This window comes from Odocoileus virginianus, chromosome 12 (assembly GCF_023699985.2).
Source record: "Odocoileus virginianus isolate 20LAN1187 ecotype Illinois chromosome 12, Ovbor_1.2, whole genome shotgun sequence".
In the NCBI taxonomy this organism is placed as follows: Eukaryota; Metazoa; Chordata; class Mammalia; order Artiodactyla; family Cervidae; genus Odocoileus; species Odocoileus virginianus.
This window is the reverse complement of record NC_069685.1, coordinates 40,944,524-41,088,702: the sequence shown is the minus strand read 5'-3', so window position 1 is coordinate 41,088,702 and position 144,179 is coordinate 40,944,524. Positions and strand designations below refer to the sequence as shown.

At 41.2% G+C, this 144,179-nt stretch overlaps 4 protein-coding genes and 2 pseudogenes across 6 annotated transcripts; 2 read left to right on the top strand and 4 right to left on the bottom strand.

The window, feature by feature from the left end:
- Window positions 1-3,877: 3,877 nt before the first annotated feature.
- On the top strand, window positions 3,878-5,379 carry LOC110145408 (zinc finger protein 384-like; annotated as a pseudogene).
- A 6,877-nt stretch (window positions 5,380-12,256) lies between these two features.
- Window positions 12,257-14,677, bottom strand: MBD3L1 (methyl-CpG binding domain protein 3 like 1). 2 transcript variants are annotated; one of them, XM_020905739.2, is made up of 2 exons: window positions 14,598-14,677; window positions 12,257-13,225 (listed from the first exon to the last, which is right to left on the bottom strand). In XM_020905739.2, the coding sequence occupies exons 1-2, from the start codon at window positions 14,644-14,646 to the stop codon at window positions 12,621-12,623; spliced, it is 654 nt and encodes a 217-aa protein (XP_020761398.2). In that variant the 5' UTR covers window positions 14,647-14,677; the 3' UTR covers window positions 12,257-12,620. The 2 variants fall into 2 exon arrangements, with proteins under 2 accessions (XP_020761398.2, XP_020761401.2); XM_020905742.2 differs by lacking the exon at window positions 14,598-14,677 and adding an exon at window positions 13,780-13,895.
- Window positions 14,678-28,704: 14,027 nt separating this feature from the next.
- On the bottom strand, window positions 28,705-37,398 carry LOC139037753 (CB1 cannabinoid receptor-interacting protein 1 pseudogene; annotated as a pseudogene).
- Window positions 37,399-39,801: 2,403 nt separating this feature from the next.
- On the bottom strand, window positions 39,802-73,521 carry ZNF268 (zinc finger protein 268). 2 transcript variants are annotated; one of them, XM_020905707.2, is made up of 6 exons: window positions 73,320-73,521; window positions 72,929-72,984; window positions 56,656-56,856; window positions 48,221-48,347; window positions 47,851-47,937; window positions 39,802-44,186 (listed from the first exon to the last, which is right to left on the bottom strand). In XM_020905707.2, exons 2-6 carry the CDS (start codon window positions 72,959-72,961, stop codon window positions 41,710-41,712), a joined length of 2,925 nt encoding a protein of 974 aa, XP_020761366.2. In that variant the 5' UTR covers window positions 72,962-72,984; window positions 73,320-73,521; the 3' UTR covers window positions 39,802-41,709. The 2 variants fall into 2 exon arrangements, with proteins under 2 accessions (XP_020761366.2, XP_020761367.2); XM_020905708.2 differs by having other exon boundaries at window positions 72,929-73,521.
- A 14,110-nt stretch (window positions 73,522-87,631) lies between these two features.
- Window positions 87,632-138,850, bottom strand: ZNF10 (zinc finger protein 10). Its single transcript, XM_070474659.1, has 9 exons — window positions 138,607-138,850; window positions 136,535-136,661; window positions 136,181-136,279; window positions 124,593-125,755; window positions 100,702-101,118; window positions 98,006-98,185; window positions 96,245-96,371; window positions 95,882-95,977; window positions 87,632-91,572 (listed from the first exon to the last, which is right to left on the bottom strand). Exons 2-9 carry the CDS (start codon window positions 136,566-136,568, stop codon window positions 90,113-90,115), a joined length of 3,576 nt encoding a protein of 1,191 aa, XP_070330760.1. The 5' UTR covers window positions 136,569-136,661; window positions 138,607-138,850; the 3' UTR covers window positions 87,632-90,112.
- Window positions 100,704-124,662, top strand: ZNF891 (zinc finger protein 891). Its single transcript, XM_020905726.2, has 2 exons — window positions 100,704-101,128; window positions 109,667-124,662. Exon 2 carries the CDS (start codon window positions 109,782-109,784, stop codon window positions 111,417-111,419), a length of 1,638 nt encoding a protein of 545 aa, XP_020761385.2. The 5' UTR covers window positions 100,704-101,128; window positions 109,667-109,781; the 3' UTR covers window positions 111,420-124,662.
- Window positions 138,851-144,179: the final 5,329 nt, after the last annotated feature.

Genomic DNA, 144,179 nt, shown 5'->3' with positions numbered 1-144,179 from the left:
TTCGCCTTGGCTGATCCAACCAACTTACATCGTGTATCAGTATCAGTATCAGTTCAGTCGCTCAGTCGTGTCTGACTCTTTGCGACCCCATGAACCACAGCACGCCAGGCCTCCCTGTCCATCACCAACTTCCGGAGTCCACCCAAACCTATGTCCACTGAGTTGGTGATGTCATCCAACCATCTCATCCTCTGTCATCCCCTTCTCCTCCTGCCTTCAACATTTCCCAGCATTGTGTAGTTCTGCACTATTTCCTATTGGAAAAAATCTGCATGTGAGTAGATCTGAGCAGTTCAAACCTATGTTTTCAAGGGTCAACCGTATTTTACAAAAGCATCCCTTTTTAAGGTGTTCTTCCTCAGGGCACAGAATGGTGCTTCTTACAGAAGCCATCACAGCCGTCCTCCTACAGAACTGTGCATGCACACGGGGACAGGCCAGTCCCACAGCCACCTGAGGGGCCAGTGCCCCTGTGTTCTTGCTCGAGAGAGTATTCTCGTGTTGATGCTGTTGAAAAAAAGTTGACACATTGAAAAGTGTGTGTTAAAACTCACGATATTATTTAAGTTTAATAATATGCTTTGAGTTTATGTTATGTTGACTTATTTAAATAGGTATTGGATTTTTCTGGAAGACTAATAAATTGCTCTTGATCTGGAAAAAAAATGCAGTTTTTACACCAAAGTGAGAATATATTAATTTTTTTTTCTGGTTTTAATGAAAGTAAACTCATTAACAACTTTTCCTTTTTGTTGTGAAAGTCACAGTTTAATAGGCAGTATAATTATAATACTACATAAAGTGAGTCTGTTTTGTAAACATGGACATCCCACTCTAAATGAAATATATAAGCATATCAAGCTTTGCTATTACACTCAGAATTTGTTAAAGGTCACTTAACACTCAGTTATTATCTGTGAACCCAAGTGGTCTGGGGTCTTTTCCAGTGGAAGTTTTCTAAGCACCATTCCATGCTTTTTTGTACTAATTGATCTATTTATGCATGTGTGCTCCTTCGCTTCACTCGTGTGGTCTGCTTACACTGTCCTTATTTTTAGGTCTACTTTGTTAATGTGTGTTTTTACCAGAAAACTATTGTTTTTATGAGTAAATCATCATTATGGTCTAGGTTTCCAATTTGAAGCAGTGGATTTCTCTTATTTAACTTTAATTTTTCTTCTCTTTCTGGTTTTCTACAGAATTTTCACAACTGATGAGCATATAGTCATACATTATTTTGAACGGCAATCCATATTTTATTCAAATTCCCTTCCTTCTACCTTTTTCTGTTCCAGGATCCCATCCAGGGCACCATATGACATGTGGTCATCATGTCTGTTCAGGCTTTTCTGGGCTTGTACAGTTTTCGAGACTCCCTTTGTTTCGATGGCCATGACCCTGTGGAGGAGGACTGGGCAGGTCCTTTGAGACTGTACCATACTGGGATTTACTTGGAGTTTCTTTCACGACTAGATGGGTCATGGGTTTTGTGGAAACAGATCACAGAGGTCAAGGGCTTCCTCACCACTTTATGTCAAGGGAGCAGGCTCTCAAGACTCTTATCACTGTCGATGTTAACTTTGGGCACCGGGGTGAGGTCATTTGTCAGTTTTCCTGCTGTGTGTTGAAGCCTTTCCTGACTGCTCCCGTCAATCCTGACCACTCCCTTTTCTGAGTTTCTGTAGCTCTAATATTCAAATCACAATGTAGTCATCTGCCTCCTTCCTGTAGTATCTGTTCTCTGGGGATCACGTGTCTGAGAGTCTCCAGAAAGTTGATAGTTTTGGGGAGGAGGCAATATTCTGCTGTCCCCTCCTGTCCCTGGTTCAGCCCTGCACTCGTGGTAGGAAGGCAATGTGATTAAATCAAGCTTCTGAAACTGGGCATCCCAACTGAGTTCCCCTGTTGAGTTTATGACCCCCCCTTTCTATCCTTTCTTTTTCTTTTTCTTGTCCCATCTGTGCTTCCCTCAGGACTGAGAAGGATCAAAGAAAAGGGGAGGGGAGGTTGAAACCAAATAGGACTCTGCAGGGCCCTCCCAGGTACAAAAGACCCTCCATGTCCCCCATTTCTTGTTTGTAAAGAAAGGTTTATTCTCCTTGGCCTTTCCTGAGTTCCAAAGAGCAGACACATGTAGTTTCCAGTTAGGAAAGAGAGAGAATGCAGACAGAAAGGAAAAGCAGACCCAGACGGTCTTAGAGGAAACAGCCCTCATAGTTGATTTTTAATCTTTGTGTGTTTCACCAATTTCCATGTCATCTGAGGCAAAACAGCTAGCAGACAGGAGATGAAGAGGTTGGAGTTAACTGTTATCTTGTGATATTTCTTAATCATAGTTTTGAAGGTCAGAATGTCTCTGGGTTTGCAATCCTCTGGCCAAGTGGCCCATGGCTTGGGCGTAGGTGAGCTCACCCTGCTCTGGAGAAACAACCCAACTTTGTATTCTAATGATGAGACCTACAACAGCAATGCTAGTCATCCGACCCTGGGGTGAGTATTCAGTGGGCACAGGGTTGAGGTCAGAGGTGACAAGAAAGGGAGTGAAGTTTTAGAGAGAGAGATTAGTCATGAACTTGGCAAGGAAGCTCAGTTTTAGGGGACATGGTTTCATGGAGGGTTGCTTCTGAGAACAAAGATTAAAGGGGAGTTCAGGAGAGGCAAGGGAGACACAGGGATTCTGGTGGTGGGAGAAAAACTTGTAGATCAGAGAGCTAAGGAAGAGTTTGGAAGTTTGGCTGATGTGGAGGAAGGACTTTCCCTCTGCCCTTCTAAGTTCTTCTGGCTGGCCTTAGATTTAAGTTGATATGAAAACAGATTAACAGGAGATGGTCACACAAAGGTTTAATAACAGATATACTTGGGAGAGACCCAAGAAAACTGTAACTCTCCAAAATGCTCTAAAACCTCACCTTTTCTTTTTTTTTTTCAGAGATAATGCATTTGTAAATACAGAAATGGTTACAACAAAGATGGCCAGATGAGTGGATATATATACATATATGAATTTTTATATATAAATCTGTGTCTGGCAACTGACTGTGGGGCTTAGGAAGGTAAGTCCAGTCATCGCATTTGCCCTAAACTCCCCCTTTTCTTCAGCCCCTCTGTTGTGCGGTTTCACAAAGAACCCACAGCTCCTTGGATTGGGAATGGGGAGATAGAGTACAGAGCCTCAGCTGTCAGAGAAGGGGAGAGGCTCCAAGGAAAACCATAACCCGCACTTCTAAGCCCACTCGACCACGTTGGGGCTCTCCTGCCCCTTGGCAATCACGTCTAAGCCCTTGCCCCTTTACAGATAAAGGGCATCTGACTCCCCATCTCCTTCCAGCATTAGGTAGGAAGTGAAGTGAGATCATGAGGGGAGGACAATGGCCCCCATGGATGGGGGTACAGGAGGAACCTCTATTCTTTTGCCAGCAAGAATAGAACAGGAGGCTGCTTGCATTTAGGGCTGCCTCTTCTCTGAAATCTGGGAGGACCAGCCTCTAGTCCTTTCTCAGCCCGAGTTTGGAGCTTTATGAGAGTAAGGAGAGAGTTAGTGCCCATGCTGGAAATGTCTCTGTGAGGTCATTAGCAAACCTCTTCCCTGAGCACCAGCCCCCAATTTTAAAACCTTAGCTTAGGTGGGGAGGCTCCTGGATTACACCACCAGCTCAGAACTCTGCCCATCAGGAGGGCTGACGTTCCTTCCAAAGAGGAGCTGGGAAGAAGGATGGTATCCTGTGAATCAAGGCTGTGCCTGCGGCCCAGGGAGATGGAGCCGTGGTCTGTCAAGAAAGGGACTTTTCCCACCAAGAGGAGTTGGAGAAAGAAGGGGCCAGGACATCCTCCCCTTCTTCCCAGTGGACAGCAGCACAGGTCTCTATAAGCTCGCCAGATGCGCCACCTGGGTGGGGCTGCAGGTGACAGTGAGGCAGACGTCCTTATGATGCTCCACCATCTTATGGGGTTTAGGTCAAAGGAACACTGGGATGGAGGTTTGGGGTCGCTGTACCCACATCCCCACCTTGCAAGACTGCCCCAGGGGACTGTTAGTTTGGTGACTGTGGCTATTGTTGCTGTGGCAGCTGTGAAGCCTGGGGGGCCTGGCATGGGCCTCAGGACAGACTGAAAACATGCTCTTCATTAACAAGATGAAGGATCAGCTGTTGCCAGAGAAGGCTTGTGGGATGTCTCTACCCCCTCACCCCACCTTGCTGACAGTGCCTGCCTTGGTGTCCCTGCTCTTGGGCATCAGCATGGATACAGAGTCCAAGTCAGACCAGCTGATGACACAGGATCGAAGACAGACCAGCCAAGTGTCCATTACACAGAACATTACAGTGGTCCCTGTGCCATCAACAGATCTGATGATCGCTGGAGTCTCCTGTTCTCAGAGATGGAGAAGAGAAGTGAGTCAATCAAGCATCCTGGTTTGGTTATCACATCCCTCTCAGGCGCCCTTGTGACCATAGCCTCGTCGGCTCAGACCTTCCCCATTTTGGCTCTCATGACTGTCTTAACTCTTCCCCCAGCTCACAAGCCCTGCAGGTAGTCCCTGACCTCTTTAAGAAGGTAGCGTTGACCCCAGCAGAGGAAGGAGGTGGTGGTGGAGCTGGCACCGTGGCTGCCTCTGGGGCTGAAAGAAGAATCAGGCTCTGGAGTCAGGGCTGCTTATGATGAATGACCTGTATGTCCTTTCCCCTAAGGATGAGGATGGTCTTCAGAAAGAGAGCAAGACCTCCAGGTGCTGGATGTGCTCCCTGACTTTCTACTCAGGTCAGAGATGCAGAGCCACTCCCAGTCACACACTGGGACCAAGCCCCACAAGTGCCCACCCTGTTCCAAACCTTTGCCAATGGCTCCCAACCAGCCCAGCACATCTGTATCCACTCTGCAGCCAAGCCCTACGGTTGTAATTTCTGTGGGAAATCCTCCTGCCAGCTCTCTCACCTCCAGCAGCACACCCAAATCCACACCAGGGACAAGCCGTACCAATGTGCACAACCAGGCTGTGAGAAAGCCTCACACAACTCCAACCTGCAGGCCTGCAGGCTGGAGCACAACAAAGATAAACCCCTCAGGTGCCACAAGTCACCAGGTGTACACAGTCGCAACCTCACTGGAGGGGCACCTGTCCACACACGCAGTGAAGTAGGCCAAGGTGCGCTATCTGCACCCTCTGTGTTGGAAAGGTGCTTGATGAAACACATGCACAAACACAACTTTCCTCATCTCCAGCAGCAGGTGCAGCAGCGGCAGAGACAGTGTGCCTCAGACCTTCCCGTTAAGCATCACCTTCAGCTAAAGACAAACAAGGAGGTGTGGGGGATGGTGGTTTGGGACCTCAAAGCGGAGGAAGGCAATTCACACGCAGATGGAAAAGCAAATGTTTGGTAAACAAATTGTTGGGCTGCACCTGCAGGTCTGCATGCCCTGTGCTTGCCCAGCCTCAAGACAAGAGAAAAAGCCTGGAGTCAGAGATGGCCACAGAGACATCATTGGTTTAATGGATGGAGGATCTTACATGTGTGAAGTGAAGCCCTGGAGCAACACCCCACAATGTTTGTAGAAGGCAGGCAGGACAGGGCAGCAGTCTTCTCTATCCGGGAGGAGTGAAACCGTGTACAAGCCCCATTTTCTTGTTTTTTGAAGTAAAAGGCTGATTCAAGAGTTAACAAGTGGGAAAGCTGAAGATGTGGAATCAAGGAATAGCTGTTGAGCTGTGGAACTGGTAACAATTTAGACTATAATTCCTCCACATAGAATTACCCAGCTCCAAGTTCCCTAAAAGATACAGATAAAGGCCTGACACACATGCCCAAGTTGTTTTTACAGGAAGCAGACTCTCTCCTGACCGCAACACTGTAAACCTAGACAGGTTGGAACCGGAAGGTTGATGCTTCAAACTTTACCTTGATGCCAACCAATCCGAGAATTGAACATGGATTGCTTATGCCCTGCTCTGTGAACACTATAAAACTCCTCACTAGCCCCTCCCGGTCGATCACACAGTCTTGAGGTCATTAGCCTGCTGTGGCTTCCTTTGCCTGGCTCAAAGCAATAGAAGCTACTTTTTTCGACTTCACCCAAAACCCTTTCTTGTTTCTATTCGGCTCCAGTGAACAGAGGCTGAGTTTTGTCAACAAGTCTTCATAAGAACAGATTAAAAACCAGTAATATTTTAGGCAAAATAAAAAAAAAATTCAACTATATTTATCAGCTTACTTAGTCCTATGTAGTTTTTTTTTTTTTTGGACAGTTTTATGAAATCAGTTTCCATTAGACTTTTAAAATATCTTGCCTAGTTTAGCAGTATGATTTAAAAGTTATCAGAAACATCCTTTCAATGACTCTTTTTTTTAAAAAATTTATTTGCTTATTTATTTAATTTTGGCTGCACGGGGTTTTAATTGCTATGCTTTCTCTGGTTCTGGTGGCTTCTCGTTGCAGAGCACAGGTTCTAGGTGTGTGGGCTGAGTAGTTGGGGCACATGGGCTTAGTTGGTCTACCTCATGTGGAATCTTCTTGAACCAGGAATCAAACCTATGACCCTGCATTAGTAAGCGGATTCTTATTTGCTGGACAGGCAGTGAAGTCCTCTGTGACTCTTTTTGAAGATATGGCAGTTTTGCAAAGCATCAGCTTAGCTGCTTGTGGATGATAAAAGTCTTAAAAAGGCAAAGGTTAAGATCTGATTACAATTCTTCTTGGCAAAGAAGATTATCCAAGTTGTGACATGCGACATTTTAAGATAACAGCTAAAATTATAACATTATACCAGGACATATACAAATTTCAGGAACTTTAAACAATTTCTAGTGTATATATTAATAACATTTATTCATATTGTATAGTTTGAGGAGGCTTATCATTCATTTGACAATGCTTTCTGTGCAACTTAACATACCAAGAAATTATAGTCAATTTTATATACATATATATATATATATATACATATATATATATATCCCCATCCCCCCACCCCACCCCTTCTTGTATTCAGGTCAAAAAGCAACAGCTAGAACTGGATATGGAACAACAGACTGGTTCCAAATAGGAGAAGGAGTATGTCAAGGCTGTATATTGTCACCCTGCTTACTTAACTTATATGCTTTATTTAACTTATATGCAGAAATGCTGGGCTGGATGAAGCACAAGCTGGAATCAAGATTTCCAGGAGAAATATCAATGACCTCAGATATGCAGATGACACCACAATTATGGCAGAAAGTGAGAAGAACTAAGGAGCCTCTTGATAAAAGTGAAAGAGGAGAGTGAAAAAGTTGACTTAAAAACTCAGCTTTCAAAAAACTAAGATCATGGCATCTGGTCCCATCACTTCATGGGAAATAGATGGGAAAACAATGGAAACAGTGGCAGACTTAATTTTTTGGGGCTCCAAAATCAGTGCAGATGGGGACTGCAGCCATGAAATTAAAGGACACTTGCTCCTTGGAAGAAAAGTGATGACCAACCTAGACAGCATATTAAAAAGCAGAGACATAAAAAAAAAAAAAAAAAAAAGCAGAGACATTACTTTGCCAAAAAAGGTCCATCTAGTCAAAGCTATGGTTTTCCCAGTAGTCATACATGGATGGGAGAGTTGGACTATAAAGAAAGCTGAGTGCCAAAGAATTGATGCTTTTGAACTGTGGTGTTGCAGAAGACTTTTGAGAGTCCCTTGGACAGCAAGGAGATCCAACCAGTACATCCTCAAGGAAATCAGTCGTGAATATTCATTGGAAGGACTGATGCTGAAGCTAAAAACGCCAATACTTTGGCCACCTGATTCGAAGAACTGACTCACTTGAAAAGATCCTGATGCTGGGAAAGACTGAAGGCAGGAAGAGAAGGGGACGACAGATGAGATGGTTGGATGGCATCACTGACTTGATGGACATGAGTTTGAGTAAGCTCTGAGAGTTGGTGATGGACAGGGAAGCCTGGCGTGCTGCAGTCCATGGGGTTGCAAAGAGTCGGACATGACTAAGCAACTGAACTGAGCTGAACATCTCAGTAGGGAGTGAGCATCTGGGCTGGCAGCAACTGCACCCAGGGCCTCGGTAACGCTTCAGGCTGAGTGTCGGCCTGGGGAGTTCAACAGCCAACACTGTGGTCCCAACTCCACTGCTGATCAGTCCTGGGGAGACTTGCTCAGCTCTCTGGGACTTGGTTTTCTCCTTTGAAACAAGTGATGGTGGCTGGATGCTGGATGGCAGGAGCAACTGGGGTGGGACTGGCCGAGCATTCAGCAAGGGCTTGGAGCACAGAATGCAGAGTGGGCAGGGAAGCTGTGGTTCTGGGGAGGCCCCCACCAGTTATATGTCTCCTCTACTCAGCAGTAGTCCCCAGCACACAGCCCAGTTCCACTGGCAAATCACACTCCCAAAACCAGTTCAAATGGAGCAGCATTGTCAGTGGTGGTGACAGAGCTGGTTACTCAGGGTGCACCAGGCCAGACCTCTCGCACGGATGAGGCTCCTTGAAGACCAAGAGGGAGGAGACCTTCCCACCCCACCTTCCTGACATTTCTACCCCTGCACCTACTTACTGATTGGGGAAGGGTAATATTATTTGTTGTAAATAGTATGTACTAGGTTTGAATATTATATTAACATCCTGTTTCTTTCACAGCCTGGAGTTGTGATTTGGTTCTTTCACCATTCTGCGCCCATTGAAATGATGTGCAGACTTTGACATTCTTCTTTTAATTAAGAACTCTTGCAGGTTCATCAGCTTGTTGTGGGTGAAGGGAGAAGGGCCAGCTCTCTGGCTGATGAAGGAAGCCCCAAGTCTCCCTCCTCAGAGGGTGGGTTCATTTCATGTTATTCAGCTGGGCCAAGAGCAGAGGCTGCCCCTCAAACTTTCACAGATTGCACAAGAACCCCTGAAATGTTTGTGTGTTTAAATAACACCTCCTGGGTCCGGGTTCTGCACCTGGACAGTGGCCGCCACCTGACAGCTCTGTGGGAAGAGGAGACACTTCCTGCTTCTCTTGTGGAGGTTTCTTTTGATCAAATATGAGGAATTTATAGTTTTCTGGTTTAATATCTTGAATTGCATTAGCTCTAAGTGAGGTAAACATGCAAAGAAATCAAGATGTTCAAGTAGATAGGATGAGGCCAGAGGAAGGTCATTTGTAGAAAAACTAAGGGCAGTAGAACTCTCCATCCTCTGGCCCTTCTAGGCCTAGATTTGAGTCCTCCTGAGATCCTGTCCATGACCTCAGAATTCCTTTTCCCGATGATTTTCTCTTCAGGGGTAAAGATTTGTGATGCAGCTTTTGAGGCTACAGCTGGACCTCGTTACATAAACATCACAGTTCCCCGTGACCTGGGATTTCCAGCATCCTCATACTTCTGTTCTACAATCCCCTTTAGGGCAGAAATTCCCTGAAGGTTTGCCAGCCGATCAGCTATGTCATGTCATGGTCACTTCTCCCTGGCTGGTCCTGGTGGCTCCTGTTGAGCTCTACTTCATACGGATAACTGACTGAAATCCTGGCCAGTGTACGACCCCATACTTTCCTTGCTGTCCAGTGGGCCTTCTGGGACCCTGTGGTTCTGAGGCCTATGATCTGGGACAATCGCTACTTTACATACTTAGTCATGTTGTTGCTAACTGGTCCTAATGGGGAAGCTGGGCCCAAGTCCATGAGCTTATAGCATCCCCCCTGCACCCCCATCCCTGGGGTGACTGTGTGCTTTTCCACAGTCTTGTGCTGTGGTTATGTCAGGGTGGTGTGGACCTTTCTTATTGGATCTTTGTTTTTGTTTTTTTTTTTTTCCTTTTTTTTTTTTTTCCCCCATTTATTTTTATTAGTTGGAGGCTAATTACTTTACAGCATTGCAGTGGTTTTTGTCATACATTGAATTAGCCATGGATTTACATGTATTCCCCATCCCGGTCCCCCCTCCCACCTCCCTCTCCACCCCATCCCTCTGGGTCCTCCCAGTGCACCAGGCCTGAGCACTTGTCTCATGCATCCAACCTGTTATTGGATCTTTGAAAGAGGAGGCATGAGAGGGAAGCATGTGAAGTTCCAACAGGGGAAACACCACCAAACTGAGGATATGCATAGACACAGCACTGATGATTAAAAATACAGAATGCTTCCAATATGGGTGGTAAACAACACTACTCCAAGCTTACCTGAATACCCACCCCATGAGATGATACCCACCCCATCTAGCATTTTGAGCACCACTTCCTGGAAACATCCTGTACGAGCAAGGGCCAGATGTAGGAGGCTCAGCCACAACGCCTGGGTCTGTTACCTAGAAGAGATCTCCCCGAGGCCCCTTTACTCCCATCCAGGGTTCAAAGGGCTTGGCTGGAACAGAAAAAAGCAGAGGAGTTGGACACAGTTTCTTGGTCCTTCTTGACCTGGCTCCTGTCTAGTTCACAGGGATCCATATAAACATTATACCCTCCATTAAATCCTCAAGGAAACTGTGACCTGGGTCTTGTGGATTCATGCCATGTCATCTCTCAGGGATATCAGGATTGGTGAAACAGGCACAGACACGGCCTCAAATGAAATTGAAATGTGACCTCAAGGCAGGATCATCTCCCCTCCCAGGAATCCTTGGAGCACACGTGTCCCTGGACGCTATGCCAGCTGTGACCTGCATCACTGTTTCTCCATACTTCCACCCCAAAGCCCCAACAGTCTCAAGCTGCCTAAGAGAGATTCCAGATCCATCTGCCTTGATGCCTCCTCTCCCCTCCTGAGCCCTTCAAGATGGGAAACAGGACAAGACAGGAGGAACGAGTCATGAATATGGAGGCAGTCACACTACTTATTGGGACTTGAAACCGGAATGACTAGGTCTCTGGGAAGCATGAGTCCTGGGGTAACACCAAGGCTATAAAAACAGCGTCTGTTTTGGATGTAAAGATGAATAAATTCAGGGAGGAAAACTGAGGGAAAAACAAAGCAGTCTTTCTTCATTTCTTCCACACAGAATCCATTTTAGACAGTTAAAGCAGAGGCTCCTCTACAAGTAGTACAAGCATGCCAGACAAAAGGCAAGCTGTACTGTTTTGCCTTGAGTTTACTGGAAGAGACAGTACTATCTCTACACCTTGTGTAGACAACCAAAGCTGAAGATGCCCAAGGACTAACAATTAAAATTACACTAATGTCACCCATTCTGCCTTTTTAGGCATGAGCTTCTGCTGCTCATTCTTAAGCAGTCATTCTCTGAAGATGGCAACAATGATGATAACAGCTCTCATTGCTGACGCTTGGTACCTGCTGAGTAGCATGATGGGCAAACTCCGCCTGCATCATTTCAGTTATGCTCATCACCCCATGAGGTTTTATTTCCATTTTATAGCTAGAGATATGGAAGGAGATATTAATTTGATGAGGAAGGAAAAAAATTACTTAGAACATGAATTAAACACTCAGCCAAATGGTCAGAGAAAGAAATAAGGCATTTTCCAACATACTGGCAGACCCAAAGTTGATCTCCTTAGGGCCACCTGTGAAAGAACCAGTAAAGAATGTACATCATGATGATGAAATGTGAACCCCCAAAACATAAAAGAGTCATGAGGAAGAGAAAAAAAAAATTAGTGTATCTAAATCATTACTGGTTTTAAGATCACCAGCCCAGGTTGGGTGCATAAGACAAGTGCTCGGGCCTGGTGCACTGGGAAGACCCAGAGGGATCGGGTGGAGAAGGAGGTGGGAGGGGGGACCGGGATGGGGAATACATGTAAATCCATGGCTAATTCATTTCAATGTATGACAAAAACTACTGTAATGATGTAAAGTAATTAGCCTCCAACTAATAAAAATAAATGAAAAAAAAATAAATCATTACTGGTTTTAAAATAGGGCATTCTAACCAAAATTCCAGATGATTGCCACATGACAGAGAAGATTCAATTTAAAAATGTCTAATTTTTAGGGAAGATATAAATACAGATACTCTTTTTTAAAAAAAAATCTCTCTCTCAGAAATTGATAAATCCACCAGGAAAAAGTAAGTAATGATGAAAAGAATTTGAATAGTACAGCACATGTGGTTAGGCAAATAGACATATATATATAAACAAGTCCAGGCTTATTAGATTAATGATGTTGAAAACAGTCCTTCTTGATAGCATCATTCTCCCAAATAACATGTCAATTTTCACGAATAAAATTTCAAACACAAGTAGATCTAGAAAACAAGGGAAAGTCTGGTATTTCATTACGTGCACTTCTGAATTCATATGCAACAAAACTCAGAAAAATAGAAAGATATCTTATTTGAGAATATAGATGTAAAATTCTTTTAATGAGGTGTTGTTTGGGAATCTATTGGGAAATATTACAAACACACACAAAAAATGTAATTCACACGAGGGAGTTTGTAACTGTGAGAGCAAAACCTTGAGTAGTCTCAGGACTTTGATAACTGTTAATTTTAAAATACAAATAACATACATAGTAATTAAAAATGAGAGAACTCAATTTCCCATCTCAAAAGGAAATCCCTGTCTATATTTTCTGTCACACAGAATTTACAATGAAGGAAAGTATTAGTATATATTAAGTTTCAAGAACTCAAAGCAAGAACACTGCAAAGAGATGTTAATAAAGTGTTGTGTGAAATTTCATGTGCATCATCTTCTCTTCTTCTTCACAGCATTGGCCCAGGGCATCCTTCTTGGTCCCACACTTTCTCTGCCTCACCAGCCAGTCTGTCGGCAACCAGTGCTATTGCCAGTCTCTCTCTTGCTGTCTTCACTCTCCTTTCCTGATTCCTGATATCCTCCTCAGTTACCAGACACTGTTTGCAGAGGAGCTGTGGGGTGCTGGAACCAGCTCCTGGAATGGTCTGCGACAAATCTGAAGACCAGGCAGGGGCGGCCATGGGGTTGGAGTTTGGACCACCTGCATGTACCCGTGGAAGGGACTCACCTGGGCAACTTGGTGCAATTTTCCGCAAGACTCTGGCTAGATCCAGAGGACTTAACAGTCCTCCTGCACTGCTGCAAGCCTGGAGTCCTTGCAGTCTCTTCTGCCAGTACAGCTGCTGGGGGTTGTCCAATGTTTCCTCCCAGGGATAACATCTGACCTCATTGCTGGGATGGGCTGTGATTCTAGTCACTGGTCTCTTGAATATGTAACTGGACATCCTCAAAGGGATTGAGATGTTTAAACCAGGCTTTGGTTTGGATAGTTTTCCACAGTCACAATGCTTCCTCTGTGAAGTCTTCACCATCATACTTCTTGTCCTGTACCCTATGAAAATAAACCATGAAATTGGATCCAAATGATAAATGAAATCTGCCTTCTTGGACCATTATTTTGGCTCTTTTGTACTCTCAGCCTCTCTTTGTCCCTCCAGGGTTAGATTGAACATCATCAAGCAGATGTGAGTCAAGAAGAGAAAGCTTAAGGTCAAAACTCAGGGTTACCCCAGCTCATTCTTCCTTCACCAGTTTGTAACACCCCTTCCTTTATGAGTATGGCTATATTCTTTTTTGTCCTCATCACTCTCAACTGCACAAGTTCGGGTAACTTATGTCACATGGTCTTCTGTCTTTTTCTAAATCCCAAATGCTTCAGTGTCATGTGACTTCATGTGGTTAACCCACATGACACTTGTTCATAGCTGCTTTAGAGCTTACGAATATAGTGACATTAACAACTGTCCCACCCTTAGCAACTCACCCATATCCCTGATGTTTACATCCAGCAAATTGGTCATGTTCTAAATAAATACATCAGAAGACTTACTAACTCACTACTAATTTCTGGTCTATGATTTTTTCCAAGACTCCTACAACAGATACCTGCTCCTCAAGATCCTGTTATACCAGATCACCATATCTTCATCTTAATTTCTTGCCTTCTAGTCATATCAATCCTGGGTTCTATGGACTATGATCTCAGTAATTCTCTTGGAATAATCCAAAATTCTTTACTGCTCATCACATCTGTCTTGAAAAAAAAAAAAAAAAAACAACTTCAAACCTGGTACTTGACTGCCTTACATACCATAACTACTGCTGGTCTTATGGTAACTGCTAAGAAAAGTACACAACATGGCATTTTATTACCACTGCAAGTCCAAAATCATCTGCATACACTGGAAAGCATTCATAATGCCTAGAAATTTCATTTTCTTTTTATGTGTTGGCATATTTACTTTTGGATTTTCCCCAAAGTCTGTTTCAGGTTTTCTCCACTTTCCTTTCTCCTTCACACACATCCCATGTCCCTTAACTTGCCTGATATTTCACAAAGAAGCTGCTAACTACTACAGTGAAATTTTACCGTGGTAGTTCCCAAATCTGCAAATATCTCTAAGATTCCATTGTTTTCAAAGTTCCTTTAATTATATTTAAAGAAGCATCTTTTATCTTCCAATGCTGATCCTCATTTCTTCTTCCTTCTCAGTAAGTTCACGATCCCAATATATCCCTCTTTACTTTCAGCCTCTCCTTTTCCACCGAATCCTTCCTTCAGCATTTAAGTACCTACAAATCTCTCTAAACTACACAGAAAGCCTTCACTTAGTCTCCCCAGGAACTTCCGGAACCAGTCTTTCTACTACTGCCCCTTAGTCATGAACCATTGAGAAGGGTGATCTACATCACGTGTCTCTCACCTCCAACCAACTCCTCAGACCTCCTCACACTACCGTCTGACTTCACCATTCTATGGGGGCTTCCCTTGGTCAGGTCACAATGACCACTTTGTTACCAGGACAAGCATGGAGCTTTTCATTATTCATCCAACGTGGTCTTTAAGTGCAAAATGTTTAAGTATCTTTGGAACAATTTAAACACGTGAATCTCATTTTATAGCTGTGAACCTTACAGTATCTAAATACGGAATAGGTATGTTGGATAAATGATGTCTCACAAATTGGAATTGTGCTGCAAGTGACAAGCACAAAATAAATTTCAGGAACTCAATACTGAAAAAGTAAAATATGTCATTACTAATTTTTACATTGATTGTATTCACAAATGAAAATATCTTTAGCTGTAATGGGTTAAAATATACAGTTGAAATAATTTCACTTGTTTGTTTTTACTTGTTAAGATGTGGCTACTAAAAATAAAAAGTGCTTAAAGCTATTGTTGGACAGTGCTGGTTCAAGCCATGAGAGAAAATAAAGTCCACAGAAAGAGCTCAGCAAAGCTCTTTCCATGGGACAGAGTCTATCTACCTCAACCTCACCCCAACCCAAGATGTAGCAGACTCTCTTATACACACACACACACACACTTTCTAAACCAAACATTATTCCCATCACTATGTCTCAAATACCTTGAGGCTGCACCCCTACAGTCTTAACCAGAATAATCTCAAGAAAGAAGTCAGAAGTCAAGATAGTTTACCAATTATGATGAGTCAAAACCAGAGACTAAGGATAATTTTAGGGGGAATTTCCTGCTCATTGACTTCTGCTATTAATTCAATACACTTGAGAAACTTTTGAAGGAGGGTCATTTTAAAAAATCACTTCATCTTTACTATGTAAAACATACAAGATATGTAAAGAATAATAACTGTAGCCAATAAATGAAATCGGGATGATAGGATACAAACATCATTATTAGTGAATCAGTCAGAGGACAGATAGTGTTAATTTGGGGCTTCATTAGGTTGATTCTGATTGGATGACCAGCACATTGACTGTATTATGCTGGCCTTCCTCCTAGTTAACCACCAAGCCCACCAACCAGACTAGTCCTTTCTGACAAATCCCCTGGCTCCACCCCTCTGATAGCACCTGGAGAATTTTCCCAACGTCATTCTCTGTCACTTCTCTCCTCTCCTTCTTGCCACAGGCCAGGGAAACATTTTCTCCATGGCTCATCCTCTGTGTCTGCCCAGTTGTCACTCAGGTAAAAGAGAGGACCAGGGTGCAGACTCTGTGAGCTGCAGGAAATAGGACAAAGACTGGGGTATGCTCACAGAAGAGGCGAAAATCTTTAGTGTGCTGGGTACTAGGGTCCAGGAAGCCCCAGTGAGTCTTGAACAGAATTGAAGAAGATGGTGCAGGACAGAGCAGAAGTGTTTGGGTGGGAGGGATTTTTTTTTTTTTAATATTTAAAAAATTTATTTATTTTTTTGTTTAGGTCGTGCTGGATTTCATTGCTGTGCACGTTTTCTCTAGTTGTGGGAGGCGGAGGCCACTCTCTAGTTGCAGTGTGCAGGCTTCTTATTATGTGGCTTCTCTTGTTGAGGAGTATGATCCCTAGACACCAGAGATTCAGTAGTTGCAGCATGTGGCCCTAGAGCATGAGCTCAGAAGTTGCAGTACACAGGCTTAGTTGCCCCGAGGCCTGAGGAATCTTCCTGCACCAGGGATCAAACCCTGCATTGGCAGGTGGATTCTTATCCACTGCACCACCAAGAAAGTCCTGCTTTAATCATTTTTAAGTGTACTGTTCAGTGGTATTCGGCATACTCATATTGTTTTGCAACCTTGATGACCACCGTCTCCAGAACTCTTTTCATCTTGCAGAACTGAAATGTTGTCCTCATTAAACACTCAATCTCGATTCCCCCTCCCCCAGCCCCTGGCACCCACCATTCTACCATTTCTCTAGGAGTTTCACTCCTCTAGGGAACCTCATGTAAGTGGAATCATATAGTATTTATACTTTCATGTCTGACTTATTTCACTGAGCATAATGTCTTCAAGTTCATCCATATTTTAATGTATGTCAAAAATTCCTTCCTCTTTAAGGCTGAAAAATATTCTGGCAGCAGGTAGTTGGTGTAGGGAGAGGAAAGTGGCTGGCAGCTCCCTGCCTCCCTCTCTTCACCTCCCCCAGTCTGAGCCTCTCTCCCCTAGGGGCGGCTGATTCCCAGCATTCAAGGACCATGGTGGTCTTGGAACCAGGAACAGCCCTCTAGCTGCACCCGGGAGATGAAGTCCTTCTCATGGTCCCGTTGGGGCCTACAGCTCTCACTCTATAAGAAGAAACCTTCTTTTAAGACAACTTTTAAGAAAGTTTCTTTTAAGAAACTCTTTTAAGACATATGTACACAGATAATTCAGAAAAAGATGAAAGTTGAATTTTCAAAGTCAAAAGGAATCATTCAAAGTTCTGAGTCTATAGCCTTCCAAGCAGTTGGCGAAATGGACCCTGTGGAGTCCTATACCAAGGTCACAGGTGTGGAGGCCTGTACCAAGCTCACAGGACAAAATTATCCAGAACTGACCAAGTCCCATAGCCACTGTTGCCATGAGCTCCCCTAACCTAAACTGACCTTCTTCGACTCCATATTAGGTGAAATATCCACCCTGTAGCATCCTGAGCAATCACCTAATACTACACTTCTGGCAGGAATTTTCTTTGTCTTGAAGCTATAAAAATTGGCTACTAGCCCACAAGAGGGTTCGGCTCTCCTTGAGCCAGCCTGTTGTTCTAACAGCATTTTTTGCTCTAACAGATTCTATTTTCCTCTCATTCTTCCTCATATATGCTGTGCCTCTCATTATCTCTGCCCTTTGTTCTTAATAAACTCACTCCCTTCTGAAATACTCCATGTCTGGAAATTCTTTTCTAATCCATACATAGACATGAACAGGCCCTAAGATTCTCCTCCTAGACCCTGCTGTTCTGTCCGAGTAGGTGGTGTTTCCTTCCTCCTTTTGTCTTCCAGGCCTTGGGCTGTGGCAAGGGTCTATCCTTGGCTCATTGATTCTGTCCATCCCCTAGAAGAGGCTCAGAAAACCACCTCCAGTCCCACCCAAGGAGTCCCCTCCCTACCTGAGAAAATCCCAGGAAGACTGACTTATGGCTACAAACCATGAAAAGCCCCTTCTCCCCCCAGATCTGGGGTCTGACGTGGCTTATCACATGTGTGTTGAGAGGCCAATGAGACATAAGATACTCCATGCCTTCACCGTATCAGTCATTCAAGTACCCATCATGTTACCTGGTGCCTGCTACATTCAGCCAGGCACTAGTCTCCACCCTCCAGAGCATGCAGTGTTAGATAATGGTAAACACATATTTGTAACATATAGATACAGAGTTTGAGATGTACCAGGTGTTCCAAGCATTTTTCAGACATTCACTCTTTAACACTCTCCCTAACATTGCAGGAGGTAGAGTTAGTATTGCCAAGTATCCAAGAGAAAAACTGAGGCATAAACAATATTGCTCCCAAACCTTGTATCTTCAGGCAACACATGCTCAACACCTCATTGTTTCTGTGACTCAGGAATCTGGATGCAGCTTAGCTGGGTGCTTCTGACTGACCTGCACTGCCTCTAGGCTGGAACAGCCATGTCATCCGAGTCTCTTCTGGGGGGATTTGCTCCCCAGTTCACTCACATGGGTGTTGTCAGGATTCTGTTTGAACTGAGAGCCTAGTTCCTATCTGTCTGTTGGACGCAACTCTCCCTCGACTTTCCCCGATGGGGCCTCCATACATACATATACAGGGCAGCTCAAAACATCTGTGGTTGCTCTCCCATTTCCAGAAAAAGACCGAGTGAGAGAGAGAGAGAGAGACAGAGACAGAGAAGGAGAGAGGAACAGAGGAACAGAGGGAGAAAGGGAGAACTCGAGAGCAAGTAAGCGGGGAGTGGCAGAGTTTTTATTGTCATAGGTGTGACATTCTATCACCTGGGCTGCATTCTTTTGCTCACACGAGGATGTCAGTGTCACATAGGGATGTACACACCTGGAGGCAGCTGTCACTGAGAGTCCTTGTGGAGACTGCCCAGCACATGGACCAAGTGGCACAGGACCTGAATCTAAGCAGGGAGGGTTGGAAAGTTTATGCCAGGGGATGACAATATCTGAATCTCCTCTGATTTCTACTCTTTAAAGGTGCAGACCTGAAAATGAGACCAGTGGGCAATGACTTTTCCAAGATCGCTTGGCTGGAACCCAGACCTGCTTCGAGAAGTATTCCCTGCGGTGTCCAACCCTTCTTGTAATAATGATCTGTGCCTCAGATACGTGACACCAGCACACAGATGCTGAAGGCATTGTTTCACATCCACCAACAGTTTCCCCAGGAAGTAGACTCTGGCCTGGTCCCCACTGTGCAGGTCTGGAGACTGGGGAGGACCCGGGAGGCTTTTCCAGGATAGAAAACTGCCTTCTCAAAGCAGGATCCTGGTTCCTTTACCAAGAATCAGTGGGGAGGGCTGTGCAGTCGAGATGGGGCTTTGAGTGGGTTTGCATGAAGGAAGAAGTGATCTCACTTCCTCGGTGACACAGCAAAACAGAAATTGAAATGTGGTAACCCAGCAGCCACGTTCTAGAGCCGGATAGCTATCCCCACTCACATGACCAGAGGTGCTCAATGCAGCGACCTGTTCTCATGTTGTGGCCTGACATTCTGAGGCCCCAGCTTCTGGAAGGCTGAGAGTGGGGGCCTTTTCAGACATGGGGTCAGCCCTCACCTCCAACGCCTCTGGCCATTTGACAAGAGGCCCCCGAAGGTAACACAGGGCAGCCCTGGCCAGGCCTACCAGGCCACAGCTGTAACTCCACATGGGCAGCCCAACATATCTGGTCAGTTCCTGCGCATGTTTGAGAGAGAGAGGTGGGGGAAGGTAGGAGATGAGGGGGCAGGAGCAGGTTGTTAGGTGTGGGAAGTCTCTTCATCCGTCATTAGCATCCCTGGCCAAGGCTGGCAGGCTGGGAAGGTCAGCACTGGGAACCAGGTTCCTTGCCTCTGGTGTTATCCACACACCCTTGAGGTGTCATCTTGTTCCCTCTCTGGCTCGATTCTGTGCAGATGGTCCTCTGCCTGACCTGGGGGGCAAAACTATGGTGGAGGTACCCTGTAGCGATAGCCAGGCTTACTCCTGACGCCTCCCAGCCTGACTACCTAGCCCAGGAGATCCTGGAGGAGCCGGTAGACACTTCAGCTACACCACTGCCCTGGCTATGGGGCAGGTGTCCCAGGCCACCAACCGCTGGGGCCAGTCTGATCTGAGAGTGGTTGTGGAGGGCCTGAGATGACCAGGGCAGGCCTGGAACCCCATCTTGAATCTGAAGCCCTCCAGGGCCCTGCCAGGGTTTTCCAACTAGAGTGCCCCTCAGTCCCACTCCCAAGGGAATCGACATCTACTCCTCCCTCACTAGCAATGTCAGAGGGTAGAAAGTCACTCCACAAATTTGTTGGATAGTAGAGAAAAAAAATTTGTTTTCACTTAGCACTGGGCCATGTGTGTCTTTGCTTTTTTGTCCTTTTGCTGAACCTGGGATCTATATAAGGGAAGTCTCAAAATTCCCTACAATATGAAGGAAAACCCAAGTCTGTATTTGAAATCAGCAGGATCCCCATTGAGCACGTCTGTCCTGTTCACTGTCTCCTAACTGGAAAGGGACGAGCTTCACCCAGCCCTCTCCCTCCATGTCAGGGGCAGATCAAGCCTCAGGAAGCTCAGAGGGAAAGGTGAGCAGTCCACACTCCGGAGGGTCCTCAGCTCTGACCTCATGGCCGTGAGCAGCCAGCTGACATCCCCAAGCCTCTGTTTTCTCAGCTCAGCGGGGCTGTTTGTTGAGAATGCACTGGGATAACGGTCTTAGTGCTATTAACGCAGGGAGGCCTGTTGTTACTCAGATAACAAGGTGCCTAGACTGCAGCCACTGTATCACCCTTCTCCGTCCCCACCAAACCCAAATAGTCCTCCTAAAGCCGCGACCTTTTCCAGTACGTGTGTGCCTGTCACTCCTCTTGGCCTCGCCCCCGAGGGCGGGGCCTCCTGGCTGAGCTCCAGGTCTCCACCCTCCTGCCGGTTCAGGTGGCGTCTCTCCTCCTCTCACCCAGAGTGAAGGGATGATGTGGTATCTGGTCATTAACTTGTTCTCAGATTTTTCAAGGACAAAAAGATCTTTGTTTACCATTTTCAACTTTGTGTAAATTTTCTATCGTTTCAAAACAAAGAAATGCTTTAAAACTGAAAGGTCTGGGTTTTAGGGACCCTAGAAGGTGGGTGGCCACATGAGTGGCACGTCTGTCGCTCCTGAGGCTCGGCCCTGCGGTTCTGGGGATGAAGATGGGATGGGATGGGGCTGCCGGGAGGTGGGGTGGGGGGGAGGGGGGGACCATTGAGCCTGGGGACCCTTGGGCTGTGGAGGTAGAGTAAGATGCTCTCAGCTGAGATGCCCCCCTCTGGGGAAAGTTGCCAGGGTCTCTTCAGGTGTCTTAGGTTCTCAGCGGCTCCCCACTTCACCCCACCTTCCAGCAGTTACGTGGAAGTGCCCCGTTATTCCTCTGCCTCTCCCACTATCCTGTGAGCCCCGAGGGCACACACCTGGCTTAGTTTCCCACTATATGACCTCTGTCGACCAACACGATGGGGAGGCTAGGGTCAAGGGCCCATTCCCGCAGGTGACAGTCCTGGGTGTTAAAGTCCTCACCAAAGGGGTTAGGGGTCCTGGGAGCTGCAGCCCACTCAGCCCCAGGGCATGTGTGCTTGACACCGCTGCTTCCATCTCCAGGGAAATTCCTCGATTCTGGGGCAAAACGACCAGGTGAGGGGGCAGAGGGCAGAGATGCCCACAGGACGCTGCTGATAAAACAGAGTCGTTAGAAAGGATTTGAGTGTGGATCAGCAGGGCCCTGATGCGTGGATTAGTACCCTCGGGCAGCGAAATGTGGTCCCGGTTTGAGAAGGGCAGGTGTCCAGGATAGTTAAGTAAACGGAGGGGCGGCGTGGCTCAGAACATTATACTTTAACAGAACATTTGTTGGACAAGCGCCATCAATTGCAACCCAGGGGAAGGCACTCCGCAGCCAGGAGGCTCTTCTGCAGCTCACGTGCCTTTCTGCAGACCCCAGTCTCAGAAAGGCCAGAGGCGCCCACACCTCACTCACCACAGCTATTGGGAGAAGCCTGGCCTTGTCACAGGACAGGGACGGAGGCTGGGGCAGTGCAACACCCTCTTCTCGGAGGAAGGCCTTCGCCGTCAGGAACCTGTCCCGGAACTTCTATGCTCCCCGCACCCCTCCATGCTCTGCGCGCGCTCCCGCTGCACCTCCGGAGAGGAGTTGGGCAGGCGCAGTCACTACAAAGTATCGAGGCCTCAATCAGCGTGTCAGCTCGGCCAGACAGCGCTGGCCTGTGCCCCCTAAATCCGGGGGCTTTGGGGGCCCGCTTGGGTTCAGGGGGTTCTGGTGGTTCTTGGTGAGCCGAGAGGTTCTCCAGGGAACGTGCGTGGAATTCAGGAGGGCTGCCTGAGAACCGAGAGGTTGGTGGTGAGGCGGCGGCGCCATCCAGCCTGGCTCTGCGTATCCTTGGGCCTCAGAAGTAAGGGAGCCTGAGAATCATGGGCTGGGGTGGAGGAGAGGGTCCCATGATCCCCACCGCTGCAGCAGGAGGAAGCTGTAATCCTGGACTGACCCCACAACACTGCCCTGGGGCTCTGCAGAGCCAAAGCCCTGCTGGGGTCGCAGCCCGTGGGGCAGACACTCTGACCTCTCTTGTGTCTGGGTAAGTGCGCACCCCCTGGACTGTGCGGGAGGCAGCGCCTTCAAGAAGCCCAGGCCGCAGCAGAGGCCCCCATGGATCTCACGCCCGCGGATCCTGGGTGCTCAGCTCCGCGGGGTGGAGAGGCCTTTGTGATGGTGGGGGCCTGAGTTCTCCAAGCCCCTGGTTCACATGCAGGGGAAACCGCTGAACTGCCCTCGCCCGCTAGGACAATTATGGGGTCTCCCCTGTGCAGGTTACAGTCCTGTGAGTTTTGCACAGCAAGTGGAAGGCGCCCTAGAGATGAGACCAGGAGGAGTGTTAGTCGCTCAGGGACTCTTTGTGATCCCATGGACTGTAGCCTGCCAGGCTCTCTGTCCGTGGGATTCTCCAGGCAAGAATACTGGAGTGGGTCGCCATTCCCTTCTGCAGGGGGTCTTCCCCAATCAGGAATCAAACCCAAGTCTTCGGCATTGCAGGCGGATTATTTACCATCTGAGCCACTAGGGAAAGCCCTATATATAAATGCATTTTTGGTTCTGTGTGTGTGTGTGTGTGTCTTTCTTGAGACTGGGGCTTTTCTTTAGTAGGAGAGGAGGGGAAGGCGGGGACAGGGTGGGGAGGGGGATGTGTGTGTGGCGCTCCTCTCTAGTTGCAGTTCCCTCCTTCTCATTCCAGTGATTTCTCTTGCTTCGGAGCACAGGCTGTAGGTGCAGGGGCTTCAGTAGGGCTCTGGGCTAACTCCAGAGCGTGGGCTCAGGGCTCAGCTGAGGCACGAGGGCTTAGCTGCTTCATGGCATGTGGGATCTTCCCTGATCAGGGACTGAACCCACCTTTCCTGCACTGGTAGGAGGATTCTTAACCATTGAGCCACCAGGGAAGCCCCTTCAAATTGGTTTATAAATGATGGTCTAGGTAAAAATTCTCTGAGGTCAAAGCTCTAGCCTAAGCTTATGCAAGACTTTGGGTGAAAGAGAAACATTTCAGCATCTGTTTACAGGACAATCTGAAAACAATCCAAAGATTTGGTGGGAGATTTGCTAAATAGATCACACTGCAGGAAGAGGATGAGCTCCTGGAGGATAATTAGTAGTTGTGCCCAGAAAGATGCTTCCTGACCCAACTTGTAACACATTGTAACGTAAAAACAGCCTGTTACAAAAACAGGGTGAGTGGTACAGAGCCCACTTGAAAAGATAGACATAAAATGATATATACCACATTGTTATTTTGTTTTTATTATTTTTATTTGCCTTTTAAATTCTTTCTTTTTTTTTGCTTATCCACCTTTCCTAATTTTTATAAAAAGATAATTGACTTTTCTTGTTTTAAGGTTCAAGAAGAGAAAAAAAACCAACCATAGACCACTGGATTGGAGGAAGTACTGCCCCCCCCCCCCCCCCAGGGGATGTGGGTGAACAGAGAGGAAATGAGAGGTTTGCTGCGGGAAACCCTGCTGCTGTCGGAATGCGATCTCAGGCCCTTTCTCCAGGGCCGGCTGGGAGCTCAGTGACAACTTTTCTGGTTGCTTTCCACCCATTAAGCACCAGTGAAGTTAAAACCTCAATGGAACCCTAAATGTCCAAGTACCCATATTATAAAATTGAATTTAATTTAATAAATGCTATGATTCTAATTTGTCGCTATAAAATCAATGACTATTTTTGGCTTCCAGGTAAAGATTTACTGTTTACAAATGTCTTATGTGAGCCTCCCAAGCCTCCTCTGAGTGAGTGTTAGGTTCCCTTGTTACTAATAAAGGAATACATCTAGTGGATTTTAAAACACTTTCTACTAGTAAGTGGCTTCTTTAACTGTCAGATTCAAAAGCTTACATTCTTAACTTAAGCACATAATAATTTTAGGTATTCTAAATCAGGGCAAACTCTTCATAAACTTCATTTTTGATAGAGGTCTAACCTTCCAACAAAAGGTAGGCCAAAATTTAGTTATCCAAACCCACTGTAAATAGATGCTGCCTTCCTTCTTCTATGCTCTCTAGTCTGAAAGGCAGTCATCACCGCATGATGCATTCTAAAGCATACTGACCTGCTGTTTCCAGATTTTCTGTTCTCTTCTGGACCCAGGCTACCTGGTGTGGACTCCCAGTTCAATTGTCTAATAGCTCCGTGACTTTGACCCTCCCTGTACCTTCTCTTCTCTTTGGTGAAGTTTATTATTTGTAAAAACAGGCCTTTCCTCATTGTGATTTCAGGTGCATCCAGCAGTGAGCAGCTGCTAGTAGCAAGCAGTGGCTGGAAGCAAGATCTTAGTTTTCCAGACCAGGAGTCCTAACCACTGGGCCATAGCAGTTAGGGCCAGAGTCCTTAGTGCTTGCCTGACTTAGTCAAGAATGAATTCAGGCAAGGAGGCAGAAGTTAAATTGCAAAGTAAAAAGTTTACTGAAAAGAAAAATACATGTGGAAAGGTACATGGGTGAGCTCAGAGAGAGAATCTTGACTTTAGGAAGTTTAAATCCCTTATAAGGGGGCAGTTTTCCAGGTTTTTGTCTTCCTTCAGGTCAATCATCTTGCTTTGTCCCCCCTCACTCCAGTTAATTTGTCTCAGGACCCTCCCCTCAGGTGCACATACACCTGTCAGCCAAGATGGATCTCGAAGTAAAGTTTTCTGGGAGGAGCAAGACTCAATACGGCCTGGAGTTACCCCTGACTTTTGACCCCAAGGAGCTTTTCTGCCTGTGTGTAGTATCTTCCTTGTCCCAAAAAAGAGTGGGGGAGGGGCAGGTGCAGATCCGTTAATCCTTTATTCAAACAGGGTTTTGCACTTTTGTCTTTGCCATGGTTATTACCTTGACTGTTGCCATGACTATTACCTTAAGGTGTTTACAAGAGACAAAGACTGGCTATCTACCCTGTTTCTCTTGTTACTTCCATTTTGGAGGGCAAGAGGAGGCTGACTGTAAATTCCTCAACTGGAGCCCACCCATCTCTTGTCTCAGAAAATGCTAACAGTTATAAGTATCCAACCTGAAGCCCACTTCTTCCTGCCCCATGAAAGGCAAACAGGAGGCCAGTTGTAAATGTCTAACCTGGAGCCCGTCTATCTCCTACCTCAACTGGATTGAGATCATTAAATGAGTCAATAACTCTTCACGTGCTATCTTCTTTTTCATCATTTTGTTTCTTACCTATGCTCTTCATTTTTAACACATTCAAAATTTGGTAAGGTAACTTCTCCTTTATGACTTCTGTTCAGAAATTTTCTGGCCATTCATGTACTTTCCCCCATAATGATTACCTGAACACATTTAAAAAAATCCCTGACCCACAAAAGACTTTAAGCCCGTCTGGATACAACCTCCTAATAACCCCCTTTTCACCCTAAACCCCTCTCTTCCATCCAGGGAATTACCTTCATCCCCAGGGTCCCCCTGAGGGAGTTCACTGCCCAGCATGCCTTCTCGAAGGTCCTAGGATAAGTACCTCGGGGGTGGGGTGGGGTGGAGGTATCAGATTTGTTGAATGTCTGTCTGCATATTGGGTACTTGTAGCTGTTGGAGACCAGTTGTTTGGCCCTTCCTTAGGTTCACAGAATTCCAGGGAGCAGGCTGTCTGGGGAACAACCTGGGAAAGCAATGCTGGACAGAAAGACAGGCATCCCGGGTAGAATGCTGTGAAGGACAGAGGAAGTGTAAGCAAGAGCTTCAAAGAGTGACTCAGTTGTCCTTCCTTTCTTGGAAGAAGGCAAGTGGCACATGGGGGCAGGGAACAGGAAGACCCTCCCCACACATGACCCAGAGGTGGTTGAGGCTGCCAGCCCTGCTAGAGGATTAGACCCTGCTCTCCTTCAAGCTTGGATGAGTTGCACTCCAGCTACAGGTCTTTCAAGGGAACAAAGGTGTATAGGCCCCTTCTCTGGGTCCTGTGCAGGGCCTCTGTGGCGCACCTCCTTCATCACCCTGGGTGCCAGCATCACCACTCAGGGCCAGGACCAGCGCGTGGGTGCCCGACACTCCCTGGAGTCTGGATCTGTAAGGCCCAGGCTGGAGAACTTTACTGTCCAAATAAGGCCTGCACCAGGGGAGGCAAGTGAGGAACCAAACAACTTAGTCATCAAGATAAATAGTATTTTAATACAATATTTTTAAAAAACACTTTTTTTGGGGGGGGGGGGGCTAGAGAATTCACAATGAACACACAAAAAATTTAAAGACAAGATGAGTACTACTGATTTTTGCTTTTGCTTCAGGGCCAGAGGTGGCTGGGCAGTGGTGCTGTGCCCAAATAAGACCCACTTCACCTGCTGCAACCCTTCTCTCCCACTGGTGGTCCGTCAGGGATGAGGTGGGGACAGGGTCTCGGAGCCCAGGGACTGTTTACTGAGCATATGTGACTCTGTGAGGTGGGTATTTTGCCCTCATTTCCAAATGACAAGATACCCATCAGAAGGTTAAATCACTGGTCCACAGTCACAGAACTGGCAGAGGGTGGGATTGAGGTGTGTGGTTGTCCCGTCCCTGGCAGCACCCTCAACTGGAGGGTGGAAGAGGAGGCGGGGAGTCCGGATGTAACCTGCATCCTCCTCACTCAGCCCACCTTCCTGATGCTGGTCATGCTCTAGGTCCACTCTGGACACTGATGTCACAGACGAATAAGTGTCCCTGCGTTTGAGGAACCCATCTTCTCAGGAGTTGCTGATTCCCTACTCTGTAGAGCATGAAAAAAATCAATCTGCTTATCTATTTTTGTTGTTTAAAAAAAGCCTAGATATCTAACCAAAAGCATTTTAGATTAACATAATATTACATGCAAAAAGTTGAACAGACATACAAGTCCAAGAAAATGAAAGCACATGGTGATTGTTCTTGATGTTTTGATTCTCTGTCTTTACAACTTGTATAAAGTGCATTTATCTTTTGGGCTTACCTCTGATTTTTTCATGTGCAGATACTGTGCCCTCACCACTTACAGCACGCTTGAAGGCTCTCTCATGCCCATGTCCAGTCACTATTCCTCCACGGTAACCACCCTTTGATTTAAGTCACCAAACATTAGCTTTGCCTGGTTTTGCACTTGACCTGCCTTCTCAAAAGCTACAAGTTTCCCCACCCTGTAAGCTTCTAGAAGGTCTAATTTCCCCCTTCACATTTAGGTATACAATTCACCTGGAAATAATTTTAACTTATGGTGTGGGGTATGGGGGGTGGTTGTCAATTCCCACCAGAGGATATCCAATTGCCCTACCTGATTTATTGCAGTGTTTCCACCACTGCACTGCAGTGTCACTTTTTGTCTGAAATCAGATGATGGCACATGTCGGGGTCTGCTAATGGGTTCTCTGTGGTCTGTGTTCCATTGCTCTGTCTAGATTTACACAAAACTATACTATTACAATCATCACTAAGTCAATATTCAGTGTGTATCCTTCAGTTTTCCTCCTCTTTGTCTTTGCTATGCTTCACCCTTTGCATTTTCACATGGATTTCAGAATCAGCTTGTTAATTTTGACAAAAATGCATCCACTAGGACTGTGACATAGCATTGAATTTATAGATCATTTGGGCAATGCTTGAAAGCAATTTGAGTCTTCCAATCCACAAATACAAAGTAGATCTTACTTGTTTAATTTCAAACTTTTCTTTAGACTTATTTCTAATCATTTAATATTTTTGATGCTGTTGTCCATACTTTTAGTTCCAGTATCTAATTGTTTTGTAATATATAGAAATACAGTTGACTTTTGTGTATTAACATTCTACCTAGCAACTCTGCTAAATTCACTTAAATCTGTAAATTTTATTTGTAGACTTTTTTGGATTTTCTAAGTACATAAACATATTGTGTAGGAATGACTTATTTTTCTTTCTTTCCAAACTTCTTTAAAAAAAAAAACCATTGTATGGGTTAGGACAAAAATATTCACAATGTTAAGTTAAAGAGGTAATAGTTATAATTTTATTTATTGTATGCAGGGAGAGAGCATAAATATTTCACTTGAAATCATGATGTGTTTGCAACATGATGTGTCTATGATACATTTCTTTTGTACATAGATATGCTTTATCAGATTAAGGAAGTACCTCTGTACTACTAGTTTTAAGAGCTTTTGCTATAAATGCCTGTTTTATTTGTCAGCTGTCTTCTGCACCTCTCGAGTTGGTTTATCTTTCTTCTGTAACTGTTGGATCACAGTGGGTTTTGTTTGTTTTTTAACATTAAACCATCCTTGCACAGACAAACCACTTATCATGATGTAGTTTTCACATATCATTAGATTCCATCTAATTCACTTTTTAGGATTTTTGATCTCTGTTCATGAGAAATGTCTATATTTTCATTTTTTTCCCTAATGTGTCTGTTGGATTTTGGCACCAAAGTTATGCAGGTCCCGTTAAAAGTATCAGGAAGCATTCTCTCACTTTTTGTATTACCTGGAAATTTTTATAGAGCTGGAATTATTTCTTCTTTAAATCAGAAGAATTCACTAGTGAAGTCAGCTAGGCTTCAGTCTCTTTGTGGAAAGGTTTTTAATTTTGGATTCAATTTTCTCAATAGATTTAGTACTAATTTCTTATTTCTTTTGACCATTTTATTAATAAGTTGGGATTTCTAAGGAATTTGTCCTTATCATCTAAACTGTCAAATATGTTTACCTATCACATAACCTTCTTATACATTTATTTTCTTTCATGTAAAATGTTGTTGTGATATCCCTTTTCATACTGGTTACTGGCAAGGTATTTTTTTCCTCTTTCTTGATCAGAAGTGAATTAATCAAATAATCAGCTTTCTGTGGTACTTCCTCTCTTGTACATATGGTTCCTGTTTAATCAATTTCTGATCTTATTGCCTTTCTGCTACTTTCTCTGAGTTTGCTTTTCCTTTGTGGCTTCCTGAAATAGAAGGCTAGATAATTAGTTTTCAACCTTTCTCTTAATAAAGTTATGCATTTTCCTTCAAACATGTTTTAGTATTGTATTTACCATCATGTACATAAAAATATTTCTTATTTTCTGAAATTTCTCAATCTAAAAATACTACTTTTGTAATTAAGAAATACATGAGAGGAAAGTACTTTGAGACAAGTATTTGTTCCTCATAACATTTTTGTTTACAAGTTTTAGCATGCATTAATTTCTGCCTGAAACAATCCTTACAACAGTGGCTGCCTAATGACAATCTTCCAACTTCATCATTTCTTCTGTTTATCATGGGAATTCTACCATCACAATTGGTTTCTCTCCTGTCCTCTCGTTATTTCAGTGCAACCTATTTATCTTTACTATTTTTTTTTCTGTGTTGCATTTTTTTCTTTCAAATAATTTCTTTTGTAATTTAGGCTTCATATTTTTGTTCCAGATGTTACTTTTATATCATCTTCTAGTGCTCTGAATCTCACTTTTCTCCACCTTTTATTATCAGCAGCCAAAGCATTAAAGTGTTATACTTTGATTTCCTAATAATTAATGGAATTATCTTATTTCCCCCAACCCTCTTTCCTCTTCGTATGCTTACTCATGTTCTTACTTTACCAGAAAATATTTTTGTATAGTATTCTTTCATCTGTTCAACCCTCATTTTAGTCTTGGAAGTGAAATATATTAAATGCTCACCATCAATCCTTTAGCTGGATGAAGTTCAACTTCTAGTATACTCCTCAGAAAATTGGTTTTTGTATATGGTATAAGTATAGACCAAGATACATATACATTTTTCTCATAGATGTACAGTGATTCAGCACCATTTTCTTTTTAAAAGACTATCCTTTTCCCAATGAATTGTTTTTGTAATTTTGACAAAAATCAGTTCACTATGTGGTGGGTAGTTTTATTCAGGACTCTTTTCTGTTTTTTTTTTCAATGAGTTTATTTATTTGTGGTTGTGCAGGGTCTTCATGCTGTGTGGGCTTTTCTCTAGCTGCGGCGAGCAGGGACTGCTCTCCAGTTGGGGGGGGGCGGCGTAGGCTTCTCACTGCGGTGGCTCCTCTTGTTGCAGAGCACGGGCTCTGGCGCCCACAGACCTCAGTACTGTGGCTCCCACGCTCCAGAGCACCGACCCAGAGGCTGCGATGCATGGACTCAGCTGGTCTGCCATCTGGGGTCTTCCCAGACCAGGGGTGGAACTCGCGTCCCCTGCTTTGGCAGGGGGGCGATTCTTTACCACTGAGCTGCCAGGAGAGCCCTCAGGCTATTTTAGATTCTAGTTTTCCACGCTCCCATCTGGTGAGAGAGGCCTGGGAGCTGGCAGTCCTCAGCCACAGTCCTGGCTCTGCCATCAAAAGCGCCGGGGCCTCTGGCAAGCGCCTGCTCCTCCCTCAGTCGTGTCTGACCCTTTGCGACCCCACGGACTGTAGCCCGCCAGGCTCCTGTCCATGGGATTTCCCAGGCAAGACTACTGGAGTGGGGTGCCATTTCCTTCTCCATCTTTTCTGTTTTATTAATCTATATGTCTATCCTTTCAGAAGACCATACTGTTATAGCTGTAACTTTATGATAGGCCTGGAAATAAAATAGTATATGTTTTGAACTATTTTTTCCTGTTCAAAATTGTGAGTATTCTAGTTCCTTTGCTATTTCACATATGTTTCAGGATGTTTGTCAGTTTTCAGACAATCTTCCTGGGAATTTGATAGGAAAGGGATTGAATCTAAAAATCCATGTGGAGAACACTGACACTTTAACAACACTGAATCTTCCAATCCATTAACAGGGCACATCCTTTCAGTATCTAGGTCATTGTTACTCCCCTCTTCATTGCTGTTCTCAGCATTTCACATGACTTACATTTAAGTATTCCATGTTTTCTCATCCTGTCATAAATAGTGGTGCATTTAACCTAAATTCCCCATTATATATTGCAAGTATGTAAAAACAGAACTGAGTTTTGAATTTTGTTTTTATATTTTGCTATCTTGCTAAATTGACTTGTTATGGTGGCTTTTTTTTTTTTTTTTTTGGTAAAGTTTTAAAAGGAGTTTCAGTGAAGACGGTCATGCTTGTCTCTCAGTATGGTTGTTGCTCTTCCTTCCCAATCTCTATCATTTTCTCTTTCTTGCCTAATGCAGTCAGCTAAGTCTTCTAGTACAATGTTGAAACAGAGTGGTGACAGTGGATATAGTTGACTTGCTCTCAATTTCAGGGGAAGCTATTTTATTCATTTTCACCCTTACATTAACTACAGACATTTTTCAGATGTGCTTCTTTAGTTTGAGGAAACAACTTCCCATTCCTGATTTGCTGTTTTTTAACATTACACATGAGGTTTCTATTAACTGTTTTGGCTGCATTGAGTCTTTGTTGCTTTGTGCAGCCTCTCTCCAGTTGCAATGGGCGCGGGTACTCTTCACTGTGGTGTGAGGGCTTCTCATTGCAGTGATGTCTCTTGTTGTGGAGCACAAGCTCTAGGCACAGGGCTTCAGTAGCTGCAGCATGGAGGCTCAGCAGTTGCAGCTCATGGGCTCTGTTGAGCATGGGCTCAGTAATTGTGCTGCACAGGCTCAGCTGCTCTGCAGCAAGTGGAATCTTCCTGGACCAGGGATCAAACCCGTGTCTCCTGCACTAAGAGGCAGATTCTCACCCACTGCACCAGGGAAGTCCTGCTGAGGTGTTTTTCATTCCTTTTGTTTTTTTAATGGGTGCTGTGGAACTTGGAACATACTCTTTTACTACACTTATTGATGTGATCATACAATTTTTTAAGTTATTCAGGTATGAATTAGTGATTGAATTCTGAAATTGAATCAGCTTCCTACTCCCAAGATAAACTCCAATTTATTATCATGTTTTACCCTTTACATATTTCAGGAGTAAATTAACTAAACTGAAGATTTTTACATCTGTGTTCATAAAGAACATTTATAGTATCTTTTATTAAAAAATCAGAGTAATACTAACTTCATAAAATGAGTTAAGATGTATTTGTCATCTATTTTCTGGAAGAGTTTGTATAGTATTGGTATTACTTCTTTCTGAAATGTTTGATAGCAATGACCACTGAAATGATCTAAGCCTGGATTTTTCTTTGCTGGGAGATTTTAAACTGAATTTAATTTCTTTAATTAATGTAGCACTATTTGGATTAGCTTTATTGGTAGTTTCTATCTTTCAAGAATTTAATCCATTTCATCAAAGTTGTCAACTTTGTGTTTTGTGTTGTATATTCCCTTTTTGTTTGTTCTATTGGCCTCTGGTCTTATCCTTACTATTTCATTCCTATTTACACTGGGATCTACTTGCTTTTTTCTTGTTTCTTATGCAGAGACTTTATTAATGTGAGACCCTTATTCTTTTTTAATGCAAGCATTTAGTGATACTCTCAGTTCAGTTCAGCTCAGTTCAGTCACTCAGTCGTGTCCGACTCTGCAACCCATGAATTGCAGCACACCAGGCCTCCCTGTCCATCAACAACTCCCAGAGTTTATCCAAACCCGTGTCCATCGAGTCGGTGTTGCTCTCCAGCCATCTCACCTGTCGTCCTCTTCTCCTCCTGCCCCCAATCCCTCCCAGTATCAGGGTCTTTTCCAATGAGTCAACTCTTAGCATCAGCCTGCCAAAATATTGGAATTTCAGCTTCAGCGTCAGTCCTTCCAATGGAAACCCAGGACTTATCTCCTTTAGGATGGACTGGTTGGATATCCTTGCAGTCCAAGGGACTCTCAAGAGTCTTCTCCAACACCATAGTTCAAAAGCATCAATTCTTTGGCGCTCAGCTTTCTTCACAGTCCAATTCTCACATCCATACATGACCACTGGAAAAACCATAGCCTTTACTAGACAGACCTTTGTTGGCAAAGTAATGTCTCTGCTTTTTAATATGCTATCTAGGTTGGTCATAACTTTCCTTCCAAGGAGTAAGAGTCTTTTAATGTCATGGCTGCAGTCACCATCTGCAGTGATTTTGGAGCCCCCAAAAATAAATTCTGACAGTTTCCACTGTCTCCCCATCTATTTCCCATGAAGTGATGGGACCAGATGCCATGATATTAGTTTTCTGAATGTTGAGCTTTAAGCCAACTTTTTCACTCTCCTCTTTCACTTTCATCAAGAGGCTTTTTAGTTCCTCTTCACTTTCTGCCATAAGGGTGGTGTCATCTGCATATCTGAGGTTATTGATATTTCTCCCGGCAATCTTGATTCCAGCTTGTGCTTTTTACAGCCCAGCGTTTCTCATGATGTACTCTGCATAGAAGTTAAATAAGCAGGGTGACAATATACAGCCTTGACATACTCCTTTTCCTATTTGGAACCAGTCTGTTGTTCCATGTCCAGTTCTAACTGTTGCTTCCTGACCTTCATACAGGTTTCTCAAGAGGCAGGTCAGGTGGTCTGGTATTCCCATCTCTTTCAGAATTTTCCACAGTTTATTGTGATCCACACAGTTGAAGGCTTTGGCATAGTCAATAAAGCAGAAATAGATGTTTTTCTGGAACTCTCTTGCTTTTCTGATGTTCCAGCGGATGTTGGCAATTTGATCTCTGGTTCCTCTGCCTTTTCTAAAACCAACTTGAACATCTGGAACTTCATGGTTCACGTATTGCTGAAGCCTTGCTTGGAGAATTTTGAGCATTGCTTTACTAGCGTGTGAGATGAGTGCAATTGTGTGGTAGTTTGAGCATTCTTTGGGATTGCCTTTCTTAGGGATTGGAATGAAAACTGACCTTTTCCAGTCCTGTGGCCACTGCTGAGTTTTCCAAATTTGCTGGCATATTGAGTGCAGCACTTTCGTGCATCATCTTTCAGGATTTGAAATAGCTCCACTGGAATTTCATCACCTCCACTAGCTTTGTTCGTAGTGATGCTTTCCAAGGTCCACTTTACTTCACATTCCAGGATGTCTGGCTCTAGGTGAGTGACCACACCATCGTGTTTATCTGGGTTGTGAAGACCTTTTCCGTACAGTTTTTTTTTTTTATTTTCAATGTCTTTATTAAGAAATATCAAAAGTTGATTACATTTCCATACACAGTTTTACAAAGTTCGAGTGAAGGGGAAAGTAGGGAGGCCATCAGTATGCCTGTTTGGACAACACAATCACTTTCCAGAAAGGTAACCTTGTCACTTTTGGTCACCTCAACAGTGGTCCACACAAGGCTCTTTCCTACTTCCACTAGGCCACAGCACAATACATCACTTGAGTTCTAATAAGTTACAAATACTCAAACATTTGTCCTTTTCTTCTGTCATTATCCTTCTCTGAAAAAGCCAAGCTGTTTATAGAAAGCACAACACTTGAGTCCCATTGACTGCGGTTTGCATCACATTTTCACAAAGCCTGCGTTGAGAGTTGGAAAACATTGCAAGTTACATGTTACCATAGCATACTTGGGATGGAACCCACGCACATTGTTATTTTTTATTTAACATTTAACAAAAAAGAGGGAAGCACTCAACTTGGAAACAGAACAGCACAGTCATCAGTGGAGAAGTTAACTGCAGGACAGGGCCTGCAGATTCCACGAAGCTCCTCCAAGAAGTCACCAGGGTGACCAAGAACAATTGGAGGCAGGGATATCAATACAGAATACAGAAAGAGAGCATCTTGGGCAGGGAACATCACAATCTTTTGTGTCAGGGATATTGCATCAGAGGGGAATTACACTTTCAAAAATAATTGGGGCTAGTGGGTCCTTGGCACCAGACAGGACACTGGCAATGGTTTGGTGTGCCTCAGTGAAGCCTTGTGCTGGGTTATCTAAAAGTGGATCTCTGAAGAGACTTTCCAGCAGCATCAGAAAGTGCTATCTTCAGAGGAAGGACTCCTTATTCACCCACATGAGACTGCGGGTCTCGTTGGGTTTGCATTCGTACTCAATGACGGAGAAGGGACTTCCCCACTGGCAGTGATCTCGCTTGTGGTAATTGTAGAACTTGACCTGCCACATTGTCTCGAAGGTCCCAATGTCAGTGAACGGCATGGTGATCTGGATGGACTGCCGTTCTCCACTCTTGGTTGGGGCCACACCTTCTGTGTCATACGTTCCTGTATATACGATTCTGTCCCCATCAGGCTCTTTAGACTTCAGTTCCAGTGGGACAACCACACCACCGATGGAAATGTTCTCGACCTGCAGCGTGGTGGGCTTAATCTTCACCTCCACCTTGTAGGAGGAGCCCGTGAGCAGCTTGATGGCGCGGTTCTGGCCGAAGCGCTGCCCGTCCACCTTGTAGAAAACCGGGCCGTCGCTCGGCTGGATGCGCAGGGCGATAGAGAGGCGCACGAGGCCCGGCAGGTCTCGCATGGCTGGGAGCGGGCGGGCGCGGCCACCCCCGGGGGGGGGGGGGTGGGGGGGGGGGGGGGGGGCGGAGGACTGAGCCTGCAGCGACCGGGTGGCTGGAGCGTGGTGGGCGGAGAGGAAGCGCGGGGAGGGAGAGGGAGGTGGCAGAGCGGTGGCTGCCGCTAGGAGACCGCCGCTAGGAGCCCGAGCCATCACGGCCAGCAGCCCCGGCTTCCCAGGAGCAGCTCCCCAGGCTGTGGTCCCCAGCCCCCCTCGGCGAGGAAGCGGGCCCCAGGGACAGCTCCGAGGTCCCGTGCTCCCACATCCCCCACTCCCCAAGCTGCGCGCTCCGCGCACCCATGGGGCTCACTCCGGCCCGCAGGCCGCGCGCGGGCCGATCCGCGCAGCTGGAGGAGAGCTACAGTTCTTCTGTGTATTCTTGCCACCTCTTCTTAATATCTTCTACTTTTGTTAGGTCCATACCATTTCTGTCCTTTATCCAACCCATCTTTGCACAAAATGTTCCCTTGGTATCTCTAATTTTCTTGAAGAGATCTCTAGTCTTTCCCATTCTGTTGTTTTCCTCTATTTCTTTGCATTGATCGCTGAGGAAGGCTTTCTTACCTCTCCTTGCTATTCTTTGGAACTCTGCATTCAAATGGGAATATCTTTCCTTTTCTCCTTTGCTTTTGACTTCTCTTCTTTTCACAGCTATTTGTAAGGTCTCCTCAGGCAACCATTTTTCCTTTTTTCATTTCTTTTCCATGGAGATGGTGTTGATCCCTGTCTCCTGTACAGTGTCACTAACCTCCATCCATAGTTCATCAGGCACTCTGTCTATCAGATATAGTCCCTTAAATCTATTTCTCATTTCCACTGTATAGTCATAAGGGATTTGATTTAGGTCATAACTGAATGGTCTAGTGGTTATCCCTACTCTCTTCAATTTAAGTCTGAATTTGGCAATCAGGAGTTCATGATCTGAGCCACAGTCAGCTCCCGGTCTTGTTTGTGCTGACTGTATAGAGCTTCTCCATCTTTGGCTGCAAAGAATATAATCAGTCTGATTTCGGTGTTGACCATCTGGTGACGTCCATGTGTAGAGCCTTCTCTTGTGGTGTTGGAAGAGGGTGTTTGCTATGACCAGTGCATTCTCTTGGCAAAACTCTGTTAGCCTTTGCCCTGCTTCCTTTCATACTCCAAGGCCAACTTCCTGCTTTTGCATTCCAGCCCCCTATAATGAAAAGGACATCTTTTTTGCATGTTAGTTCTAAAAAGTCTTGTAGGTCTTCATAGAACTGTTCAACTTCAGCTTCTTCAGCGTTACTGGTTGGGGCATAGGCTTGGATTACCGTGATATTGAATGGTTTGCCTTGGAAATGAACAGAGATCCTTCTGTTGTTTTTGAGACTGCATCCAAGTACTGCATTTTGGACTCTTTCATTGACCATGATGGCTACTCCATTTCTTCTAAGGGATTCCTGCCCACGGTAGTAGATATAATGGTCATCTGAGTTAAATTCACCCATTCCAGTCCATTTTAGTTTGCAGATTCCTAGACTGTTGACATTCACTCTTCCCATCTCCTGTTTGACCACTTCCAATTTGCCTTGATTCATGGACCTAACATTACAGGTTCCTATGCAATACTGCTCTTTACAGCATCAGACCATGCTTCTATCACCAGTCCCATCCACAACTGGGTATTGGTTTTGCTTTGGCTCCATCCCTTCATTCTTTCTGGAGTTATTTCTCCACTGATCTCCAGTAGCATACTGGGCACCTACCCACCTGGGGAGTTCCTCTTTCAGTATCCTATCATTTTGCCTTTTCATACTGTTCATGGGGTTCTCAAGGCAAGAATACTGAAGTGGTTTGCCATTCCCTTCTCCAGTGTACCACATTCTGTCATTCTCTCTAGGCACTGCTTTATCTGCATCTCAAAAAAAAAAAAAAAAAAAAAAAAATCAATGTTGTATTTTAACTTGTGTATGTTTATTTTCCATATTTTTCTTGAAATATCTAGGACTGTAATTGTGTTCATTTCTAAGTGTTTGGGGATTTTCCTGTTCTTTTTGTAATTGGTTTCTTGTAAAGTTGCATTACAGTCTTAAGACATTTTGTATGATTTCAATTATTTGAAAAATTTTGTAATTAATGTCTCAGTATATAGTCTGTATTGATGAATGCTTCATGTGCAATTGGAAAGAATGTATGTTCTGCTGTCAGATGTTTTAGATGTGTTACCAAGTCTAGTTTGTTGATGGCATTACCCAGTGCTTCCACAGTCTTGTTTACTTTTGGTCTCCAAGTTATGCTACTGAGAAATAAATGTTGAAGTGTCCAACTAAACTGGTAAGAGTATATAAAGCTTTGTTTTTGCATGATTTTGATGCTTTAAGTGCCTGCACATGTAGAATCATCTTATTGGTAAAATGATACTTTTCATTATATAAGGTATCTATATATTCCTGATGATCTCCTTTGCTCTGAATATATATTTACTCTGCTCTGAATATATATTTACTTCCAGAAAAGGGTGTCAGCTTTTAGACTGGGAAATAGGGTAAGGATGACTCAATCTGATCTGTACTTCAACTAAGGTTTGTTGAAGCTTTCAGTTGATTTACTGCAAAACTGCCTTCAGATATTTTGAGGGCAGATCAATCTGAGCACAAAGATGTAGAGGTCTGCTTGTGCTCACAGTCAAGCTGCCAGCTTTCAGAGCTGTACAAAACATCTTGCCTTAAAGCCTGTAGTTTAAGTACTTACCTATAGGTTATTTTGGTTTTTCTAAATAAGACAATCACATCTGCACACAATTGGATTTTTGTTTCTGCCCCAAACCCCAATTCCTTACAACTTTTTGTTGTCACGTATTGACTAGAACTGCCATTAGATTGCTCAATAAAATTGATAAGCATGCTTTAAATGTTCTTAATATAAAACATTTCATTTAAAGCTATACTGTTTAAATTACTGTTTTATCATAAAGTATGACAGTTATCAGTTTTTGGGACATACTGCTTGCAAAGAAGTTAACTTCTATCTCTAATTTAATAATAAATTAAAATCATCTATAGGAATTCTAGCCCATCAACAGATTTATCTACACACTGAGATACTACTCATGGCTCCCCCTGCCCCAAGTAGTGATTAATTTTACAAAAAGATTTTTTAATATTAAATGTTCCAAGCATCCTAATATGTTTTAATTAGGATCTGATTCAGGTGCACATAACAGAACCAAGTCTCCTCCCGACAACAAAAAAAGACTTGGACAAGACAGTTCACCTTTCTTTTGTGTAAAAACATGCCCAGATTTGGTAGTCTAGGGTTGGTATAGCAGCTACATCATTACCAGAGAGCCACATCACTCTTCTCTCTCTACTACACTCAAGCAGATGGCTTCCATCCTCAAGAGGAATTCAGGTTCTAGGATGGCTGCTGAGTCTCCCAACACCTTGCATACTGCATATTAAAAAGAAAAGATTAAAGGACACTAGGGGGCTTCTCTCACATGTTTTTCTTTAGAAAAACCTTCACTTTATTCCTCAGTAACTCCTATTTCCATTTCATTATTCAGAATTAGCAGCATGATTACACTTAACTACAAAGAGAATGGAAAAATGTAGCCAGGCATATTAACATTATGAAAAATACAGTGATACTGTTGGTAATAAAATATTGGGTTCCCTACTAACAGTCTGCTACACTAAATAATGTCATGACCTAACAAAATAAAAACTATATATTATTGGATCCATTTTTGCTATAATTCCATTTAGGATTTTAAAATCTACTACATGTTCACAAATGACTTTGTCATTTTCCCCCAAAATGTCTATTTCCTGTGAAACACTGTAAAACATCAGAATTATCATTCCCTTAATGTTCCTGAAAAATATCAACTATTACTGAAAGTCTCAGGAACATCTTTCTTTTCTGGGGCTAGGGTAGAGTCAGAGGAACTAGGTAGATTTTCAAGCCAGAGATTCAATTTTTAACTCTTCGTTTTTGCTTACAAAAATCTATTCATTTTTGCTTAGTTTCATTCACTTGGAAAACTTTCCATTTAAGATCAAACCCAATCCACCAATATCCTTTCACACAGTACTTGATTTACATCTCCAACATTACACTGACATCTCTGGCTTCTACTGGAGGAGGCTGCATGTGAAGTGAATCACACAACACAGGGCCTTTAAAATCTAATAGACCTTGGAGAGTGGGACACAGAATATGCTTATTCTTTATTATGTGTATGTATCTTCCTTGGAACATCAATGACAAAATACATATTCATGACATTTTCCAAGTTTAGGGGATAGACGATAGCAAATATCTGAAATTCTTTCCTTATGCAAGCCTTCTCTTCCCTTCTGTGAGTCATCACTCTTCACTCCAAGTTTCTTAACTTTGTATCCTACATAAGGATTAGGCATTCAGAAATCAAGTAACTATATACTTCACAGAAGAAACAGTTTCTTTGGGTAAGCAATGGGATTCCCCACTGAAGGGCACAAAGTAGTGGTTGTTTCAGAAGTATCTGCAGTTTTAAATCCTCATATTCCTCCAAGATAGCCCTAAACTTATTTTCAGGGTTCTAGCTCTTTCCAGATTAATGCTAATACATAAAAGGTAATTGGTGAGGTTATGAAAAAAAATGATTTTGTAAGGAAGCCACTGGCAGAACGACTTTTCATGCCCTGAATCTACAGCTATACACGCACACTTCAGCAGCATCACTTAAAGGTATTTAAATGTACTGAGAAGGATACCAGATAGCTCAAATTAAGAGAGAAGTGAACTAGGATTAAGAAGTGACAACAACTAAAGCTATTCTGGGTAATCTATATAGAAGGAACTAATTAATATTTTGCAGCAAGATGTTACCCGAGAACAAAAGCTAAGTTTGATTTTCTGTACTAAGGAGTCCATTAAAAATTTAAACTCTAGACTATCTCAGCCAACTCCTGACAGGGTACCTTGAATGATGATCTGATCATGCATACATTGCATACACTGTCAATTCTCTTAAAGGAAATCAAGGTATTCTAATCAAAGAGGGCAGGACAGATTCCAGATATGCAACCACATGAAATGTGAGCTATACTGATTATATAACTGAAGAGAGAGCTTTCAGGTCCATTTACAGAAGGTACAAAACAATAGTAAAGATTTAAAAGTACTGAAATGCATTTATATGCCATATTATTCTAGTAACAAGTTGTATTTTAAAGAAGGATGTTGCCATGCAGAGTATAAATCCCTGGGAAACAGTATCGTTATCTAGTTAATTTATTTATCAAATGTGGCATCCATAAGAATATGCCAAAGTCCACAAAACATATTTTATAGTACAGAAAGGAAGAAAACACCTAAACGTCACTGCAGGTCTTCTGATGTAATCCTTATTGTTATCATGATTATTACATTTACTCAGGTTAGAAAATCTTTATATTCTATAAAGTATTGATCACTGAGAGTTGGATAGTTTTTTTACAGGCTTTTCCTGAGTTTAGAAGCATAATTTGGAGCATAATTTCCCCTAAATTTATAAAGGAAATTTTTTCCCAGATGAATCAAAATAATAAACCTTCCTGTAGAGGCTTAAAAAATACTCAGATCTTTACTCATTCAAATTTTTACTTTTTTATTAGAAGCCTGTCATTTCTAGATGAAGAATTTCCTTAACTTTATACCGTGGTTTCTCCAGCATATAAGCTTCTGCAACACATTCAATTTACATGTTTTGCATTAAAATTTGCATTACAAAATTTGTCATTAAAATCCTAATTCCAATAAATTATGAATTTCAAAGGACTGTATTCTATATTCATTTGCATTATGGAATTAACTCTTTGCAGATGTTAGCATGTTAAGAAATAAAGGGATCTTTCCTACAACCCCCCAACAAAAGAAATGAGTTTCTGATATTCACTTAATTCATATTGTTCCTCAACTGCACAAATTTAAAGACATGGTACAATTTCCTGCTAAGAACTTTCAGAGGGTTCACTGAATTCATACAGTTCCTGTGTACATTTACTGATTTTTTGTGTGTGTGTATAAAAAACAGCTTTCTGTGGGTTCCTTTCCACATGCCATATATACATGGTGTACAATGAGATGATTCCATTTATAAAGTTTCTCTCCTGTATGAATTTTCTAGGAATTCCTGTGAATTCACTTTTGAGAGAAAGTTTCTTATATTTAACTCACCAGTATGTTTCTCATCTGCATGAGTTCTCTGATGCATAATGAGTTGTGACTTCCAACAAAAGGCTTTCCCACATTCAGTGCATTTACAGGGTTTCTCTCCAGTATGAGTCCTCTGATGTGCACTGAGAATTGATTTCTGAGAGAAAGTTTTTCTGCACTCACTGCATTCATAGGGTTTCTCCCCTGAATGAGTCCTCTGATGTACAATGAGCTGAGACTTCCTAATGAAGGCTTTTTCACACTCATTGCATTCATAGGGCTTCTCTCTCATGTGCATTCTCTGATGTACAAGGAGCCGTAATTTCCCACTGAAGGATTTCTCACACTGACTGCATTTATAAGGGTTTTCCCCTGCATGAGTTCGCTCATGTACAATGAGTAGTGACTTCCAAATGAAGGCTTTCCTACATTTGTGACATTCATATGGTTTCTCTCCTGAATGAGTTCTCATGTGTATAATGAGATATGACTTGCTACTAAACGCTTTCCCACACTCACTGCACCCATAAGGTTTTTCCCCTGCATGAGTTCGCTGATGTGAGATGAGCTGGTCTTTCCTATTAAAGGCTTTCCCACAATCACTGCATTCATAGGGACTCTCTCCTGTATGAATTCTCTGATGTACAATAAGTTGTGAGTTAAAACTGAAGGATTTACCACATTCACTGCATTCATGTGGCTTCTCCCCTGTGTGAGTCCTTGTATGTATGATGAGGTAGGACTTGCTCCTAAAAGCTTTCCCACATTCAATGCACCCATACGGTTTCAATCCTGTGTGACTTCTCTGATGTACAATGAGCTGTGACTTCAAACTGAAGGCTTTTCCACACTGATTACATCCATAGGGTTTTACCCCAGTGTGTGCTCCCTGATGTACAATGAGCTGTGATTTAAAAGTAAAGGATTTCCCACATTCACTACAACCATATGGTTTTTCTCCTGTGTGGGTTCTCTGATGTACAATAAGGTTTGACTTTGTATTAAAGGCTTTCTGACATTCACTACATTCATAGGGCTTCTCTCCTGTATGAGTTCGTTGATGTATCACGAGCTGTGATTTCAAACCAAAAGTTTTCCCACAATCACTGCATTCATAGGGCTTCTCCCCTGCATGAGTTCTCTGGTGTGAAATGAGCTGATATTTCCGACTGAAGGCTTTCCCACACTCACTGCATCCATAGGGATTCTCCCCTGTGTGAATTCTCTGATGTATAACAAGTTGTGAATTAAAACTGAAGGCTCTCCCACATTCACAGCATTCATGGAGTTTCTCTCCTGTGTGAGTTCTCTGATGTATAATGAGGTACGACTTGCTCCTAAAAGCTTTCCCACATTCATTGCATCCATAGGGTTTCACTTCTGTGTGACTTCTCTGATGTACAATGAGTTGTGACTTCAAACTGAAAGCTTTTCCACATTGATTACATCCATAGGGTTTGACGCCACTGTGTGCTCCCTGATGTACAATGAGCTGTGACTTGAAAGTAAAAGCTTTCCCACATTCACTACAACTATAAGGTTTCTCTCCTGTGTGAGTTCTCTGATGTACCATGAGGTTAGACTTTGTATTAAAGGCTTTCTGACAATCACTGCATTCATAGGGTTTCTCTCCAGTATGAATTCTTTGATGTATAATGAGCTGTGATTTCAAACCAAAAGCTTTCCCACATTCATGACATCCATAGGGTTTCAGTCCTGAATGAGTTCTCTGGTGGGAAACAAGCTGGTCTCTCCTAGTGAAGACTTTCCCGCATTCACAGCATTCATAGGGATTCTCCTGTGTATGAATTCTCTGATGTATAACAAGTTGTGAACTGAAACTAAAAGTTTTCTGACAATCACTGCATTCATGTAGTTTCTCTCCTGTGTGAGTTCTCTGATGTGCAATGAGGTAGGACTTGCTGCTGAAGGCTTTCCCACATCTATCACACTTACAGGGTTTTGCTTCTTCATGAGTTTCCTGATGCACCACAAGGTTCGACTGGCTGCTGAAGTCCTTCCCACAGGAACTGCATTCAAATGATTTTCTTCCCATATGCATTTGTTGGCAAATAAGCTGTGGCTTTCTGTTGGCAGTTTTTCCAGATTCATCACTTTCACAGTATTTTATGCCAATAACAGCCTGTTCATGTTTAGAAAGGAAGGGTGGTTCCCTCAATGCATGAAAGTCCTTAGGATTCTTTCCAGTGTAATTATTACTGAAACCTATATTACATTTCAAACTCTTTCCATTTGTGACACATTTATGAAATCTTTGTCTTGAAGAAGCATTACTTACAGTAATAAGACACAGTTTTCCAAATGCAGTACAGGGATAGCCTTCTGCCATACTTCCCAGCTTGCCTTGATTTTCCTGATGCCATTCCACACAACCATCAATTTCCCAGACTTCGTCTAGAAATGAAAATACTGATATGTTATAAATAGTGACATGATCATAGTACAGCATAAAATTGCCTTAAAAATTCCATGTCATGAGGTTTTTCTTAGTTTCCGATATCAGTTCTGAATATAAATAAAATCTCAAATATAAATGTACACAAACTCCTGGGCACCTGCAGAAACAAAACAAATCAAAACATGAAAACAGGCATAGAGATCTGACAATAAATATAGCATTGAGTTTCAAAATTTTGTATAATAGCTTCTTTGGAAAGCACATGGAGGGACTTCCCTGGTGGCCCAGTGGTTACAATCAATCTTCCAATGCAGGGGATGCTGATTTGATTCCTGGTTGCGGAACTAAGAACCCACATACTGCAGGGCAACTAAGACTGTGTGATCCAACTGAATGCCACAATGAAAATTCTTTGTGCAGTGTAGCCAAAATTTAAAAAAAAAAAAAGAAAAAGAAAGAAAGTACAAGGAAAAAAATGAGCAAAATTAAAATTTTCATTTTTCATGGGGGTAGATACTGCCCTAAATGGGAATTGATGTTTGGGAACATTTATAATTTGGAGGTTTGTGTACAAATGAATAAGGGTTCAGATTTAGGATGTAGAGAAACCTGGTATGAGGGATTAAGACCCTGTGATGTTGCTTCTTCAAAGCTGCCCTTCTGTTGTGTTCTCTCAATGCCCTGCTCTGTCCTTCACCTTGGTCAGCATGTTACTCTGGTATATCTATTAACAGGTCAACTCTACCCACTCTCTCTTCTATTCAACCTCCAAATATTTCTCATTGTGCATAAGAACTCAGACCTGTGTCTTGATCTTTATCTATTTTGTATTTTTGGAATTTGGTGGGGGGAGGGGGTAGTTAATGTTTAAATAGCATCTGCTCACCTTGCCTCTCTGTTTTTCATTCTCCTCAGAGGAAAAAAGTTTTGTCTCTTAGTTCTTTCTTATGGTATTTTCCTCCATGTTTTCTAAATAACAGCCTATTCTGTTGTACTTGGTTTTCTCCTAATTACTCAGTGTGTAGGGTAGAGACTGAATTCCTTTCATCCTCCTCCCTTAATATTACCCATGATGTACACACTCTCTTCCCATACCTGCACCATCCTAATCAAGCTATTTCATATTTTTGCTTAAATCAGTTTTCAGGTTTTATATCTTCACAACCATGCAATTTCTATCCACAGGTAAATCATGCAAGTGTACCATGGTTAGTTTTTGTTCATAAATCATTTTTTCTCTTGAGTTGTTTTACTTAGCTGCCAAGTTTTCTCTGTAATCATGCATGAATTTAGAATTTACCGCCCCCCCCAGACTCTTCTTCACATGTCTAAGTAAATATTCTTTTGGTGCAGTTCAGTTCAGTCATGTCCGACTCTTTGTGACCCCATGAACTGCAGCACTGCAGGCTTCCCTGTCCATCACCAACTCCCAGAGCTTGCTCAAACTCATGTCTATCAAGTCGGCGTTGCCAACCAACCATCTCATCCTGTCATCCCCTTCTCCTCCTGCCTTCAATCTTTCCCAGCATCAGGGTCTTTTCCAATGAGTCAGTTCTTTGCATTAGGTGGCCAAAATATTGGGAGTTTCAGCTTCCGCATCAGTCCTTCCAATGAATATTCATGACTGATTTCCTTTAGGATTGACTGGTTGGATCTCCTTGCAGTCCAAGGAACTCTCAAGAGTCTTCTCCAACGACACGGTCCAAAAGCATCAATTCTTCTGCACTCAGCTTTCTTTATAATCCAACTCTCACATCCATATATGACTACTGGAAAAACCATAGCTTTGACTAAATGGACCTTTGTGGGCAAAGTAAGTATCTCTGGTTTTTAATATGCTATCTAAGTTTGTCACAGCTTTTCTCCAAAGAAGCAAGCATCTTTTAATTTTATGGCTGCACTCACCATCTGCAGTGATTTTGAAGCCCAAAAATATAAAGTCTGTCACTGTTTCTACTGTTTCCCCATCTATTTGCCATGAAGTGATGGGATCAGACCATGATCTTAGTTTTTTGAATGTTGAGCTTTAAGCCAACTTTTTCACTCTCCTCTTTCACTTTCATCAAGAGGCTCTTTAGTTCTTCACTTTATGCCATAAGGGTGGTATCATCTGTGAATCTGAGGTTATTGATATTTCTCCTGGCAATCTTGATTCCAGCTTGTGCTTCATCCAGCCTGACATTTTGCATGATGCACTCTGCATATAAGTTAAATAAGCAGCATGAAAATATACAGCCTTGATGCACTCCTTTCCCAATTTGGAACCAGTCTGTTGTTCCATATCCAGTTCTAACTGTTGCTTCTTGACTTGCATATAGATTTCTCAGGAGGTAGGTCAGGTGGTCTGGTATTCCCATCTCTTTAAGAATTTTCCATAGTTTGTTGTGATCCACACAGTCAAAGGCTTTGGCATAGTCAATAAGGCAGAAGTAGATGTTTTTCTGGAACTCTCTTGCTTTTTTAATGATCCAACGGATGTTGGCAATTTGATCTCTAGCTCCTTTGCCTTTTCTAAATCCAGCTTGAACATCTGGAAGTTCACAGTTTATATACTGTTGAAGCCTAGCTTGGAGAATTTGGAGCATTACTTTGCTAGCGTTTGAGATAAGTGTGGATAATTTTATTTTTTTTTTTTTTATAATTTTAATTAGAGATCACCAGACCATGAAGAACCACTACTAGCTCTGATTAGAAACAAGGATCTAGACTTGCACTAATATAGTGTAAGAATGAAAAGAGGGGTGGATAGAGTATTTCTGAAGATGGATCGGTGGAAAGATGGGTGTGACTGGATGCTTCCTCACCAAAAAGGAAGATGAAGGTGGACACTGCTGCCTAACTGACAGTTCTGCTGCCCTTCTCTTGGCTGGCAGAAACCTGATTTTATGTTCTACCTCCATCCATAAGGCCATGTGCTTCAGGTAGGAAACTGGCAACCCATCTCCATACCCCCTGCCGAAGGGGAAGCATGATTTATCTGAGTCAACAGTGATGGCTTGCCATTTCCCTTGCCAATCATTTTTACAAAGGGTATATGATAAAAATCTAGCCTACTGAACAAGGTTAAGTCTGCTGGGGCTTCCTGAATAGATTTTAATGTCTGATAAAAAGGGCCATGTGGGAAGGAACAGTCTTTATTTATTACACTGGTCACTGGTACATTTGCAGGTATTGCCTGGAACTGTCATAGCCATCTGATGACTATGAGGGAGGAAATTTGAGGAAAATACATAGTTAGAATGGCAAGGAAGGGGTAGACCTGTGGCAGTTTAGTGAGTCAATCACTTAGTCATCCGTAGAGCTGACCCACCTTAGGACATTTTGTAATGTGTGATAATGAACCACTTCATCTTATAGGTTGATTTAAGGTTAATTAAAAATTGCAGCTGAAACAATTCTAATATTAGAAAGATTAACTTTATTTAGAAAGGGTGTGAAAGTCACATGAAATGAGATAAACAGATAAAGGTGCTTAAATGAATAATGAGATGAGTCTACTACCTCAGAAAAGTAAGAAGGAAGCTGAGAATACCAGAGAAGAGATAATGAGCAAAAGATGGTTACAAATAACATAAAAGTACAAACACAAAAGGACATAATATCAGACCTCACACTGATTCTGAGTAAGGAGGAAAAGATGTAAATGTTCTGGTCACTCACCTGAATGGTCCTGACTTGGGCTGTGCATCATCCACAGCTCTTCTTGTTCCAACTGGAAAATGATACTGGGCTTGGTGTATTGATATCCTATGAATGGAAAATTATAGACAATCTGGATCAAGACTGCCTAGGGATTCAGAAAAACTGAGAAAATTTAGTTTAGATGTGACAATGATGAAGCTGCCCTTTTGCACTCTAGCAAAGTAAACACCATTCAACCAGCATATTCTGATGCCAAAGGAAGAATAAGAAAACCTGGCCTCTAAGTATAAGCCCCAAATCACCCAGTATTTTACAAAAATGCTCCAGTTTTCAGCCACCAAGAAGAGGAAGCCTGGAGATTTACTCCTTTCAAGGGGGAAGTACGTACCCAGGGACACAAGGTTTCTATAGTTCTCCAACATCACACTCCTGTACAGGTGCTTCTGAGCTGAGTCCAGCAGCTGCCACTCTTCCCAGGTAAAGTCCACAAACACATCCATGAATGACAAATGTCCCTGAAATAGCAAATCCCTATTCAATCTCAAATCATTTTACTGAGTTTGTCATAAAAGCCAGCCAAGGCTGTCCATTATTTATATTCTTTAATATTTTGGGAGAAAAGCAAAATTTACTGAAAATATCCCATCAATATGCATTAAATCAGTTAACCTTTCATTCAACACAAGAGAACACCAAGTGTCAGGTATTCAACCTAGTGCAGGTAATATAAAATGGAGGAAAGGCAGTCCTGCCTGCAGGAAGTGTTCAGCATTGTAGAGAAAAACAAAGGTTAAATATGTAAAAATGTAATAGGGAATCAAAGATGCTAAGACAAAAGAACATGTGGAGAACACAGGCATAAGGGAGGATACATTAGGCTGAGTCCATGAAAGGGGACTAAAGGAGTCACCACTGAAGAAAGATATGTCAAAATTTGGTGGAATAAAGGCAAGAGCTGTAAGTAGCAGCTACTTTGTGGGGCAACAGATCTGAGCATGATGATACATAGATACAGCACATGAAAAGGTGCTCAACATTATATATCATTAGGGAACTACAAATTAAAACAGTGAGAGACCATTACATACCTAGAATGGCTAAATTTTTCAAAAATGGGCAACAATGAATTTGAAAATGAAATTTTAAATTTGATGAAAGATATGGATATAAACATCCAAGAAGTTCAACAAACTCCAAAAATGATGAAACCTTAAAGAAACATATACACTCAAATTTTCAATAGATAAACACAAAGACAGAAAGAACCTTGAAAGTATCAAGAAAGAAATGATTTGTTTCATACAAGAGCTCCTCAGTAACATTATAAGCAGATTTCTCATCAGAACCTTTGGAGACCGGAAGACTATGAGCCCATATATTCAAAGAGCTAAAAGAAAAAAAAAACTATCAGTCAAGAATTCTGTACATGACAAAATTGTGCTTTACAGTGAGGCAGAAATGAATACATCCCCAGAAAAACAAAAGGCAGTTTGCTACCACTAGACCTATTTGGAAAGAAATGTTCAAAGGAGTCCTGCAGGTGAAATGAAACCACACTACACAATAACTTGAAGCTGTTTTGAAGAAATAAAGATCTGAATAAAGGTAAATACCTGTGTAATCATTAATGGTAGTATTATTTTAACTTTGATTTGTAACTCTACATTTCGTCCTCTATATACTTATAAGAGACTAATGCATTTGAAATAATTGTTAGTTTATGGTTTGGGGCACACAATGTATAAACATGTGACATCAACAACCAAAAGGAGTTGGGAAAGAACGGTAAAGGAGCAGTGTTTGTATGTCACTGAAGTTAAGCTGGCATAAATTCAAATCAGAATGCTATAACTTTAGGAAGCTTATTAAAAAGATTATACACGATGACAAATGGGATTTATTTTTGGAATGCAAGAATGGTTCAACATTGGAAAACTGCTCAGTGTAATACATCACATTAACAGAATGAAGCTGAAAAAATGATTATCTCAAAGAAGATTATCTCAATAGAAGCACTGACAAAATTGCACACTCTTTCATGATAAAAATACTCAATGAAGTAGGAACAGAAGGAAAGTATTTCAACATAATAAAAGTCATATCTTAAAATCCCACAGTGAACATCATACTCAACGGTGAAAGAAAAAGCTTTTCCTCTAAGGTCAGGAATAAGGAACCAATGCCTGCTTTCACCACTTGTATTTAACACAGCACTGGAAGTTCTAGTCAGAGCCACTGGGCAAGAAAAAGAAATGATAGGGATCCAAATTAGAAACGGAATAAAATTATTTCTCTGTTCATGGACAGTATCATCCTATACATAGAAAACCTTAAAGATTCCACACACATACATACACAGACAGAAAACCTCGTTAGAATAAATGAATTCAGCAAATAACAGGACACAAAGTCACCCACCAAAATGAGCTGCGTTTGTATGCACTAACAACGATCTATCAGAAAAGCAAACTATAAAAATGATTCCATTTATAACAGCATCATAAAGAAGTAATAATTTGGACTTCCCTGGTGTTACAGTGGATAGGAATCTGCCTTTCAGTGCAGGGGACACTGGTTCAATTTCTGGTCTGAAAAGATTCCACATGCTGTGGGCAACTAAAGCCCACACGCTACAACTAATGAGTCTGCGCTCTAGGGCCCGAGACATAACTAATGAGCTCCTGTGCCACAACTACTGAAGCCAGGGCAACCTAGAGCCTGTGCTCTGTCACAAGAGAAGCCACCGCGAAGAGGAGCCCGTGCACTGCAGCCAAGTGCAGTCTGTGCACTCTCCGCAACTAGAGAAAGCCCATGCGCAGCAACAAAGACCCAGTGCAACGAAAAATAAATAAATACAGTTTTAAAAGGAAGAAATAACCTAACCTAGGAAGTAAATGGCTTGCAAAATGAAAACTAAAAATCTTGTTAAAAGAAACGAGACATAAATAAATAGAAACATACTTTATGTTCCTTAATAATATGTTAGTAGTATCCAAAGTGATCTACATATTCAATGCAATCCCTAATAAAATTTCAATGCTATTTTCCCAGAAATAGAAAACACCATCCTAAAATGTATAAAAAAACTCAAAGGACACTGAATAGCCAAAACAATCTTGAAAAAGAACAAAACTGGAGGACTCATATTTCCTAATTTCAAAACTTAGTAGAAAACTAGTAACCAAAATAATGTGATACTGGCATAAAGACTGAAAGACTGACATACAACATGGTAACAATGGAATAGAAGAGAGTCCAGAAACAAACTCTTGCATATATGGTTAAATGATTGTTGACAATGGTTCCAAGACGATTTATGGGGAGAGAAAAGTCTTTCCACTAAATGCCACTAAATGATGCTGGGAAAACTGGATATCCACATGAAAAAAATGAAGTTGGACCCTTATCTAATACCATATATAAAAACAAACTCAAAATAGATCAAAGACCTAAATGTAAAACCTAAAACTATGTAAAACTCTTCAGAGGAAAACACAGCAACAAAAGCTTCCTGATGTTAGATTTGACAATGCTTTCTTGAATATGACAAAAGGCATAAGCAACAAAAGAAAACACCAATCAATTGGACTTCATAAAAATTTAAAAATTTTTTGCATCAAAACACAATATCAACATTGTAAAAAGGCAACTCCAAAAATGGGAGAAAGTATCTGCAAGTCATGTATTTTATAAGGGGTTAATATCCAGAATACATAAAGAACTTAAACTCAACAACAACAAAAAATTCTTCAAAAGTGATCAAAGGATATAAATAGACATTTTCCCAAGGTAGATACAAATGGCCAATAAACACATGAAGACGGTGAACATCACTAATCATAAGGAAAATGCAAATCAAAACTATAACAAGATTCGTCTTACACCCATTAGGATGGCTCTCAAATACCATGAAAATAACAAGGGCTGGCAAGGATACGGATTAACTGGAACACTTGCACATGGCTGGTAGGGATGTAAAGTGGTGTAATTGCTGTGGAAGACAGTTTGATGGCCCCTCAAAAAATTAAACATTAGAATTACCATATGGTCCTGGAACTTCAATTCTGGGTATATCTCCAAAGGAAGTGAAAGCAGAGTCTTAAGGAGATATCTGTATATCCATGCTTATACCAGCATTTTCATTCACAGAGGCTCAAACGTGAAAGTAATACAAGTGTCCATTGATGGATGAATGGATAAACAAAATGTGATATATACATACAACAAATTATTATTCTGTCTTAAAAAGGAAGAAAGTTCTGCAACATAACCAGGGAGAACCTTGAGAACATTATGTCAAGTGAGGTAAGTCAGTCACAAAAAGACCATTACTGTACGTCTGTATACCTACAAGTACTCTATGTACTACTAGTAGTCAAAATCACAGAAACAGAAAGTAGAATGGTGCTTGCCAGGGCTTATGGAGAGGGGGGAGTTGGGAGTTATGGTTTTGATGGTATAGACCTGCAGTTTTTCAAGAGGAAGAGTTGTGGAGACAGATGATAGTTATGACTGCCAATTTTATGAATGTATTTAAGGATTTCCCTAGTAGGGCAGTGGACAGGAGCATGCCTGCCAGTGCAGAAGACATGGGTTCGATCCCTGGTCCAGGAAGATTCCCTACATTGCAGAGCAACTAAGCCTATGCACAACTACTGAGACCACCACACTCTAGAACCTGAGAGCTGCAACTACTGAGCTAGTGCGCTGCAACTACTGAAGCCCATGCCTAGGGCCAGTGCTCCACAACAGAGGAGGCCACCACATTGAGAGGCCTGAGCATCACAACAAAGAGTGGCCCCCAACTAGAGAAAGCCCTCGCAAAAGCAACGAAGACCAAGTACATCCAAAAATAAATAAATAAAAATAAATTTAATACCACTGAACTGTCACTTAAAATGGTTAAGATGATAAAATATGTATGTAGAAATATGTATGCTCTAAAATACAAACAGTGCTTTAAGAAATCAAAGATTAAAAAAATGAAAAGATGCAGGGTGTTCATAGCTTGGAAAACTCGGTATTGTTAAGATGTAAACTCTCCCTAATTTGATTCGTAGATTTACTAACAAGTTTATTGAAGCTATCCATAAGCTCTTCCATAATTAATATGAAAAGACAAAAAACTAGAACAGCCAGAATGATTCTGAGGGAACAAAGGTTAAGCATTTGCCACTAGCCTGATTTAAGACTTCCTATAAAATCTAGATAGCATGATACTAGTGAAAAATTAGGCACAAAAATCAATGAACAGAAATGAAAGACTAGAAATAGACCCACATAAACACTGTCTCTTGAAGATTTTGTTGTTGTTGTTGTTGTTTTTTAACATTGCACAAAAGCATTTCAACAGAGAAAGGATCATCTTTACAACAAAAGGTGCTGGACCGTTGTACATCCATAGACATAAGAAATGAACCTCAAAACATACCCCATATGAACATTAACTAATAGATCATAGACTTAATGTGAAAACTAAAACCATAAAATTTCAGAGAAAAAAATTTTACTTTGTGCATTTTTCTTCGGGCAATGAAATTTTAGATATGATACCAAAAGCAAAACCCATTTAAAAAAATTAAAATTTAGAAAACAGACTTTATCAAAATTAAAATATTTTGCTGTGAAAGTTGTTGTCATGGAAATGAAAAGACAAACCAGAGACAGGGAGAAAATATTTGGAAATCACTTTTCTTATGAAGGATTTAAATCTAGAATAAGAAAGAACTCTTAAAAATCAATGACAAGAGATAGCCAAAAAGCATGTGAAAAGATGCTCAACATCACTAATTGTTAGAGAAATGCAAATCAATACTACAGTGAGGTATCATCTCACACCAGTCAGAATGGCCAACATCCAAAAAATCCACAAACACTAGATTCTGGAGAGGGTGTGGGGAAAAGGGAACTCTGTGTTGTTATTGGGAATGTAAATTGGTATAGCCACTATGTAGAAGTATGGAGGTTCCTTAGAAAACTAAAAAGAGAATTACCATATGACACAGAAATCCAACTCCTGGGCATACATCTGGAGAAAACTGTAAGTTGAAAAGATACATGTAGCCCAATATTCACTGCAGCATTATTTACAGTAGCCGGGACATGGAAGCAATCTAAATGTCCATCTACAGAGGAATGGATAAGAAGATGTGGTATGTACATATTTAGAGAGGGTAACTGCAACCATGAAATTAAAGGACACTTGCTCCTTGGAAGAAAAGCTATGACAAACTTAGAAAGTGTATTTAAAAGCAGAGATATCACTTTGCTGACAAAGGTCCATATAGTCAAAGCTATGGTTTTTCCAGGAGTCATGTACAGATGTGAGAGTTGTACCATAAAGAAGGCAGAGTGCCAAAGAATTAATGCTTTCAAACTGTGGTGCTTGAGAAGAATCTTGAGAGTTCCTTGGACAACAAGGAGATCAAACCAGTCAATCCTAAAAGAAATCTACCCCAAATATTTCATTGGAAGGATTGATGTTAAAGTTGAAGCTCCAATACTTTGGCCAACTGATGTGAAGAGCTGACTCACTGGAAAAGATCCTGATGCTGAGAAAGACTGACTGCAGGAGAAGAGGGCGACAGAGGATGAGATGGTTAGATGGCATCATGGATTCAATGCACATGAGTCTGAGCAAACTCCAGGAGATAGTGAAGGACAGGGAAGCCTGGTGTGCTGCAGTTCATGGGGTAGCAAGGAGTCAGACACGACTGAGTGACTGAACACACACACACAATGGAGTATCACTCAGCCATAAAAAAGAACAAAATAATGCTATTTACAGCCACATGGATGGACCTAGAGATTGACATGCTGAGTGAAGTAAGTCAGAGAAGGAGAGATATATATCAATTATATATGGAATCTTAAAGAAAGGGTACAAATGAGCTTATTTACAAAACAGAAATATTGTAAATCAACTATACCTCAGTAGAAAAAAAAAAAAAAGAATTAAATTTAAAAGAACCAATGACAAGAAAACAACCCATTTTTATTAAAATGAGGGAAAGCTCTGAACAGATATTTCACCAAAGATATAAAAAGAATAAAACACATAAAAAAGATAATAATACTAGCTAGCCATTAGGAAAATGCAACTTAAAACCCCAGTGAAATACCACCTTACTTCTATTAGAATGGCAAAATGTTTAACAACTTGACAATACCAAGTACTGGTCAGGATGAGGAACAAGGACTCTCATTCACTGCAGGTGGGAATGCAAAACTGCAAGCCACTCTGAAGACAGTCTCTTACAAAGCTAAACAGAATCGCCATACAATCCAGCAATCAAGCTCCTAGAGATTTACCCAACTGATCTGAAAACTCCTGTTCACACAAAAACCCACACATGCATGTTGACAGCATTCATAACCACCTAAAACCAGAAGCATCTGGATAGCAAGACATTATAAATATCATGTGAAACTGGCTTAAGGATAGAAAAGTAGGCCAATGGAACAAATAATGAGTTGTGAAACCAAACCATTTTTATGGACTCCTGATATACAACAAGGAGGCACTGCAGAGACATAGGCAGGATCAATCACTTCAGTGAGACCGGGGCAATTAGACAATATGATGAAAAAAATACATCTTGACTCCTACTCACACCAAACATAAATAATTCTACATGTATTATGAGTCTACCTGTGAAAATATAAATGTGAACAAAGAATGATGTCTTCATGAGCTCTGGATAAAAAAAAGTTTTTAGGTTGGACACAAAAAGCACTAGTAATAAAAAATATATATAAATTAAGTTAAAATTACAACAGCTGTTCATCAAAAGACAGCATTAACAGAATGAAAAGGCAAAACAATTTAAAAAAAACCCAGCTTGTAAACAAATACTGAACAACAGTTAATGCTATGCAAACTGAAGTACTTGGAGGCATGCTGATGCCTGAAACATATTAAGAAATACATCAAAAATAAGATGGGATGAGAGATGCAGAGGGATGGAAAGACGGACAATGTGATACAACAAATACAATAAAAATGTTAAAGGTAAATTCAAGGTGATGAGTATATAAATGTTCACTGTAAAATGCTTTCAATTTTGCCCTGTGTTTGAAAACTGTCATAACAAAATACTGGAGGTGAAAGAAGCACTGCAAGTAAAACATGAATATGGATTTGGTATCAAGTTTGCTTTAAACATCAATGTGCATGAATCACTGAATCTTGTTAAAACAAAAGTGTGATACAACAGGACTGAGGTGGGGCCTGAAACAGCATTTTTAAGAAGCTTCCAGAATATAAAGAATGCCTTTTAGTGGATAAGAAAAGGCATAAAACATGCACATGAGGTAACAAAATATCCAAAAAACATGCTAACAGGAAATGCAAAGCAAACCCATACAGAGATACCACCCTACCAGAATGGCTCAAATTAAAAAGAGTAACAGCACTTAAAAGTTGACAGAGAATGTGAGGCAAGGGAAGACCCAGACACTGCTGGTGGTCATCTAACAGGATGGTGCTTAATGAAACAAAGTGCCTAATGAAAAATATAAGCAATAGAGCAGGAGATACACATGTACATGCCATGAACATATATTAAAAACACATTCACATCAATAATGATATGCATTTTGTAAACACATAAAAAGAACAACATGCATTTTAAAAAATTGCGGGGTGGAGGAGCTGAAAATTGAGTCTGTGGAAACCAGGAAACAGGGACTTCAGGGACCTTCCACGACCTAAGGAGAAAGTTAATTTAACCCTCCCACCTAAGGACCTCCATCCCTCTCCCTACCAAAAAAAATGAAAAAGGAATAAAGAAAAGAAGTGGAAATAAACAAACAAGGACTCACCCAGGATTTCTTGGCTTTCGGCTGCTCCTGGGAAATAAGCAGCCATTCCTGGACCTGCGCTGTCCCAGGTCTCCTGGGCCTCTGCCGGGGTCCTCCAGGAAGAGGCTTCTGGTCAGGGCTCCCTTGACCCAGGATGGATTTCTCACTTTGGAGCTTTCTGCTCACATTGCATGAACTGTCTCGCTCCTGGAGAGGTGGCACCTGTAGACCCAAGAACAAGCACACATTTGAGAGCACATTTCTAACCTTGGTTTCTTTTGCTGGTGAATGCACTGTGGCCAGTGCTGCTGAGAGGAAGAAGTGAGAGGAAATGGAACTAGGGAACCCAGCACACTGACTATAGCCTCCCACCCAGACTCTGCACAGGCCCCCAGGAACCCCGAAAGAGCAGCAACAACCCTGAGATTTAAACAACTTCAGGAAGACACTTAAAAAGAATATGATGCCAGGTGCTAAGGAGTAAATGACCCTGCTTTCTGGGCTTCCCTCATAGCTCAGCTGGTAAAGAATCCACCTGCAATGCAGGAGATCCCAGTTTGATTCCTGGATCGGGAAGATACACTGGAGAAGGGATAGGCTGCCCACTGCAGTATTCTTGGGCTCAGTATTCTTGGGCTTCCCTTGTGGCTCAGCTGGTAAAGAAGCCACTTGCAATGCGGGAGACCTGGGTTCGATTCCTGGGTTGGGAAGATTCCCCTGGAGAAGGGGAAAGGCTACCCACTCCAGTACTCTGGCCTGGAGAATTCCATGGACAGTATGTATAGTCCATGGTGTCGCAAAGAGTCGGACACAACTGAGCGACTTTCACTTTCACTCACTTTAGCTGGGTGGACACTGGAAATAGATCTTGGATGAAACAGTCTGTGTTTCAGTAGAGTTTCTTCTCAATATCTGGATGTCCATGAACGACTCAATTAATCTCTCTCACTGAGTCTTACTTTTTGTGAAACATGGAGAGTAGGGTGAGATCAGGGTGACAGTGTAGTCTTTTAATCTCCCAACAGAAACAAGAGGCCTATCAGAATAGTAAAAGAAGCCAGAGACATCCACAGACAAATGGACCCAGGTGACAGGGCTCCTTACAAACCTCAGAATCTAGCATATGCAACCTAACTGCATTGCTAGGGGGAGCAGGGGCCACAGGCGCCAATCTCCAAAGTCACCAGTAAATGAGCACCCCCAAAGAGAGAGCACCTCCCAAATGGAATCTGAACCCCTGAGGCACAGGGCTGCAGGTGACTAAAAAAGATGCTCCCAAAGTCACTAAGTGACCTAACAGTGCTGGGGTCACTGAGAAATGATGGGCAAACAGTCCCTCCTAGGAGGTTGGGTCTTCACTGAGAAATGGAGACCAAATTAATCAGCAGAAGTAAGAAAAAAACATTCAGGCAAAGAGAGGGATGAAGACAAAAGAGATTCAGAGGATGAGAGGAAAAGGGGAGAAAAGGGAAGGCAGAAAGGCATTAAGTAGTCAGAGGGAAAGGCCCAGAGGATGCTCATTCCAGAAGCTGAGATTCCAGAAGAAAATACAAGGTGTTAAAATGAGTGAAACACGTTAGAATACAGGGCATGTTGAGCTCTAGGAAATCCAGGGCAAGAGGCAGAAAAAAGTCTTCCTGACAAGGCTAAGTATTGAGTCAGGTCAGATGTGTATGTGTTTACTTCCAAAAGAATCACTAAGATGAACTAGAAACTTGGGTTACCTTTGGGGGAGGGAAGGGATAGAGCAGGAGAGATGGAAGCTTGTCTGGATGCAGGCATGCGTCCATCTTTTTACTTTAGACACTTTTTTTTTTTAATTGGAGGATAATTGCTTTATAATACTGTATTGACCTCTGCCATACATCAACATGAATCAGACACAGGTATACATATGTCCCTTTCCTCCTGAACCTCTTTCCCATCTCACACCCCATCCCACCCCTCTAGGTTGTCACAGAGCACTAAATTGAGCTCTCTGTGTCTACAAAGCAAATTTCCACTTCCTTTCTGTATTACATATGGCAATGTATATGTTTCCATGCTATTCTCTCAATTCGTCCTACCCTCTCCTTTCCCCACTATGTCCACAAGTCTGTTCTCTATGTCTGCATCTCCATTGCTGCCCTGCAAATAACAGGTTCATCAGTACTATCTTTCTAGATTCCATACACATACATTAATATACAAAATAAACAAGCAGCTTATGCAGCTCAATACCAGAAAAACAAACAACTCAATCAAAACAATGGACAAAAGACATAAACAAACATTCCTCCAAAGAAGAGGAATTTCATACATATACATTAATATACAATATCTGTCTCTCTCTGACTTACTTCACTCTGTAAACAGGCTCTAAGTTCATCTACCTCATTAGGACTGACTCGAATGCATTCTTTTTATAGCTGAATAATATTCCATTATATGTATGTACAGTAATTTCTGTATCCATCCACCTGTAAATGGACATCGAGGCTGCTTCCATATCCTAGCTATTGTAAAAAAAAGTGCTGCAATTAACACCAGGGTGCATGTGTCTCTTGGTTTCCTCAGGGTATATGCCCAGTGGTGGGACTGCTGGGTCATATAGTAGTTCTCTTCCTAGTTTATCAAGGAATCTCCATAGTGTATCAATTTACATACCACCAACAGTGCAAGAGGGTTCCTTTTTCTCTATATCCTCTCCAGCATTTATTGTTTGTAGATATTTTATTGATGGTCATTCTGACCAGTGTGAGGTGATACTTAATCGTAGTTTTGATTTGCATTTCTCATTAGAGTGATGTGAGCATCTTTTCATGTGTTTGTTGGCCATCTGTATGTCTTCTTTGGAGGAATGTTTATGTCTTTCATCCATTTGATTGGGTTGTTTGCTTTTCTGGTATTGAGCTGCATAAACTGCTTGTTTATTTTGGAAATTAATTCTTTGTCAGTTGTTTCATTTGCAGCTATTTTCTCCCATTCTGAGGTTTGTCTTTTAATCTGTTTATTGTTTCCTTTGCTGTGCAAAAGCTTTTAAGTTTAATTAAGTCCCATTTGTTTACCTTTGTTTTTATTTCCATTACTAGTTTTGAATCATGTAAATATTTTACATGATCAAAAGGAGGAGGGAAGGCAATCAGTAAAGTGGAAAATAAATGTCAACAAATATATTTGTTTACACAACTGGAAACAAAACTATAAGAGACAATCATATTTCTTCCTGACCTTAACATGTGGTATTTAACTATGTATTCCTTGGATAAAATGAGGTATAAAGACTTACTAAACTTCATTTAGTACCCTTGTCAGTAGTAACAAACTGTTATTATTTTAAAACCATCTTATGTTTGCTATAGGACATGACAGTTATATCACTGTTATTACGACCCAAGATACCTAGCACATGACAAAAAGATATAAGAGTAAAGTTTTTCACCTTCCTGCACAGCTGGTGGCGATGTAAAATGGAGCAACCACTTTGGACCCAGCTTGGAAGTTTCTCAAGGTGTTAAACCCAGAATCACTGTATTACCTGGAGATCCCATTCCTAAGTATCCAAGCAAGAAAATTAAAAGCCTATGTCCACAGAAATGCTTGCACACAAATGTTTTTAATGGCATGACTCTAACAGTCAAATACCTATTAATGGATGAATGGATAAACCAAATGTGATCTACACATTATTTAGCCATAAAAAGGAATGAAGCACTGAAGAATGCTACTATATGATGAACTTCTGTACTACACCATATAGGTATCTGACAATTAGCTTTTTTTGACCATAATGCAACTGCCGGCCTTGACAGTCCCCTCGTAGAAAGCCCTGGCTGACCTGGATGACTGCTCATTTGAGTGACTCCGCTCTTCCCTTCCTGTGCCTATAATTCTTAATTATATTTTAAATTCACCAATAAATAATGAACCAGCAAGCCCCAGTGACCCAAATATCGGCAGAACTCCAGGTCCACATTCTCCCTCTTTCTCTGCTGTGTGGCCCTGGTGTGCCACCTACTCCCAGGGTGCTCAGTAATAAACCTTATGTCTTTAAAGATTCCTGATGGTTGTCGCTGAGATGCATCTTGTAATCACGGTAAGAAGCGCAAGGGCAGGTCCAACCATGGCACTGGCTCATCGGGGAAATGTCTTCGGGGGCTGTGACTAGTGGGGCCCAGGTGAGCCCCTGCCCCAGGCATTCCTAGTCACAGCATCATTATTGATGACAGGCTGAGACCAACGCAAAGCCACCTTAAAAACACAGCGTTAAATGAAAGAAGCCAGATACACAAGGCCACACACATGATATGATTCTATTTATATCAATGTCTAGAAAAGGGAAATTCATGAAAACACAAAGTAGACTAAACAGCTGACAAGGGGACAGGGGAAGGAGGGGATGGACAGTGGGTTTTGAATGGGGACAGGGTTTCTTTTGGAAGTAATGATAATGTTCTGGAATTGGACATGGTAATAGTTAAACAATTGTGAAAACTAAAAATGAAGGTACACTTCAAAAGGGTGAGTTTTCAGCCATAAAAATGAATGAATTTGTGTTAGTTCTAATGAGGTGGATGAACCTAGGACCTATTATACAGAGTGAAATGAGTCAGAAGGAGAAAGATAAATACCGTATTCTAACACATATATACGGAATCTAGAAAAATGGTACCGAAGAATTTATTTACAGGGCAACAATGGAGAAACAGACATAGAGAACAGACTTATGGACAGGGAGAGAGGGGAGGAGAGGTGAGATGTATGGAAAGAGTAATATGGAAACTTACATTACCATATATAAAACAGATAGCCAACGAAATTTGCTGTATGGCTCAGGAAACTCAAACAGGGGCTCTGTATCAACCTAGACGGGTGGGATGGGGAGGGAGATGGGAGGGAGGTTCAAAAGAGAGGGGACATATGTATTCCTATGGCTGATTCATGTTGAGGTCTGACAGAAAACAGCAAAATTCTGTAAAGCAATTATCCTCCAATAAAAATAAATTTTTTAAAAAAAGGGTGAGTTTTATGGTATATAAATCATACCCCAATAAAGCTTCTATAAAAAAGTATTTTTTTAATTCAATGATTTTCAATAAATGGAAGTTTTAATCCAGGTTTGCAGCATTCCTACTGTCTCAAAGATTCCTCTGAAACCAAGGTCATTCTCACCTCTGATCCCCAGGCAACCACTGCCTTGCTTCAATGTCCACAGATGTGCATTTTCTGGACATTTCATATGACAGGGACCACACTAGATACTGTGCCAGGCTTCTTTCACTCAGCACAATGCTCTGGAGGTTTATTCATGTTACAGACACACCAGTGGTTTGCTCCTTTATTGCTGAAGAGTGTTCCATTCTGTCTGTACATTAACGACTTAATCCACATTTAGATTATAGTTCTGAGTTATTATAGAAATCTTTGTGTGAACATGTTTTCCTTTACCATGAGTAAATTCCTAGAAGTAAAATTATAGTATTGTATAGTAAGTTTATATTTAACTTTATATTTAACCTTTACAAAGTGACTGCACCATTTTATATTCCCACCAGCAGTCTATAGTGGTTCCAATTTCTCTGCATCATTGTCAACACTTTCTTTTTGGTTACAGCCATTCTCGAGGGTATAAAGTGGAGCTTCATTATGATAATAGTTTGTATTTCTCTCATGACTCATGATGTTAAACATCTTTCCAGCTGCTTCTCATCTATTCATTTTCTCTGGTGATGTGTCTGTTTCAAATCCTTTGCCCATTTTTCAAACTAGGTTGTCTGTCTTCTTATTGAACTGTAAGTGTTCTTCATAAACTCCAGATATATCTGTAATTAGGAACATGATTTGCAAATATAATACTATCTCCCTGTCTGTGACTTATCTTTTCATTTTCTAAATAGTGACTTTGAAGTTCTAAAGTTTTTATCCTGGTGTTGTCCATTTGTAACTCCAAAAGTGCAGTCTATAAAAGAGCTTTCTAAGAACTTTAGCCTCAGAGAAGGGTGTGAATATTTTCCCCTGTGATTTCTTCTAGAAATGTTATAGCTTTTGCTCTTACATTTAAGTCTATGTTCTATTTTGAGTAAATTTCTTGGTATTGGGTGAGGTAAGAGTCACAGCTCACCTTGTGATAACATAAAATGCATAATATAAAACTTATGATCTTAACCACTTTTAAGTGAACAGTTAAGTGAAATGAAGTACACTCATGGTGCTGTGTAACCGTTAATAGCATTCACATTCATCTTCAGAACTCTTCACCCTGCAAAACTACATCCTCTGAACAACTTCCCATTCTCCTCCTACCATGGCTCCCTGACAACCAATATGGATCATATGTTCTATGATTCTGACTCCTCTAGGAACTGAAACCATGCCTCATAGGATTAACAGAAAGGATTAAATGACTAACAAAAATTCTTGAGCTTGTCTTACAGGGAACAGCTTGTTAAAAACCCCTCTACTTATAAGCCACCCTCACTGGCCAAGCTTGCCTTAAGTATCTTTTGATTCCCTAACCACCCCCTAGGTAACACCTCTGATGTATGGCTCACAGTAATGAGCTCTTGAGATGTTTTTCAGAAACCTGGAGTCAGCTCTCGTCCAGTTTAAGGCAGGCAAGACTGGCTCTAAAAACTGGGCCTGCACACATGTCCCATGAATGACCTTCTGATGTCAGAGGGCCAAAAATTCCACCTCAGATCATGCCAAGTGCTTCTATTTTTGAACATGTATTTCATAAAGAAGCATGTAACTGAGATAGGCCTGCCTATCTTCTCCCTACCTCCAATATCATCTTTCCCTATACCTTCGAGATGATCCCTTGAAGAAGGAAACAGCAACCCACTCCAGTATTTTAGCCCGGAAAATCCCACGAACAGAGGAGCCTGGCAGGCTACAGTCCAAACGGTTGCAGAGCTGGACACGACTTAGCAATTAAACCACCACCACCAGGTTTTTATCCCATAAATATCTCAAATCCCTTGCCTTCAAGGAGGGAGATCTGAGATCTGATCTCCATCTCCTCACTTGGCTGGCTCATGAATAAACCCTCTCTGCTACAAACTTCAGCATCCCAGCATTTGGCCGACTGAATGTTAGGTGAACAAACCTGGTTCAGTAACAGAACCTCATGTAAGTAGAATCTTGCAGTATCTGTCCTTTGGTGACTGGTTTATTTCACTGAAAATGATGTCCTCAGTGTTCATCCATATTGTAGCATGTGTCAGAATTCATTTCTTTTTAAGGTTGAATATATACATACACACCCCATTGTTTATCCATTCATCTCACAGTGAACAACTGGGTTACTTCCACCCCAAAAAGAGTAATTAAAAAAAAAAAATTGAAAACTCTATAATTTGAATTGCAAACATCAATATGAACTGTAATTTTTTTGCTTTCCAAAGATCCCTAGGTCTCTTTACTGAAACAGCCTAGAGGTAATGAAACTCCAGTATCAACTGACGTCCCCAAGCACATTCCCTACTAAAAGGTATAGGTTCTTGGAGAAAAGCTTAATTCCACATCTGGGACAGGAAATACTCAAAGGAGCAATGAGCATCTTCTTGGGCCCAAAATCAAGCAAGCCAGAAAGCCAGCTAAGACTAACAGTCTTTCAAAACTAACAAAGTTTAACAAAAAAGGCTCAGAGTCAAGCTGAAAAAGTTCCCTTTGGCTAAGGCTGGGAGAACATAACCCTCTAAAATACTGACTGCAACTGACTGAAACAAAATGAATGTATTAAGATGTATGAGTTTCTTAATCATATTCAAATTTTCAAAAAAGAAAAAAAAAATCAGTGGGCTTCCTAGGTGGTCCAGTGGTTAAGAATCTTCCTGTCAATGCAGAGGACAGAGGTTCCATCCCTAGTTCAGGAAGATTCCACATGCCGTGGGGCGGCTAAGCTCGTGTGCCACAACTGAGCCCATGCTCCACAATAAGAAGCCCACGCACCACAACTGGAGTAGCCCACACTTCCTGCAACTAGAGAAAGCCCACGTGCAGCAACAAAGACCCAGCAGAGCCAAAAATAAGCAAATAAATAAACAAAAACCAATTCACTGTTGTCACCAATGGAGGTAACTAGGGCACCATCCCCTTAGTGAAAACTGGCAATTAAAGGAAAAAAATTAAGCATGTATCTGCCAAGCCTATCCAAACTGTGTCTCCGGATTACTGAACAGTTCTATTAATGAAGGAATGTTCTTTTTTAGAGAAGGATTGTAAATTCAGAAAACTCCTGCTACTAATATGGAAAGAAAGATAGAGTTAGCAAGTCACTACTTTGTAAATACTGCGAAACAACTGGCTGAAGGGAAGGTCATTATTAAAGGAGGAAAACTATGAGAAAAGATTGATGGGACATTTTCCAACACTACCACCACACCATCACCCCCTGACCCCACCAATCAATCTTTGCATCGTTAAGAGCAAGTCAACCAGACAACGTGCTTCCAGAGGTGACTAAACAAGGCGTAAACAAGAATCCTTGCCCAAAAACATTAATAAATGAATCTGAAGTCTTTAAAGCTAAATTTCAGTTTACCAGAAATGTTGATGACAGAAAATATGTTAAAGTGACGACAAGAAAACAGAGATAAACCTAAAATGAAGGAACATTCTATGGGACAAATGGCTTAGCATCTTTAAAACGTCAATGGGGGGAGAAAAGAATGAATGATGGGTTACTCTGGATTAAGAGACTTAAAGTGGGTAATAGTAAGAAGTGTGTACCTTGTTTGGATTTTGATTTGAAAAACTGCCAACATTAAAAAGGGAAATGGGAATCTGAACAAAGAGCAGGTATTACATGATACCAGGGAATTACTTTGTTAGGTGAAACAGTAGTATTATAATTACTTAAGAAAACAGGTTTTTTAATGCCTAGTGAAGTACATACAGATAAAATACCTGAATCTGCTTCAAAATATTTCAGAGTATTTTGGAGTAAGATAACCATCCCACATCTTAAATTTTCCTTTGAAGATATTTTTAAGAACAAATGACCAGTTCACAAGAAAAGCTTTCAGAAAACACAATGACAAGAACAAGAACCAACAAACAACAGAAAACCTCGAGGCCAACAGACAGTGCAACTGATGGATGCTGGTTATAAATCAAATATTATATTTGAAGACATAAAGCCAAGCTTCATGACATGGCAAGGGTTTGGACAAATGACTTAGCAAGCACATTTGAAAAAGAACTAAAAAGAACTTACAGGAATGAAAAAAGCACATTAATCAAAATCTTTTTAATAGCAAGTTAGGATAAACTGGGGTTCCCTGGGGGCTCAGCCAGTAATGAATCTGCCTGCAATGCAGAGGCCTGGATTCAAACCCTGGGTTGGGAAGATCCCCTAGAGAAGGGAATGGCTACCCACTATGGAGAATTCCATGGACAGAGGAGCCTGGTGTGCTATGGTTCATTGGGGTTGCAAGGACTCGGACACAACTAAGCAACTAACACTAGGATGAATTAGTAAACGAAAAGACAAACTGAAAGAAATTCTCTACAAGTAGTGGGGAGAGACAGGTGGGCAAATGAGAAGTAGGTGACACACAGACCAAGAAAGTCTATCAGAAGCTGCACTAGAGTCTAAAAGGAAACAGCAGAACAGATTAAAAAACGAGGGGAAGGGGAGGCACAGCTTTCCAACAGTAGGTAGGTATCTAATAAGTGTAAAGGAATAATGAAATTAAGTTCCTTTGTCAACTAGTATAAAAAACCTCACACAAGAGGAGACAGGCCGCTGCTGGGGCTTCCTGGGCACTATGGGGCTGCTGGGCTTAGGCCAAGGTGGGACACAGCCCTTGGAGACAGCAGCGCAGAGGTGCTTCTGCCAGGACCTTAGTTCCCCAACAAGGGATGGAAATCATGCCCTCTGAAGAAGTGCCAAGTCTCTAAGAGCTTATCTTAATTCAGATATCATATTCTGGATGCTGGAAGTCCAAGTTCACGGTGACAGAAGATTTGGTTTCTCCTGAGGACCCCTCTCCTTGGCTTGTTAAAGTCATTATCTCCTTACTGTGTCCTCATGTGGCCTTCTCTCTATATATGCACACCACTGATTGCCTTTTCAGGATGGTTTCCTGTGCTACGCAGCTTTTTAGTTTGATGTATTAACTGTGGTGCTGGAGAAGACTTTTGAGAGTCCCTTGGACTGCAACAAGATCCAACCAGTTCATCCTAAAGGAGATCAGTCCTGAGTGTTCATTGGAAGGACTGATGTTGAAGCTGAAATTCCAATATTTTGGCCACCTGATACAAAGAACTGACTCATTGGAAAAGACCCTGATGCTGGGAAAGATTGAGGGTGGGAGAAGGGGACGACAGAGGATGAGATGGTTGGATGGCATCACCGACTCAATGGACATGAGTTTGGGTAAACTCCGGGAGCTGGTGATGGACAGGGAAGCCTGGTGTGCTGCAATCCATGGGGTCGCAAAGAGTCAGACACAACTGAGTGACTGAACTGATTCACTTAGTTAAGTTTGCTTTTGTTGACTTTGCTTTTGGTTTCAAATCCAAAATACTGTCAAGACCAATGTCAAGGTGCTTATCCCCATTTTTCTTCTAGTTTTACAGTTTCAGGTCTTATACTGAAGACTTCAATGCATTTTGAGTTGATTTTTGTCTGTGGTATAAAATAGGAGTCCAGTTTCATTGTTTATGTTATGCGGCTGTCCAGTTTTTCCAACTCCATTTACTGAAGAACCTATTTTCTCATTATATATTCTTGGCTCCACTGTAGGAAACTGACCATATATGCATAGATTTATTTCTGGACTATCTATTCTGTTACATTGAAGAAGGAAATGGCAACCCACTCCAGTATTCTTGGGATAATCCCATGGACAGAAGGAGCCTGGCAAGCTACAGTCCATGGGGCTGCAAAGAGTCAGACATGCCTGAGCAACTGAGCACACGTACACACATTGTTATACTGATCCATGTGTCTGTTTTTATGCCAATACTACACTGTTTTGATTACTATAGCACTGTAATATAGTTTAAAATCAGGAAGTATGATACTTTCAGCTTTGTTATTCTATCTCAAGATTGCTTTGGCTATTTGTAGTCTTTTGTGGTTCCAAATAAATTTTAGGACCTTTTTATATTGCTGTGAAAATGTCATTATTTTGACAAATTCTGATAAGGATTGCATTGCATCTGTAGGTTGTTTGGGGAGTATGGACATTTTAATAGTATTAATTCTTCCAATTAATGAGCATGGAATATGTAGTTGACCCTTGACTAACATAGGGGTTAGAGGCATCAACTCCTGTGCAGATGAAAATTCACACATATTACATTACAGCTGGCCCAGGGTATCTGCAGTTCTACATCCACAAATTCAACCAACTGAAGATTGGGTAGTACTGGCATATGTACTTATTTGAAAAAGAATCCACATATAAGTGTTCCCTGCAATTCAGACTTCACGTTGTTCAAAGGTAAATTTATTTCCATTATTTGTGCCTTTTTTATTAATGCCTTAGAATTTTCAGTGTATATATCTTTCAATTTCTGGTTAAATTTATTCCTACTTTATTCCTTTTGATGAAATTATAAATTTCTTTTTTGATATTTTATTGTCAGTGTATAAACCTCCAACTGATTTTTGTATACTAATTTTGTATCCTGTGAACTTACTAAATTTGTTTATTAGCTCTAGCACTTTGGTGGAGTCTTTAGGATTTTCTATATATAACAACCATCAGCAAATGAAGACAGTTTTATTTTTTCTTCTTAAAAAAATAAATAAAAACTTCATACAAGAGTCATGCACGGGGCTAAATGAGCGGGTACAAGTTTGAGGAGTAAGAAGATACTTATTCAGTCTCATCAGCTCCCAGCTGATACTTAATTACAAATGGAAGAGAGGGTAACCCTGCAGGGGAGAAAGCACAGACACCACCTTCCCCAAGTGAGTCAAGTTCACTCCAGTGCCCCCGATGTGACACTTCAGAAGCAGCAGCAGACAACCCCAAACTGAGGGATAATCCACCAAATGCCCTGGACTCCATAACCATTATGTCTTGACAAGAAAGACCGAGGAACTTTCTGAGTTAATTCTTAGGTAGGTTGATAAGAAGTCTGGGGTCCTCTGGGAGGAGAAGGGTCTGGGGCTCTCAAGAAGAAAAGGACAAACTTTTTTTCTACATTCCTTCATCTTAGTCACATAAAACTGTATGTTGTGGGAGTGGGTCTGGTAAGATCTTTCTATTGTTAGTTCTAATCCCATTATCTTAAAATGTAAATTGTGGAAGTGGGTCTGGTAAGACCTTTACAACCTTGAGACATTCTTTTGATTTACTGTAATAGCCAATTGAAAAAGTACATAGCTCCCTGCTAAGATTAGTGAGGGGGGCACTCTCTGTCCCCCTCCTAATGTCTATGTCAGAAGCTTTCTCTGTTCCTTTCACTGTAATAAAACTTCTGCCACACAAAAGCTCTGAGTAATCAAGCCTGGTCCCTGATCCCAAAGCTAAATCTGCTTCTTCAGAGATCATGAATCCGACACCATTCACTGAAAAATATCATTTCCAGGTTAGACGAAAGATTCAGGACAACCCACTGCAATGCACACTTTAAGTTATTCTTTACCTATCAAGGACAGTATTCCCAAAATTTCTATAAAGAACAGTTGGCAAAATCGAAATAAGACCTGTAAATGAAATAACAACATGGTATTAATGTCAATATCCTGAATCAGTGGTTATGTAAAATATTATTCTCATTGGTAAGAACTGCAGTATTTAGAGATAAAGGAAAATCATGCCTGCAAATTACTTTCAGTTAAGAAAAAAAAAACCTGCATGTACATGGATAGAAAAAGAGGAGAGGAGCCAGGAATGAAGAATGAGAGAAAATAAAGCAGGTCCAGTAAAATTTTAGTATTGAGGAATCTGAATGAAGGGTATAAAACAACTTTTGTATTATTCTTGCAGCATTTCTAAGATCTAAAACTATGTCAAAATAAAAACTTAAATTAAAAAAAACTTTAAGAAATAATGTGTTTAACCTACTATAGCACAGGGAACTCTGTTCAGTGTTACATGGCAGCCTGGATGGGACGGGGAGTTTAGGGGAGAATGATACATGTGTGTGTATGGCTGACAACCTTTGCTGTCCACCCGAAACTATCACAACATTGTTATCAGCTATACTTGAACACAAAGTAATACATTCAATTTTCTAAAAAACAAAGAAATAATGTGTTTGATTTCCAAACTGCTTAGAGAGAGAAAAAGAATAAAAAATTATCAGTATAAAAAAGGCAAGAGAGAAGAAACAAAAAAATAGATCAGGTATAGCAAACAGAAAAACTTCAGTAAGACAGTAAATTTAAACATAAACATATCAGTAACTACATTAATAATCAAGATCAAGAAGTGTTCCAGTTAAGCACAAGGACTGACAGACTGATTTATTAAAAAAAAAAAAAATGATGCTATTTAAAAGAGACACATCTAGGACTTCCCTGGTAGTCCAGTGGTTAAGAATCTGCCTGCCAATCTGTTCGATCAGGGCTCTGGGAAGATTCTACATGCTACAGGGCAACTAAGCCTGTGTGCCACATGCCCTAGAGCCCATGTTCCACAACAAGAGAAGCCGCTGCAATGAGAAGCCCAAACACTTACAACTAGAGAGTAGCCCCTGCTCACCAAGACTCAAGCAAGCCCACGTGCAGCAACAAAGACAACACAGTTAAAAAAAAAGAAAAAAGGGGACGACGAACTAGTTGACAAGCATAAGCTGATTCTCAAAAAAGAGGATTCGACTTTCAAACACACCTCAATTTTGTCTAGGTTCTCCATTTCTACTGCCCTAGACAGCACACCCGCCGTCTCTCATTTGGACCCCTGTGGTCACCTCTGCCCTACTTCACCTATACTTTACTTAGCAGCCAGAAGGGCTTTGAAAACCCCAAGTTAAGTCATGTTGTGCTCTTTTCTTAACTCATCAGCTTCCCAGCCTGACTGGGCCTCTGACATCCTTAGGTCTGTCTCCTCTCCTCCCCTCCCCCACAACCATAGCCACAGGGGACTTTCATTCCTGTTTACAAAGGCACCAAACCTCCCCCACCTCAAGGCCTTGGCAATGGCTGTTCCCACCCTACATGTTCGTTCACCTGCTCCTCCCAAGGCTGGCCTGCTCTGGTACCTCAGACCTGGCAAATGTCACCTCCTCCATGAGGCCTTTCCCAAGCACCCAATCTCACATCAACCAATTTTAATTCCAGGTATAACATAACAATGGCATTTCCTGTTAAGTAGTTTCTTCATCATTTATGTGTCATCTGTCTTCCTCCTGAGGCTGCTGTGAGGATTAGTTTGTAAAGTGCTGAGACCCATGGCTGGGAAGTGCAGACACTGTATTACTGAAGTTGTAAAGTTTTCTTTGTGTAAGTACTCTGCATTGCTTAGGTTTATAGTAATTCAACTGTTTTATTGCCATTGTAAATAAGCTAACTGATAAACAGGAAGCCTACTGATTTTTAGACTGATTTTGGACATGGTACCTCACTGGTTTCTCCTCAAGCCACCACTCTCTTCCCACTACACAGGACACACTAATTAAGTCTACCTGGCTGTCTACTGATGAGTCCCATTTTGGCAACCAATCTGTTCCTTCCACTCCACTTCATCCACTCCTGCCCAACACATATCTACACTCACACTCTGCTCTGGAAATATTACCAGCAAAACCCACCACTAACATCACCACCAGATTCAACCTGAACTTCTCTGATGTAACATTACTTAACCTCTCTGGGCCATCTCATAGGTAACCATTTTTGAGATTTCTTTTTCTGACTCTGAAACACAAATCTCTCCATTTCTCTCATTTCTGATGGGCTCCTCAACCTTCAGCCCCTCCTCCACTGCCCTCACTTGTTCATCACCTGCACACTGCCCTTGGTCCTCTTCCCAGGGCACAATTGCTCTTTGAGCTCACCTGGCTAGACCTACTCAGTGTCACCTGTCCAGACTGTTGAATTGAGACACATGCCTACCCACCTGCCCACCAGCACCTGCAGGGTACCACCATATCCAACAGAAATGTCCACCCGGCCCTTCTTAACAACTCTGATAGTCCTCGCTCACTCAGGAAATGGTACCTCCCAACCCAGGCAGCGATGCCTGGCTCTTCTTGCTCCCTCACCAACATCCAACTAGTTACCAAATCCACTTGCTTCGGACTCTGTGCCTCTTTTCTCAAAACCACTAGTGTACTTAAGCCTCGCCATCACTTGCCTGATGTTGACTGTTCCATCCAAAATTCCTTTGGAAAACACTTCAATGAGTCTTTCTCCACTAGAGGATAAAATCCAAGATTTTTTTTTTTTTTTGGCAGCACCATGTGGCTTGTGGGATTTCAGTTCCTCAACCAGGGACTGAACCTGGGGTCAGGTTCTGTGATGAAAGTTCTGAGCCCTAATCACTGAATTGCCAGGGAAGTCCCCAAATTCAAGTTTTTAATGTGACCCTCAAAGCCCTCTATGATCCAATCTCTACCTATGGCTCTGGCCTCATTTCTTATACTCCATCACCACCATCCCCTGCAAAATCCTAAACTCTACATTTCAGCAACTGTAGTGTTCAAAGTTCACCAACATATTAGATCACTTGAAGCCTCTAAAATTTGCACGCTCCTTCCTTTTCTAGGCTGTCCCCTGTTCACCTCACTTACCTTTCAAATCACAGTTTAAGACTCCCTTATTAACCCCTGAGGCATTTCTTGGAGTGTCCTTATTTCCAAAACTGACCCTGTGCTGTAGGTCCCCACACATTTTCACAGCTTGCTTTCAGAGGACCCCTAAGGTGTCACTGTGCTTGTACATTTTCTTGCCCACCATCCCCACCAGATCATGACACTTCCAAGGCAAGAACGACTTATCTTTGCACCCTTAGCAACTGCCCCAGGATCCAGCAAACAAAAGACAATAAAACTGTTGAATAACTAGCGACAAACGCGTAATTTCCCAAATGAGGTCCCAAAATCTTAGACACAGAAGATAAAAACTAAGAAAATGGGTGTTGAAGAAACTGGAAGATGGATGATTACGTCTTGTTTAACTCAAGGTTCAAGGTATAGAACTGGCAGAAAAGAGACTTAAGTGAGTAAATTAACAGTCTGATGACAAGAAGCGCTTCTGGACGGCCTAACGTTACCTAAAGGAGGCCCAGTGATTTGGCAGCGGGGTGGGGAGAGGGAACGCCATGCAAACGCCAACCCTGGAAGAGACGGATGAGCACAGGTCGGTCTTTACGGAGTTTTTCAGAAACAAAAGAAAATTCCTACTCACCCAGATGGCAGCTGTCCGGACCCTGGTGGCCATCCCCACAGCCAGTTTTGAGTTCCCTGCAAGAGAATGGCACGACCCGATGGTTGCGGGAAGAGAGAATCGTGAAGGACCAGGTCTCTCCGCCGCGCCCGCGCCCGCGCGGGACCCTCTTGATCCCAGAGGACGCGCATTTCCCTTCCCTTGGCTGGGCCCCCTCCTCTCACGCAGCAGAGGCGTTCCCCACCTTCGTCCCCACCTACACACACGCGACTGGGCCAGGGCAGGCGTAAGGGAGGCCAGACTAGTCTGCACAGTCCCGCCCCTTTGATTTTGGAGGGAATCGGCGCGCACCGCTCCCCCGAGCCCTGAACTGGTAGCGCGGGAATGCGGGGGAGACGCGCTCCCATCCGACCTCCTGGATCTTGCAACCAGATCCGCTCGTTCTCCCTCTCGACTTTGAGTCACCCGCTCTGGGCGCTTCGGCGACGGCCCTCGGGCAGCCGAGGTCGGCCGGCACCAGCTCAGGTCACCGCGACCGTCATGAGACTCGGCCCACCGAACAGGGAGCTCCACGGCCGGTGCCGAGTGGATGGCGGCTGCTAGGGACGCACAGAAATTGCGTCAGTGAGACCCACGGGCAGGACAAACTACAACTCCCAGAAGCCTCCGCGGTCATCCCTCCTCCGGGGGTGGCTCCAGCCAAGGACCGCCGGGAGGGGGCGCTGCAGCCGCGAATCGCGGAGTTTCCGGCCCCATCCTTGGGCGGGCGTTTTGGGGACTTTCAATAATACAGAGGATTAAAACAATTGATGGCAATAGCGCAAAGTGAGGAGGGATGTGCGTTGACTTAAAAATATTTTAAGATTCTTGCTTTCCGATGGCAGAAGTACTAATTTAAAATTTAATAATAAAAAGATCCATTCTGTTGTATAAGGGACATTTTCATGTAAATTAAATTTATTCTGCAGAAAAATTAGGAGTGGCATTGTTTTCCCTTGGGGATGGGGATGGGAGAATCTTTTAACTGTCCGGCTTAATATAAAACGGCTAGATTCTCGTATGTGCTTCTGCACTCACTCTGGTTGTTTATGTTGCGTCTGTGGAAGTATATTAAAACATCTGGCCTCACATAAGCATGTCGTTGGAAAAGGACAGAGTATTTTAATATACTTAGATAATTTCAACTCTTAGTAAAAGCTGAACAGGCATAGATCAGTTGCAGTACACCATCTAAAACCAGATAGGTAAACTTTTTCTACTCTATTTTGTTAAAACTCATTGATCTGTCTTGCACTTTGAATGGCTAGTTTTATCAGGCATGATTTTGTAACATCATACATTGGTCATTTGGAAAATATGGGTTCATTGACTAATGCATATCTTCCAGATGTTGACACCTTTCATTGTAAAATATGAAAGCTATTTATCAATATCATCATTGACCTTAAAGTATTGAGAATCTGTGAAGTTCACAGTGGCAGATACAAGATTTCCAAAATTCCATTTTCACTTGAAAACTCTAGTTTTATGTTGGCAAAAAAATTCTTTGTTTCCCTTTATCAGTGACAGCTTACTTGTTTGACTGTTGAGATGTCTGCCACATCCCCATGTCTGCCTCAGCTTTCAGTTTTTCTTTCACTCAAAGTTCAGCTCCTAACTCATATAATCACACAGGTGATTTTCCTGAAGACTACTATTGAATTTCAGGATACATCACAGAATATTTGTTGCAAAGATACTAAAAAGATGTGGTCTCAAGAGTTGAGATTTAATAAAAATATTTTTCACTGCTCCATCAAGAAGCAAACTGGTCTTTTTGAACAATGAGATTGCTATCAAAGAATAGAAAAAAGACTGCTGTCTCACAATACATTTAAATTAATTTTTAACTATTAAATATGGAAAGGAAGGACATGAGTTTGAGCAAACTAAGGGGATAGTGAAGGACAGGGAAGACTGGCATGCTGCAGTTCATAGGGTTGCAAAGTCTCAGACACGGCTTAGTGACTGAACAACAAGTACTATGCTGAAATGTGGAGTTAGCATCCTTTGCCCACTTGTTTGTTAACCAATCTCTGTAATCTACTAAGTTCTCATGTTGTGTTGGTTTTCTGTGGTGCTATAACAAATCACCACAAACATGGTGCCTCAAAACTACACACATTTATTATCTTACACTTCTGAAGGTCAAAGTTTCAACAGAGATCTTTTGGATTAAATCAAAGTGTTGACAGTGAGACAGGCTGGGACCCTTCACTGCAATGCTTGCACCTGGACACACCTCTCCTCAAGCAACAAGGTACAAAGAAACTACGGGACTAAAAACAACTGCACTTCTGGGAAGTTGGGGCAAATTCTGGACAAATGATACAAGGAGACCAAAAAACCCAAATGCCACTTTTGAAGAGCTGGGAGCAAAAGCAGGGTACTGCTCAGGCCCCTTGTTCACAAAACCACCTAAGGGGTGGGCAAAACACCTAATCCAGCCCTCCAGCCCGACTCCTGGTCACACTCCTACTCTCACCCCCTATAAGGAACCAGCTCATACCCACCTCGGGGAGTGAGCAAGGGAACCTATTACCTGTTCTCATTCCTCCCTGCTGCAGTAGAAGTCCGGAATTCCTTGTCTGGCCTCTGATCAATTTCTATTGACTACAGAGACCAAAAACCCTGGTTGGTAACGTCAGGTCTGTTTATTTCTCTCCCTTGGTTCTTGTCTTGTCCTAACAAAGATTTGGAACAATGGACTAATTACAGCCCAGGCAGGATTTCTTGACCCCTGTCTCATTGTAGCAGGATTCAAAACAACAGACTGATTACAGCTCAGTTATAGGCTCTTCCCTGGTGGCTCAGATGGTAAAGCATCTACCTACAAAGCAGGAGACCTGGGTTCGATCCCTGGGTTGGGAAGATCTCCTGGAGAAGGAAATGGCAACCCACTCCAGTATTCTTGCCTGGAAAATCCTATGGACAGAGGAGCCTGGTAGACTACCATCCATGGGGTCACAAAGAGTCGGACATGACTGAGTGACTTCACTTTCACTTTATAGTTCAAGCAGATAGATCTTTTATTAAACAGCAGACAGAACGAAAGAGTGGCATGGTCCCTCTTGGCTTCCCTTTTTATACTCTCTGTCTCCTCCTCTTGGTTCTGCCCTGTGAAAAACACAAATGGGTGTACGCTCAGTCAGGAAAGGGGACATGTCTGGGCATACATGAAATAGTTTTTACATCTTCATCTAGCTGGGGGTGGACTGAAAGTTTTGATAGTTGCAAGTTACATAACAACTGACTATGGTGCTTGTCTTTCCCATAATTCAGTCTGTTAATAATCAGATGTATATATGTATAGAATATTCATGAATGCTTAGGGCTCCTAGCTGCATAAGGTTACTTGAGGACACAGTTGTGCATCAAGGGTGCATGTGCCGGAGTTGGAGAAGCCCCTATGGTTAGTTTGTATCCACTGTGTGCCTAGGGCACAGATGCAGGAGTTGGACAAGTCGCTGTGGTTATTTTGGTAGCATATCTGTGAGCTCTCCTGGGTGTGCCTGGGGTGGGGTTTAGAGATCAGCTTGCATCCTTTTCGGCTAGCCACCCCTAGTTGCTCATCCCTAACTTCCTACCTGACAGTAAGAGCAGGGCTGCGTTCCTTTCTGGAGGCTCTTGGGGAAAATCCTCTCCTTACCTTTTCCAGGTTCTAGAGGCCATGAGTGTCTCTTGGCTCAGGGCCCCTGTCTTCCATCTTCAGAACCAGCAACAGAGTCCTCGGCACGCTGCATCGCTCTGGCTCGTTTTCTGCCTCTTCCACTTTAAGGACCCATGTGATTACACAAGACACACACAACAATCCAGGATAATCTATTTTAAGCTGGGCTGAGAGCAATGTAGTTCCCCTTTGCTGTGCAAGATACTATATTCATAGGCTCCAGGATCAGGATGTGGATTTCTTCCAGGGGCCACTACTCTGCTGTTCTGTTTCTTAGTCTCTTTATTTTGTTCCATTGATAATTTTGCCTCTAATGGGGGTCTGCAAACTTTCTCTGTAAAAGGCCACTGTGTTAGTTTTCTAGAGCTGCCATAATAAAATACCAGAGGGTGGCTTAAACAATAGAAATTAATTTTCTCACAGTTCTGGAGCTGAATGTCTGTGGTACAGGTGTTGACAGAGTTATTTTTGCTGAGGTTTCTCTCCTTGTCTTGTAGCTGCCAGCTTCTCCCCATGTCCTCATAGGCCACCCCTCATGCACTTCTGGGTCTTAATCTCCTCTTCGTGTAAGGACACCAGTCATATGAGATTAGGGCCCAACCTAATATCCACATTTTGACTTAAGAAGTTTAAACTTGAAAGATCATAAGCAGGGACATTCTGAGTTATGGGGAATCAGGACTTCAACACAGGAATTTTGGGGGGATACAATTCAGCCAATAACAATCAGTTAGGGGACTTCCCTGGTGGTACAGTGGATAAGCACCCATCTGTCAATGCAGGGGGTATGTGTATGATCCCTGGGCCAGGAAGATGCCACATGAGGGGAAGCAGCTAAGCTCAAGCACCATAATTACCGAACCTGCACTCATTGAGGCCTTGAGCCACAACTGCCGAGCCCATGTGCTGCAACTACTGAAGCCTCTGAGCCTAGGGCCCATGTTCCCCAACAAGAGCAGCCAGTGTACCACCATGAAGAGTGGTCCCCGCTCACCACAACTAGAGAAAGCCCACAAGCAGCAATGAAGACCCAGTGCAGTGAAAATAAATAAATAATTTAAAAAATCAGTAAGTATTTTAGGCTTTGCGGGCCATCATCTATCATAACTACTGAATTTGAATTCTGCCACTGAGGCACAAAAGCAGCTACAGATACCACATAAAATGAACATGGCTGTGTGCCAGAAAAACTGTGACAGCAGCCAGATTTGACCTATGGTTTGCTATTTGCCAACTTTTGGTCCACACTATGCTTTATCATTGTCCTGTTATTATGTCATTACAGCAAGCCATAACAAGCAGTAGGCCAAACCCCTTTCTTATTGTTGTTCTTCAACAGGGCCTCAGTTCTTCTTCCTCCTTTGGTCTAGCATGTACATTTTAGGCTTTGCTTGCCAAGTTCCATGTAAAGCCTCCATAATAAATAGTGACAGCTGTTAGCAGGCACCTCCATGGGGCAGGCACAGCCATGTCACTATCCAACAACTCTCCTCCTGCCTTCTCAGCTGAAAGAACACTGTGTACATTCAGGTACAGGTTGGCCATACATTTGCGGCAGCCCCCTTTCCAGGTTCAGTGGACAGATGTTGGATTCTTCATCAATTCATTCAATTAACTGAATGAATATTTGCTGAACACCCATTCTGAGCTGCACATCAGTAATTAAAGTGAAGCACTGATGCTGGCAGGGAAGACAGAAAATAGACAGGTAGGCAGATAGAATGACAGATTAAAAGGTAATAAGCACTGTGGAAAAATGAAAAAGAATCAGGTAAAGGGGATTAGTAGTGCCTATGGGGTGGCACTTTTAAATAAAGCAGCATCTTAGTTTCTTAGGCCTGCTCTAACAAAGCCCCATGGATTGTGAGCTAAAGCAACAGAAACCTACTGTCTCCCAGTTCCGGATGGTGCAAATCCAAAACCAAGGTGTGGCTGAGAGGGGTTCCTTCTGAGGGCTATGAGGGAAGGGCCTGTCTTAGCCTTCCTCCTGGACTTGTGGACTCTCTGGCACCTGTGTCTCTTGTCATCTTACCTCTGTCTATATCTTTGTGCCCAAATCCTACTCCCTCCCTTTTTTTTTTTCTTCAAACTGAGGACACTAGTGATACTACTTCAGGGGTCACCCTAAGGTGAATTCCTTATAACTTGAATACCTCTATAAACACGCTTCCTTCAAGTAAGGTCACATTCTGCTACTGGGGGTTATGACTTCAACACATGAATTTTGGGAGGACGCAATTCAATCCAGTCTCCATCCACAAGGCTGTGTGACAAGGGAGCTTTGTCACCAAAAATATCTAAAACTTAATTCCTAATATATGGAGCCAAAAGCAGCTGGCTTTTCTAGCCCTTTGAGACCCCAAATCTGTGGAATCCCTTTCCCCTTCTAGCACCTGAATTTATCCATTATTGGAGCATCTTGATGACCTAGACTACCAGCTGTTTATACACACCATTGTTTTCTTTTCAACCAGGTCCAGTACAGCTGCTGAGACACTAGACACATGGCCAGCTTGCAACTTGTTTAAGGACAAAGTTAACTAAATCAATTTTTTCCACTTCTTGCCATGTAACAAGAAAACCATTCCACAGATTAAATCAATGTGTGCTTCCATAATGGATGAGTATAAAGAAAGTATTTTCTGATTCCCCATGTGCCTACAGCATTGGCGGTTGAGATGCTGGGCCTTTCTTAAGATTACTTGGTTTCCCATTACCCGGAGGAGCATGCCAGGATCCTCAGCCAGATGGGCAGGCAGTAAGGAGCAGCAGAAAACCTGCACATGTTGGAGGCCAAGTGATCTGGGTGCCTCCACTTCTTCCTGGGCCATGGGGACAAGCCACTCTGAACTCGAGATAAAAAGGACACACAAACTGCTGTGAAGACAAAATATGCTGTAACTCATGTGCTCCATGATACTTTAATATGATTAGTTCACTTTCTTCCTGTTAGAATCTAGTTTCCACTTAGTAGCTGTGCCATTTTAAGATACCAAGAAATCAGGGCTTTCCTTGAGGTCCAGTGGTTATGAATCTCCCTGCTAACACAGGGAACATGGGTTTGATGCCTGGTCAGGGAAGATATCACATGCCACAGAACAACTAAGTCCATGTGCCACAATTACTGAAGCCTGAGCGCCTAGCGACCATGCTCTGCAACAAGAACCCACTGCAATGAGAAGCCCACACACCCCAACTAGAGAGTAGCCTCCGCTCCCACAACTAGAGAAAGCCTGTATGCAACAACAGAGACCCAACCCAGCCTATAAAACAAACAAACAAAAAAACGGTATCAAGTCACCAACACAATGACAGTATAAAGATGGAGACCTCTAGAGGATGTTGTTGATGGAGGTCTGAGTGAACTTGTCTCAAGAGCAAATAGCAACAGTAGTGTGTGTTTATTTTTTTATGCTAGAATAACAGATTTTATAAAAACTTCTCCCCTGTCAGACTTTTTCTTATCTGAGGCCTGCCATACTTGATAGCTGTTGTACAAAGCTCTGCCATTTACTAGCTATGTGATTTGGGGCAAATTCCTTAAAATTTCCAAACTCTAGTTCCTGTAACTGCAGGGGGAATGATATTATGCTCCTCATAGGGTTATGGATAGAAATAATCTAATGCGTTAAAGGACTTCATAGACCGGCTATCTCATATTAAGCTATCTATAAGTGAAGTGAAGTGACGTGAAAGTTGCTCGGTTGTGTCCGACTCTTTGCGACCCCATGGACTACACAGTCAATGGAATTCTACAGGCCAGAATACTGGAGTGGGTAGCCTTTCCCTTCTCCAGGGGATCTTCCCAACCCAGGGATCAAACCCAGGCCTCCCATATTGCAGGCAGATTCTTTATCAGCTGAGCCACAAGGGAAGTCCAAGAATACTGGAGGGGGTAGCCTATCCCTTCTCCAGCAGATCTTCCCGACCCAGGAATCGAACCAGAGTCTCCTGCATTGCAGGCGGATTCTTTACCAACTGAGTATTGAGGGAAGCCCCTATAAATGAAGATGAGTTACAAAAAAAAAAAAAAAAAAGAAAGAAAGAAAGAAAGAAAAAAGAACCATTACTTTATTGTTATTAGCATTTGCTTGGAGCTGCAGATTTTCTAGTTTCCCAGAAATCCTTGGTTTTCTAGTTCCTTAAAACAACATTACTGAGCTACAATTTATATACAACAAACTGGATCCAGCTAAAGTGTCCAGTTCAATGAGTTTAACAAATGAAGACAGTCATGGAGCCACCATCAAAACCAAGACACAGGTCATTCCTAGGGATTCCCTTGTGGTCCTGTCTGCAGTCTACTGCTCTCCCACCTGGGCCACAGGTGACCACCTAACTCTCTCCTTTGTATGTTACGCTTTCTAGAATTTTATAGGTGGGAGTGATATAATACGGATTGTACTCCTTTGTGTCTGAATTCGTTTAACCACTTAGACTTACAGGGCTAAACTACAATGTGTTTATCTACCCACATGTTGTGAATTATTATACATGTGTTTAGGTATCCGTGTTTCTTCCAGTTTTAGGCCATTATGATGCTGAGCATTTGGGTATACATTTTTGCATGGACAGGTTTTCAATTCTTCTGGTTAGTTACCTGGGAGAGGAACTGATGGGTCACATAGCAACTGTATGTTTAGCATTTGGAAGACATGTCAAACTGTTCTCCAAAGCGGCTGTTCAGTTCAGTTCAGTCACTCAGTCGTGTCCGACTCTTTGCGACCCCATGGACTGCAGCATGCCAGGCTTCTCTGTCCATTACCAACTCCTGGGGCTTACTCAAACTCATGTCCATAGATTCAGTGATGCCATCCAACCATTTCATCCTCTGTTGTCCCCTTCTCCTCCCGCCTTCAATCTTCCCAACATCAGGGTCTTTTCCAATGAGTCAGTTCTTCACATTAGGTGGCCAAAGTACTGGAGATCAGCTTCACCATCAGTCCTTCCAATGAATATTCAGGACTGATTCCCTTTAGGATGGACTGGTTTGATCTCTTTGCAGTCCAACAGCCTCTCAAGTCTTCTCCAACACCACAGTTCAAAAGCATCAATTCTTCAGCTCTCTGCTTTCTTTATAGTCCAACTCTCACATCCATACATGAATACTGGAAAAACCATAGCTTTGACTAGGTGGACCTTTGTTGGCAAAGTAATGTCTCTGCTTTTTAATATGCTGTCTAGGTTGGTCATAGCTTTTCTTCCAAGGAGCAAGCATCTTTTAACTGCATGACTGCAGTCACCTCTGCAGTGATTTTGGAGCCCAAGAAAATAAAGTCTCTCACTGTTCCACCGTTTCCCCATCTATTTGCTATGAAGTGATGGGACTAGATGCCATGATCTTAGTTTTCTGAAGGATGAGTTTTAAGTCAACTTTTTCACTCTTCTCTTTCACTTTCATCAGAGGTTCTTTAGTTCTTTGCTTTCTGCCATAAGGGTGATATCATCTGCATATCTCAGGTTATTGATATTTCTCCTAACAATCTTGATTCCAGCTTGTGTTCATCCAGCCCAGGATTTCTCATAATGTACTCTGCATATAAGTTAAATAAGTAGGGTGACAGTATACAGCTTTGACATATTCCTTTCCTGATTTGGAACCAGTCTGTTGTTCCATATCCAGTTCTAACTGTTGCTTCTTGACCTGCATACAAATTTCTTGAGAGGCAGGTCAGGTAATCTGGTATCCCCATCTCTTTAAGAATTTTCCACAGTTTGTTGTGATCCACACAGCCAAAGGCTTTGGCATAGTCAATAAAGCAAAAATAGATGTTTTTCTGGAACTCTCTTGCTTTTTCAATGATCCAACAGATGTGGGCAATTTGATCTCTGATTCCTCTGCCTTTTCTAAATCCAGTTAGAACATCTGGAAGTTCATGGTTCATGTACTGCTGAAGCCTGGTTTGGAGAATTTTGAGCATTGCTTTGCTAGTGTGTGAGGTGGGTGCAATTGTGCAATAGTTTGAGCATTCTTTGGCATTGCCTTTCTTTGGGATTGGAATGAAAACTAACCTTTTCCAGTTCTGTGGCCACTACTGAGTTTTCCAAATTTGCTGGCATATTGAGTCAGCACTTTAACAGCATCATTTTTTAGGGTTTGAAATAGCTCAACTGGAATTCCATTACCTCCACTAGCTTTGTAGTGATGGTTCCTAAGGCCCACTTGACTTCACATTCCAGGATGTCTGGCTCTAGGCGAGTGATCACATCATCTTGGTTATCTGGGTCATGAAGATCTTTCTTGTATAGTTCTACTGTGTATTCTTGCCACCTCTTCTTAATATCTTCTGCTTCTGTTAGATCCGTACCATTTCTGTCCTTTATTGTGCCCATCTTTGCATGAAATGTTCCCCTGTTAACTCTAACTTTCTTGAGGAGATCTCTAGTCTTTCCCATTCTATTGCTTTCCTCTATTTCTTTGCATTGTTCACTGAGAAAGGCTTTCTTATCTCTCCTTGCTATTCTCTGGAACTCAGAATTCAAATGGGTATATCTTTCCTTTTCTCCTTTGCCTTTTGCATCTCTTCTTTTCTCAGCTATTTGTAAGGCCTCTTTGGACAACCATTTTGCCTTTTTGCATTTCTTTTTCTTGGGGATGGTCTCGATCACTGCCTCCTGTACAATGAACCTCTGTCCATAGTTCTTCAGGTACTCTATCATATCTAATCCCTTGAATCTATTTGTCACTTCCACTGTATAATAGTAAGGGATTTTACTTAGGTCGTACCTGAATGGTCTAGTGTTTTTCCCTACTTAATTCAATTTAAGTCTGAATTTGGCAGTAAGGAGTTCACCCCGATCTTGTTTTTGCTGACTGTATAGAGCTTCTCCATCTTTGGCTGCAAAGAACATAATCAATCTGCTTTTGGTGTTGACCATCTGGTGATGTCCATGTGTAGAGTCTTCTCTTGTGTTGTTGGAAGAGGATGCTTGCTATGACCAGTGAGTTGTCTTGGCAAAACTCTATTAGCCTTTGACCTGCTTAGTTTTGTACTCCAAGGCCAAATTTGCCTGTTACTCCAGGTGTCTCTTGACTTCCTCCTTTTGCATTCCAGTCCCCTATAATGAAAAGGACATCTTTTTTGGTGTTAGTTCTAGAAGGTCTTGTAGGTCTTCATAGAACCATTCAACCTCAGCTTTTTCAGCATTACTGGTCGGGGCATAGACTTGGATTACTGTGATATAGAATGGTTTGCCTTGGAAACAAACAGAGATCATTCTGTCGTTATTTGAGATTGCATCCAAGTTCTGCATTTCAGACTCTTTTGTTGACTGTGATGGCTACTCCATTTCTTCTAAGGAATTCTTGCCCACAGTAGTAGATATAATGGTCATCTGAGTTAAATTCACCCATTCCAGTCTAGTTTGCTGATTCCTAAAATGTCCATGTTCACTATTGTCATCTCCTCTTTGACCACTTCCAATTTTCCTTGATTCAAGGACCTAACATTCCAGGTTCCTATGCAATACTGCTCTTTACAGCATCAGACTTTACCTCCATCGTCAGTCACATCCACAACTGGATGTTGCTTTTGCTTTGGCTCTGTCTCTTCATTCTTTCTGGAGTTAGTTCTCCACTGATCTCCAGTAGCATATTGGGCACCTACCAACCCAGGGAGTGCATCTTTCAGTTTCCTATTGAACGGTTGTTGCTGAACGATAAGATGCCGGGATTCTTGGCCTCCAGAGGAGAAGAGAAGAATTCAATCCGGAGCCAGAGACAAGGCTGGATCGCTCAGAGCTTTTGTTTAATAAAGTTTTATTAAAGTCTAAAGGAGATAGAGAAAGCTTCTGACATAGGCATCAGAAGGGGGCAGGAAGAGTACCCCCCTGCTAGCCTTCAGCTGGATGTTATATAGTCACTGCTGCTGCTAAGTCACTTCAGTCGTGTCCGACTCTGTGCAACCCCATTGACAGCAGCCCACCAGGCTCCCCCGTCCCTGGGATTCTCCAGGCAAGAACATTGTAGTGGGTTGCCATTTCCCTCTCCAAGGCATGGAAGTGTAAAGTGAAAGTGAAGTCACTCAGTCGTGTTTGACTCTTAGCAACTCCATGGACCGCAGCCCACCAGGCTCCTCCGTCCATGGGATTTTCCAAGCAAGAGTACTGAGTGGGGTGCCCTTGCCTTCTCCATATATAGTCACTAGCAGTCTGTTAATGAAAAAAAGGAATGTCTTAAAACTCAAAATGGCACCAGGTCCCTCATCCATAAGTTGCATTTTGTGATAATCTTGGCACCAGATGATTCATCCCAGGCCATAAAACGATTGACTTGAATCTTGTAGAAGGGCAGATTACCATAAAAATAGTTTCGTTTACACGGATTAGGGGAACAATATCTGAGTATAACATACTGGTTTGTCAAGTAGGTTCTGAGCCATTTGGCAGAACTGACTTGAAGACAGAGTCTGCAGTAAATGCACAGCACATTAACATAGCTTATGCACAGCACATTAACATAGCTTAAGACAAACATTTCCATAAGAAAAATGTATTGGTTAACTCAAGGTTTGAGAATAGTTAGCTTCAGATGAAACCAGGTGTCAATATGGCAACACAGTATTTTAAAGAGAAACCTCCTTTTAAATTTGTATAGAGAAGGAAAAAAATATCACTAGTTTGTTTCCTCCTGCCTCTTAAGAGAGAGAAAAATGCCTGACACTTGCAGCCTACTTCCTCCATTTGGAGACCCCTGGCCTTCCTGCCTGTCATCCTCTATCTTTTTGCCTTTTCATAACGTTCATGGGGTCCTCAAGGCAAGAATACTGAAGTGGTTTGCCATTTCCTTCTCCAGTGGACCACGTTCTGTCAGAACTCTCCACCATCACCCATCTGTCTTGGGTGGCCCTACATGGCATGACTCATAGTTTTTAGACAAGGCTGTGGTCCATGCGATCCAATTGGTTAGTTTTCTGTGATTGTAGCTTTCATTCTGTCTGCTCTCTGATGGAGAAGGATAAGAGGCTTATGGAAGCTTCCTGATGGGAGAGACTGACTGAGGGGGAAACTGGGTCTTGTTCTGATGGGCGGGGCCATGCTCAGTAAATCTTTAATTTTCTGTTGATGGGCGGGGCTGTATTCCCTCCCTGTTGTATGACCTGAGGTCAAACTACGTGGAGGTAATGAAGATAATGGCAACCTCCTTCAAGGTGGCTGTACTATTCTATAATGCCTCCAGCAGCCTATGAATGTTCCAATCTCTCCAATTCTCAATAACTAGCATTATCTTTTCTATCTTAGCCATGCTACCAGCAATGAAGTCCTACTTTCTGGTTTTGACTTGCATTTCCCTAATGACTGATGATGTTGAGCATCTTTACATGGGCTTGGTTTAATTGCCAAGTCATGTCTGACTGTGATCCCATGGACTGTAGTCTGCCAGTCTCCTCTGTCCAGCGTATTTCCAAAGCAAGAATACTGGTGTGGGTTGCCATTTCCTTCTCGAGGGGATCTTCCCAAACCAGAGATAGAACCCAGGTCTCTTGCATTCGGGTTTTCCTGGTGGCTCAGAAGGTAAAGATTCTGCCTACAATGTGAGAGATCCAAGGTCAACCCCTGGGTGGGGAAGATCCCCTGAAGAAGGTATACTCCAGTATTGTTGCCTGGAGAAGTCTGTGAACAGAAGAGACTGGCATGGGTTGCAAAGAGTCGGACACAACTGAGTGACTAACACTTTTCACTTTCTTTCTTTACTGATTGAGCCATCAGGGAAGCCCTTGTATGGGTTTACTGGCTACTTGTATGTATTCCTTTGTGAAGCATCTGGCAAATTATTTTGCACATTTTATCTTACTATATAACTTACGAATTTTAAGGGTTCTTTGTATTCTGGATACAAGTTTTTTGTCAGATACACTGTTAATTAACACTAGTCTATGGTTTTAGTGTTATCGTAATTTAGTGTTAGTGTAATTAACACTAGTCTATTTACCTTTTTATGTTCTTAATGGTGTTTCCAAGACTGGAAGTCTTAAAGTTTTAGTATGTCTAATTTAGTTTTTCTTTCATGATTCATGCATTTTGTTCTATTTTTGTTTAGCCAAAGGTCATAAACATTTGCTTTTGTTATCTTTCAGATATTGAGAAGTTCTAGCTTTTGCACTTTAAGTTTGTGTTACATTTTGAGTTATTTCTGGATGTGATGTGAAGTAAGGGAAGGGTTTTTTCCACACAAATATTGAGTTGTTATACCACCCTTCATTTAAAAGAATATCTTTTCCACATTTATTTTGGTTCTCATGTCAAAAATTAACAGTATTTGTGTAGGTCAATTCCTGAATTGTCTATCCTGTTTTATTGATTTATATCCACCCTCATGCCAACATTTTATTAGTATTTTTCTATAGTACACTTTGAAATTAGGTAATGTAGGTCATTTAACCTTATTCTCTTTAAAAAATTTCTTTGGTTATTCTAGGTCCTTTGTATTTCTGTACAAATTCTCAATTAACTTGTCAATTTCTACAGAAAGGCCTCTGAACTTAAAGATTAGCCTGGGGAGAATTATTCTCCTACTATATTGAGTTTTTCCATCCTTGACCACGGTGTATTTCTCCACTTATAATATGTTTATTATGTGTTTTCTGTGTTCCTGAATGTCTTTCAGCAATGTTTTATACTTTCATTGTATAGATCTTAGTCAATTCATTAAATATACCTAAATATTTCATATTTTTGTATCACTGCAAATAGGATGGTATTTCATTTACAAACCATTCACTGCTTGTACAAATCAATTTTTGTATATTGATCTAGTATCCTGCAACCTTGCCAATTCTCCCTTTTAAAAGTTTCAGTTGATTACTTGTAGGTTAAGAACTTTTGAAGAAAAAACATTCCATCACTGAAGAGACTGTTTTCCAGATCCTAAAAGGAATATATATTCTTTTGAAGAGATTTTGGAAAGAAAAGTACCAAAAAAAGAGAAAAGAGAAGCAAACACCAATTCTCCCAATATGTAGGTTAACTACTATTAATCTTTTGACAAATCTCCTTAAAGTTTTGAGTGAGATTCATTTCAGTTGTTTGAAATTCATTTATTTTATATAGCTGAGCTTACTCCATATATTGACAAGTATTTATCATGCTTTTTTCATAACATCACAACATTTTCCATGTTATCAAACTTTCTGTTTGTGAAACTTTAATGTCTATAAATAACAACTTTTCTATTATCGTTTTTAATATTGCAAATTTTACACTATTATAAGTAATGCTTCAGTGATCATCTACAGACATACATTCCTTAGGGTGTTAATAACAGTAACATTATTATTATTATTAATAGCTAAACACATACAGTACTTCCTATGTGCCAGGCACTGTTTCAAGTACTTTACACATTATTTCACTTAATCCACACAACTACCTTCAGAGGTAGATACCAGCAGTATCTCCACTACACAGTTCAGGAAAATTGAGCCATGGGTTATCGGAAATTCTAAGAGGCACAGCTGAGGGGCTCCTCTTTTACACCCACAGAGAACCACTGCTTGTAATGAAAACCATTTTTGGTAGAACTACATTAAACATATGAATGGTGTTTAATCACTGAGGAGTTACTCAGCCATAACTGAGGCACCAGGAGGTTCTCAAAATGTGAGGGCTAGGCCAACCTGCTTCTCCTCAACTGCACCAGGAGGAAACAGCTGTGACCTCTCACTCCTGCAAGTCTCAGGTCTCTGAAGTCTAAGGAGCATTTCTAGATTTGTCCTGGGAGAGAAAGCAAGGACATCATCCTGTTGTTCTCAATAGTATATCATTCAGCAATCATTGAGCATCTATTAACATATGTACCAATATGTATCATTTACTAGAAAATGGCAAATGATGGTCAGTCCCTTCTCCCACCCCTGCCCCCTACACACACACAAGAGCCAGAATGAAACAGAATTAAAACAGGTTCTCTTTCTAAATCTTTTTTGGGTCATGGACTTAACAGAAAATATGAAGACTAGGATCCTCTCCCTGAAGGGAAAACCTCTGTATAAAAGAGATTGCCTTTGCACACAAGATTAAAAGTTGTTTACTGATCCTCCTAAATATATCCAAACACCCACTGTGGGTGAGTGATTCCTTGGGTGATAAGTTCTAATGTGGGTAAAAGGGAAGACATGTGTGACTAGAAGGGAAATGAGAACTCAGCCAGTTCTTGCCAGCAATTGAGTCGGTTTAAAGTAAATGAGAGACACTTGAGTGGGACAATAAAGTAATATTAATAATCACAGCCAATGTAATGAAACACTTCATACATGTCAAGCATATTCTGCACTGTTTGTATGTTACTCATTTACTACTCACCACAATCCCATGAGGTAAGTGATGTTATCTCTTATCTGCAGAGGAGGACATCCGTAATTCACACACAGAGCAGCCAGGCAGCATGCCCAAGGTCACACAGCAAGTGATGGACAGAGATGGGATTTCAACTTGGAAGTCCAGCTCAAATATACACTCTTGACCACTGTTCTTCATAAAGATATGAGACTACTTTGGAAGGAGGGTTGCCTTGGGTAACACTGTTTATTTTAGGAGCATACTCGTGCTAGGTATTGCCCAGGCACCTGTTCCTGCTCAAATGGAGACCCTTTCTAGTGTGCCCAAGTCTGCCCCTCTTTTAGGTCCCAACATCCAGAGAAGCATTGTGTTTAAGCTCCCTGGAGTCTTCAGCAGCTTTTCCCAAGAAGCACAATTCTAAGACTCCACACACACTTATAAGGGATGGGAAAGTTTGCTAACAGGAGGTTCTCAAGCTTCACTAATAGTGGAATAGAGAAACCAATATCCTTTTTTAATATTTAAAAGTGTCTTCAAATACAGTGACACCGGCTAGACTATAAAACTTATTCATAATTCCATTATCTAACAACTCAATTTTGTTCATTTATCCATATGTTTTCAGTTCTTGCCCACAAGCAAATATATCTAACCTGGGTACTATTGGTAGTAAACATGTTCCTCCTTCACCACTTTTCATTATAAGATCTTCCCTGCTGCTAGCCAAAATATGGTTTATATCAGATGCATAAAACTAAATGAACACTACAAAGTGTCCCAGGAGAGAGGGATGATCAAGTGAAAAATGGGATATTAATTCACTGGAATATCATTTTCTATTGTTACCATAACTATATCCATTTTTTATTCTCCTCAGCAACAGTTCTCATTTGTCTTTTAGAGGTAGTGCTCTCATTTGTTTTGAAGGAAATAAAGCTGGATTGCTTATCAACAACTCACCTACCTAATGGTTCCTTCTCAGTTTTTAGCATTTAAGTCTTGTCCATGAATGCTCCCAGACCAATTACTTTTGTAGGAATTTGGGAAAAGAAGACAATTTGACATACTAAGGTGAAAATTTTGTGTTTTTCCCCCTCCAGGGCCAATTCTCTAGTGCACAAAAGTGTAGGAACAAGACTGAAAGCAACTTCTCTCCTAAAGAAGCTCTCAAGTGCTAAATAAAGTTATTGCTCTTTGGGAAGTAGCCTGTCTTTATGACATTAATATGCATTTTCCCTAATAAGATTTGTCTGGTATCTAATAACATTAGGGGTATTAACAAGTGTTGTCCCACACTGATTACATGTTAGGAACTGCTCTCCGGTGTGAGCTATTTGATATACTATAAGTGGAGAGTTCTGGCTGAAGATGATTCCACACTGATTACATTTATAGGTCTCATCTCCAACATGAACCCTCTGATGCTTAATAAGGTCATTCTTTCTAATGAAGGCTTTCCCACACTGACAACACTCATACGGTTTCTCTCCAGTATGAATTCTTTGGTGCACAATGAGGGCAGAACTCTGGCTAAAGGATTTTCCACAGTCATGACATTCATATGGTTTCTCCCCAGTATGGGTTCTCTGATGTGAGAAAAGGTGAGAGCTTCGACTGAAGCATTTTCCACAGTCTTTACATTCAAAGGGTTTCAGCCCAGTGTGAGTTCTGTGATGGACAACAAGGTGAGATCTCTGGCTGTAAGACTTCCCACATTCACTGCATTCATAGGGCCTCACTCTAACATGAGTTCTCTGATGCAGAATGAGATGTGTGCTCTGTCTGAAAGATTTCCCACATTCAGGACATTCATAAGGTTTCTCTCCAGTGTGAGTCCTCTGGTGCCTAATAAGCCTAGAGCTGTGAACAAAAGACTTTCCACATTGATTACATGTGTACAGTTTGTCTCCTGTATGAGTTCTCTGATGGGTAACAAGGTGAGAGAACCAGCTGAAGGATTTTCCACATTCTTTACACTCATAGGGTTCTTCACCGGTATGAGTCTTTTGATGTCCAATGAGGTGAGAACTTCGGCTGAAAGATTTTCCACATTCCTTACATTCATAAGGTTTTTCTCCAGTATGAATAAGTCGGTGCCTGGTAAGATTAGAACGCCAACTGAAGAATTTTCCACATTCCTTACATTCGTAAGGTTTTTCTCTATGCGTAACCTTTGATATACCAAGGGATGTACCATGAGTAAGAGAATTGTTATCAGGGCATCTGTATGATTTATCTCCTGCTTGAGTTCTTGCAAATTGAATAAGGTGGATGTTTTGACAGAAAGATTGACTGGATTCATTACTGTTGCTTGCACTGCTTTCCTGATGACCACTGAAAACCAAACTGTGTTTCAAACTTTTAGGATTTGAGTCATGTTTACAGAAATACTCTTGCAGTACTAGTTGAGCAGGCAGAAGACAGTTTCCCCTGTACCTCCTATTTTCATATACCCTCTCCTGAGGAAGTACTTTCTTTTGGGTGAATGCCACTTGCCTCAGATGTCTCTCCTGGCTGTCCTGGGGCCTGTCCAACTGACCACCACATGTCCAGACTTCTTCCAGTGACAAATACCAGAGATCACTCTTTGCCATTTTTTCCATTTTAACATCACAGGAGTATTTATCTTTAGAAATGCTCTTACTGAAAGTTGATTTAATTTCAACTGGAGTTTCCAAATCTGAAAGAAATGGAAAAGCCTGCATAACTAAAAGAAGTATTAAGGTCAGAATGGTAGGATGTATGTAGAAAAAAGTATGTTAAGTCCTGTAGTGTTGCTTTCAAATATGGTTTTATAACTTTGATAGAGAAAAAGGGATAGAAGACTCATTGACAGGAAATGAGATGGGCTATAATATGCACATAAAAGGAGCAAAGAGAGTAAGAGAAGTCACAGGATTAGCTGTGACACGTGGGATCAAGATATTCCGTGCTGGGGTGTCAGTTTAGGAAATCCACAGAAGGGGCTGCACTGCCATTACCTAATCCAACTAATAATGATATAGGAACCTAATGTGTCTACTTGCTGCCAAGCCCTCCCATGACGTGAATTCTTCACATTCCTAAACCATGAACACAGCTCTATGTCAGGAAATGGTTCTTATCTATATCACCAAAGCAGTGCAGAATAATTACAGGTCTGACATGGCAAACCTCTCAGAAAGGCCATGTGATAGGCTGGAAGAGCAACTGCACAGAAGTTACCCGGCTTCTAACCTAAGTTTTGCCACTACTAGTGGTGAATTTAGACAAGGTGTGAAACTTTTCAAAAATCATATTGCTTATCTGTCATCTAAGGACCTATAAGATTATTCTGAGTATCATATAAGGTAGGAGTTCATCACCAAAGCAGTAGTTTGTAATGCTCACTGTTGTCATCATTCCCACCTTCTGTTTTGATTCCTTTGTTCTGAGACTTCAAGACTTTATTAAAATTGACCAGACTAACAAAGGATATTAACTCAGAACCTAACTAATTCACATTCTCCTGGACTTTTCGCCCTTCTGCTTATACACACGCATACTACTACAAGTTACTTTCCCTGGTTCAGAGCCTGTATTTGTTTCTCAATGCCTTTTGGCTAAAATGTTTGTTTCTGCAATCTAGAAAAAATCCACAACTTACCCAACACCACCTCTTCCTATATAAGTGGGGCAATACCTATTCTTACCTGACATATGGGGTGAACTGTGTTCTCCAAAGATCTGTTGAAGTCTTAACCCCCAACATTACAGGTTATGACCTTATTTGGAAACAGGATCATTGCAAATGTAATTAATTAAGATGAAGTATCACTGGAGTAGGATGACCCTAATCCCATCTGACTGGAGTCCTTACAAGAAGAGGAGAAGAGACACAGAGACAGACACACAGGGGAGGTGACCATGTGAAGCTAGAGGTGATGTGTCTACAAGCCAAAGGGCCCCTGGGGCACCAAAGTTAGGAGAGGAAGGAAGGATCCTTCCCTGAAGCCTCAGGGCACACAGCTCTGCCCACATCTTGACTTCAGACCTCTAGAACTATGAGAAAAATAAATGTGTTGATTTAAGTCACCTGGTCTGTGAAACTTTGTTTTGGTTGCCACAGGACACTAAGACAGCTGGTAAATAATCCCTGTGCCAGGCTCCTAACTGCCTTCTTTGTACAACCCAATCCCCATTCCCAGTCATAATTTTCATCCTCAACTTTGTTAGTTATTTGTTTCTTCCCCACCCTGATTTCTTTTTTTTAAAAAATGTGATTAAAAAAATACATATAACATAAAATGTACCTATGGCTGATTCTTATTGATGTATTGCAGAAAACCAAAAAACTCTGTAAAGCAATTATCCTTCAATTAAAAACTTTTAAAAATGCACCATCTTAACCATTTTTAAGTGCATTATTCAAGTATTAAGTATCTTCATATTGTTGTGCAGCCATCACCACCAGCCATTTTCATCTTGTAACATGGAAACGCTATACTATTAAACAATAATGCTCCAATCTCCTCTCAACCCAGTGCTCAGCAATTACCAGTATATTCTGTGTCTTTATGATTTTGGCTACTTCAAGTACCTTATATATGTGGAATGATACACCATTTGTCCTTTTGTGACTTATTTATTTCACCCAGCAGACTGTCCTCAAAGTTCGTCCACATTATAGCAAACTGCAGGTATTTACTTCCTTTTAAAGGCTAAACAACAGAGTTCATTGGGCTTCCCTGTGGCTCAGTGGTTAAGAATCCACCTGCCAATGCAGGAAATCTGGGTTTGATCCCAGGTCAGGAAGATCCACCTGGAGAAGAAAATGGCAACTTACTCCAGTCTTCTTGCCTGGAAAATCCCATGGACAGAGGAGTCTGGGAGGCTACAGTCCATTAGGTTGCAAAGAGTTGGACATGACTAGCAACTAAACAATAAACAGAGTCCATTACACTTACAAATACCTCTACCTTGATGAGTTTTGATAGACACATGCCATCTTTTTCCTCTCTTCCACTCCATGCATCAAAATCCCATGGATAAGTTTTTCAGACTACAAATGCCAGCTGGAAAATTCTAAAATGAACACGTATGATGAGGGGTGGGGCTGGGTATGGAAGGACAAGTCTGAGTAAAGTGACAGAAAATACAAATGTATTAAAGTCCTAAAAATATTCCATGTATTCTGTAACATGGGAGATAACCCAGGTGAGTTATCTTCAAAATCTGTAGCACCCATTAATGAACTCATCTGAGTTTCTAAAGCCATCACCCATAATACTTTTCATTGTAATAATGAAGTTCCCATGGCTTGTAGAGTCCCTCAAACTCCAGGTGATTAAGCACATATATGGAACTTTAGTGTTTCTTTGACAATAAATTTTCCACCAAAATGTAAACTGTTGGTTATACAGTTATTTTTGGATACTTGTCAACAGATAGACATCCAGGAAAGCTTGCTAAACTCAACACAGGAATGGAAAAAATACAGACAGGAAATAATAGGGAAATCAAAGGAAACAGAGAACAGTTTTTTCAGGCATGGCTCCAAAGCAGCTGAGGGATCAAGTACTTTCCAATGTCTAAGAGACCTTCCCTGAGACAGGTATTTGATACTGTCACCTACGAGGCCCAGTGTAAAAAAGGTCAGAAACAATTTATGACATTTAAGAGTAGAAACAGGATTTCCCTAGTGGCACAGTGGATAAGAATCAGCCTGCCAATGCAGGAGACATGGGTCCAATTCTGGTCTGGGAGGATCCCAGATGCCACGGGCAACTAAGCCCATGCATCACAACTACTGAAGCCTATGTGCCCTGGAGACCATGCTCTACAACAAGAGAAGTCACTGTGACGAGATGCCTGTGAACCACAACTAGAGAATAGCCCCCACTAGCTGCAACTAGTGCCAACACAGCAACAAAGACCTAGCACAGCCAAAAATAAATAAGTAATTTTTTAAAAAGTATAAACAAAATGAAAGCTCAGAAAACCTTAAAGAACCTGTACTTAACAAGTCAAAAGGTTTCACAATGAACAGGAGGTGAAACTTCTAGGATGACTGAGACTCTGGTTACATCACATGGGAAGCCTGAAATGCAGGGAATGCCTGGTATGTGTGGATGTGTCAGAGGGAAACAGCTGTGGAGGGTTACAGTGTGCCTGGACTGCACTGGGCCTGAGGGGCCATGGTGCCCACAAGGGCAGAGGGGTCACTGGCAGGTGTCCTGGCTGCTCTGCCCCATGTGAAGTCAGCCATCGGCAGCATGATCTAGACCAGGATGGCTGGGCCGAGGAGAAAGATGTCAGGGCACTGAGCTTAGAAACAGAGGCCTGGGGAATGATCACTCACTGGGAACAGAGGAGGAGGAAGATGGAGGACTGCCTTCCATTTCTTAGCCCAGAAGGCTGATCTGTTCTATACAGGGAAGTTGGGAAAAGGAATGATGCTAGGAATCCTCATAATGGTCTTCAAATTGGAGATGTTAATATTAAAATGAATAGGAGTAAATTGAAAAAGAACATTAAATAAAGCTAGATGACACTGAGAAAACAGGTGGTTTTGAGAGCAGCAATTCTGGGAAGGAAGGAGGGTTACGTCAACAAGGACTGGTGAGCTGTCTGTAGCAGTTTTCTACCTGGCAGAAAACAAACCCAGAGCAGGAGTGGGTGATGAGGTCCCAGAGCAGAGCTTACACAAAGCAGCAGAATGAAGGCTATGGGAAGGGAAACAGGACAGGGAAAGGACAGTCAAAGATGAGAAGTAATTCTGTGATAAACAAGAGGGTGCAGATGCTAGAGCTAGTGTTAAGAATCAAGAAAGCACTATGAACAGGGCTGGAACCAAGTACATCCACAGAAAGAAAATTTTCATGAATGCAAATTGAAATGTGACAAGATTGAAGAAGGCAGCGAGCAATGGGGAAACAGAAGGTAAATAAACTCAGTCCTTGTCTTTGAAATGTGGAAAACTAGTGACCACTGTCACCAGTGATTCCTGCAGCAGGGGGTCTGGTCCTTACCTGGATGGGTCCCTTGGTGAATCTCTCTCTCCACCAGCCACGGCTCCTCCCCCTTCTCCAACCGCAGGATCACATCTGGTTTGGGAAGCTGATGCCCTATTTACAGTGAAAGATAAAGTTACTGGGCAAGGGTTAGGAGTTCTGGGCTAGACACAAAGAAACATCCCAGTTCAAGCCCAACTCCTGACCCTTCAACAGTCCTGTGGGGGCTCTGAAGAATAGACAAGGTAGGGCTACAGAGGCAGCAAAATATACACTTCTTAAAATATACAACATATAATTATATACAAAATATACAATTTATTAAAATTCAACAAATCAAAACAATTCCCTACCCACCGCACAAAGAGAGGTCGGTCTCACCTAAAGACACCAGGTTTCTGTAGTTTTCCAGCATCACATCTTTGTACATGATCTGCTGAGTAGTGTCCAGCAGTTTCCACTCTTCCCTGGTGAAGTTCACAAGTACATCCTTGAAGGTCACCAGTGTCTACAACATGAAGCAAATTTGAGCCTGATGTGTATCTCTGCTCCCCCACTTTCCCAAATATTAACAGAAGATTAGGCAGATAGCCCTTGGGTAGCGGAGGAGTATAGAACAGAATTTATTCTAGGAGTGAGTGCTATATATGTCGACTTCTGGTCAAGCCCTAAACGGAATGGTATTAAGTATGCACTGTCTAGAAACCAGCTTCATGTTACACTTTAGGTTAAGAAACTGTCAGAAACACTCTCATTTAAATCAAGTATGTTGTAAACAGCTAAAGCAAGGAGAATCAGTTAATCTACACTTAAGTGAAATAATTAGAACCTAATACAAGGCAGGAAAAGAAGGGAAAAACAGTCCTGAATTCAAGTACAACTTAATGCTTAAGACACCAATGTAGCCATGTTTCATGACCTCAAATAATTTCTAAAACATTTTTCTTAAACATTGGTAGGCATTAAAAATGGAAAAGAGCTTATATTTTACAGTAACAAAATAACAGATACAGAAGCAAGGTTTTTATTAGCCACATCAAAAAGAACTGTAGATGACACATAGAAGGAAAGAAACCCATTTGAATGATTGAGTGTTTTTCATCAAAGATCTGGGAAGATAAAAATATAGTGGAATAGTGGGCTTTTTTAATGTTGAAAGAAATGAACTGTCATGCAAGAATTTCAATACTAGGTGAAAATATCTTTCAGGAATGATGACAAATACATTCTCAAATAAAGTTAAACAAACAGGATTTGTTACCAGCAGACCAGCTCTAAAGGTATGCTAAAGGTAATTCTTCAGGCAAGGAAAATAACACAAGAGAGAAATTTTACATCTCAGGAATGACAGATAAGAAAGACAAAGAGCAAATATTTGGGGACTTCCCTGACGGTCCAGTGATTAAGACCCTGGGCTTACAATGCATGGGGTGTGGGTTCCATCCTTGGTCGGGGAATTAAGATCCCACATGCCATGTGGCGTGGCCAAATTAAAAAGAAAAAAAAAAGTAAATATCTGGGTAAATACTGTAGACTACTTTTCTTAAATCCTTCAAAATATGTAGGACAGCCCAAAGCAAAGGCTATGTTCTCTGGTGGGGTTTTCAATACACATAAAGCATGAGGGGGTGATCTAGGGGAAAAGCTGAGAGAGGCTGAAGGAGGGTTCCCCATCCAGCAACTCTGTCCCCAGAGGAACCACCCTCCCCCGGGCTCTTCCTGTCTTCGTTTTAGTTACTCCTGGATAATTACACAACTTATCCCCAAGCTCCTCCAAACAGTTAGTCCCCAGGCAGAATCTAACAAGCCAGCCCCACACCCAAGACCACCAGGGACCAGAGAATCCCTCAAAAAGGCACCGGTATCCCCAGTTCTGTCATCATCTTTGAGGGAGAAAGCTTGCTATGTGCTCAGTTCCTCACTAGGGACAAAGCATCTCATCAGAATCCTTGATAATCCACACATTTCTGTTCAAGCTGTGTTTCTTTGATATGAAAGGAAATAAAACAACTATAAATAAAGCAAACAAAATAGTGCCAGTCTGCAGGGGGAAGTGTCTGACATATGGATCCCTTAAGAACCCTTAACCAAAAATGGATTCCCAGTTGGAAAACAAAAAAGAATGAAGGCAGCCCAACTTACGTGGGACCGGGCAGTTAGCAACTCAGCCTCCATGCCCTCCTTGTTCCTGACAGAACTTCCTGAGAAGCAGGAGATATCGAGCAAGTGAAGCTGTGGGAAAGGAAGAAACTTGAGGAGAGGTGCTGTGATCAGGGGCTTGTTAATCAAGAGCCTAGATTCCTTCAGACTAGCTGCATGTACCTACACACAACACAGCGGACATCAGACTGTTCCAGAAATACATGTACAGTGACCGAAACTCCCAGGAGTAGGAAGAGCTCCAAAGACTGCCTCCGCTCCACAATCTCTAGACTTCTGTGTTAAATTTTATTTGGAATTGAATGGTTCTAATACTATATTGAATCCTCTCTCTTCAAAAAAAAAATCTCTTTTATTATTCAAGTATAGCTGATTTTCTATGTTGTGGTAGTTCCAGATGTACAGCAAAGTGACTTAGTTATACGCACACACACATATTCTTTTTCAGATTTTTTTCCCTTATAGGTTAAAAGGAAATCATACCACAGTTGATTGAAATCATATGTCTATGTCTGGTTTATTTGCTCAGCATAATGTTTTTGTCAACTACAAATTGGCACTTGTCATCTACCTCTACAAGGATTAAGTCATATCCTGCTGCAGCTGCTAAACTTCAACACTCCCTGAAAGGAGTTCAGGGTGGAAAGCAGAAATGAGGTACTCTGTGCTTGGTGGGGGCAAAAACTGACAGGAGACATCTTCAGTTGGATATTTTTCAGGAACAGATTTAAGGAGCCCAATTCTTGTTTCTCTTCAAATCTAGAAAGCACCGAAATCCTTCACGTTGATGATTGTTCCTCATGACTAGCAAAAGCTTCACCAGACTAGCAGAAGCCTTTGGGAAGATATGTACTTGATTGCATGCATTCCCCCTTCACCAAAATCACAAATATACTGACTTTCCCCCCTCTTTGGAACAGTTTCTCAGAGCGATCTCAGATGCTGTCTCCCGGGCTCCAGTCCTCGTTTTGTCCCAAATAAAACTTAACTCACAACTTTCATGTTGTGCATTTTTTCAAGTTGACATTTTGGTTCATGCAAGTTGTAGCCTGAATCAGCATTTCTCTCTTTTTAATGGCTAAATAATACTCCTCTGTATAGATTCACCACATTTTATTCATTCATCTGCTGATGATTATACCTAAGAGTGGAACTGCTGGCTCATACGGTAACTTTATGTTTAGCTTTTTGAGGATCCACTGAACTGTTTTCCATAGTGACTACATCATTTTACTTTCATACAAGCAACGTACAAGGGTTGCAACTTTCCCACATGCTTGCCAACACTTATACCATCTTTTAAATTACATACCATCTTAGTAGACAGTTAACTTTAGTTGATGCCCCTAATGTGACTAACACTCTTTTAGCTAGCATTATGGATGGGCTTCCTTAGGTGGTGAAGGGGTAAAGAATTTGCCTGCCAATGCAGGAGACATAGGAGATATGGGTTTGACCCCTGGGTCGGAATATCCCCTGGAGCAGGAAATAGCAACCCACTCCAGTATTCTGGCCTGGAAAATTCCATGGGCAGAGGAGCCTGGCGGGCTACAGTCCATGGAGTTGCAAAGAGTACAACATGACAGCATACACACACATTCTGGACGGCAACCTGTCTTCCCTTTTACTTTGTTTTCTTTAACAGTATATTCTGTATGTGAAGTATAGATAAACTTATATTTGTCACCTTCCCCATATACTTTGGGTGGGATCTATATAATTTTGATGTCAACCTTTTTGTCAACCCCTTGAGAAATGTCAACCTCTTCTTTGACATTCATACCAGATGTTAGATTATGTACAAATTTGATTGTTTTAAGTGCTCTAGTGTCAAGAGAAAACAAAAAATATAATAATTATGAGATGAGTCTGAAAAATAATACTAGTTTAAACACATACACACTTCCAGTTAAACTATTTGATTAAATCAACAAAAAGAGAAAACTCAACAACTGAAGGAGCTAGAGGTGCAGTTTTTTTTTTAAAAAAGACCAACACAAACTTGTTCGATTTTAAACACTGAAAATACTAATATGACACGCAATTCTGAGGAAGATAAATGATAAAATAATTTCAATAAGTAAAAAGTTTTTAAATGAATATTTCAGAGTAAGAAATAGAAAACGGTCCAGCTCTTTTTGCTACGAAACTTATTAAAAGTAGACCTATTTTATCAATGCTTGCAGCATATAACTTTTACAGTATCCACGACTAGAATACAGTAATACATATATATATTTCAAAACCAATATAACCACGTTGGATTTCTTTTATGAATGTTAACACATTCACAGTTAAGAAATTTCCTGCTGTAACAAAAAAAGAGCATGATCAGATCACGTTTAGCAGACGCTGGAAAGGCTAGATGCAAAAATTTAAACCTCTGGCCTCAGTTGGGAAGAAAAAGGAAACAGGAACAGAAGAATCGTTATTTCTCATGTCTGAGACTATGTGGCTCGGACTCCCCAGATCCGTCCGGCGCAGCGGGCATCAGGGTCCAATCCCACCATCGTGACCGCGCGAATCCAAGGGGCTCCGGGGATAGGTCAGCCCAGGAAGACCATAGGGAAGAAGCATTGTTGGTGAAATGACCGTCCACCTCAGGGAAGAGGCGAGCAAACCGCGGTGCCCGGTCCGCTAGGAAGCAAACCACGTCCAGCCCTCCCGTGCATACCTACGATCGGCACCTGCGGGCGCAAAAGAACCGTCACAAAGGCAGCGGCTCGGCGAGCTAGCCCACAGCCGGGCTCCCGCGCCTCGCAGGTCCACAGGGCAGGCGGCTGCAGCGCGGGCCCCGCCCGGCCTCCTGCTTCGGCCCCCGCAGCCCACGCAGTGCCCCAGCCCCTCGCGCACGCGCTCCACGTCCACTCACGACCAGCCGAGAAGCGTATCCGAACGCAAAACCCAGGGACGCTCCGCAGGGTGGCGCGGGGGCTCATGGGAAATGTAGTCCTGGCCCTGGCTCCGCGGCCAGGGGAGCGCGCGCCCGTATCCTGCGGCTCCCGGCTGAGAGCATCGGCCCGGGTTCCTGCACCTCGTGCTCGCTGCTCCCTTTCCACCGCGGCCTGGTGGTTCCAGCCCGAGAGGCGTGAACCCTGAGGACAGGTGAGCGCGTAGGTTCACGGACCTCGGAGGAGATGCGGTTAGGGATAGGGGACAGGGGGCTGCCGGATTCGCCAGGCCGTCGGCCGTGGGTAGGGGGCAGCGTTCTTGCGGCCCGGGTTTCCTGGGACAGACACAGGTTCGGGGTCGGTGTTTGGGGGTGAGCAGCACCAGGCGCTGGGGAAGAGTCTGACTTTCTTCCGTGAGCGAGAGGAGCAGGGGTGTCTAGCTTGTACTTCTTACTTTATTCTGATGCTTTTTTTCAGTCAGTCTTAACACCTGTCAGTTGAAAAAAAAGAAAAGCATAACCTAAAAGTTGAGAATTATATATATTTTTTAGTGGGTGTACTGTTGAGAAATTAACAACAGGGAGCAGCCTCTCAGCTCTGAGGAACCTTCCCAAGAGGTAAGGGGGAAGCCAGGGTATACAGATTTGCGACAAAAGCCAGGTAGAACATAAAACGAAATTACGTTAATTAAAGAAAACCAAACATCAAGTTGATGATCTTAGCACATTTTTATGTATGGGAAGATGTAAGAGTCTGGGCTTATTGAAAGCATTCCTCTGATAAGGATTTTAACTCTTCAGGGACAGTATCCTATGTTTCTCCATCCTGAATCCCCTTCAAGGGTGGTGATCTGCAGTGGGCAGATCACCTGAAGGCTGCAGCATTCTTTGCTGATATGGCAGATGACATTCTTTTAACACAGTGCCTCCTCTTGGTCATAACATTTCATGACCAATTTTTTTTGACTATGCTGTGGCATGTGTAACCTTAGTTTCTACACCAGAGATAGAACCCCTGCAGTGGAAATGCGGAGTCTTAATCACTGGATCATTGGGGAGTATGCATGACCAGTTTTGTCCACTGTGCTGGGAAGGCTCTCATTCCTAAATCAGGAGAAGATTCTGTTGATAGGCCATTTGATGAGCTGAGGGTTTTTGTTTGGTCCTTGGTGGCTCAGATGGTAAAGAATGCCTGCAGTGCAGGAGACCCAGGTTCAATCTCTGTGTTGGGAAGAACCCCTGGAGAAGGGAATGGCAACACACTCCAAAATTCTTGCCTGGAGAATTCCATAGACAGAGGAACCTGGCAGGCTACAGTCCATGGGGTTGCAAAGAGTGGGACAGGACCGAGCGACTAACACTTTCACTTTTTCACTTTATGTTTTTTTGGATTAGACCCTGTTGATCATCTAAAATTCTCTGGATTGCTTGTATTACTAGTTTATTATGATCCAGTAGATGTTTTCCCTTGTTGCTTCTAATTGTATTTAGAGTTGTACTATTACATTAATTATGTGTAGAGTTATACATATGATTAACTATTTTGAGATATTAATTTTGTTGGAGGCCTGGTAACATGTTGTGTAATGCAAGAGACAACAGTCTTGTAAAAGAGAATATAATACAACTGGTAACATTAATAGTGTAGCAGAGAGAGACACAGGCATAAATAATTTGAAAATGAGAGAGAGCAAATTAAAACAATGGTTAGTATAACTAGTTGTAATCTTGACATAATAGGCCAAGTCATCTGGAGTCAGTCAGCTGGAGAAGCCAAACTATGGAAGGATCAGGTAGAGAGAAAAAGATAAATGTTTTATTTCTGTTTACAAAAGTATTCTTCTTAGAATGACATGGTCAAAGGTCTGATTACAAGGCAATTGACAAGAAACTTGCATATTTCTGTGACATAAAACATTTTAATAACTAGAATTATGACTGGTAACATTATACCAGGACTTTGAAGCATCTCAGAGTTGGCTAAAGGTCTAAAGAACTTTAGTTAGAATTTGACATGTACAAAACTACTTTTTCAGGGCTCCTTTTCTACAAACTTTCCAAAACTTTCTGTTTCCATATTAGGTTGTCCCTTATTATTATTTTGTTTATCAAGAAATAACCAGCTATAGGACAAAATCACCCTTATTTCCCCAACAAATTCACTCCTATTCTTCATGCTTTCTTTTACTGAAAACTTACATTCTAATTCCCTTGCACATTAAAATGCTTTCCTTAATATTTATTAATTATATTTCAGTTTTAACCCTTAAAACCTTTATCTCTAGGGAAAACAGACATGCAGCCTGTAGTTGTGAACTGTTTGTCATAGCAGCATTTCCTGGTTGGCAAACTTGGTATTTCCCATAACCCCTAGTAACATGTATTTTCTGATTTCTTTCTTCAGTGTCTTATAAGACATGTGTCTAAAAATCCCAAACATCTTTAGTTTCTGTCTCATAAGGAGACAAAAGGAGGTAAATTTAGACCTGTTTAGCAATTATTGTTCACGTGTTTTATCTTAACCTGAAATGACCTGGCTATTTAATGAATTCCCATCATTTAACTGAATTTAGCAAAACTCAAATTACTAAAAATCAGGAGAAACTATTTTAGATACATAATTATTCCTAAAGAGTTCACTTGAAAACTCTTACCTCATTTGCTTTTATTTTATAAGTTATGAAAATACCATCCTACCAAGTTAATTTTTTGCTGGCAAATCTGCAACAGAAATAACATGAACATATTGACCTTCAATAAACCTAGGTGTAATAAAAATAAGACAAGTCTTATTTTATAAACCAGCAAGCTTAAGCTAGCTTTAATACCAGATGTTAATTAATATTGAGTATTTCTTCTAGATCATGTGAGCCTTGAATTCATTCTGACCAGTTTCTTTTATATTTTGAAATATTTAATTTGTAAGTGCTTACTTATAAGCCAATTAAATAGAACTCTTTATAAGTTTAATTTTGATAATATTTTCTGGAGATAGAGACATCTATATGTATAATGTGTACACACACATATAAATAGACAAAACTAGAGATCTCAAAGCATCACTTTAAAAACTTTGTTCTGAATCAGGTATTACAATATAAACTTAGTTTATAATTAACAGTGGGAATAAATTAAATTTGCTTGCTTAGATGATTAGGCTTTATTATTTGTGGAAAAAGTTTTAAAGATTTCTGTTTGTCCTTAATAAACCTTTAAGTATGAATCAGATTTGGGGTGAGATGATTTCCAAATAAACTGAAAATTAAGAGTTCTGTGTACTATTCATAGAACTTTAGGGTTCACTGTCTTTGAAGTCTTGAGTAAGGCATTCAACAAAGGCCCTCTGAGTGCACAGATTAGACCCAGAACAAAATCTGTTACTAATTTTATTAGCTCCTGAATATCGGCCCCAGTTTTTACTTTATATTGTATGACTCTATTGGTTTCCTTTAGTATGTTTAATTAATAGTTCTTGAGGGGCATAGCTACATGCTACTTTATAATAACAATACCCAGCAGGGGACACAGTACCCATTGGTCCCCAACAGTAAAGGAAGCCTATCAACAAGTCTTGGTCTTACAAGGAGTCATGGAAGCTTTGCCTTCTTTTATCCCCTGACCTTTTATCTGTTTTTTTATGAAATGCTCTGGGGTCCCTAGTAAAGGGTTGAACTAGGGGACTCAGGCCTTTTTTGGTCAATCTTTTAACTTGGTTAATTGGCCTGTTGCCCCAAGTAATTGTTGGTCAGCTATCTCAGTGTAATTTTTTCCAGCCCTTTGTGTGTGTGTGTATGTATTTGGTTTGGTCTCAGTGGCCTTGGGCTGCAACAGCTTCAGTTCCTGGACAGAGACTGAGGTTGAGTTGTGGCACTAAGAACACCGAATCCTAGGGACTAGACCAGTGGTCAGTAGCAAGGCCCTGGCGCTTCAGCTTTGCAGAAAATAAATCCCACAAAGATGGAAAGTAGTGAAACAAGTTAAATGTTTATTAGGAGGAAAAAAGAATCCATTACTTGTGTATAGACACATGGGTGGACTCAGAGAGTTGCACCCTTGGGGCAGTTTAAATCACTTACATGGGGCATTTCTTCTGGTTTTCCTTTGGTCAATCCTTTTTGATTTGCCTGATTTGGAGTACATATTTGGTATGTCTCAGGATCCTCCCATGTATCTCTTAGCCAAGATAGGTGCTTTACAGCAGAGGCCTATGGGTAGTCAGCATCATTTGCTATGGGATGGCGCCCCCTTGTTTACGTCGCGTGAGGAACTTTTCTGTGTTTGTGTAGTTGGGGAATCCTCCTGACTCTAAGAATGAAAAATAAATGGTCACTTATCTTTTGTCTGGCCAAGGTCCAGCCTCCTCAGTTGGCCTGCTGTTTTCGTCTTGGAGTATGGATCCACAGAGAATGAATTGTTTGCCCTGAGGGCCATCTATCTCCTGCTTCAGGGTAAATAAGGTGGAGTTGTTTGGGGCCCTTTAATGTTGGGGACCAATGGGGGTCCCTTTGGCCCATCCAACCTGAGGTAGTATCGCATCAAAACTTTTTAATCCTCTTAATGTCTGTTTTATTTATCCCATTTCCTTTTTTTTTTTTTTTTGCTGCCACCGCCGCCTCCCCTCCCCTCCCCTCTATTTATCCCATTTCTTAATAACCATTGAGAGATTTATCTTTTGGGGGATGAGTCACTTTAAAATTTCCACCTTGTTAGGAAAAAGTTTGTAGACTTTCCCTTCATTTTTAAAAAATTTCCTGTTAATTTACCTAATTAACATTAATTTGTTTTTATTAGCATCTGTAAGATCCATTGAGAGGAAGCAGAGGCCACAAATAAGACTTTGCAAACTGGTTTTTTGCTTGTTTTAAATTAAAGGAGTTCTTAGGTTAATCATTTTATATATATGTGTGTGTGTGTGTGTATGTGTGTGTGTATAAACAATTTTATAATTTTTCCTCCTTTTGATGTAGTTTTATTTCCCCCCATAAGTACCAATAAAACAACTGTTAATAATGAGCGCCCTCTAAAAATTTACCAGTTTAGAAGTTTCTTCCATTTAATGGCTCCATCATCTGGCTATTAATGAAATATATGATAGTAGTGACCCAAACTAATAAGATTCAAGAGGCTTCCCTACAAGATGGCGTAAAGGATGCCACATAAGCAAGACCCAGAAGGTTTACTCCCAAAAATAGTTTAAGAAAGTGAAGGTCTTCATTGTACAGACTGACACAATGAAGGTTAAGGTGGCAAAAAGCCCCTAACAATTGGTACAGCCAGACGAAAGACTGACCAGAACCCCAGTCTATTTGATTGTCACCAAATGAACATGATTTGTGTGCCTTTTGGATGGCAGAGACCAAGTTCTCAAGTCACACACACATATACCACACAAGAAGAACAGGTAGAACATTTAGTCTCAAGGACACAGGAAAGAGAAATGCAGGTTCACCCTAGAAGGGCTTTTATCTTTAAGGTCAGAATTCTGAAAAGATGTATTATCAAACTAACTTTCTCTAACTTAACCGTGTATGCAGTAAAAGGGCCCCATCATAGTCATTTTCAGGGTGAGATTTCCTTTACTCCCCAATTAAGTAGGTTCTTGCAAGTATGAACTCTATATATACATAAATCTGGCTAGGGTGTTAGTTGGAGGTTGGCTTTCTGATTCCCCTAGCTTATCTGAGAGAATCTATTTTCCATTTTAAAGTTGAATTCGTTGAGGATAAAATTTACCAGTGAAATTGTGTGTTGGACCTGTGTGCTGCTTATGAGCTTAATTCCTCTAGGTTTTTACCCCAGAGTCTTCTCTGCTCCTCTAATATGTCTCAGTTATCCCTCTGGTAGTAGAAGACCATCATGGTGCTTTGATCACAGAGTGGCTAGTTCTTATTTCTGTCCCCAGGAGAGCAAGTTTTTAAAGTTAAATTGAATGGATTTCCCTATAGAGACAGCTGCACACTGTGAAGATTTGCCTTTACCACTCCTGCAAGTTTCTCAGTTGCCAGAGAAAGTCATTGCTGACCATGAGATGTCCCTTCTTCAGAGCTGAAAACTATCATGATGTTTTCACTTTTATTCTGACAAATTCTTGCTAAGGTAGCCTTTTGAGGAAAAACATCAGGTCAACCTCCTACCTAACCACTCAGCCCAGATTACTCAGTGTCTTTGTTTTTTTTTAGTGTCTTTCAATTGAAGAAATCCCACTGTCTTTCATCCTGGGTCCCCCAGGATCTTCCAACTGTGGATGTCAGGTGGGGTGGTGGTAGTGGTAACTTTTTCATAGTGTCTGTCAACCAAGCGCCCCTAGTATCTTTCACCTGGTAAGCCAAGTGCCTGTTATGCACCCCCAAATAAAATGCAGGATCATCAACAAGTAGTTGGGAGAACGAGGAGAACCAGGAGGGACTCACCCATATTCATTTGAACTCTTTGAGGAGGCAGATGGGCACAGGAGGCCTGTACTAAGACTCTGGCTCATTGTAGAGTTCATGTGAAGGAGAGAAGTCAACTTTGGGTCCCTTAATTGGTTGCCAGAACTGTTAACTGAAAAAAAAATACACAACCTGAAAGTTGAAAACTATATTTTATTCTGCGGATTTTCTCAATAGCTTTGAGAGATTGATCCAAAGAGAAGGGAGGAGCCAGGATACATAGGAGTTTTTATAAGAAAGACCTGGTAGTCGGAACATCAAAAAATACTGTTAATTAAAGAAAACTAGATAGTGTTTATGAATTTAACACTTTTTGTGTATGGGAAGATGCAAGAGTCCGGGTTTATTGTAATCATTCCTTTGCTATGCACCTTATCTATCTAGGGTCAGTATAGTGCATTTCTCCATGCTGAATCCCCTCTGAATACATAGTCTAGGGTGGCTGTCGTGGCTGATATCTTGAAGGCCACAACATCCTTTGTTGTGACATTTTGTCCACACACCTTAATCCATTACTGGGCTGTATCACAGTAATGAGATATCGTTTCTCTGTGGCAAACTTTAAATTAAAGAACTTAAGATCATATGAACGTTATTTCAACAATGAGTCAAAGAAATGAGCTGGGAGGGGGGTTAAGCATTTATGAGATGACAGAAAATTTTGAAGACTGTCTGGTGTATTTGACATTAAGGAATTATTGCTAGTTTTGTAGGTGTGATAATAATATCTTGGTTATGAGTTTTTAATTTCAGAGATAAATTCTGAAATATTTATGAGTAATACATCATTCCCAGATTTGCTTCAAAACAAGAGTGATGGATACAAGAATGTTCATTATACCCTGACATTATAATAACAATAATAGTTTTTCTGCTTTTCAACCATTCCTGCATTCCTGGCTAAACCTTGCTTGAATGTGACATTGTATTATTACTTTAATACACTGCCATATTCAATTAACTAATATTTTACTTAGAACTTTTTCAATGTTCATAATTAAGATTGCACTTTAATCTTTTTTTGTACTATCTTTGCAAGATTTTACTAGTCTCATGAGTAATTCAAGAAGCACAGATTTTTTTTTTTTTTTTCTACTTGGTAAAATGATTTTTCCCTTGAAAGTTTTGGGCTCAAAATCTTTTGGGATAGATATTGGACTTCTGATTCAATTTTAAATGGTAGTGATTAATTTCAGTTTGTAGTTCTTAATTGAGTCAGTTCTGGGCATGTGTGATGGGGAGTGTTCTGGATACTCAGGATACCTGCAAGGAACAAATCAGATGTATATTTCTATATAATTTATACTAAAACGACAGTCTTCTGTGCACTTCTGGATTAGGTGCATAAAATCTACCTGTTGAAGATCTTTGTCTAAATAAAAATGCGAGTTCTCTAATTTTGTCCATTAAACCTGAACTCTATTAGAGTATAATACTGAGATAATACTGAGATAAAAGTCTTATATTTGAAAGTTATCAACTAACCTTAAAAAAGTAAGATTTGTAAAAATATTAGCATAACATATTACTGCATGATTTGTTGTGATCCTTAAAGTCTCCAAGCATTCCTCATTTGTATTCACACTATGTGTCAGTCGTTTCAATATTTATATTATAAAAATTATTCAGAAGTATTATCCCATCTGAAATTTAAAGGCCTCAGTCTCAAAGCTTAGCACATAGCTCATGCCTTTTTGTTAATCCCATTCAAGTTTTAGATAGAATGAATCATCATAAGGAGATATGGACTTTGGGGACAGAGATTAAATTGAAGGTAATCAAATGAACATTTGTTTCAAAGTCACATTTACCTTTAATGGCTCCAGTAAAATTCCTAAGTAGGGTAGCAGCCAAATCATTAGTCCTGTTAATTATGTGTGAGGTTGTTTAGGTAAATACCTAGTTACATATACAACAAATAAATTTACCTAAAGCAGTTGTGATTAGCAGGAAAATTATTTTTTATTTTAAAAAGTGAACTGAAAAAGTAGTAAGGTATGCATGACATTCAAGAAACTGTGCCTTTTTAAACTGATTATCTTTGACTTCAATTTTTAAAAATAAAGCTTTTTTTTCTACCCAGAACTGAGTAGTAGTCTACAGGAGAAGCCAGTATAAATAACCAAGGCAGCAGTTCTAGAAAGGGGCCAAAGATGACTATATTGCATATCAATTCAAATCCCCATGAATGTTTTAAACTGATGAGACCTTGCTGGAAGGTACAGGGGAGGGTCTACAATTTTTTTTTTTTTTTACCTTGCCTCCCATGGAACCCTGTTTTTACCTTTCTTCTTTTACCTGAACCTGCCTCTTTGGCTACAGGGAGGACACCCAGTGAAATGCATTCCTGACCTGATTGGACCAGAGAAACAAAAAAAGAAGTATCCAGATCTCTCAGCCCTGTTGTGCAGGTGGATGTCACATTCAGACACTGAAGATGGCAGCCACTGACTTGTCCTCAATATGGGCTCTGCCTGCACAGGACTCTGCCTGTTTCTGTATGAGAAATACTAAGGGGGAAAAGATAGTGCCAGGATTCCCAGCAACTTGGTTACAGGGACCAATGTCTTTTAAAGATGTGGCTGTGGAGTTCACCCAGGAGGAGTGGATGATGCTGGACTCTGCCCAACGAAGTATGTACAGAGATGTGATGTTGGAAAACTATATAAATCTCACCTTAGTGGAATATCAATTATGCAAGCCTGTGATCTCCCTGTTGGGTCAGGAAGACATAAGAACTGTGAAAAGCAGAATTCCCCAAGACACCTGTCCAGACTGGGAGATTCAATTGAAAACTAAAGAGTCAACTTCTAATCAGAATATTTTGGGTGAAGCATCATCTGGTGGCATGAAAATAATAAGATTCACAATGGATGATTGGTCTTGTACATTAAAAGAAGACTGGGAATGCAGTAGAATCAGAAAACAGCACAAGATCCCAGAGGGAATTTTGAGGCAAGTGACATTTACTCAAAAGAAAACAGCATCTCAGGAGAGATTCTTTGACTATCATGAATTAGAGGAAAACTCTAAACTTAGATCAACACTTGTTTTTTCAAGGAGAGTTTCCACCAGTAAACATTGCCATAAATGTTACTTAAATATTGAGTGTTTGAAGCATAATCCAATCCTAAACAATTATGAAAATATCTCTGTAAGTGAGAGAGTCTGTGAAAGTCACAAATATGACAGAACTCTGTGGCATCTTGAAAGAACTCAGATAGCACAGAAAGTATACACATATTGCAAATGTGATACACACTTCAAACATCATAATATGCTTCCTATATGCAACAATTTTCACATGGTGGAGAATTCCTATGAATGTAGTAAAAACAATATATTTTGTTATCATTCATCCCTTGAACAACAGGAGCAAACTCCCACTGAAGAGAAACATGAATGTAATCAGTGTGGAAAAACTTTCAAAAGGATTTCTAATCTTATTTTGCACAAGAGAAGTCACATGAGTGAGAAACAATATGAATGTAAAGAATGTGGGAAAGTCTTCAATGATTCCTCAACCCTAAGGAGACATGTAAGAACTCACACTGGGGAGAAACCTTACGAATGTAATCAGTGTGGAAAAGCTTTCAGTCAAAAAACATCTCTTAAGGTTCATGTGAGAACTCACACTGGAGAGAAGCCTTATGAGTGTAATCATTGTGGAAAATCCTTTGGCACAAGTTCTTACCTTATAGTGCACAAGAGAATACACAGTGGGGAGAAACGCTATGAATGTGATGACTGTGGAAAAGCCTTCAACACAAGCTCTCACCTTAAAGTTCACAAGAAAATACACACTGGAGAGAATCTTTATGAATGCACTGACTGTGGGAAGGTTTTTAGTGGTCTCTCATCTCTTAGAATGCATGTGAGAACTCATACAGGGGAGAAACCCTACGAATGTAAGGAATGTAGGAAAACCTTCAGTGTTTCCTCTTCTCTTAGAAGACATGTGAGAACTCACACTGGAGAGAAACCCTATGAATGTATTCAGTGTGGAAAAACCTTCAGTCAGAGTTCTTCACTTATTATACATAAAAGAATTCATACTGGAAGAGAAACCCTGTAACAGTTAAGAATGTGAGGTTGCCTTTTTCATTGTCTTAAGGTGGATTTCAAGGTCATTGTTTCAGTGTTTGTTCTTTACAATAAGCATTTGAGGCTATCAATAGTACTATAAACACACCTTTAGCTATATAACACGTTTAGGTCTATGATTATTTGTTTTGTTTTAAATCTAAATGTTGTCTAATATTTACTATGACATTAAATCTTTTTTGATCCATAACTGTTTAAAATTATGTATTTTTAATGTTTGCAGTTACCTTATTGATTTTTAAGTTAACTGTATTTAAGTTCAAAGTATCTGAACTATATGATACTACTTTACTAGCATTTTCCTGAGAGTTGCTTTCTGGTCTGGTGTGACAAATATTGCTAGTAGCCAAATGAATATTCAGTTCATCCCTCCCTACTGGCAATCCTGTTTTAGGTTATAATATCAGTGTGTCTAATTATAGAACTCTTTTCAGCTGCTTTGCTGCCATGTGGATCCATTCCCCTCATTCCTGATGAATCAAACATAGACAGTATTTCTGGGGACAGATCTATCTAGTGTTTTCTCTTTGCCTTTTGCACTTTGTCATTCTATCTTCCCTAGTCTTCTCCCTTTGGATTTTGCAGTCATAGAGCTGAATGAGCCATCTTGTGACCCAGGAGGATGACAAGCATGGAATAAATAAAGATGATGTCAGAGAGATCACGGTTTCACAAAGATATCCTCAAACAGTTGTGTCAGCACTACACTGCTTATATTTGGGCATATTTTTATATGAGAAAAATAAGCTTATTGGAATAGAGTCAATACAGTAACCTTGTTTTTAAAAAAGGCAAAGGTCACAAGGTTTGTAGAGTTAAATATTTTATGCTGACTGTACAAATTTGGATAAGAACATAGAAAAGGGAGGAATGGAAGTGATATGTTGATAGAACTTTTGGGCTTAGTGTAGAGTGGATGGAGCTGAGGTCATTGAAAGCAGGTGTCAGAGAGGCAGGAAGGAAATCCCAACATTTAAGCATGAGAAAACCAGTGAGTCTTCAAGTCAAGGGGAAGTTACCAATTTTAAATGCTGAATGAACCCTTGAGATTTGCTACTTGGCCTTACAGATACTGACCAGAGTAGCTCCAATTTATTAAGAAAATACAGAAAGAGGGACTTATGATGGAAGAAAAAAAGCAGTAGTCACAATTTTAGCCTTGCTCACATTATATGAGACATTAGATTAGCAGGCTTATATGTTGTTCTGGACCTGAGGAGATGTCTAGGATGGAGATATAATTTTAGCAACATCAGGAGATAGACTGGGTAATGGGTTTTGTGGAGGTGACTAAAATTGCACAGGGAAAATAGATGGTGTGAAAAGAGAATGTCTACCAGTGACCATGGAGACCTATATCTAAAGTAAGTAAAACTAGAGTTTTACTAAACCAGGACAAATTAGTGTTTGAAGAAGGAAGGTAAAATCGGTTGTTTAAATGCTACTATGAGGTTAAATAGATGAATTCTTAAACAACAACAACAACATAGCAACATGAAGATTATTGTTGATCTCAGGGTATGTTGAGGATGGGTGGTAGATTGGGATGAGTTTAATGATAAAGGACGAGGAAGTAAAGAATAAACATGGACAAATTTGGATAGTAGGAGAAAGACAGGGAAATTGCTGAAAAGAGATTTGGTCAAGGTGTTATAGCCAAACGTTCCAGGAAGCAAACTCAATCAGAAGGACAGTGTGGAGAGTGGAGTGCAGTTTATTTATTTTTTTAAAACTTTATTAATTTTGGCTGTGCTGGCTCTTAGTTGCAGCACTCAGGATCTTTTAATTGTGGCATGTGGGATCAGCATGCAAACTCTTAGTTGTGGAATGTGGGATCTAGTTCCCTCACCAGGGATCGAACCCAGGCCCCCTGCATTGGGAGCATGGGGGCTTAGCCTGGACCTTTCCTTCTGGCTCTGGAAAGTACAGGGTCTGCCTGGCCTGGTTTTTATCCACCCAGGAGGCCTGCTCGGCTGTTGGCATTTTATCTCTATGGCTTCCCAGGTATGCATTCCAAAGTTCACTGAGAGTGTAAGATGGAGTTCCTTTTCTTTTAAAAATGGAGTCAGTCCAGTCAGGGCAACCAGCTCCTTTCCTTCTTCAAATGGAAAATATTTTTTAAATAATGAAAAACTAGGACATGTTTAATTCCTAATGTCATGTATCCAGTATGGAGGGATTAAATGTGCCAGCATAAGATGAGGGACTGTCAGTACCATTAAGTTCTGAGAAGGGGAAAGAGGAATCTGTGAGTACAGATAGAAGGATTGATGTTTTCTACCAGAAGGGATACTTCTACCATTCTCTCAAAAGGAAAGATTTTAATTACCTCTTGATTTACTTATATCTAAGAACTGTCTTAAGAGTATCTGAGCTGTACAATACATCTTGTTTGCTTTCTTAAGAACTACTTTCTGGCCCAGTGTGGCAGATGACTGCTAATTGCTATGTTTCCTCCTTCTCCTTTACTAACAATAGCCTAGTTTTGCTTATAGAGCATGTGTCCAGTTACAAAACTCCTTATCCCAGGCAGGCTCCATGGCCAAGATGAGTCATTCCCCCTGTTCTTGGCCAACAGAAAGAATATAGAAATGAGACTATAGATTTCATGCCAGGATAATCTGCTAAGAGTAAAATGAATGGAAGACTGGTCAGAGGCTTTAGAGAAGAAGACTATGTATGTGAAAGTGATCCCCCCTGCCCCTGCTCCAGTAACCAGTAGGCCTTTCCTGGAGAAGACAGTAAAACAAATAGGAAAGTCTAAGTGAATGATGAGAGTCCTGTTGAATAGAAGATAACAACAAAGAAGAGAGAAAGTTGTAACTAGCTGGTATGAGCCTCAAAGAGTTTTTTCGCTTTTGGGGTTTTTGTTTTGTTTTTTCACAAGAGGTAGCAATTGATTAGAAGCAGCCTATAGATACAGAGTACATGGGAATAAATAACCCTTTGGTGTGATTGTTGTTGAGTAGGTTTTTTCCAGGCTTCTCTGGTGGCTCAGTGGTAAAGAACCCACCTGCCAGTGCCAACGCAGGAGATGTAAGAGATGTGGATTTGATCCCTGGGTCAGGAAGATCCCCTGGAAGAGGGTATGGCAACCCACTCCATATTCTTGCCTGGAGAATATCCCATGGACAGAAGAGCCTGGTGGGCTACAGTCCATGGGTTTCAAAGAGTCACATACCACTGAAGCAACTTAGCATGCACACAGAGTTTTTGCCAGGGGGTAGCCAAGTTTGTTAATACAAAGAATTGAAGGGAATTTGTAGGGAAGTTATTGAGGAATAAAGGAGTTTATTTATCACTCAGGGAAATCTCAGAGGGCACCATGGAAAGTTTCCAGAAGGGCAGGAATTTGGAGTTTATGATTGTGGCATGAGGAATACAGAAGATTGTTATGATGGCTATACAGACAGAATATCAGAGCTGAGGGTAGGCTGTTACTGGGCTGTGACCAATGAAAACAAAATTTATAGGGGCATAGATTAAATCCTAGCAGGTTCTAAGATGATGGATATTCTAATAGGATTCACACATAGCTTGGAAATATCAGGTCGGTTTATTTCCCTCCTTTGGTTCTTGTCTCAACAAAGATTTGGAATGATGGACTAATTATAGCTCAGGCAGGATTTCTTGGCTCCTATCTCATCATAGCAAGGCTTTGAGACAACAGACTGGTTATAGCTCAAGCAGACAAATCTTTTATTTAACAGACAGAGGATAGTACACTTCCTAGATGTGAGAGCAGGCCAGTCCCAAAGGACTGGCCACAAGCCCTCTTGGCTTCCCTTTTTATTCTCCCCATCTCCTCCTCTTGATTTTGCCCTGTGCAAAATAGGGCTTACACTCAGGAAAGGGAATGCAAATAGGCATACACTCAAGGCCAGTTGATAGTTGCAGGTTACATAACAAGACTCTATTGTGCATGTCTTTCCCACAACTCAGTCTGCTATAATCAGATGTATTATGTTTAGGATATTTATGAATCCTTAATGGGCTCCTAGCTGCCTAAGTTTACTTGAGGACACAGCTGCATGTGCCGGAGTTGGAGAAGCCCCTGTGGTTAGTTTGTATCTACTGTGTGCCTCGAGCACATGTTGCTGTGGTTTATTTCTATAGCGTATCTGTGAGTTCTCCTTGCCATGCCTGGGGTGGGGTTTAGAAATCAACTTGCATCCTTTTTGGCTCGGACACCCCTTGTTGCTTGCTCATGCTTAACTTCCTACCTAACCTTTCTAGGTGCTCCTGGAAGGAGCACCTGCAGCCATGCTGTGGCACCAAATATTCCTTTTGTTCATTAGGTGTTTGCAGCCCTCCATGGTATAACAGTAGCAGGCAGCAGTTAGAAAAGAATCCCAAATGCATGTGGTCCTTGCATGAGGAGGTCTTCTTAAATGATGTTCGCAAAGGAGTTGTGGTCTGCTTAACTGGGGGTTGGAATTTATGTACTAGTTTTGGCTCACCAATAACTTGGTACACCAGCAGCTGTGGACTCAGGCCCAGTCTCACCCAGCATATTTCACCTTGGTTTTTTCTTTTTATAAAAATTGAGTCATAGCTTTCATGTCTTTTTAAAAAGCATATCTTTCTATATCAGGGCAGGCTGTTTCATTCTTTGATTCATTTCATTCAAATAGCTTAGTATTTGACTATGTGGATATACTATATATATGTGGATATACTATAATGTACATTTAATCCATTTTCTCTTCCAGATATTTTGTAATAACAACCAATACTGCATGAATAAGATTGTTAATATATTTTGCTTTCCTTTCATCTGTACTCCACACTGCTCCCAGGGTGATTAGTGTAAGGTACTAATCTGATTGTATTACTTTTCACTTTTAAATACTCCACTGTCTTTTCCCTCCTTTTTAATGTTTTACAAGACCTTTTATGCTCAAACTTTTACCTGTCTTTTCAGGCCACATCCCTTGCTACTCCATCTCTTCACTCTCTCTGGACCTTAACCTGGCCTGTTCATCCTTTAGGTATTGTATCCTATATCTGCTCTAACATACTTTTCACACTTTCACAGTATTTCCTATTTAATTATGTATCTTACTAAACTTTAAGCTTTGGTAAGATGGGAACTCTAACTTGTTAATTGTTTTATTCCTAGTACTTGGCCCATAATACTCTTTTAAATATTTGTATCCCCGCCCCCATTTTTGTGTCTTTTGTTTTACTTAGTGTTTCAGTGGAGGATGAACTTAAAATACGAATTGGTTTTTAAGTGATTGTATAAGGTAAAAATTGCATGGAATCAAAATTTCTTTTCTCTTTAAGCACAAGAGTCACAGTCAGCATAGCAAGATATTAGAACAATTGACAGGCATGCAGAAACTAAGACTGTTAAGAGAACTGTAGTTTAATTATTCATGTTCCCTCCCCCTGCCTCCTCCATCCTCAAGTTCATATACTTTGGTCACTGTTCATAGAAAAGGAGTGAAATGACCCAAACACTGGTGATGGTGCTCTGTTCTTTAGGCTACTGATGGAAGCAAAAATTCATAAAACCTTCCTGGGGGGCAGGTAAGCAGTATATGTGCAGAATGAGAATATTCTTAGCCTTTAATCTAGCAATTTTTTCTTAGCTTTTTTGGAAGAATCCTTCATTTAAACATTTATAAGTAACAGCAGTCACCTGAGTTTCATACTGTAGTGAAAAACTAAAATTCCTAAATTCCCGATAACAGCTAATTGTTTTTTTAAAATTATGTATTTCCATAAAGTGGAATATAATGTGGTCATTAAAATGTTCTGTATTTATTGACAACTGGGAATATACTGTATTTTAAGTTGTTGCTGTTGTTCAGTTGCTAAGTCATGTCCAATTCTTTGCAACCCCATGGACTGTAGGATGCCGGTTCCTCTGTCCTCCACTCTCTCCCAGAGTTTCCTCCAATTTATTACCATTGTGTGAGTGATGCTATCTAACCATCTCATCCTCTGCTGCCCTCTTTTTCTTTTGCTTTCAGTCTTTCCCAGCATCAGGGGGCCAAAGTATTGGGGCTTCAGCTTTAGCAACAGTCCTTCCAATGAATATTCAGGGTTGATTTCCTTTAGGACTGACTGGTTTGTTCTCCTTGCAGTCCAAGGGACTCTCAAGAGTCTTCTCCGGCACTACAAAACAGCAATTCTTCAGTGTTCAGCCAACTCTGAGCAGTTATGGTCTGAGAGTATAACCCTGAGAGTTATGATCCAACTCTCACATCCATACATGGCTACTAGAAAAACTGTAGCTTTGACTATACGGCAAAGTGATGTCTCTGCTCTTTAATACACTGTCTAGGTTTGCCATAGTTTTCCTTTCAAGGAGCATTCAAGCATCTTTTAATTTCATGGCTGTGGTCACCATTCTCAGTGATTTCAGAGCTGAAGAAAATAAAATGTCACTGTTTCCACTTTTTCCCATTCTGTTTGCCATGAAGTGATGGGACTGGATGCCATGATCTTAGTTTTTTTTAATGCTGAGTTTTAAGCCAGCTTTTTCATTCTCCTTTCACCCTCATTAATAGGGTGAAAAGTTTTCACTCTCTGTCATGAGAGTGGTATCATCTGTGTATATGAGATTGTTGCTATTTCTAACAGTAATCTTGATTCCAGCTTGTGAGTCATCCAGCCTGGCATTTCACATGATGTCCTCCACATTTAAGTTGAGTATAACCATGTTTTTGTTAAAATATATATTGTGAATATGTGTGTATATATGTGCATTGAAAAGAATATATTCCAAAATATTATCAGTGGTTATTTCTGAGTCATAATTTTTTTTGTTTTACTTCTTTGTTGTTAAAGTTTCTAGGTTACCTAGTAAATGGAGCTAAGTTGTGTTTTTTTAAAATAGTTGTGTATTTTAGTAGTGTAGTTGTGTATTTTTTAAAATAGTAAATAATTCCATCATGAACTACTTAGATAATTTTCAAAAGCATGATTTTAATATCATCAAACTTATAAACAGATTTTCTCAGGCCATTGTCGTATAGATTTAGCCATTTAAAAGTATCAGATAATTTTTTTAAAACATATTTTAAGCCAACTTTTCTGTCTACAGTGTTTTAAAGGCACGTTTTGAAAATGTTGCTATAGGGCCTGGGCTTTTAAGACTTCATCTAAATTGACCTATAGGCAAAATTCATAATATAAGGGAAACAAATGAGGTGTTATAATAGGGAAACATATGTTAGATAAGGCAGTCAGGAAAGGCTTCCATGAGAAGGTGACATTCAAGCTGAAACCTGAAGGAAAGGAAAGGAGTCATCCATGGGGAATTGGAGAGGTGGAGGGACAGAATAGCTTTGAAAGTAGAATAGCAAGAACAAAAGTCCTCGTTTAAATAAATCATAGATCAGTGGCTGGAACATGGACAGGCAAGGGGGTAAAGAGAAGAGTATATGAGACTGGGTTGGAATATAGGCCACATACCAGCTCCAGCATGAGTGTATATTTTATTTGAAGAGCTATCAGAAGCTCTTTAGAAATCTTTCCTCAGAGGTTGAAATTATTGCTTTTTAAAAAAATTAAACTATTGTAAAAATCCTGGGAAACTAGGAGTCTACTTTAGCAGTTCATGTGTGAAATTTGAATTACAGAAAATTGTCATTTTCTTAGCATAAAGAGTTCTATTAAGACAGTAATTAACATATTTAACATCAGTAGGAAATTCACAGACTAATAAATGTAATGACATAAGCTGCCCTATAATTTAAGAAAGGCATAGCAAACAGATAAAATTATATTTTTCACCAGTCAGCAAAATTTCACATTGAATCTGAAATTTATATTTTCTGATCAATTTCCATTTTTATACATAATGTTGTCCTCTGTGATATTGAGAGTATTGCTGATACAGAATGTAATACTTTAAAAAAATTTGTTTCTTAAAATAGTTTTAAAAGTATAACATTTGTTTACCTTTTTGTTTACTACCTTTCCTCTCTCCTACCCTTTAAAGGTAGACTTTTTGAAAGTGTCACTGAAGACTTGCTCTCCTTCTCCCAAGTCACTAACACCCAATCTCTAAGGTCTGCTGCCTTTTTGCTTTGAAATTTCTTTGAAGGATTTAACAAGTTTCCTGTCCTGAGATGTACTGTATAATGTTCAGTAGAAAATTCTGTGAGGTCATTTCTCAGTAACAAAACTTGACCCAGCCTTAACTCTGTGTGGGTATCTTAAGTCCCCTGAAGCATTGGTCACTGCTTTCTAAGACAATATGGAATTCTGGTAGTAACTTCTTGTTTTAAAGTTGAAACTTAATAATATTTTGGGAGACTTATAAAAACTTTTTTACTGAAACATAATAGCTTAATGTGTATAGCTTAATGAATTTTCCCAAATAGAATATACTTATTAATTGGCCCCTAGATCGAGAGAGAGCCGAACAAGTACATTTACCACTTTTCCCAATGCTGCTAGAATCTTACACTCCATCCATCCCCTCTTAACCATGTGTTAATTATCATGCTTCTCTAGTTTCATGTATATTTTAAACTACAAACTACTGTGTTATCAAATTCATTTATATTTCTTGCATATTCATCTTGTAAAGCAGCCATTTAAAATATATAAACCATTCTTAACTCACAGGCCTTGATTTGGCCCATAGGCCTTAGTTTCCTAATACTTCTGTACTGCAGGTTTCCATCTAGGATCAGTTCATACTGCCTGAAGAGCTCATTGTATTATTTCTTTTAGTCATAGCTGTGCTACACAGATTCCCTTTTTTGTTTATCTGAAACATCCTTATTTCAACTTTGAAGGATTTTTTGGTTGGTACAGAAATCTAGATTGGTATCAGTATTGGTATCAATTCAGTAACTCCGTCGTGTCCAACTCTTTGTGACCCCATGGACTGCAGAACACCAGGCTTCCCTCTCCATCACCAACTCCCGGAGCTTACTCACACTCATGTCCATAGAGTCGGTGATGCCATCCAACCATCTCATCCTCTGTCATCCCCTTCTCTTCCCGCTTTCTATCTTTCCCAGCAACAGGGTCTTTTCCAGTGAGTCAGTTCTTCACATCAGGTGGCCAAAGTATTGGAGTTTCAGCTTCAGCATCAGTCCTTTCAATGAATATTCAGGACTGACTTCCCTTAGGATTGACTGGTTGGATCTCCTTGCAGTCCAACAGCCTCTCAAGAGTCTTCTCCAACATCACAGTTCAAAAGCATCAATTCTTCAGTGCTCAGCTTTCTTTTATAGTCCAACTCTCACATCCATACATGACTACTGGAAAAACCATAGCTTTGACTAGACAGACCTTTGTTGGCAAAGTAATGTCTCTGCTTTTTAATAGGCTATCTAGGTTGGTTATAACTTTCCTTCCAAGGTGTAAGTGTCTTTTAATTTCATGGCTGGCATCACCATCTGCAGTGATTTTGGAGCCCCTAAAAATAAAGTCTCTCACTGTTTTCACTGTTTCCCCATCTATTTGCTATGAAGTAATGGGACCAGATGCCATGATCTTAGTTTTCTGAATGTTGAGTTTTAAGCCTACTTTTTCACTCTCCTCTTTCCCTTTCATTAAGAGGCTCTTTAGTTCTTTGCTTTCTGCCATAAGGGTGGTATCATCTGTGTATCTGAGGTTATTGGTATTTCTCCCAGCAATTTTGATTCCAGTTTGTGCTTCATCCAGCCTGGCATTTCTCATGAGTTACTTTGCATATAAGTTAAATAAGCAGAGTGACAATATACAGCCTTGACATAATCCTTTCTGTTGTTCCATGTACAGTTCTAACTGTTGCTTCTTGACCTGCATACAGATTTCTCAGGAGGCAGGTCAGGTGGTCTGGTATTCTCATCTCTTGAAGAATTTTCCAGAGTTTGTTGTGATCCACACAGTCAAAAGATTTGGCGTAGTCAATAAAGCAGATGTTTTTCTGGAACTCTCTTGCTTTTTCTATGATCCAACGGATGTTGGCAATTTGATCTCTGTTTTTTTTCCTTGTCAGCACTTTAAAGGCATTATTTCATTATCATCTGACTTCCATCATTTCATTTGAGGAGGAAGCTTTCAGTCTTATTGTTGCTCCTTTGAGGGTAATCTCTCCTACTCCATACCAGCTTTTGATAACCAGGTTTTACTTTTTATTACAATGTGCATAGTTGCCTGCTTGGAATTTGCTCAGCTTCTTGAATCTGTAGATTATCTTGCATCATTTCATAAGATTCTTGACTGAATTACTCAAATATTTCTTCTGTGTCATTCTCTTCTTAAAAGACTGTAACTACACATATATTAGAACTTTTGAGTTTGTCCTAAATGTCTGTGCCTTACACTCATCTTTCTTTCCTTCTCTCTCCTCTGTCTCTTGTTTTAGTATGGATAATTGGATAATCATGACAACAGAGTAATAAAAATATTGTAACTCTTTCAGAGCTACAATGGTTTCCTTCCTGTGTTTCACATCATTTGAGTATGCAAACCTAAGATACTTGTGTATCTGAAATACAAACTCCTTATACTACATAGATTAAAATGTTCATATTGTATGTTTACTGTTTCACATGTATTGAGATGGTCACACTATATGTCACTATTGTTTCTTCGTCAAACAAATTGGAACTGAAATAATATATGAGTAATTTAAAGTACATCATATACTTTATTTCTGCTATTTTCTTTTACATCATCTTAATGTGTTTAGCTGGCCATTGTTACTGAATTTCATCTTGAAAAACAAGAAGCTTTTCTTTTAGTCTTCTGCTACCTCTGCAATAGCTTATTAAAAAAAAAAAAAAAGATTGTTATGTTAACAATATGTAACACATTCTGTGCTAAAATTGAGTGAAAGCAACATTGCCGGCACTGCATTGCTATGACAAAGCATACTGTATAAATGAAAATATCCAAACTTTCACTTTCTCTTTTCAGTGTTTTGACATATCTTTTATTGTATAATGTAGGAACTAACTGTATTTTAATGTATTTGATACATTATCTGTACTTTAATTAAATGAAAAAGAATAGCATAGTTCTTATTTTCTTAAGTATTTTACCACAAATGTACAAGAGGAACTTTGGGTGAGTTATGTAGTTCAGAATGCTGCTGCATAAAGTAAATTTTAGGGGAAAGTTCTTATTTCTTATAAAATTATTCAAGCAACATATCTGGCGAACTGACTACCTGCAAAGACACTGTTTCTGAGTGCCCCTCACTCACCTGAGTGTAGGCCTGTTCCCATTTTTCCATCATTCTTCATTCTCCCTTGCTCCAATTAGGAGATCATATTTGGTTTAGAAATAGAAAGTCCTGCTTATAAGGAGAAAACAGGTAATTTGAAATATTATGGTTTTCCTAGATCCTAGGGAAGAGAAGCTGTTAGTAAAATAACCAAAGCAGAATGCATGCCACTTCCAACTTGTACCAATTTAAAATATTTCTTCAAGAACATGGACTACAAATTCAGCCAGGCAACTTGGAGCTTACCTCCTGATATTTCCTATGGAGAAGGCAGATTTCTAAATTCAGATCCTGAATTTGGAGGAATAGTACCCATCTTCGACCAGATTCCCATAATTCTCCATCATTACATCCCATACAAAAATTTGGGGCAGGGTTTAATCAGCCCCGTTCCTCCTGGGAGAAGTCTATGGTCATACCTCTGAATGTAACAAATATATTTGAGATGACAAATATATTCTTGTTCATCAAAGACTGCCACAGGGTGCAAGGGAAATTAATCATATTGGCCACCACTATAGGAAAATGGGGGTTTATAGAGTGGAGTTGTTCTAATAGTTTGAGGCTTTGAATGGTTCTAGAAAAGTAAATATTAGACAGCAGCTATGTGTTTTGTTGTTACATTGAGTGGAAAAGAAATATGCTAGATCTTATCTTGTGAAAGAACATGAAAAAATGTGCATTAATGAAGCACTTATCGGAGTGCTAAATCACGTATTTTGTGTACTAAATGCAAGAGAAGTTCTTTAAAAGGAGGCAATCAGATGCCTCAAAGGTAAGTAATCTTTAAAATGGGAGAATAAAGAATGGGCAGGTATATGTGGAAATGAAAACATAATCTGATTTGACAAATATGTGATTACAAAAGAAATGTTCTTACTGTAATTGGAGCAAAAGAGGAAAACAGCCTTGGCATTTTCCTGTGATGTGCCTTATTTATAGTTATTTCAGACTGACTAAGACATCTAGTCAGATTCAAGGGTAAACATGAATTATCATAACCTTAGGTCCAAACTCTGACTCAAAGTTAAAACCATAAAATATCTAAAAATGCTTCTATAATTATGTCTTTATAATGTTTACAAAAGCATGCTACTCTTGTTGATGTCAATATTGTGATAGTTGCATTTTCAGAATCACACTTGCTGTGAAGAAACAAACTCAGTCAGTACCACATTTAATTTACTATAAATCAAAAGATTTATTCATAGCTTTTATGAATTTGCTTTAAAAAAAGCCAAAACAAACATCCCCGTTAAGAAAAAAACTCCCACATCAATTCTATCCAGTATAACTTCTTAGAACGCTAAGATTTTGCCACACTTGTTACAGTGGTGGTTTTTCCCCAGGATAATTCTGTAGGTTTGAAATACTTCAGAAAGTCACCCTATGTTAAGTTCATTTATAGGGTTGCTTTTTCCCCCTTAGAAGAGTATTTTAAAATTTCCCATTGTGTTTGTTTGACTTTTCTGCATTATGAATTTTCTTATCTCTAGGAAAAAGTATAGGCTTCCCTGGTGACTCAGTGGTAAACAATCTGCCTGCAATGCAGGAGATGCAGGGTTGATCCCTGGGTCAGGAAGATCCCCTGGAGAAGGAAATGGCAAAGCACTCCAGTCGTCTATCCTGGGAAATCTCATGGACAGAGGACCCTGGCAGGCTACAGTCCATGGGGTCGAGTTGGACACGACTTAGTGACTAAACCACCACCACCACCACCACCAGATGAAGAATCTTCTCAATACTGATTGATTTCATCTTCTATTGTTACAAAAGAGAATAAGCAGCTATTAATGGCTTTCCCAAATATTCCTGGGGGTTTTCTCCAGAATACTGACTACAGCATAGACCACATTTTAATCACAACATATTCACATAAGGCTTCTTTTCAAGAGTTCACTGAAGTCAAAGTAAGGCATTAACTACTTTTTAAAAAAAATCTATACATTCTTAGGTTTTGTCTATCGTGTGAATTCCCTGGTGTTCAGTAAGGAATGAGTGGTAATTAAATGAATTTTCATATTCATAGGGGTTCTCTAGAGTGTGTGTTCTCTCATGTTTAGCAAGGTTTGAGCTCCAGCTAAAGGATTTATTGCATACCTTACATACATAGGGCTTCTCCCCAGTATGAGTTATCTGGTGTAGAATGAGGGAAAAGCTCCTACTAAAGGTTTTGTCACATTCAGTACATGCGTAGGGTTTTTCTCCAGTATGAATTTTCATATGTTGTGCAAGGGATGCATGCCATGTGAAAACTTTACCACATTCATCACACTCATAGAGCTTTTCTCCAGCATGAATTCTCTGATGTTTGACAAGGAAGGAGTGGCAACGGAAAGCTTTACTGCACTCATTACATTCATAGGGGGTTTTGGAGGTATGGACACTCTGATGTCGGGTAAGATGTGAAGAACGGCGAAATGCCTTCCCACACTCAATGCATTCATAAGGTTTCTCTCCAGTGTGTGTAATCTGGTGACGAATGAGTTCAGAGCCACTGCTAAAGGCCTTCCCACATTTCCTGCATACATATTGTTTCTTTCCTATGTGAATTCTCTGATGTCGAGTGAGGTTTGAGGCACGACTAAAGGCCTTTCCACATTCAGTACACTCATAGGGTTTCTCCCCAGTATGCGTTCTCTGGTGTTCAATGAGGAAAGAAAGGTAACTGAATGTTTTATTACAGTCTTTACACTCATGGGGTTTCTTTCCCGTATGTATCATCTGATGTTTTACGAGGTTTGAGATCTGGCTAAAGGTTTTTCCACATTCCTTACATACATATGGTTTCTCTCCAGTATGAGTTCTTTGATGTAGCACGAGGGAAAAGCGCCGACTGAAAGTTTTTCCACATTCATGGCATCCATAGGGTCTCTCCACAGTATTGACATTCACATGCTGAGACAGAGCTTCTTGATGGGAAACTGTCACTTGCCTGATACATCCCTGATTTCCCTGCAGAATCTCAGTATCATGTTCACATTTCCAGCCTTCTTTAAAACTGGAATACTCAGAGCCTTGGCTTAGAAATCTTTCCATTATCAAATACTGGGATGAATTATCTTCAAATATGACATTTTTTGGAGAAAACTCTTTGATCTCACCATTTGGCTTTGAAGCTGAAAAAAAGCAAATATTTTTTTATTTTCTGTATTGAGTAAAATAAAAGCCATTCTTCCATTTTTAAATGAGAATTACATTGAAAAAAAAATCTTAGCATTGCATGACTTTTATAGTTGTCATGTCTTTGAAATCTGAGCAGTATATATCCAGAAATCCAGAAATTCAGAAGACATTAAACAGAAAGATGTAGGTGAATTAGGAGACTAAAAATAAGTAATTGAAGGTGAGGGAAAAATAAAACTATTAGGAAGATAAATAATTCTAAAGGATAGGTGGTTAATCATCCTCACCTCTATTTAAACTTTATTTGCTGTCAGAATGGCTTGAAAATGACAATTGCATTTGCAACTCTGGAAGTTTAAAATTATTTCCAACCTGGTATACAGATTCAACAAAATACAAATCAAAATCCCAGCAAGTTATTTCACAGATCTCAAATAACTGACTCTAAATTTAGTTTATACAAAAAAGAAAATGATGTAGAATACCTAACACAGTACTGAACAACAGTCAAAGGACTGACTCTTGACTTCAAGACTTCTGTAATGCTACAGTAATCAAGATAGAGCAGCACTGGTGAAAGACTAGACAAGGAGATAAATGGAACAGAGCAGAGAGTGCACAACAGATCTGCATGATTATAGTCAACTAATCTTTGACAAAGGAGCAAGGACAACACAAGAAGCAAATACAGTCTTCTCAAAAAATGGTACTGGAATATCCACATGCATAAAAGTGAACCTAGACACAGACATTACACTGTTAACAAAAATTAACTCAAAATGGATTACAGAACTAAATGTAAAACACAAAACTATAAAACTTCTAGAAGATAACAAAGGAGAAAACATAGATGATGTTAGTTATAGTGATGACTTTTTGGATTTAACATCAAAGGCACAATCCATGAAAGAAGTAATTGATAAGGTGGACATCACTAAAATTAAAAACCTCTGTTCTGCAATAGCCAATGTCAAGAGAGTAAGAAGACAGGATGCAAAGAGAGAAAATATTTGCAAAAAGACATATCTGACAAGAGTTACTACCCAAAATATACAAGGAACTCTTAAAACTCAAGAAAATGAACAACCCAATTTAAAAATAGGCAAAAGTCATGAACAGACATCTCACCAAAGAAGATATATAGGTGGCAAGTAAGAATATAAAAAGATATTCAAAATCATATGTCATTCAGTTCAGCAGCTCAGTCATGTCCGACTCTTTGAGACCCCATGAATCGCAGCATGCCAGGCCTCCCTGTCCATCACTAACTCCTGGAGTTTACTCAAACTCATGTCCATCGAAACAGTGATACCATCAGCCATCTCATCTGTCATCCCCTTCTCCTCCTGCCCCCAATCCCTCCCAGCATCAGGGTCTTTTCCAATGAGTCAACTCTTCACAGGGGTGGCCAAAGTATTGGAGTTTCAGCATTAGTCCTTCCAATGAACACCCAGGACTGATCTCCTTTAGGATGCACTGGTTGGATCGCCTTGCAGTCCAAGGGACTCTCAAGAGTCTTCTCCAATACCACAGTTCAAAAGCATCAATTTTTTGGCACTCAGCTTTCTTCACAGTCCAAGTCTCACATCCATACATGACCACTGGAAAAACCATAGCCTTGACTAGACGGACCTTTGTTGGCAAAGTAATGTCTCTGCTTTTTAATATGCTGTCTAGGGTGGTCATATTAGGGAATTGTAAATTAAGATGATATACCACTACACACCTATCAAAATAGCCAAAATTCTCTAACAACATATGCTGACAAGGATGTGGAACAACAGGAACTCTTATACATTGCTGGTGGGAATGAAAAATGGTACAGCCACTTTGAAAAACAGTTTGTTAGTTTCCTATAAAACTGAACATCCTCTTATCATACAATTCAGCAATCACATTCCTTGGTATTTACACAAATAATTAAAACATGTTCACACAAAAACCTGCACATGGAAGTTTACAGCAGCTTTATTCATAACTGTCAAAACTTAGAAACAAGATGTTTTTCAGTAAGAGAATGGAAAACCGTGATACATCCAGACTATGGGATATTACTCAGCACTAAAAAGAAATGAGCTATCAAACCATGAAAAGGTATAAAGGAATAAGCCTTAAATGAATAATATTAAGTGAAGAAAGCCAATCTGAAAAAGCTAAACACTATGAATTCAACTATATGATACTCTGGAAAAGGAAAAACTACGGAAACAGTAAAAAGATCCATGGTTGCCAGGGGTTAGGGGAAGAGAGTGATGAATAGGCAGAGAATGAGAATTTTTAGGGCAGTAACACTATTCTGTATCATACTAACATATGGATACATGTCATTACACATTTGTCAAAATGCACAGAATGTACAAAACCAAGGAAGAACCTAAGGTTAACTATGGACTTAGGGTGATAATGATATGTCAAGGTATGTTCATCAGTTGTGAAAAATGTAGTACTGTGGATATTGTCAGTAAGGAAGACCAGACAAGGGTGGGAATGGGCAGGGGAACTCTGTACTTTCTGTACTCAGTTTTGCTGTGAACCTAAGACTGCTTTTTTAAAAAATAAAGTTTATTAATTAATAGAAAAATCACATCATTTGCAGGAAAGGTTTAAGATATTATTAAAATGCCACAGTAAAGACAGAGAGAAAAATATACAAAGTCACTAGCATTCCTATAGAAAAGCAATATAACTTCTTAGAAAAGAAACTTTAAAAAGTTGCTTAAGAATAAATTCAACAACAGGGGTACAGAGATTTTACAAAGAAAATTCAAAATCTTGAGAAGCTGTACTGTTAACTCCTAAATGTATACTTTAACTCAGCATCAGCATCACGGGGCCTTGTTAAAAATGTAAATTCTTGAGTTCTATCCCAAACCTAATGACTCTGGATTTCTGGAGAGGGGCCTGGAGGTATGTTTTAAAACAATCCAGAGGACTAAAATTTGAGAAGCACTGTGATCTCTCTCTTAAGATCTAAAATATGATATTCAGTTGCCTACTGAATTTATATACTTGAGTATCCCAAAGATCCAAAATTTAGTAAGTTACAAATTGATATAATCTTTCTTCTTTCAAACTTGCTCATCCTTTTTCTCTTCCAAGAAATAATAATTTACCACCAAAAAAAAGTGATATCAATCACAATTCCTCAGTCATCTTCATGTCATTTATCTAGTCAATCACCAGGTCTTTCTGAGTTCACTTCCTTACTTTGTTGCCATCTGTATACCTTCTTCCATTCCCTGGACACCTCCAATGGTTCAGGTGATGATTACATCTAGATTAGGTTATGGAAACAACTCTTAAATGACTATCCTGTTTCCTAGGCTTGCTTCCAATAAATCTGTTTCCCAAACTTCAGCCAGAAGGATGTCACTAAAGTGCTCACCTGCCTAACATCTTTGGATGACTCCCTATTAGCCTAGGGATGAACTCTAAGTTCATTAATATGGCCTGTAAAATACCTGCATGATCTGACCTGTACTTTACATAACCATCCTTAATTCCCACCATTTACCTCCTATACTTTATACTTTTGCTCAATCTAAACTGAACCTCATCCTCTTACTTTATTAGCATGATCTTTACGCATGCTGTAACTGTTTTTTTCTTCACTTATAAAATATGAATGGCTCCAAGCATGTACATATGGAGTAAGTACACTCTGACTGGTTCTCCCACTGAGTACAAGTGAAAACCATGAACAGAGTGCATAAAGGAGCTAGCTGAGGACTCTAAAAGGTAAACGGTAGCAAGCTGACTGCAGAAGGAAGCCAGAACACAAAGTAACACAACTGGTGGTGAGTTTCTTGTTTTTTTCCCCATCTCCAATCTCTCCAGGCCTAAAGTCAAATGCAACCTGAAAGCAAGAACTGGGCAACAGGTAAAGAGCTCCAAGAGAAGCCTCTATTTCTGTCTTATAAATGGGAAAGGGGGGGTCCATACAGAGAAACCTTATTGTTCATTTCCCATTCTCTCCTGCCTAAATCCAAAGCATGTTGCAGCAGTGATGGCCATATCAGTTCAGTTCAGTTCAGTTTAGTTGCTCAATAGTGTCCGACTTTGCGACCCCGTGAGTCGCAGCACGCCAGGCCTCCCTGTCCATCACAAACTCCCGGAGTTTACTCAAACTCATGCCCATCGAGTCGGTGATGCCATCCAGTCATCTCATCCTCTGTTGTCCCTTTCTCCTCCTGCCCCCAATCCCTCCCAGCATCATGGTCTTTTCCAACGAGTCAACTCTTTGCATGAGGTGGCCAAAGTATTGGAGTTTCAGCTTCAGCATCAGTCCTTCCACTGAACACCCAGGACTTATCTCCTTTAGGATGGACTGGTTGGATCTCCTTGCAGTCCAAGGGACTCTCAAGAGTCTTCTCCAACACCATAGTTCAAAAGCATCAATTTTTCAGCACTCAGCTTTCTTCACAGTCCAACTCTCACATCCATACATGACCACTGGAAAAACCATAGCCTTGACCAGATGCACCTTTGTTGGCAAAGTAATGTCTCTGCTTTTTAATATGCTATCTAGGTTGGTCATAACTTTCCTTCCAAAGAGTAAGCGTCTTTTAATTTCATGGCTGCAGTCACTATCTGCAGTGATTTTGGAGCCCCCCAAAATAAAGTCTGACACTGTTTCCACTGTTTCCCCATCTATTTCCCATCAAGTGATGGGACCAGATGCCATATTAGTTTTCTGAATGTTGAGCTTTAAGCCAAGTTTTTCACTCTCCTCTTTCACTTTCATCAAGAGGCTTTTTAGTTCCTCTTCACTTTCTGCCATAAGGGTGGTGTCATCTGCATATCTGAGGTTATTAATATTTCTTCTGGCAATCTTGATTCCAGCTTGTGCTTCTTCCAGCCCAGCGTTTCTCATGATGTACTCTGCATATAAGTTAAATAAGCAGGGTGACAATATACAGCCTTGACATACTCCTTTTCCTATTTGGAACCAGTCTGTTGTTCCATGTCCAGTTCTAACTGTTGCTTCCTGACCTGCATACAGGTTTCTCAAGAGGCAGGTCAGATGGTCTGGTAGTCCCATCTCTTTCAGAATTTTCCACAGTTTATTATGATCCACACAGTTGAAGGCTCTGGCATAGTCAATAAAGCAGAAATAGATGTTTTTCTGGAACTCTCTTGCTTTTTCGATGATCTAGCAGATATTGGCAATTTGATCTCTGGTTACTATAGGCAATTAAAACTCCAAGGCAGGGTAACATTTCCTCCCTCAGCAGAAAAACCTATGGTCCTAAGAGCACAGGGGTAATACCCTCACCCTTCTTTTTTCTCTCCATCCCCTTGTTGCGTGGCTACAGAGGCAGACAAAGTTACAGAAGTGCAGAGGGGAACCAAAAGGTCTACCTTTCTATCCAGAAGACCTGAAAGAGGGGGCGCTGGGAGCCAAAAAGGAAAGAGGAGATTGTGAAAAAGGGAGCCAAGAAAGTGATCTCATAAAGTTTTGTATGAAATTCTGGGCTCATCCTTGAGCTGTGCATGCATGGATCTGACCCTAAATAGCACACCTAAAGCTGAACCCACTGTCTAAGTTCCAGAAAGGCCACTAAGCCGTGCTTATGGGGGCAAATAAAATAGACCTGCAAAGGCTTTGAAAATCAGACTGTCATTGGAACCACACACAAAGAAAACAGGTTAGAACTTGTGGCCTCAACTTATCCATACTGACAGCCTGCTTAAATAAAGTTAGTATCTCAACAGGATTTAAATAAGACCCAAAGTCTTAATATTTAAAAAAAAAGTTACAACTCAAAGTTATAGGACATAGAGGAATATTTCACCATCCCACAGGGAAAAGACAATCCAGTTATAAACACATTTATGAAGCATTTATATATGGATAGTACATTAAAACAAAATTAGGGAAAACTGTTATTCTGATATGAAAATATTCCAGTTGTATAGAAAATATCCCTATACTATATACATGATAATGAAGTACTATATAGTGAAGTGTCAAGATGTCTGTAAATGACATTATTCAGCAAAAAAAGGAATGAGGTGAGGCAAATACAATCAAATGTTATCCAGTATTAAATCCATAATGGACTGTATAGATTTATGAAAAGACAGAAAAACAGAAAAAAAAAATAGGGAACCCAGAAACATACACAAAAACTTAACTTTCTGAAGATTGCTTTGGCTATTCGGGGTGTTTTGTGTTTCCATATGAATTGTGAAATTTTTTGTTCTAGTTCTGTGAAAAATGCCATTGGTAATTTGATAGGGATCACACTGAATCTGTAGATTGCATTTGGTAGTATAGTCATTTTACCAATATTGACTCTTCCTACCCAGGACACAAAAACTTAATTTATGAGTAACCAGTGAAGGAAAGGACAGACATATCAATAAATGGTACCTTGAGAAATGGATGTCAAGAAAGAAGACACTGAAATTGACCACTAAGTCATGTGACACACAAAAATAAATCCAAAGTAAACCATGGATCTAAATGTGAATGGCAAAATGACTAGGCTTTTAAAAAAGAAAATCTAGGAAAACATCATCATGACCTCATGGTACGGAAATATTTCTTAAACACATCCAAAAAAAAAAAAAAAAAAAAAACCCTCATAAAGGGAAAGACTGATGAGTCTGACCACACTAGAATTAAGAATTTCTGTTCGTTAAAAAAGGTTTTAAGGGGAAAAGTCAGTCACATGTAAGAGAAGATATTTGAAGTGAATAGAATTGCAAAGGATTTGTATCCAAAATTTGTAACTCCTACAGAACAAGAAAATAATACAATAAATGAGCAAAAACTAAGAGGCACTTCATAAATGAGGGTATCTAAATACTCAATAAACATATGAAAAGGTGCTCAACTTCATCAGTAATTGTAGAAATGCACATTTAAACTAGATTAAGCTCCCACTGCACACTCCTGACAGGAGTGCTATCTCCTGACAGTTGTGAAGATTATGATATCTAATATTACATGGTGTTGGTAAACATGGGGAGCAAGAGGAACTCACTTATGGTGTCTGTGGGAGTGCAAGTCAGTAAAAACACTGGAAAACATTTTGGCATCATCTAATGATGTGAACAAAGGTCCATCTAGTCAAGGCTATGGTTTTTCCAGTGGTCACATATGGATGTGAGACTTGGATTGTGAAGAAAGCTGAGTGCCGAAGAACTGATGCTTTTGAAATGTGGTGTTGGAGAAGACTCCTAAGAGTCCCTTGGACTGAAAGGAGATCCAACCAGTTCATCTTAAAGGAGATCAGTCCTGGGTGTTCACTGGAAGGACTGATGCTGAAACTGAAACTCCAATACTTTGGCCACCTTATGGGAAGAGCTGACTCACTGGAAAAAGACCCTGATGTTGGGAGGGATTGGGGGCAGGAGGAGAAGGGGACGACAGAAGATGAGATGGCTGGATGGCATCACCGACTTGATGAGCATGAGTTTGAGTAAACTCCAGGAGTTGGTGATTGTTGGGAGCCGGCGAGAGAAACCCTGCCTGTGACAAGGTCTGGGTTCAAGGAGCTGGCACGCAAAGGTGTCTGGACCTCTGGGACCACTCCACACGCAAAGGCGTCCAGACCTCTGGGGGTTTCTCAGGACCACCCCACCATCCACTCCCAGGCCTTCGTCCTTTCATCATCTGATGCTTGGTGTTCTTCTATGTTCCCTAAAAACTAGTCTGACTCTTACCTAAATTCCCTCCTTGAAACCTTTGCATGACAGCAACACAGTCCCTGGGGGCACATGGGTCCCAATAAACAGGCCTATCTATCCCATAAGCAAAAGAGGATAAGAGTCCACTAGAGACTGAGAAGATTCCTTAGGGTGTGATCAGGAGGGAATTCATAAGACCTCTGACCCTTAGGATTACATACCAGAGCTAAGTCCACCAGGGGCTGAGCTTCCCAAGATAAGGTTTGTAGAAGGCTTTTCACAGTTGACTAGCTACTGCCATTGAATTGTTTAAAAGTTATGTGTAGGTATTGACTGTTCTGGAAAGTTATTTATGATGTAACCCATGATTGTGCACCTGGTACAATCTTATCATTCCCCCCTCCTTAAACATCTTTAAAGGATTATTGGTTTTAGGATATATAGCACTGATGTAAAAGAATAAAGTAGTCTTGATCCTGCACTCAACCAAGACTTGACTCGCTTTCTTTTCTTTGCCGACGCTGCTCATCCGAAGGGAACCCCTGGACTCCGCCGCCAGGGCTGGACCCTGGCAGGTGATGGACAGGGAGGCCTGGCGTGCTGCAGTTCATGTGGTCGCAAAGAGTCGGGTGTGACTGAACTGAACTGAACTGAACTGAACTGAATTGAACTGAATGATGTGAAAGAGACACATCATCCTCTGGCTCAGCAATTCCAGTTCTAGATATAAACCACAGGAACCCTGTGCCAGGATGTACCAGGACCCAAGGACAACAGCAATGTTGCTTGCAACAGCCCTAAACAGCAAACAACCCAAGAAGCTGTCAATAACAGGATGGATAAACTGGGTTGTATCTACTTGTACAATGAAACAAACTCCTAGATCAATATGCAAAATACCTGAATATTATAATAATTTTGAGAGAAGTAAATTAGAACATACACATTATGATTATCTATATAAAAAGTTCACAAACATACAGATGTAAACTAGTGACTAGAGACACAAACAGTTGAAAATAAAGAAAACCAAGGAAGTTACTATCATTAAAAAAATTAATTACCTTTGCAGGAGGTGCAGGGTGACTGGGATGAGCACCCAAAGAGCTCTTAGGGACCCAGGACTTCTGTGTTTACTGACCTGAGTGGTAGTGACATGGGTGTCTTTTTTTTTTTTCCCATTTATTTTTATTAGTTGGAGGCTAACCACTTTACAATATTGTAGTGGGTTTTGTCATACATTGACATGAATCAGCCATGGAGTTACATGTATTCCCCATCCTGATCCCCCCTCCCACCTCCCTCTCTACCCGATCCCTCTGGGTCTTCCCAGTGCACCAGGACATGGGTGTCTTATAATAATTTAAGCTACATGTTTATGTTTTATGCCTTATTTCTGTGAGCTATTTCACCTTTCAAAAAAGTTATGGGGGAACAGTTCCTAAGAACTATCTGAGGTGCTGTCTCCCAGGCTGTAGTGCTCATTTTGCCCCAATTAAAATTTAACTTGCCAAAAAAGGGGGGTACTGGAAGGAACACACAAAAATTGCAAGAGCTGTATTAAAGTGGTGGTATAGAGGCTTTTTCTTCAACTCATTCTTTGATGAGGAAGTCTCTGGGCACTTGTCCCTCCTTGTGACTTTCAGGCATACAGGACTCTCTTTCCACGTCCTTACTCCTGAAAGTCTTGCTTTCAAAGTCGGAACTCAGTTTTCAAGGCATCTTCTGTCCTGTCACTAGTCCTTCCATTAGCTTCTTCTCTTTAAACGTAAGTGTTCCCCTGTTATCTCAAGAGGACCACTCTCTAAAGGCCAGTATATTTCCAATAGAGGTCTGCTTCAGAATCAACTACAGAACTTACAGAAATTGTCATAAATACATACAATTTAGGCTCCAAAGGTTTTCTGTGTCAAGAATCTTAAATGGCAGAGCATGGCCATATTTATTTTTGAAGAGCTTCACCAGCAATTTTATTTCAACCTAACATGAAGAAGGCTTTCAAAGCCCTTCTCAATCAATCTCATTGCTTCTATTTTTTCCTTCTTAATACAAAATTCCCACTTCTACATTCCTAACTTGAATTCTTTTCTAAGACATATTCCAATAGTTTGTTGTACCTCTCTACTTGGAAATACCATCCTCTACTCACACCATGCATATCTCAAACTAATTCACCACATTTTCTCAAAAACTGACCCTTTTTCTGTCTTTTCTATTTCTGTTACTACTATCCCTATTTGAATTACCCTAACACCAACTGGAAATCCTTTCTTCTCATTGTTGAACTGCCAACTTGAGGACCTCTAACCAAGTTATTTACAGACCCACTATCTCACTATGCCATGCCTTCTATTCTCTGAGGCATATACCTAAGAGAAAGTCTTAAAGAGATTAAAAAATAAATATTGTTAATGTATTAGTGAAGGAATAAACCCATTAATTAACCAAAGCCTAATGAATTACTCAAGAGGGTTAGAACAGCAATATAAAGAAAAAATATACACCTTTTAACTTAAGACAATAGAAGCACATATGTAAATTTTTAAAAAGAAAGAAGAGAAATAAAGTGAAGAAAAGGATGAGAAGAGAACTGAAGGAAGACAAGTAAGTAGGTGTGAAGTGATCCCCTTGCATGGGCAAGACTTCACAGTCCCCTCCCGTATCTCTGGTACCTTTAAAGGAAAACTTTCTATCCAACATATAAAAAAAGTACCGCTTTCTCACTGACTGGTTGGGTTGTTATTTTAAAAAACTTCACTACCAGCTTCTCACTCACTCACCTGGAAACAGCTCTCTGCTTACATCTCCATTCCCCAGCCAGGGCTCTTTCCCTTGCTCCAATAAGGAAACCACATCTGGCTTAGAAATGTTAAGACCTGCTTGTGGAAAATGAAATACATTCAAAATTACTCCTTGAACCCTTACCAAAAAAGAGGCCATTATTAGAAATGCCAGCTATAAGTATGAAAGATGTGTAAGGACTAGTTGAAGTTATAATCCTCTTCTTGAAAGCAAAAAAACAAAAACAAAAAAACCTTTCCTTCCTTGGGAATATTCAGTCAGATAATCAAGATTCACAACAGTCATCCTAAAGGTCAAATTCTGCCTGAGAGGAGATGAGAGGAAATACCTACCCAGTGAGACCAGGTGGCCATAGTTCTCCAACATTACATTTCTGTACAAATCTCTCTGAGCAGGCTGGAGCCATTCCCACTCCTCCCGGGAGAAGTCTATGGACACATCTCTGAATGTCACTGACCCCTGAAATGACATACATACATCTGCACAACCAGCATCTATGTTCCCAAAGGCCCTGATCAAGGAATGAAATGAGTCCACTGTGGAGGGTGGACAGTGTACATAAGTAGTGCAATGACAGTTTTCAGTATTCTGAGTTATTATTAAGAATATAAGTAAGAGCTTAGCCATTTTGTTTTATTGTGTAGTTGAAGAAAAAAAATATGTTTTGTCCTGAGATAATTTATAATTTTGTGACTACACATGTGAACAACATGTATTTCTGGCTTTGGCTGTAAACATTCTTAAGATCTCACAACACTTTATGAATAATGAAGACAGTCCCTTTATGTTTAATAGGGAATGTATATTTTCCTTAATACCAGCCTACTTTAGTGGGGGCTTCCCCCATTGTTCAGCAGCAAAGAATCCGCCTGCCAATGTGGGAGACACAGGACAAATGGCTTCGGTCCCTAGGTTGGGAGGATCCCCTGGAGAGGAAATGGCAACCCAGTCCACTAATCTTGCCTGGGGAAATCCCATGGACAGAGGAGCCTGGCAGGCTACAGTCCATGGGGTTGCATAGAGTTGGACATGCATTAGTGACTAAGCCAACAACATTTTAAAATGATTTGACAAGAATTTCTCCATAGTCACTACTGGCTGTAGCATATAGCAGCAGCACCTGTTTAAGGGACACACACCCAAGTTTATCCCAGGCATCCCCATTTCTGAAGAAATAGCTGTGAAACTTGGAGACAATTTCAGCAATGTCAGGGAACAAGAGAATAAAGACTAAAGTATAAGGAACTTCCAGGGTGGAACCTAAAGCTTTTCCCCTCCAGGTTGGGTGAATAATAAGCTCCTGCTTTGCAGCACTTGAGTGATCCACATAGCCATTAGGCATGAACAGGATTTTTAAAAGTCCCAAACTAGTAACAGTCCCAGAGGTATGACAGAGTTATATTTTACAGCTAAAAAAAAAAAAAAAAAAAAAAAAAAAAAAAATCATGTCCCTATAACTTGTTATAGATTTTTGGCTAATAAAGGAAGCTGTGTCCTAATATAATATACTGCAGTGGGATCTGCAGTACAGAAGGAAACTGGACTCCCAGCAAAAGTTGGAGAGCCTCTGGATTTGGAGACAAGCATGAAAAAAAGTAGGACAGAGAAATGAAACTGCATCCAGACGGAATAATTTGGAATCGGGGCCTTCTTGTCCCTCACCTCTGAAGCACAACTGCCTGCCAAGTATTCAGTCTCAACGAAAACAACCAATAAAATAATAGTAATAAATAATCAATAAAAACAGGACGAATAAGTTAAAGAACGGCAGCGGGAGCGAGGCCTAAAGCACTCCTCCTACCCAATTTGTTTGGCAAAAGGAGAACGGGACAGCCTGGTCTACGTTCAGGCCCCGCCCACATCAGGACAGCGCCCCCAGCGCCGCGCCCCCAGCGAACCCTCTCCCGTCCTCTCAGGTACAAGAGAGGGAGGCAGGGCAGGTACAGGGGTGAGGGTTACAGGAGAAGGAAAGCCTGTGTAAACACAGCTGCACTTAGAAGAAAGGAAACACAATTTACCTGCGACATGGCTCAGGGCAGGGCCGGCTGAGAACGCAGCGTGGAGGGCGGAGCTGGCGGGGAGAGAAAGGAGCTGAGGCACTGCCAGCGGGGCCGTGCGGGCGAACCGGGCCGGGCTAGGGGCCAGTCGCTCCGCAACCACCGCCCTCGTCAGGCAGGATCAGGGGCGTCCACGACAGCTCCCTCCCCGCCGCGGCAGGGGCACCCAGCCTGGGCCGGACGCGCGGCCGCAGCGCCTCAGCCTTTAACGGGGCCGCAGCTGGGGCATCTCCTCCGCGCTGCCGGCTGGGCAGCCACGACTTCCCGAGCTCGGGATGAGGCCAACCGCCCTCGGGCACCTCGGCCCCAGCGGGGGCCGGCTCGGGCAGGGCGGGCCCTTCTCCTACCTCGGTCAGTACAGGCCAGTTCTTGTCTCTGCAACGGGGACCCCGCGCCAGAGTCCCGCAAACTGCGCCTTCCGAAGCCTCAGCCACCGACCTCAACCAGGCCGCGGGCCTCAGACAGCTCTGCTTCCCAGCACCCACCGCGGCCTCCGCGCCTCGCGGGCAGAGAGCCCCCCACACGACAACTCCCAGTACGCCCCGCGCCCACAAGGTGAAAGGGGGCCTCAAACAACTACACTTCCCAGGGTCCACTGCGGCTTCAGCCTGAGTCCAAGCCATCCTCGCTTGAACTACTATTCCCAGAATCGACTGGAGCCTTTGCCTTTCTTTCCAAGACTTGCAGCCCAGACAGCGGCAGTGACAGGACCCTCCTCCCGGAGGGACTCTGACTCCCAGATCTTGGAGTCCCGTGTGGCAGCTCAACCACCGCGGCCTGGGCGGCCGTCGGCGACCGTCCCCGAGCCGAGCCCAGATTGGCGAGCTGTCCGCGTGAGCAGAGGCGGCAGCCGGGCTTCGACCCTGAAGCTCCCGAGGGAACCCCGAGAGCTCGGTTCCTCCCCGTGCTGACAGCTCGGTCCCGAGCACATACAGAGGGTTGAGGATTAAGCTCTGACAGAGCTCCTATCAGAGGGGATGGGAGGTAGGGCGAGAAGCTTTGTATTGAAATGGGAAGCTTAGGAGAGATTCAGTCAGTCAGTTCAGTAGCTCAGTCGTGTCCGACTCTTTGCGACCCCATGAATCGCAGCACTCCAGGCCTCCCTGTCCATCACCAACTCCCGGAGTTAACTCAAACTCATGTCCATCGAGTCGGTGATGCCATCCAACCATCTCATTATCTGTCGTCCCTTTCTCCTCCTGCCCCCAATCCCTCCCAGCATCAGGGTCTTTTCCAATGAGTCAATACTTTGCATCAGGTGGCCAAAGTATTGGCGTTTCAGCTTCAGCATCAGTACTTCCGATGAACACCCAGGACTGATCTCCTTTAGGATGGACTGGTTGGATCTCCTTGCAGTCCAAGGGGCTCTCAAGAGTCTTCTCTAACACCACAGTTCAAAAGCATCAATTTTTCGGTGCTCAGCTTTCTTCACAGCCCAACTCTCACATCCATCCATGACCACTGGAAAAACCGTAGCCTTGACCAGATGGACCTTTGTTGGCAAAGTAATGTCTCTGCTTTTTAGTATGCTATCTAGGTTGGTCATAACTTTCCTTCCAAAGAGTAAGTGTCTTTTAATTTCATGGCTGCAGTCACCATCTGCAGTGACTTTGGAGCCCCCCAAAATAAAGTCTGTCACTGTTTCCACATCTATTTCCCATGAAGTGATAGGACCAGATGCCATGATCTTAGTTTTCTGAATGTTGAGCTTTAAGCCAACTTTTTCACTCTCCTCTTTCACTTTCATCAAGAAGCTTTTTAGTTCCTCTTTACTTTCTGCCAGAAGGGTGGTGTCATCTGCATATCTGAGGTTATTGATATTTCTCCCGGCAATCTTGATTCCAGCTTGTGCTTCTTCCAGCCCAGCGTTTCTCATGATGTGCTCTGCATATAAGTTAAATAAGCAGGGTGACAATATACAGCCTTGACATACTCCTTTTCCTATTTGGAACCAGTCTGTTGTTCCATGTCCAGTTCTAACTGTTGCTTCCTGACCTGCATACAGGTTTCTCAAGAGGCAGGTCAGGTCGTCTGTTATGCCCATCTCTTTCAGAATTTTCCACAGTTTATTGTGATTCACACAGTCAAAGGCTTTGGCATAGTCAATAAAGCAGAAATAGATGTTTTTTTCTGGAAATCCCTTGCTTTTTTGATGATCCAGCGGATGTTGGCAATTTGTTATCTGGTTCCTAAATTAAAAGACACTTACTCCTTAGAAGGAAAGTTATGACCAACCTAGATAGCATATTAAAAAGCAGAGACATTACTTTGCCAACAAAGGTCTGTCTAGTCAAGGCTATTGTTTTTCCAGAGGTCATGTATGGATGTGAGAGTTGGATTGTGAAGAAAGCTGAGCACCGAAAAATTGATGCTTTTGAACTGTGGTGTTGGAGAAGACTCTTGAGAGTCCCTTGGACTGCAAGGAGATCCAGCCAGTCCATCCTAAAGGAGATCAGTCCTGGGTGTTCATTGCAAGTACTGATGCTGAAGCTGAAACTCCAATACTTTGACCACCTGATGCAAAGTGTTGGCTCATGGGAAAAGACCCTGATGCTGGGAGGGATTGGGGGCAGGAGGAGAAAGGGACGACAGAGAATGAGATGGTTGGATGGCATCACCGACTCGATGGACATGAGTTTGAGTAAACTCCGGGAGTTGGTGATGGACAGGGAGGCCTGGAGTGCTGCGATTCATGGGGTCGCAAAGAGACACGACTGAGAGACTGAACTGAACTGAGGCATGTGGGTTCTTAATTCCCCGACCAGGGATTGAAATTGAGTCCCTTGTATTGTAAGGCAGGTTCTTAAGCACTGGACCACCAGGGAAGTTCCCAATTAGTTTATAATTTTTATCTTTTATCCCCTCTCTATTGTAAAACAACTCGAATTGAACCATGGATGTATAATTTAGGGATCCATTAATGGATCACTTTGAATCTTGGGAGTACTATGACCAAGCTGTATTACAAAGTAAAATCATCTTTTTATATTTCATTGGCTTATAACTAAAAGTAGTTCAGTTCTGGAGAATGCACCTCAAGGGGCTGCATGCAGGAAATGAATTTGAGTTTCCCATAGCCAGCACACTTACACACAAGACAAATACAAACATACACACAAAGAACAAAATCGCATTCTTGCAGGACAAAAACCAAAGGGTGAAGTCCAACAGTTTTTTCCTAAATTTTTCCACACGAAGATTCCTCTCTTTTTAACAACACAACAGACAAGCAGGAAGACAAGGAATCATGACCTCGTGTGTAATGGTAATTCACCTGGCAAATGTAAAACCAAAAATAAATTTACTTATTTGAGTTTTAAAAAGCTTCTTTTCTTCCACCCTTCCCCAGGCCTTTGGTTTGAAATTCTATTAACTAACCCAAGACAGAAGTCTCAAGCAAAGTGGGCTGTTTTTATATTTCTAGTATATGATATGAGTTAACTTCAAACTTTCTCCTAGGAATGTGTTTGTTCTTTTAGAGCCAGAATTCTGAAAAAAAGTATTTTATCAAGTCAGCTTTCTCTAACTTCATATGTAGGAACAAAAAACCAATTTGGGTATTTCAAAATAGTTTCATCTTAAGCAATTTTCTCTGGAGTCTGAAGAGAGTGTTAAGTCATCTTTTTCGTTAGTCATAGGTTCATAGTAAAAGTGAATGTGAAGCAAACCTGGGTCTGCTGGCCCATGACCAGTAAAGCCAATATATTGACACTGGGTGTGGTGAAGGAAAGTACAACATTAATTTCAAGTGGCAAGCAACGAGTACAGTGCAACTAGTGTTTAAAAGGCCTGAACTTCTTGAAGGCTTTTAGGGAAAGATTTTTTAAAGACAGCGTGAGGGAGAGGTTAATGGGGCATGTGATCAGCTCATGAACATTCTTCTGATTGCTTGATGGTGAGGTAATTTGGAGTCAACATCATCAACCTTCTGGGGTTAACATGCTGGTGGGCAACATAGGGTTAAATTCTTCTACCTGGTGAGGTGTTCACTATCTGCAAAATAGCTCGTAGGACTTGGTTCAGAACAGTATCTGTAACCCTTGTTCAGTTCAGTTTGGTTGCTCAGTTGTGTCTGACTCTTTGCAACCCCATGGAGAGTAGCACACCAGGCTTCCCTGTGCATCGCCAGCTCCCAGAGCTTACTCAAACTCATGTCCATCGAATCAGTGATGCCATCCATCCATCTCATCCTCTGTCGTTCCCTTCTTCTCTTGCCTTCAGTCTTTCCCAGAATCAGGGTCTTTTCCAGTGAGTCAGTTCTTCATATCAGGTGGCCAAAGTATTGCAGTTTCAGCTTCAGCATCAGTCTTTCCAGTGAATATTCAGGACTGATTTCCTTAGGATTGACTGATTTGATCTCCTTGCGGTCCAAGGAAGTCTTCTCCAACACCACAGTTCAAGAGCATCAATTCTTCGGTGCTCAGTTTTCTTTATAGTCCAACTCTCACATCCATACATGACTACTGGAAAAAACATAGCTTTGACTAGACGGACCTTTGTTGGCAAAGTAATGTCTCTGCTTTTTAATATTCTGTCTAGGTTGGTCATAATTTTTCTTCCAAGGAGCAAGCGTCTTTTAATTTCAAGGCTGCAGTCACCATCTGCAGTGATTTTGGAGCCCCCCAAAATAAAGTCTGTCACTCTTTCCATTATTTCCCCATCTATTTGCTGTGAAGTGATGAGACCAGATGCCATGATCTTAGTTTTCTGACTGTTGAGTTTTAAGCTTACTTTTTCACTTTCCTAGTGAAAGGTTGTTGCTGAACGATAAGACGCGGGATTCTTGGCCTCCGGAGGAGATGGATTCAATCCCGGGCCAGAGATTGCTCAGAGCTTTTGTGTAATAAAGTTTTATTAAAGTATAAAGGAGAGAGAGAAAGCTTCTGACATGGGCATCAGAAGGGGGCAAAAGAGTACTCCCCTCCTAGTCTTTAGCTGTATGTTATATAGTCACTCACAGTCTGTTAATGAAAAGAAAGGAATGTCATAAAATTTAGAATGGCACCAGATAATTCATCCCTGGCCATAAAACGATTGACTTGAATCTTGTAGAAGGGCAGAATACCAACAAATAGTTCTGTTTACATAGATTAGGGGAACAATACCTGAGTAAGTAAGTTAGGCGGTTTGGCGGAACCAACTTGAAGATAGAGTCTGGGGTACATTAACATAGCTTAAGACAACATTTCCATAAGAAAAAGAAATGTATTGGTTAACTCAAGGTTTGAGAGTAGTTAGCTTTAGGTGAAACCAGGTGTCATGGCAACACAGCATTTTAAGAGAAACCTCCTTTTAAATTTGTATAGAGAAGGAAAAACCTATCGCTGGTTTGTTTCCTCCTGCTGCTTTAGAGAGATAAAATGTCTGGCACGTGCAGCCTCTTTCCTCCGTTCGGAGACCCCTGGCCTTCCTGTCTGTTACCCTCTCACTAGTTCAGTTTCATCAAGAGGTTCTTTAGTTCTTTGCTTTTTGCCATAAGGGTGGTGTCATCTGCATATCTGAGGTTATTGATATTTCTCCCAGCAATCTTGATTTCATCTTGTGCTTCATGCAGCCCAGCATTTGGCATGATATACTCTGCATATAAGTTAAATAAGCAGGGTGACAGTATACAGCCTTGACGTATTCCTTTCCCAATTTGGAATCAGTCTGTTGTTCCATGTCCAGTTCTAACTGTTGCTTCTTGACCTGTATACAGATTTCTCAGGAGGCAGGTCAGGTGGTCTGGTATTCCCATCTCTTGAAGAATCTGTCACAGTTTGCTGTGATCTACACAGTCAAAGGCTTTGGCATAGTCAATAAAGCAGAAATGGATGTTTTCCTGGAACTCTCTTGCTTTTTCAATGACCCAGCAGATGTTGGCAATTTGATCTCCGGTTCCTCTGCCTTTTCTAAATTCAGCTTGAACATCTGGAAGTTC

Excerpts from the sequence above, each read along its gene's own strand:
- ZNF10 (XM_070474659.1), bottom strand. The coding sequence starts at position 136,568 with ATGTTGGAGAACTATGGCCACCTGGTCTCACTGG. Across the intron at positions 136,280-136,534 it reads TGGCCACCTGGTCTCACTGG|CAGGTCTTAACATTTCTAAG; the intron begins GTAGGTATTTCC and ends ATTTTCCACAAG. Across the intron at positions 96,372-98,005 it reads TGCTAACTGCCCGGTCCCAC|ACACTGGTGACCTTCAAGGA; the intron begins GTAAGTTGGGCT and ends TTCATGTTGTAG.
- MBD3L1 (XM_020905739.2), bottom strand. The coding sequence starts at position 14,646 with ATGGTGAAGTCAGACGGTAGTGTGAGGAGGTCTGAGGAGTTGGTTGGA. Across the intron at positions 13,226-14,597 it reads GTCTGAGGAGTTGGTTGGAG|GGTACAGGACAAGAAGTATG; the intron begins GTGAGAGACACG and ends TTATTTTCATAG.
- ZNF891 (XM_020905726.2), top strand. The coding sequence starts at position 109,782 with ATGGCAGCCACTGACTTGTCCTCAATATGGGCTCTGCCTGCACAGGAC.
- ZNF268 (XM_020905708.2), bottom strand. The coding sequence starts at position 72,961 with ATGGCCACCAGGGTCCGGACAGCTGCCATCTGG. Across the intron at positions 48,348-56,655 it reads CGAAAGCCAAGAAATCCTGG|GGACATTTGTCATTCATGGA; the intron begins GTGAGTCCTTGT and ends TTGCTATTTCAG. Across the intron at positions 47,938-48,220 it reads TAGAAACCTTGTGTCCCTGG|GATATCAATACACCAAGCCC; the intron begins GTACGTACTTCC and ends TTCCATTCATAG.